This window comes from Gymnodraco acuticeps, unplaced genomic scaffold (assembly GCF_902827175.1).
Source record: "Gymnodraco acuticeps unplaced genomic scaffold, fGymAcu1.1, whole genome shotgun sequence".
NCBI classification, from domain to species: Eukaryota; Metazoa; Chordata; class Actinopteri; order Perciformes; family Bathydraconidae; genus Gymnodraco; species Gymnodraco acuticeps.
Genome location: NW_022990341.1, coordinates 275,926 through 420,104, shown reverse-complemented (window position 1 = coordinate 420,104; position 144,179 = coordinate 275,926). Strand labels below are relative to the sequence as shown.

General features: G+C 40.5%; 7 protein-coding genes and 1 non-coding gene across 27 annotated transcripts; 2 read left to right on the top strand and 6 right to left on the bottom strand.

Moving 5' to 3' along the window:
- Positions 1 to 18,906: 18,906 nt before the first annotated feature.
- On the bottom strand, positions 18,907 to 27,266 carry LOC117550890 (C2 calcium-dependent domain-containing protein 4C). The gene is made up of 2 exons (XM_034223462.1): positions 25,564 to 27,266; positions 18,907 to 24,613 (listed from the first exon to the last, which is right to left on the bottom strand). The coding sequence occupies exon 2, from the start codon at positions 24,559 to 24,561 to the stop codon at positions 23,320 to 23,322; it is 1,242 nt and encodes a 413-aa protein (XP_034079353.1). The 5' UTR covers positions 24,562 to 24,613; positions 25,564 to 27,266; the 3' UTR covers positions 18,907 to 23,319.
- A 10,742-nt stretch (positions 27,267 to 38,008) lies between these two features.
- On the bottom strand, positions 38,009 to 58,101 carry cdc34a (cell division cycle 34 homolog (S. cerevisiae) a). Its single transcript, XM_034223536.1, has 5 exons — positions 57,683 to 58,101; positions 47,542 to 47,628; positions 46,776 to 46,873; positions 42,707 to 42,841; positions 38,009 to 40,490 (listed from the first exon to the last, which is right to left on the bottom strand). The coding sequence occupies exons 1-5, from the start codon at positions 57,863 to 57,865 to the stop codon at positions 40,274 to 40,276; spliced, it is 720 nt and encodes a 239-aa protein (XP_034079427.1). The 5' UTR covers positions 57,866 to 58,101; the 3' UTR covers positions 38,009 to 40,273.
- Positions 58,102 to 59,128: 1,027 nt separating this feature from the next.
- Positions 59,129 to 102,383, bottom strand: ap3d1 (adaptor related protein complex 3 subunit delta 1). 9 transcript variants are annotated; one of them, XM_034223493.1, is made up of 35 exons: positions 102,074 to 102,383; positions 97,963 to 98,058; positions 97,071 to 97,151; positions 95,615 to 95,695; positions 95,390 to 95,497; positions 94,575 to 94,704; positions 93,240 to 93,379; positions 91,857 to 91,930; positions 91,711 to 91,760; positions 91,501 to 91,550; positions 91,084 to 91,132; positions 89,319 to 89,464; positions 88,912 to 89,060; positions 87,733 to 87,963; positions 85,746 to 85,968; positions 84,663 to 84,808; positions 82,996 to 83,137; positions 81,781 to 81,852; positions 81,159 to 81,234; positions 80,127 to 80,326; positions 79,736 to 79,809; positions 77,657 to 77,680; positions 73,159 to 73,324; positions 71,566 to 71,709; positions 69,189 to 69,242; positions 67,281 to 67,394; positions 66,218 to 66,376; positions 65,825 to 65,872; positions 65,144 to 65,194; positions 64,134 to 64,323; positions 63,471 to 63,559; positions 63,041 to 63,126; positions 62,551 to 62,672; positions 61,855 to 61,934; positions 59,129 to 61,738 (listed from the first exon to the last, which is right to left on the bottom strand). In XM_034223493.1, exons 1-35 carry the CDS (start codon positions 102,167 to 102,169, stop codon positions 61,643 to 61,645), a joined length of 3,837 nt encoding a protein of 1,278 aa, XP_034079384.1. In that variant the 5' UTR covers positions 102,170 to 102,383; the 3' UTR covers positions 59,129 to 61,642. The 9 variants fall into 9 exon arrangements, with proteins under 9 accessions (XP_034079384.1, XP_034079388.1, XP_034079385.1 ...); XM_034223497.1 differs by having other exon boundaries at positions 65,144 to 65,164; XM_034223494.1 differs by having other exon boundaries at positions 71,566 to 71,706.
- Positions 102,384 to 103,967: 1,584 nt separating this feature from the next.
- hdgfl2 (HDGF like 2) lies at positions 103,968 to 117,751 on the bottom strand. Of its 12 annotated transcripts, none has more exons than XM_034223612.1 (20): positions 117,507 to 117,751; positions 116,979 to 117,055; positions 115,447 to 115,588; positions 115,142 to 115,174; positions 114,805 to 114,987; positions 112,401 to 112,517; positions 112,245 to 112,319; positions 111,826 to 111,930; positions 110,902 to 111,006; positions 110,700 to 110,804; positions 110,422 to 110,602; positions 110,193 to 110,298; positions 108,094 to 108,391; positions 107,869 to 108,002; positions 107,100 to 107,167; positions 106,861 to 106,931; positions 106,662 to 106,763; positions 106,022 to 106,178; positions 105,814 to 105,931; positions 103,968 to 105,083 (listed from the first exon to the last, which is right to left on the bottom strand). In XM_034223612.1, exons 1-20 carry the CDS (start codon positions 117,576 to 117,578, stop codon positions 104,984 to 104,986), a joined length of 2,349 nt encoding a protein of 782 aa, XP_034079503.1. In that variant the 5' UTR covers positions 117,579 to 117,751; the 3' UTR covers positions 103,968 to 104,983. The 12 variants fall into 12 exon arrangements, with proteins under 12 accessions (XP_034079503.1, XP_034079506.1, XP_034079507.1 ...); XM_034223615.1 differs by having other exon boundaries at positions 110,422 to 110,599; XM_034223616.1 differs by having other exon boundaries at positions 110,700 to 110,801.
- Positions 117,752 to 118,794: 1,043 nt separating this feature from the next.
- Positions 118,795 to 120,864, top strand: fh (fumarate hydratase). The gene has a single exon (XM_034223566.1). The coding sequence runs from the start codon at positions 118,866 to 118,868 to the stop codon at positions 120,363 to 120,365; it is 1,500 nt and encodes a 499-aa protein (XP_034079457.1). The 5' UTR covers positions 118,795 to 118,865; the 3' UTR covers positions 120,366 to 120,864.
- Positions 120,865 to 120,977: 113 nt separating this feature from the next.
- fam32a (family with sequence similarity 32 member A) lies at positions 120,978 to 124,489 on the bottom strand. Its single transcript, XM_034223567.1, has 4 exons — positions 124,272 to 124,489; positions 123,019 to 123,154; positions 121,295 to 121,348; positions 120,978 to 121,207 (listed from the first exon to the last, which is right to left on the bottom strand). Exons 1-4 carry the CDS (start codon positions 124,343 to 124,345, stop codon positions 121,139 to 121,141), a joined length of 333 nt encoding a protein of 110 aa, XP_034079458.1. The 5' UTR covers positions 124,346 to 124,489; the 3' UTR covers positions 120,978 to 121,138.
- A 3,523-nt stretch (positions 124,490 to 128,012) lies between these two features.
- On the top strand, positions 128,013 to 134,798 carry LOC117550958 (calreticulin-like). Its single transcript, XM_034223577.1, is given in 10 exon segments — positions 128,013 to 128,281; positions 128,839 to 128,940; positions 130,792 to 130,913; positions 130,915 to 130,996; positions 131,316 to 131,410; positions 131,623 to 131,832; positions 132,054 to 132,167; positions 132,512 to 132,655; positions 132,770 to 132,862; positions 133,089 to 134,798. Coding segments are annotated over 10 exon segments (1,284 nt in total). The 5' UTR covers positions 128,013 to 128,187; the 3' UTR covers positions 133,317 to 134,798.
- Positions 134,799 to 142,526: 7,728 nt separating this feature from the next.
- Positions 142,527 to 142,600, bottom strand: trnat-agu. The gene has a single exon. It is a non-coding gene; the product is annotated as a tRNA-Thr (tRNA).
- Positions 142,601 to 144,179: the final 1,579 nt, after the last annotated feature.

Here is a 144,179-nt window from a genome sequence, read left to right as displayed (position 1 = left end):
TTGAGTTTCTGTAAATAAAAGTTCTTGAAATAAATAATAGTCATTGTTCATTACAGTTTCTGAATATTTGTTTTATATTTGTGAATATTTCTGGGTGTTGCCATGTGTACGTGGTGGCGGTGCATTCTTTACGCTACTTACGTTGCTATGGTTACGGCAGGCGATGCTGGCGCGGTATTTGATATTTTCATACTGATATATTTTTTTAACTCTGGCTTTGTAATAAAAAATATGGTGAAACGAAAACAGCCAAGCCTCGCAGCTTTTGGATTCACAAGCAAAGAAGTGAAGGAGTCTAAAAAGGACAACGTGAACGGAACAACTTTTAGTTAGACGGCTGTAAGCGGCGTTAGGGTCGAGTTTGACAGCTCCGCACCGAGGGAGAGGCCTGCCGAAGCGGAGCCTGGAGTGCTTCAACAACGGCCACAGCCGCCGGCGCCACCTGCACTAGTAGTGCTGTAGCGACGCGTCGACGCGTCGACTTCAAAATATCGTCGACGACATATTTCCGCGTCGACGCGTCGCTACACACACGTGGGTCACCCAAAGCAACAAGCAGTTCGCAATCGCACTTCAAACACAATGGAGACTGAAACGGCTACCACCTCCTCCTCACAGGATTGCGCACGAAGCCCCCAAACGAAAACATCTCGCCCTAGGTCTTCAAAAGCATGGGAATATTTTAAAGTTAGTCCAAAACGCAAAGATATTATATCTCACTGAGACTGCTGCATAGCCTAGCAGAAGCAGCAGCTAGCTGTGGTGGCTACCATTAGCAGCTAGCATTTGCTCTCCGATTTTTACATAAAATGGAATTATGGATTATAAATTCAATCAGTTTTTTATACATAGACGTTAAAAACCTATGGATTAACCGATTCAGCCGCGTTTTTTCTCATTTTATTGCCATTGAACACGTCTTTTGATCAGATTGACAGCTATGGTGAGACGATCTCCCGAGAAGCTCTGTGAAGGTACGTGTTGTGATGACTGTATTTGCTTCCCCTGTCGCGAGTCCGGATCACTCAGTGATGATACTATATACCTACATAATCTGTGGAGTCTCAGCTTTAATCGGATATATTGTATGTGCAGCTACAATAAGTAATAAGGGTACTTTTATCTTGAGTTCTGTGCCAATGTCCGTTAGCATTTTTCGCTCAGGGGTCATTTAGATGCTTCTTATGAGACTTGTGTTTTGTTTTGGTAAACATGGTTTGTATCGTCAGTTAGCTGAGATTATTTCCGTTAATCTGGTATAACACATTAATAGGTTCTTAAATATTAAGATCCCCTGAGACACAGTATCGTGAAAAAAAAAATTGTTACATTACGTTTTTTTTACATTACGTTTTTTATGAATTGAACAACAGAAAAATAATCGTTAGATTAGTCGACTAATCGATCAAATAATCGCCCGATTAATCGTTTTCAAAATAATCGTTTCCCCCCAGCACTATGCACTAGCGAACCTGACGATGCCCATGACCTGCCTTTTAACTGGACACAGAAAAGATGGAGTGAGTGGAATGAAAGGTATCCATGGCTTTTCAAAAAAAATTTAAAATGTGGATGTGAGATTTGCAAAGAGGCAAAAAGTATATTGATCTCCCTGCCGCTCGCAAAAAAAATCCACCTCAGTGCACCTTTCACAAGAATGGATTCAGGGAAAACTCAGCAGTGATTAACAGAATAACCTGCGGAAAAAGATTTATAAGCACCATAAGAGCCAGGCACACGAAAAAGCGATCGAGATTTCGGAGATGAGAAAAAATATGTCCTACCAAACAAGGTAGGCCTATTGGCAATCAATGTTGATCTAATGCAGGAAACATATACATCTTTCAGGTCTGCCTATATGATTGCCAAAAATAATAATAAATAGGGCTCCCCCGAAAGCAAATGGGTAATTCGAACACTGACAATAATGCATATTTAATATCAGTTCCAGCTATAGTAGAGGTGTAACTTAATAGCAGTGGAAAATCAATGTTTTTGCAGATCCCGAGTTATTTAATTCCTCACCTTGCTGCAGTGACGTAGAAGTGTACTTGAAGCTGTCCACATTTATGACAGTGGTGTATCATTCAATTGCACGCTGAAATTGAAAGGGCGCTAAATCGCAAAAATACCAAAAACCATGTAATTTAAAAAACGTTGTATTATATTTGTACCAAGCTTAACCTCATGATAATTATCTACATTCATATGCTCATATTCACATGCAGCAAGGCTTTTATTCATATATTCTATACCTGTTGTGTTAGTTTTATTATCTTTGCTTTTTAATGCCTGTTTTTAAATGTCATTTTATAATGTGTTTCTGCTGTATTTCTTCTTAAATGTCTCTTTTTTTTTTTTTTTTAAAGCACTTTGAATTGCCGAGTGCTGAAAGGTGATATATAAATAAACTTGCCTTGCCTTCATCAACAGTGGGGCTGTACAACTTGGAAATAATTACCAATTGTACTAGTTGCCATTTCAATCAAATCTAATGTATAGGTCAATCTAAAAAGTAATGTACCGGCTGTGGTAAGGTAAGGCAGTCTTGATCCACATGTGTCATCAGTCATAAGGTGTACCTCAAAGGGCTTCAGCATGGGTCTGATGTGTATAGATTTATTTTTCTAATCACAGGTTGAGAGGCAATAAAAGACAGAGATGGATGGAGCGCGGCATAAAGTGTGTGGCAAACAAGGATAAATGATAGGGTTAAAAAAAGGGCCAACTGGAGTCCAATCAATCTCTATTGTGACTGTATATACAACACATTGCAGGATGATTATATATTTGGGATTTTAAATGGATTGAATGACTGAGGTAGGTTTCCAGACAGTCAATACTCACATGAAGAGTCCGGCAGTGGCTCAGTCAGTAGGGGCTTGGACTGTGAGCCGTAGGGTCGCCGGTTCAAGTCCCCGAACAGACCTAAATATGGAGTGTGGACTGGTACTTGGAGAGGTCCCAGTTCACCTCCTGGGCCCTGCCGTGGTGCCCTTGAGCAAGGCACTGGACACCCCCACTCCCATTGCTCCCCGGGCGCTGCCCACTGCTCCTAGTACTAGACTCCTGGTACTAGGATGGGTTAAAAGCAGAGGCCAAATGTCGCGCTCTGCTCTGATTCTAGCTATCAAAGTGCATGTGGGATTTTCTTTATGTATTCTCTGCATATTTTATCTATAATTTAAAACAGTGGTTGCACTTTACTTCACTGTTTTCAGTCCAGTTAAAAAGGTGAAATGTAAAATTGAATACACTTTTATCAACTCACCCTGCAGCTCGAAGTTTCTGGTCAAGTTAAAAAAGCTCTCACATAATAATTTATGAATGAATTCAACAAAATCAAAAAATTAAGAAAAACATTAGGATTTTCCAGATCTTCTCAACAGCTCTTAAATGTGAAAGGCATTGAGAGAGCTTTTTGGGGTTGCACAAGTTGGAAAAGATAACGGATTATTGCTCATAATTATTTTTGATTGATGTTGCAATTGCGATGATGATATTTGACTGTTTGATCTTTTCGGCATCATTATTCTCATTATCGTTGAAAAATACACCAAACTACAGTGTTTTTTAAGAGGATCTGTACCAAACAAAGAATATGTGTAGGCCTGGATATCTCTGGAATTATTTCTTAAAAATGGTATTTAAACAGTTATGCCACCTGGGCGCCTCCCTAGGGAGGTGTTCCAGGCACGTCCAGTTGGGAAGAGACCAAGGGGTAGACCTAGGACCAGGTGGAGGGATTATATCTCTTCGCTGGCCTGGGAGCGCCTTGGGATCCCCCAGTCAGAGCTGGTTGATGTCGCCAGGGAAAATAAAGTTTGGGGCTCTCTGCTGGAACTGCTACCCCCGCGACCCGGCCACGGATAAGCGGGAGAAGATGGATGGATGGTATTTAAACACATATTATTTAGCCTTTAACAAATATTGTGCTTCCTGCGATTTGAGTATTGCACTAGTCCACTTTTAGATTTTGACAAAGTGCAGTTCTACTAGGGGTCAAACAAGAGAGCTCACACTGAGGCAAACACATCAAATATTAAATAACATTTTATGTATTTTTGATCCGTAACTAATGACTCTTTTCAGTGGCAGTCAGTGTAGCACTGGTGAGTCAACAACAACAAATAAAAATTCATCAGAAGTAGCTGCGAGATGCTAATGCTGCCGTTGGCATCAGCAGTGTTCACCTGAAACATGAATAGAGCAGATGTGGGCAGACATTTAAAAAAAGAAAGCCCTGCTTGGGTGAATAAACTCGTTCTCTGCATCTCTTATATGTGACACCTGTTCATTTGAAAGCTAATTCTCTTTGATTTCATGTATACGGCCGTCCTGCTCTCTGCCTGTGTCTCTAATTAAGATCCTGGTGCAGCAGCGCTAATGTTAATTCACAGGTGTCTGCTGCCTGCCAGTCACCATGGAAACCTCAAGGTATGCCGCCTATTCCGTAACACACATTCACAGGTTTTTTTTGTTGTTCTACGCCCCTTATCAAGACTGATTAGTCTGGACAACAAACAATGTTCGCTGCAGCTGATCTCTGCTGAACAGGAACATGAACATGACATTTTCACGCGCATTCTGGGTAGTAAAGACACCATAAAGACTTCTTCGTGAAAACACACTTAAGCACCTTAGCTGCCAAACATCCCTGTACTAAACTGTATTTCATTTTTACATCAGTTTATTCAATATATGTATATAGTATTACAGTACAGAGTATGAATTCTTATGTACAGTTTTTCAGTTTACATTCTGTTTTATTTTCGTATATATTTGTATCCCTAGTACTTACTTGCACATATTGCACTACTTAATTAATATATTTTTCTTTTTATGTTAAGTATATTGAGTGTTGTTTTGTTGGAGGGGAATTGAGACTTAAGATGTTTTTGTGCCAAAACTACACTGTTGCTTTTGTGCATATAAAAAATAAAGTCTATGAATAATTGAATATGAATCCGTTGATTTTTCCTCAGGATATAAAGTGCATAAATCGAAAAATGTGAGTGTATATTCTCAGACTCATGTTGCTTAAATCATTTTTTGAATCCATTACCTCTCTGTCATAGGAATTCAGGGTTGATTGATTACAAGAGTTCATATCAAAACACTGTTCCTTGATTTCGCCCCTCAGTATTTAAAACCAAGCATGTTTAGTTGAACAGGTGAACAATCTGAAATATGCCGGTGTGCACACGACCAGAAATGTGTTTAATTTTCTGACGGAAAAGGTTGACATAATGGAAAATGCCCTATTAATTTAGCATTTGTAGCCAGCAGCAGGTTAGCTTAGCTTAGCATGAACACAGGATGAACCACATAAACTATCAACTATAAAAACATTATACGAAGAGCTACGAAGAGGGTTTACAAAACAAACAACCAACAACATAATTATTACATTCAAATGAAGTACATTATTCAAGTTTACATTAACTTTGGAGAATAACACGGGAGAAATGAGGGGAGGGAAGTAAGAGCGGAGAGCTCCTAATATCTTCTCTCTCAAAAGATAATAAGAGAGAGAGACATGATTAGGAGAGAACTCGAAAGAGACTCTATCTCTCTATATCCCCTCTCTCTCTCCCCTATTCTCTCTCTCCTACCTCTCTCTCTCTCCCTCTCTCCCTCTCTCCCTCTCTCTCTCCTCTCCAGCCGGTCAGTATCGTCTCATGCAGCTCACTGATCCAGTAATGAGTGACCCGACAGTGAAGAATAAATATATTTATAATTAGTTTAGGTTGTTGTTGTTCTAATGAGATGTGTGGTATTAAATTGTCGTTGTTGCGTTCCAACACGAGGGATTTCTGCTTCACACACGTTGCATACCGCTATTTTATTGTCTTTTTCGGACACCTTCAAAATCTGCCAGACTGGTGAAGCCATTTTGGCGAGCTTGTTTTGCCGCGCTCAGAGGAAAGTAGGGCTGCTCGATTATGGCAAAAATCATAATCTCGATTATTGGGGTCAATAATTGATATCACGATTATTAAAAACGATATCCGTTTACTTTGAAAACATCAATTTATTGGAGAAAAACAGTATGTTTTTAACAGTTGATTACCCTGAACTTTAAGTATAATTCAACTGAAAAACCAATAAAAACAAAAAGTAATAATAAAAAAATAATCGTTTTATTTAGATTACGTTGTTTTCGTAATCGTTGCAAGCCATAATCGTAATTGTGATTAAAATACGATTAATTGAGCAGCCCTAGAAAAGTGTCATGTATTTTACGTCTCCTGATCGGCCTTTATAGAGAGCACTGATTGATCGGCCGAGAGTGAATATCGGCGAGAGTGAATATCGGCGGCCGATCTATCGGAGCGTCCCTATTTTATATAAATTCCACAATTTTTTCTTATATAAATACGATAATTACATAAAATACTTAATTGCATTTGAATTAAAGCAAAAAGCCTCCTGCACCTCAGCTCGTGGTGGACAAGTGTCGATCGTTGACATTTGAAAAAAAAGGAAGTGAAAAAGACACACACTATGGTCTCAATCAATGTAGCTTAAGTGGATTAAGAAGAACAGCTTTAGGTTTCTTGGAATCAGCTTCAAAACAACCGGACGTGGCCATCATGGAGAAACAAACACCTCAGAAACTGCTGTATTAAGAAAGGAGAGCAAAAGAAGGCAGAATTCCACAGACAAGTACTTTGAGAAGGAATAGAAAGCCCCCTGACTGGAAACATCACAAACAGGCATGAGATGTGCTCAGTGTACGACACATGGCTCTTAAAACCACCCAGAAGGAACCAATCGAGCATTAAGGATATCAGTGAGGTGCCTGTGAATAGCCCAAAGAATATTAAAAGACAATATCCAGCGCGGGAACAGCCTGTTTCTCCTGCTGCTGTGTGACAAGCCGAAGTATTCTCGGTTTTCCCACAAGACTACAGAGCAGTTGTTATCCTTAGGCTAAAAGACTCCTCAATTCATCCTCTGTGACATTCAAAAAATAGTTTTCCTTTGTGTTTTGCTTGTGTAGAACAGACAATTCATTGTGCAACCCCGTGTTGCCAAATGATGATACCTTGAAATATGTGATATAATATGTGATATGGAGGTTTAGAGAAAGATGTGAAGATGAAACAGTGTCATGTGGGTTTGTTGATAAGGACATTATGTCAGGATGTAGTCGCTCTGAATAATTTGCCGCTCTAATAGAGAACAAACAGTACATTTCCCTCGCTATCGTCCTAATATGACAAGAGATTGGGGAGGAAAACAGCCGAGCTTTGTCCACGGGGTGTTGATGGCTAGTTAATGCTTTTATTTTCCAATTTTTGTATTTTCCCATTGAATGAAAAAAGGTTGAGGCTATTCTACTTCCATAATAACAATGTATAGAAGTTGGCTTTTTTTATTTATCAGTGATTAATGATAGGAGATGCATAGCCTAAAATATTTTCTTTTCAATCCACCTCTATTTCAAGAGTGATCGGGAACCGAGAACAGTCGGACAATACAAATGAATGTGTTCATAATTAAAAACAGTTATAATGCATAAAAAAGGTAACATTTTGAAAAGATTGCAGGAACAGATGAAGAGCAATCACTCTGACTATGAGGGCTTTTTTCTCAATCTTTTAAATGGACTCAAACTTCATCTGAGTAATCAGCTTTGTTCGTTGTTCGGCGAAAAGGGAACTGATTTACAGTCAACGTTTTTTCTGTTCCAACATTGAAGATCAACATCTGTAGAATATTAAAGGTGGGGGAGGTAAGTTTGAGAAACCGGCTCGAGATACACTTTGTTGTATTCCATGGAATGCTCTTAACATCCCGATAGCAATGAATATCTGAAGTGCTTTGACAAAAAATCCATAAAGAAAGTCATCTGTGGAAGCCGTAGCGCTGTAAAAAGCATGACCAATCATTTGAGCCGGCCCGGCTAAAGTAACTGGATGGCCTACCTGCCTGTCAGCCTTCCATCTGTGCACAAACTTACCTCGTGCCCTCATTGGTCATGTGTGCGTTCGTGTGTGTTGGAGGAGGGGCTCTGTAAGGAAGTGGCAGATTTTTTCCGGTTGTGTATTTTCTAATTCTAGCGCACTCGAGCTGGTTTCTCCAAAATGACCAACCCCACCTTTAAGAGAGCAATATTGATTTAGTTGTTCCAGATGTCAACAGCCAATAACAAAACATAAAGCACGATGGTAAACTGAATCAAACATCTTTGGGCACTGGTCAGATGCATTTATGCAGAGACAAAATCTACTGAAAGGTAAGAACGTTGTATCATTGAAATGTATCCTTGAAAACGAAAAGGAAACCAATTTAAGTTTCAGCTTCACGTGTGATTTAAATAACAGGTTATCTCAAATCCATTGTTATGTCATAAGAGTACGGACACTAGAAGTTCTTTCAAATTTGAGAGGCTAGAAAATGCAAAAGTCAACTTTGCCATCATCTGAATCAAAGAGAAGTTCATTGGCTTCTTCATTGTTCATGTTGGGATAAATCTCATAAGGGCATCATTATAGAATACAGTATCAGTCCAATCATTAATCTGACTGATAAAGATTAAGTATTAGGCATTATTGAAGCTGAACAATAAATATGAATCGTGGGTGTCCCACATATTGATCTACATCACTGTGTTTCCGATAACGTTGATGGACATTTTTCACTATTTGCCAACGTTCAAATGAAGAACTGATCAGTACATCAACAAAATAATTAGCAAATGGATTTGTGTTACCGAGCCAAGGGATCATTATTATAGCTAAAAGCTCATATCCATCTCCATCTCGTCCTCCAATTGGAAGATTGTTAGATCCCAAAGTAAATACTGCACTGCCTGTGTAATGATGATGTGTTTTGCAAGACTAGAAAATAGTTATATAAATGCAGTCCATGTCCTATCAGATGCTTCATCATCGTGCAGAAACGTGTTCCTACACCAGCGGACCACTTCAGTAATTACACAGACTCCCTGCATCCTACAACCAACTCAAAATGGTTACAAAATGTTCTTTTCTGCAACAATGACCACCCAATGCTTCTCCATCCTCCCGTTTACCTGTAGTAAATGCCCCCTGGGTTGCTATGGTAACACGGACAGTGTGAGTTAGAGCGACGGCCCCGTTTTTAAGCCCTCTAACAGAGTTAAGAGTGCATCCTGCGATAAAAGCGGTGGAGAAACCTGCGGTGCCGAGGGGTCGGCCATCTCACCGGTTAGGAGCCACAGCGAGCTGACGTAGACAAGGTCATCAGAGGTCGAACAACAAAGGAGCAGCCACTGATTATTACGCTGCTGGCTGCCAGGCGATACCCTCCTCTGTAAACTAAGGTCCTTTGTCCATTTAGTGTTTTCTCTGTCTCCACATTTCAGAGCATGCCAAAGAATTTCCTTGATTATAAATGTTATTTCTATTATTATATGTATTTACATTTAAGAGTAGGCCGAATGTTGGTTTAAGGCGAAAGAGAGAGAAGTATCCAAATAATAACAATTCGTAAAGAGAAGTCCAAAAGATAACTAGATCTGTGTGTATTATTTATCTTCTATTCTATTCCATAAATCATCTCTCAGCTCATTATTTATTGTTCTGTAAACCACTGAAGAGGGTTGAAGAAGTTCAAACTAGTTTCAGTTTACCGAGAAAAATACTGCATTTGTATTGAGGGAGGCATCAGTATAATCAATCTGATTAATGTAAGATATGATAGTATTTCAATGTTTTAAGTATACTTGATTTAAATACAGGGCTTCCACTTGTAATGCACTGCTTTCACATTGTGTTACTGAGAACGTTTACAATCCCTGATTAAGGTCAATTTGTAATCACAATAACAACAGCCTATTAGTTTAGAGTTCTTCACAAGTGCAATAATGACGAAAGTAAGCTAAAAATACCAAAATAAAAAACACATTTAGCATGTGACTGGATATAATCGTAAACAATGCAGGGCTACCAATTAAAGACCAAAACAAATTTAATTTAATTTTGTTTGAGGCTTAACACAGAAAGGAAAGACACAATTTATACCCGATTGCAATTTAAACAGCAACACTCAACCGCACCCCACACACACACACACACACACACACCTCATTCCTTCACTCAGTGAACCACACTGCTCTGTGGTTTCCATAGTAATCCTAAAGCCAATAACATCCCTAAACCTTTCCTCCCTCAAGTCAACAAAGCCAGCGATGGAAATTGCCCTATAAGTTGCCATTTCTGCAGCAACGTTACACACCTAACCTGTACACCCCTCCCCCCTAAACTCCCAGCATGCACTGTGTTTCCTCCCATCCTCCACCCCACTCAGAAGGAGACAGCATTATAAATCAATTTACAAACTGCGAGAGACATCCGGAAGAGGATGGAAATGAACAACGGCAGATGAAGGATATTGAAATACGTTTTCATGCCACCACAGTGCGCCGGTGTAAACAGTGGCACCATCTCGTGAGCAGCTGGCACAGGAGGAAACCTAATAGTGTTTTTGTGAGTGTGATGAATTGGGAGGAATAAGGGGAGACAAAGAGGGTCTGAATGAGCCTGTTGCTTGAGCAGGATCCTGGATAATAAATAGTGGAAATGATCAGTCATAGCAGGCAAGGTTGTTTGAGGTAACTCAATTGTTGAATGAAATGGTGAAGGTGGTTGAGGAGACAAAAAGTCACCTCATATGACTGACCACAGGAAATCCAAAAGCTTCATAAATTCATCAGTGAGTGTAGGGTTTCCAGCAGGTGTCTGTCTCACAAGATGAGACCTTTGGCTATGCGGACATGCGGACAACTTTCCAACCTTTGGGGTTTTTAATAAAGGGGGCTTTTTGAAAGATGTCAGGTTTACATTTAGAGCAGTAATAAATCATGTTTAACGGTGCGGATGGCATGACAAAATTGTATTCCTGGTTACATTTAGTTCAGAATAAATGTTTGTTTTAAGTAGAAAGCAGGTAAATCATGGATAGAAATCCAGTATTTCTCTTATAATTATACATGTCTGTGTCTGTTTACATGCCATGAATATCCTGTCATCCAGAAAAACAGGATGAAATCACGAGACCTACATTAATAACCGAATATTAAAAAGGCCAAAAATCTGATCCAACATAGCAAAACAATGACAACAATGATGAAACCAGCTAAAACAAATTGTTATTTCAACTTAATTAAAATGGTAAAACAATTAGATTATTGACACAAATACGGTATGAAAGCTTCTCTCAATATTTTCTTTGTTTAATTAATTTGGAGGCGTGAAACAAACTAACTAATTATCATAATCATTAAGGCAAGAATTCATATAAGACACATAGTTAGTCGTACCAATATCATGCTACAGCTTTTATTGAAAAAACATGAACAAAAAGGCTAAAAGATTGTTTAGCATCAAGATTACATAAAATAGCTGCTGTTTTGAATGCCTTTAAGACTATCATAAGTTACCGTTGACTTTCTTGTTCAATGTAAGACACCAGAAATGTTAGTAACATGCTGCTAATGCCAATGGCTATTTTTTCTTCAAATATAACGTGATGTTTTTGCTTAGGAAATACTTTCGACTACAGACAATACAACTAATCTGACGTCACATCTGGGTAAACAACATGGCACTGCCGCCCATATTCAACACGCATGTAAACCGTTAGGCGTTTCCATAGCAATATGCATAGCAGTTAGCACAACAGCAGTACAGTATAATACATGAACTACCTTACTTGTTAGTAGATAGTCGAAGTTTCCCGAAGCAGTATCCATGTGAAAATGCCGGATTGAATAAAAAAAGTTATTCTTCATCTGAACTTGACTGTAACCACAGACAGGAACACTGTACCCTCTCATTAAGAGAAGTTGTAGATGAAAGCAGGAGGTTTTAAGAGGTTCTTACGTCGGTTATACTGCTTCTACAATCCTCCTTCTACAATTTCCTCTACGAATAATTGGGACTTAAATAAACTCAACTTTAATATTTCTTTGCTCTTTTTCTGAGCATAACTGACCGCTAGCTAGCTGATCAGGCTAATGCTAACGCTAATGAGACAGCTCGCTCAACAAGCTTCCCAGGGGCATTGCGTATCTATTTACAACATGTGACACAAATGGGTGCAGATCATTGGCTCAAACAGAAAAACACTCCCACCCTGTCCAAAATCAAATCTAAAATTAACATGTTTTCCTTTTCAGGGAAAGTTTTTATTTAATTTAAGTGATGCATCTTACAATTGTGAATTAAAAATGATGGTCGTATTTTGTGAATTTATTGTGATCTTTCTGTTTATAGTTTCTTTCTCTTTATTTGTAATAACTTGTTTCCGAAACCCTATCATATCACCCTTGAGAACTGTGAATAAAAAAAGATTGATTTCCATCCCAAAAGTAATTGCAGGAAATATAAATAGCCCTACTAATGTAACTAACGTGGCTGGTACTTCAGCCAAGTTTACGTTACATGCCTTTAAAGAAAGGAAAACATTTAGATTACATTACTTCCATGTCTCTCCCATTAGCCTCTACTGTACTCTGATTTAGCTAAAAAGCTATAGAAAATGTTAGTATCATTACACGAAAAGGTAAGACGGTGAATATGTTAAAGATTACACTTGTTTAATGATAGCTTTGTCTTTGTGATCATGTTAGTATGCTTATTTAGCTCAAAGCTCTACAGCCTCACAGAGTATATTGGATGGTATTTCTTTCTACATAACCAACATTCTTTTTTTCTTATAGCTCTGGGTTGGTCGCCACCAAGTCAAGAGAAAAATATGTATAACAGTGCTTCCTTTGTCTTCCTGCTGTTTCTCAGCTTTTGTTGATAAAAGCATGGGGAGTAATTCAAAACTTGTGGGAACTGAAAAAGTGGGAATTGAAACCAAATCAATAAGCTGAAAGACACTAAAACTTCCATTGAAACTGCAGACTTGATTGTTTTGTTTCACATTTATACATCTGTAATATAATAAGGCCGATTGCTGCAGCCCTGAAGTTATTAAAATAAGCTTGTAGAGGAATAGCAAATGTGACATAGGCAGGAGTTATTAGTGGTGTTTCTCTGGTGTGTAACAGCTCCTGTCTCCTCCTACGCCTTTCCTCTCCAAATAGGCATCTCAAAGACTGACTCCTTCCTGAAGCTAATGGTGATGGTGCACTACTTTTACCCTGCTAATTACAGACAGCATGGCAGAGATGACATGTAATATCGCCGTGTTTGCTGTTAATGTTAAGAAGATTGCCAGCAGTTAAGAAGGACAGGAGCCCTCACAACTGTGTTGGATATGGGATTTTAAGTGGGAAGACGCCATTAACAAGATTTGGGGTTATGGGGGAGCGAGTGTGTCACATTACTGTGGTGAATCGAGTAATTAGAAAGACAGAAAAGACAGAAGCAGATGATATCCTTCCGAGGGTTTCCCCTTAATTTAAAGGTCCCCTATTATACTGTTTATCGTCAATATATTATAGGTGTCAGATATATACAAAACATGTCTGAAGTGTTTGGCTCCAAACACCAAACAGATCATTGCAGCATTACCCATAATCCCCTCTGTTTCAGCCCTGTTTCCAAAGTGCTGATTGTCTGTTACTTTAGATGAAAATAAGGAGCCCCTCCCCACGCCCCTCTGAGAGATATTTGGTTAAAATGAACACATTGGTGCTCTAGGAGGAGATTCAGGTGATAAGGGGGGGGGGGGTTACCTTGGTTGGTGTTACACCTTACACAAGCCAAAAAAATCGTTTTGACATCATACAGTGGCCAAAATCTGATCAGCTCATTTTCAGACGGTTTTTATAGAAAATGGATCAGGACAAAAAGAGAGAGAGAGAATCTTTGTTCCTGAAACTTTCAGAATCTCTTACACAGATGGGACACATGTTGATGTAGAAGAGACATGAAGAAGAGGGGACACATGTTGATGTAGAGAGACATGAAGAAGAGGGGACACATGCTTGATGTAGAAGAGACATGAAGAAGAGGGGACACATGTTGATGAAGAATGATGAGGGGTACATTTGAGGGAAGAGAGGGGGACCACATGTTGATGTAGAAGAGACATGAAGAAGAGGGGACACATGTTGATGTAGAAGAGACATGAGAAGAGGGGACACATGTTGATGTAGAAGAGACATGAAGAAGAGGGGACGGACACAAGTGTTGATGTAGAAGAGACATGAGGAAGAGGGGACACATGTTGATGTAGAAGAGACATGAAGAAGAGGGGACACATGTTGATGTAGAAGAGACATGAAGAAGAGGGGACACATGTTGATGTAGAAGAGACATGAAGAAGAGGGGACACATGTTGATGTAGAAGAGACATGAAGAAGAGGGGACACATGTGATGAGAAGACGAGACCTGAAGAAGAGGGGACACATGTTGATGTAGAAGAGACATGAGAAGAGGGGACACATGTTGATGTAGAAGAGACATGAGAAGAGGGGACACATGTTGATGTAGAGGAGACATGGAGAAGAGGGGACACATGTTGATGTAGAGGAGACATGAAGAAGAGGGGACACATGTTGATGTAGAAGAGACATGAAGAAGAGGGGACACATGTTGATGTAGAAAATACATGGAGAAGAGGGGACACATGTTGATGTAGAGGAGACATGGACGAAGAGGGGACAACATGTTGATTGTAGAAGAGACATGAAGAAGAGGGGACACATGGGTGATGTAGAAAATACATGGAAAAGTGGATTTTACATAATAGGTGACCTTTAAAAAATTAATGTCAATACATAACCAAAATACTTCCCATTTACAGCATGTTTTCCAGAGTATGTACCAAACTTGTAAAAACGTATCACTGCAGAATTGTAATATTTATGAATCTTTTGATGCCACTTATTTTTGGCCCACCAAAGTCATCTACTTAGGTGTCACCATCTGTCATAATACAATGTCTGCCACCAGCTTTGCGAGGAAATACTTCAAGATTTCAAGGGCTATATTGTCATCTGCACGACAGATACACATTTAGTGGTAGTTTTTGGGAAAGAAAATCTAAACCTCCAATCTCCTAAGATTGTGCATGTGATATAATTGTGCAGGTAAAATGCAGGAATATGTGAAATGCATGTGAAATAGAATAAGACAAAACAGAAATGGTGCTCTGTAAACCAGTGATTGAATGTGCCGGACGTTCAACAATCACTGCAACATTTTGAGTCTCAGCATGACAACTTTAATTTGATTAATGAAAATTATTAAATGTCACTTAATGACGCTGTTGTCAGCAGACAGATCACAAGCTGTCACGACCTCGACAAACTAGAGAACCCAAATGCACGACCCAGAGACAGTCTTGAATGTAACAAAAAATGTATTTTTAATTTCAAAGAACAAAAAATCACTTTTAACAGAGTAGGTACTGGAATAACAAAAGTAGTGATGTTATGTATTGCACCGAGGCTTCGGAGCGTGTGTCGAGTAATCCCCGAAGCTTTTTGTGAAGCATGTATCGAGGCTTGTATCGTTTTGGGCCAGTGACGTCATCGATGACAAACGAAGCCTCGCTGCCTGTCGATACCACGTGACTGCTTCAGGAAGCGATTCAGATCCGTTGAACCACAATGCTCATAATAACCATGGATGTATAATAAGAACCATATTACCCCTCCTGTACCCGGGCCCGGTGACACGATGGAATTAAAAGAGCTCAGACCCTCACTTATATGTCGGAAGATGTCATAAGTATAAATGGATACAAGCATAAATAAATGTAGGCATAAAAACATGAATAAATAAATACAGGAATAAATGTGGTCCAGTGTTTTCAGTGAGATTCGGCGTGTGTGCTGTGGCTCAGCTGGAAAGCAGTCGACTCATGACCGCAGGGTCCCTGGTCCAACGACTGAACAATACGTCTTTTTTGTTGTTTATAAAAGCTACAGCTAAATGAGATAATGTAGTTAATAAATGTATTCTTTGATATGGTTTAGCCTTTCTCCGGCTACAACATGGTTACATTTACAAATATTATTAAGGAATACCAATCCCTCTTTGCAATGTTTACCACCCTCTTTAGGATTTTCAATCACAATCATTCAACTGGAATAAAAACAATATTGTTAACATGAGAATATGATTTAATGTTGGTTGTTTAGCGTTATTCTAAGGCTTTACTCATTGGGAACTCGGTATGAGATAGACTATCTCATACCGATAGAGCACACTGTTGAGATGTCCAATCTGCCTGTTTTACACACTTTGACCAACAGGGGGTTTGTGTTCAAATGAAGCCCATGATGAAGCCTTGTGAGAACCAATTGGCTGGAAAGCTTCAAAGCGTCATCACTAAACAAAAGGCGCTCACAAGGAGGAAAAAACTAAGCGTAACAAAAAGAGAACTTAAGTCTACAAAAATAACAAAACCTGACATAACTGGAAACGATCCTCTCTTTGCTGAGGCCTGGCACGACCATACGTGTGAAACAAAGACGAACTGACACAGGACAGGGGAAGACAGGACTATTCAAACATGAGGTGAGTGGGAACAGGTGGAAACAATCAGGGGTGGGGCTGACGATGGCGGGGAAACACACAAAGGGAGGAAGTAACAGGGCCTGAAATGAGACAAGAGGTAAGTACAAAATAAAACAGGAAATGGAAAACGAGACATGACAAAAATAGACAGAAATTACATGACGTGAAATAACATGAAAACCTGACTAGACTTGGAATGACAGACATAATACGTAACTAACAAAGTTGACGAGACACAACACATGCAGTGTACTTGGTATTTCATGAAGTGCACAAGGACACAACGACATGCAGACTGCAGTGGGACTCGAACTTGCTATCCCCTGATTGGAAGTGCAGAACACTATTCAATGAGCCACAGCCTCCAATCCTCGACCGAGTCTCTTAATACTGACCAAATTGTAATTTAAATAAATCTTATGCGTCATTCGATGTCAGTTTTAGTTTGTTGTCTTGGGATAAAACCTAATTGTCAACACAAGTCAACTCCTCCATGATTTCATTAGAAAAGTCTGCCAGTGATACTACCACTTAAAGAAGAGCACATTGTTAAGTCTTTGGGGGAAATTGATTCAGCTTCTTTCAGTGGATGCATTTCAATCGCTTAATTTGCACCAGAAAGTCATCTCGTTTTGTCGATTTATTTTCTTTTTACCCGTTTGAATTAGTTTGTATTCTTGGCGACCATTTGTCGTTTTAACTGCATGTTTTTGTAATGCTCCAAGTCATTTCCCAATTTCAACAAAAAGATCATATTGAAACAAACATAATGCAGATTTACCTGAACTTTGTTTGGCATTTTTGGCCTACAAATTATGTATTTTTGAACAGGAATATTATTTATAACATCTGTTTGAAAGAATGTAAAAAGGTGATATTACTTATATATGTATAATCCAAAAAAAGATAGTGTTTTTGTCAGGGTTGGGGAAAATAGTGCAGTTAAAAATACAAAAAGGTTTGGTAACAAAAAGCGAGCTTTATTAAAAAAAAGCAGAAGACAGGAAAAACAAGAAACTAATTAACAAAACCGGGGAGCACAACAGACAGGAACACACTTACAGGGAACAGGCAGGAGACATGGACAAGCATAGACGAGACGAGGCAGGGAACATGGACACGAAGAGACGGCAGGTAGCAGGGACATGAAAACGACGACGAACAAACATGGAGCACAGGGGAAAACAAGACTAAATACACAGAAGGGTAATCACAGGACAAGACACAGCTGGGCAGGGGAGGCAGAAACACAAGGGCAACAGGTGAACACAATCAGACAATCAGACACACCAGGGAAACTAAAGACAGGGAGGCAAACACAGGTACGATCAGACAAGACACAAGGAGGAAAACATTTCAAAATAATAAAGGCGGAAAATGAAACAACATAAATCCAAAAACCATGACAGTTTTTTTCTTGTCATGTCATACTCAAAATCATTTCGAACTGGACTGGAATATGTTCTATATTTACTACGGGGACTCTGTACTTGCCGCTGAATAAAAGCTTTTAAAGCAAAGAGTTATTTTTATAGAAATAGCTCCTTCAGACCCCCCAATAATTTCTGTGGAAGGGCTATTTCAAAGATCACTTATGTGCCATTTATACTGCCTGCAGTCTTTGGTAAAAGGACAGGAAACGCTGGAAAAGGAGCTGAAAGGAGTGATAGCCACAGTCTATTTGAGTTAAAGATTTTGAAGGGTGCAGCATGTAGCTAAATGATATGAAGGATATCTTTAGCACTAACATTTGGAACAGTTAGTAGAAACTGTTTGTGCAATGAAAAGACTGCATGACTACAGTACATTTGCTTTATTTCTGTTCAATATATATTGTTTTTGGATAGTTATGTGTGATCATTCATTACTATTGTTTACCATAACGTTAAATTGTATTTTCTGTTCGAAAAATATGTGTTCTGACTTTTTGAAAAATATTTTCATCACACATTTTACAATCCTTAACGATTGATTTACCATGTGTCTTACAAATGCCATCCTTTTCTTGTCATTGGGACAAAGCATTTTTGTAATTGACCAGTTCTTTTAAAATATAACGTAACATAAGAAAAGGGAGGATTTCACATCTGGTGATTTTAGGTTATTACGGACCAATACATCTGATTTCATTTCATCAGATCTATTCTTTCATTATTGGCGAATACAGTAATGCAACTCGAATTCATCACAACTTTTTTTATGTAACGTAAAAAGTGTGATCATTTCTGCTGCACATTTATCAACATTTAATCCTTTGGTTTATCCTTATAATAAAAAAAAGGGCCACATTTATAAACACATCTTGAATGAAAGATATATATATATATATATGATAGTATATTACTGACCAAAACAGCATATATCATACATATCATATTATTGATAGTACTGGAAATCGTGACACTTCGAATACAAAAATGACATAAGCAGAGATGCTGTAGAACTTTTCCTTTAATTAAAGTTTTTCACATCCACAAGTATACAAGCAGACAGTCAGAGGTTGTAGCATCACAGTAAAAAAAAGGGATCTAGCTGCACAATCCAGACTCACAACAGAAAACAGCAACAGCGTCTTCATCTACGTCTGGAAATAAATGAAAGATTTCGGTGTCAAGTAAAGGACAAGCACTTTTCATTTTTCAGAGAGATCCTGCCAAGACATTCAGACTCGAGCCTATGTACAATATATTTTAAACGTCAATGAAAAACAACATCCATCACTCTCACACACAGCGGCACTCACACTTTACTCAATTCTCATTTTAAATGTTATCAGTCAAGTCTCTCCCTATTCAATTAAACAGCTATTGAGTGCGGAGATACGAGCGGATTTCCCAGCAGCAGGATGACAGGAAAGGTGATTCCTGTAATTCCCCCGTTGCCAAACAAAGATCAACATTTTAAATAAACAACCTTGTTTTGACCACACAATGTTCGTGACTCTGGGAATAATGGTGTCTGTTTGTTGGTTCGTTACCATTACGTTTCTCAGAGGGAGAATCCTGATTGCTTTGTTGGTTGTAAGCTTGACAAACACGTCCACATTTTACAATATCAGAACACCTGCAAAGATTTCAACATGTAATCAGGAGCATTAATTGCATCAACAATTGCTTTTTGACTCGTTAGTATTCAAGCCCACTGACAGTATGATCCATAATGCAATTTTGACTAGTTTCTAATAAAAATATCAACAATTTATTTCTTATTTGTCAAAATGATAACAAAAAATATGTGACTTTTATTCAAATTTAACAACAGAAATATGTAATGTTGGAATTGTAACAAATTAAACTGCAATTCAAAATCTTGAATTGCATTTCAGATTAAATTCAATGGTAACTAGTCTTAACATTTAGGGGGCTTGAAAACACAATTGTGTCAAGGCTATAATTTAGTGTGTATTAATTAATTCACCCAATATAGTGCATTGTTAATTAGCTTTAAAGGTGCAGGTAGGCATATTATTTCAGTATTGTTGTAGAAAGTACAATAGAAATGAAATGTCTACTCAAACAGAGGATCATTTTTCTTGGTTGCAACAACATTGTTTCCAATGGCAAAACCTTTTTTCCCCAACAGTGATAAGAATCAAAATCATCATCATTTTTAAACCGTTTGTTTTTTATGTGTGTTTTCTCAGAAGCAGTCAAGTGTGCTTATCAGGAGTAATCTGCTCTTAACATTATTAAATATATGTATAGATATATGTGGTAAACCTCCGGCTCAGCTTAAAATCTATCCACAGAGCAATCAGAAGTGAACAAACCAATTCAATAAATCCAATGTTTTGACAAAAGTTGTCAAATGTAATGCTTTTGGGGGTTTCCGACACACTCCCCCCCCCTGCCTGAAACGCCTCAATTGGACTTCTTTGTTTACATCCGTAAAATAGTGACATCACTATGTAACACCCACGCTCCTATTGGCCAGCGCTCCAACACATTGTACGTGATAAGCTAAGTGGCGGGACATCCCTAAGCGGTTGACCAATCACAACAGAGCATGCCAGCTAACCAATCAGAGCAGACTGGGCTCTGGTTTCAGACAGAGGGTGAAAAGAGGTGCTGCATTAACATTAAAGCATGGAAACATGTCACAGTAGAGACACTAAATACAAATATGAACCTGAACCTGAAAATGAGCAGAATAGGGCCCCTTTCTTCCATCTGTCAGTCTTCATTGTGATTGAAACGCATTAGACTTAAAAAGGTGTAACGCTGATATAACCTCCTAATATGACTTCAGATATGTAAGCAGAGGTAATCAGATTACTGTTTATTGTTTTCCTCTCTGCATTTCCATTCTATTAAATGATAAGCCACATAAGCAATTGTTTCTAATAATACAAAACAGAACTCTATTTGAATCAACAATATTTCAGGTGTAAAAAACATTTGTGTCAGCAGTAAATCTTCATCTAGAATCAGAGCACATTGGACTCACCACTGCACGATATGAATCCACTGAAAGTCACCACTGAAGTATGTTAGTCATGCTATAACTGTACGAGCAGGAAACAGATCACTGACTTTCACACCAAAACAAAGCCGACCAGCAGTTTCACTGTGTATAACGAATATATAGAGAGAGCATATCAACAACAGTGCTACAAGGGAGCGACAATCACCAGGTGAGAGAAAGGCTCTTTGTGTGTGAGGCGCCTCAGTAATTTGCATCTCTGTGATGTCTCTGATTTATTTTCTGTCTGCTCTCATAATCCAAAGAGCTGCTTTTTACGTCAAAACACTCAATATTGTCTTCCTCGTTACCTTGTTTTCCTTATTTGACTCTTGACATTTCTACCTCTTCCCCTTGGGCGTAATTAAAGTTGAAACAGGCGTAATTAAAATGCCTCTCATGATCACTGCTCACTCGCTGGTGCATAATTGGCTGACAATCGTAGAAGCTAGTACATTATGTAGATATATATACAGTACAAATCCAACAAAAGCATTTTACAAAACATGTCGTACATAGAAAACATAGGACAAAATGTCATGCTAATCAAAACACACACACTTTCTCTCATTCTCACACACACATATACATCGTAAGGCTTTAGGGTTTCATCACACTTTGAACATTTCATGCAAACACCAGTATGTCAGTGACATGTGTGCCATGCAACTGTTACTACAGTGCTCTGTTATTCTCATATGAGACATTTAATACATTAACATGCACACAGGTACTGTATCTGCCAATACTGGGACTAAGGCAGCGGCACTGGTTGCATAAATGGCCGACTGTTAAATTCGCTTTACATGACAGACAAGTGTAGCTTTTTAATCAGCTAATTTCTTGTCCCATTGAGATCAAAATTATCCAACAACTGGAAATATGTGAAGTGCTTTAGAGAAGAAGGTTGGAGAGGCAGATTTCAATGAGGCTGCGTGACTGCCTGAAAAAAAGGGAAACTAAAGTAATCATCTTGGACTGTGAGTCTGTGCAGAATAAGACGGCGTTATGGAACCGGTCTGAATGCAGAGTGAAGACGAGGCGAGAGCTCGTTGCCTGGTTGCACGAGATTTAATCAAGGTGCCCACAGTGAATGAGGCCTTCGTGACAGGGTGCAGTGGATCGTGCTCACAGGTTCCTCAAAAGGCTCCAAATATCTCATCAGCCAAACTGAAATTGAAATGAGGGAACGTTTATCATATGTTCTTCCTTTCAGCTCCAGATTCCTCCAGCCTGTGTGAACTTATTCTGGACAATGAGTTTTGAAAACCTAGATTTTATAGAAAATACAAAGGGCGGTAAGAATATTTGGACCTGTTTCCAATAGAAATTAGCTAGTTTGTAAACGAGTCTCTCAATGTTGCACGAGTAGCAACCTTTTATTTGTATTTAGCTTGTAATACAACTTGGAAGATAAAACGGGTAAAACAATCCTGCGCAGGTTTCAAGAAAAATAAACGTAGTTATTTTCAATTAGCAATCCTCATTCTATCGTTGGTTTTTCAATGTTCTGCTAAATTCAAAACGTATCAATGCACCCACAGATGCTGTCAAGGAGACGATCGCTTCAAAGCAAACTAGGAAGTAAACAATGCAGGATTTGAACTTATAAGTAAGTTACACCTCAAGGATTCACACAATTCATTTAAGTTAGAACAACTGACTTAAATAAAACGTGTGTTTGCGGGAACCTTTACTTTAACGCTTTGTTAAAATAACAGGCACAACCTAGACATTTCCTGGAACTCTTCATCCCGTTAATAACTATACTGACAGATTGTGGCAATTAGGGCTTTGCATTATAATCATTTTTCAGATCTGCATGTAAATGTGCCTATTGTTTGTCTGACGCCCACCCATGCAGGAGGACTGGGATCAAAGGTTCATTTGCACATCAGGATGTAGTGCCACTTCAAAGCTCTGATTCACAAAAGCATCTTTGTGCCGAACACGCCGCGCAGATAGTGTAGCTTCACATCCTGCGCTGCTGTGGATTTATGTCCCATTAGAATGATAAACACCACGAGGAACACAGTAGTGCAGGGCAGCGATGGATGCACAGATGTTGTGCAACCTTTGAACCAGTCAAGGGAGTGGGCTAGAGGGTTGGCTTTCATCTGTGAAATTCATCTGCTGCTGTCGAGCCAGGCTGGGTTTAATGAGCAGAAGGAACCAGGGAAACGTCCAACACCATAAATCCTTACATCAAGTTTCCTTTGATGACTGGTGTAAAAAGAAAGTCTCTATTTCAATACTTCTTCTTCATCGTAAAGTCCACTCTGTTTACATATATTGGAATAAAAACAGTAGTATGAGTAGAAACCAGTGCATACATCTAATTTGTCGTTCAATCTGTGTCCCCCCCCCCTCTGACCTCCAGGTGCTTTACACCCCGGAGAGCAGCTTGGTCAGGAGCACCTCTCGCTCCCCCAGCAGGTTGTCCCTCTTCAGACTCGTGCCTTTGTTCACCACCTTGAACTTCACCGACAGCTTCTTCACCTGCACGGCGCTGATGGAGTCAAAGAAGAAGTCCTCGTTGAACACCGGGTTGCGGCTGTTCTTGATGATGTTGCTCCTCTGCTTCTGCATCTTTCCCGGGTTCAGGTACACGGACACGCAGCAGTTGATGCTCTTGATGTCAAAGTGCTTGTCATAGAGACTCTCCGCGGCCAGAACGCGGATCAGCAGGCGGGAGGTGCCGGCGTCGTAGTTGGCGCTGATCCTCATCGTCCCACCTTTGTGCAGGTTGACGGTGTGTTCCCGATGGTGGTCCGACAGCCCAGCCCCACCGAAGGAAGGACCGTGGAGCCGCCGCTGGATGTTGGGGCTTGGTTCTGCCGAGCTGCACTCATCAGTGGAGAGGGAGCTATGGCGAGCGAACGTCCGCTTGACCTTCACGACTTTGGCCTGGGTCTCCTGCGTGAAGATCTTGAGCAGCGAGGCCGAGCGGGAAAGCAACGGAGAGCTGAAGGGCGAGGACTCTGCGGAGGAGCAGGTGTCGCTCTCGCCTCCGCTGAAGTAGCGGTACGGGTTCATGTGGGAGCTGTTGCAGTCGGCGGGGTTGAGATGGTTCCCCGCATCGCTGCTCCTCCCGTGGGTCCTCCTCTGGGTGTTCGGGGAGGAGATGGGGCTGCTGAGCTCGCAGTGGAAAAGCGACTCTTTGCGGCGAGTGTGAGGGCTTTCCTTCAACGTCGCGAAACCGTACGGTGTTTGAGTCTTGGGAACGTAAGGCAGGGACATGGCGGTTTGCGACTGAGGGTCTGCGTTGGTGTCGCCAACATCGTCCGCGCTCTCGATCTGGATGATGTGGCGGTTCGCGGCTCGCAGAAGGTTCTTGGTGTCGCCGGCGATCTTGGCCACCAGGCGGGGACTCCTCGGGCTGCTGATCTTCCTGCCGCCGCCATTACTCTGCTCCAACGCTGCTGAAGGTTGAAGAGTCTCTTTGGGTTTCACTTGAAGAAGCTCTGGCTCCGGGGCGCCGCTGACCAGCTTCGGAGGAATGAAGAAGTCCGGGATCTGGTCCGGGGTGAGGACGTTGCTGTAGGGGACGCCTTTCCTATCTGCGTTATCGCCCTGACGCAGCACGCTGGTCTCCACCGAGCCGCGGATCTTATCCAGAACCCACATGGTCCCACCGGACTGTGGGAGGTGTGGGTGTGTGGAGAGCAGTCAGGTGAGTCTGCAATTATAACACACAAAGGAGCGAGGGAGGGAGTAGAGGATCAGAGGGTTAATCCACAGGAAGAAGATGGATCAAAATAAAGGTGTTGCAGCTCTGACGATATGCACAATATGATGAAAGTATTTGAGGGATTAAGACAGAATAAACAGGAAATGTTGCAGCTGCAGCAAACTGAACTTGAAACGCTATTGACTCCAGATGCTGTGAAACTTAATCTTCAAAAAGGCTCTTTGGTGATCTGATTTACTCAGCTTATTACATTTAAGGGATCTAACAGATACAGGCAGCGTTGGGAAGACTTTTAAGAGACAAATGATACAAAACCAACCAGAATGCAACTGTTTTACAATATTAACTAAATATAAAAACAGTCATAATTTATTTTAGACGGCAGAGTGGCTTTATTAATTGTTAGAGTAAATATAGAGCCAGTCTTGGAATAGATTAATACAAAACAAAAAAGGTTCTTTCCTATTTTTAAATCTTGATATTTGTAAATATAATTCTTCATTAGTTATCATGATTGTTAAACATTAAATAATGATGGTACCTTGTTTTTTTGCATGCATTTTATTCTTAAAACTAAGACAATTCAACGTCATGAGGCTTTCTGTTATACTTAAACAATATGAGATGGAGAAAAAATACATCAGAAGAAATTACTTTATGGTCGATTCGAAATAATTAAATCACATTTATATTTATTAACTAGCCACAGAGTATATCCCCCTTCTTTATATCATATTGATATATCAGTTTTAATCATAAAAGTTGGAGAAAACGTTCAATAAAAGTTACAGACGGATATTAAATTCAACAGGTGCCGGAGCGTCTTCCTCCAATTACGCAACCCTCCGTTTTCCAAAACCTCTAACACCCCGTGTCTCTGAGCAATCTGATCCAACTCGCTGCTCCTGTCTGCAGAAATGTGTTAATAAAATACTCACAGAAGACACTAACTCGTCTTAGTCCACTCGCTCCGTGGCAACAGGTATTTTCTCCACGGTAAGCTGTGCGCTGCGCGGCGCTGCTCTGCGCCTTCAGTCGGTCTCTGCTGCGGAGATCCGGGCTTTATATCCGGCTCAGGCTGCAGCTGACCAATGAGATCAAACTGCGCTCCATCCAGGAGAAGTGGACAAAAACATACTGGTTACATATCAGAGGAATCTAACAGGTTACATGTTTAACCTGCAGCCACAGATCCAGTCACAAAGTGAACCTGGGAAAAAGATTTACTGAAGTACATTTAGAGTTACTTATATTAGACTATTCTGTATCTCTTTTATGCATGGTTTTTATGAATCTGTTATTCCATTATGGTTATTTATTGTATTCCTTTCTGGTGTCTTATTAGTAAGTGTTGTAAAGAATTGGCTCTGTGTCTGAAAATGTGCTACATAAATAAACGTATACCTTACCTTGCCTTAATATTGTATGCGTTATGCTTCTTCTACACTTAAGACAATATTGTACTTTTTGCTCCACTAAAATGATTTGACTGCTTTATTAACTTTACAGATTCAGCTCAAATAGAATATATAATAAATACAAGTTTACATAATTATAGGTTAAGACATCCAGCAGCAGTATACATATGTATAAAAATTAGCTTCACCTTTACCAGCTGTGACGACATATAAGACATAATAACCATATCATTTAACTGTATGATTTGAAAATGAAGGCAAGACAATCTTTACTTTGGTACTTGACGTGTATTTTGATATCAATATATTTATATATTCATACTAAAGGAACAGTACTGTATACATTTACTTAGTAACAGAGTATATACAATCAACAGAGGATTTAGAATTAGCTTGATGTACTTGTACATTGAGTATTTCAAAATAACTTTATTCTTTGACAACTCAGGAAGACAAATTGTAATTTCTTCTCTACTTCATCCATATGACAAACACAGAGATGGGGAACTTAGAGTACAAATGTGCACATTGTACAATATAAGAGCCAATATGAAGAAGAATACAACCCTTTGTTCACTCTGCTGCTGAAGACACACAGTACAAACACACACATGTATTCAGATATGCACAACACATACATATTTTCTATGGAGAGGTGTCAGAGCAAAGTGGCTTCCAGGTTTTTCCGGTGCCATTTGGGAGGTTTGGTTTCTTGCTCAAAGACACCTCAGCAATGCCCAGAAGATGAACCGACACCTCAGATACCAGTCCACACTCCTTTTGTTTGGTCCAATCGGGACTTGAACCAGCAACCCTTTAAATCCCAAGCCAAGTCCCTACAGACTGAGCTGCTGCCACCAATCATACATCTTGAGTACTTTTACTTTGGGTGATTTGAGTATATTTCAAAGCCAATAACTGTGTACTTTTATTTAGGAGTAAACATGTGAACTGACGTGTCACAGAGTATTTCACTGCTGTTGCGTTTACTGAAGTAGGTTAGGTTAGGTTTTAACCACCTAATTTTTGTGAACATTATGTGCTGCAAGTGTCACGAAACGTGGGTATAAAAACAAGGATATCCCAACCACAAGTCATCTTGTTTTCTTTTTCCAGGGGTAAAAACATTGTTATTTGATTTCACTCAATCTCACACGGCACTCTCACTTTGTAGCTTTCTATGGAGGAAACCATTAAAGCAGGGCCGAATTCACCATATACATTGGGGGGGACACATCCCAATGTATCTCCCCACTCAAAAAGTCCCCCCCAATAAATAGCAAAAACATTTTATTTATTAAAATAAAATTGCTATTCTATGACTTTTTTATTTTGGATATTTGTATACTTGAAAATCTTTATTTTCTGTTATTGTGAACTTCACCAAAATGATCTATTCTTTTCATATGTAAATTGGTTCCGCCTTGTTTGTTTATGCATACCTTTATTTTGTACCCGGGGGTGTATTTAGCTGTCGCACGTCTGAGTCCAGCTTCAGTTAGCTTGATGCTCCAAGCAGGTCAGTCATGTTTTAATTTGCCCTCCATCAGTTCTGGTATCTTTTCTAGTTAGCCCTAAAGTAATCTAAGTAATTATTTTATTTCGTAATGGTAATGTTAATGAACCCTCCGGTTTAGCTTCTTTGTGTAAGTAACATGTAGTTCTGATGTTAAAACCAAACTTTTCAGGAATAGTAGCTAACTAGCTGTGGGCTAGCTGGTTTCAGTTGCTAGCCAGGGTTTGGTGGGCAATTTATTCATGTGGATTATTTCTATTTTATTTTTGTCATTTGTAGAGTGTGGAAAGATTTAAAACTGATGTGTGACATCTGTGGAATACCAAAGGCGCCAGAATTAATTAAATAAATACTCTACAATTATTATGAAATAGTATTTCAACAAAACAAAAGGGCAATAAAGTGTTCCTATTTCTACTGAAATTGCGTGGCACATACCTTTCTATGGATTTAAATGCTTTAATATGATTATGATGTACTTTATTCATCCCTAATCTTTGCCATTACAAACAACGAAACAAGAAAAGCTAAACTAGATAAAATAGGGTGATGTAATACAATGCACAATTAGACATTATGGTAAAACATTTTAACCAGTTAAGCCCCAAGCCTGTTTTTCAGGTCTCAGGCTCGAAAATGACATTCCCAGAACAATTGACTATATCTTCACTTCTAAAAGGGGTAAATGAATACTCTTTTTCTCAAAGCAATGATAAACCTGTGAGTTGGATGTAGAAAAAGTCAGTCAATATAGATGTTTTTAAAGTAAATTCAGATTGAACATAGTAAAAAAGTGTAAATTATAGTGTCCGTCCAAAAAATAAACCATTACTTACAGTGAAAACCACCTTTGAATGATGGGATAGTAGACTAAAAGCTGTAGGAATCCAAACTATAACATATAATAAGTACCCTGTATCAACATTGATGCAAAACAAATATTTCCAAGGCACACCTTTATATGATCATTATAATAATACAAAATAAGAGAATAACAGGTATGAAATAATTCCAACTCATACTACAGTTTAAAGGGGATTGTTTTGTAAAATATGCATAAAGAAAAAGTAAATCTGTTCAGTTCTGTTTCATATGGTGTTGAGAGATGTATCCATAGATTTAGTCCCTAATGTTGCTCTCAAAGTGCACCAGATTGATGCTTTTAACTTCAACATTTAAAAAAAATCTTCCCGGGGGAGCATGCCCCCGGACCCCCCTAGAGGAGGTTAGGTCCACCACCTGCCCACACCCCCCGTCAAATTGTCCCACACACATTGAGGATGCTTCCTACGCCCAAGCCTGAGACACAGTTTCGTTAATATTGTTGTTTTTTGCCCCCACAGGCAGGGGCATGGGGTTTAACAGGTTTTAAAGTATCCCATTTGTTAGTGCATTTTTATATATTTTCCTTTAGAATGGCAGGAAATTTGTATTCAAATTTTGATTGAATTTTTGGTCCCCCCCAATGTTGACTCCATGAATAAGGCCTTGCATTAAAGCCATGATGACACTGTGTTTTTCAGCTCATCAAAAGAGACACATTATGTGTATTCTCGCTCTGCAGCGACTGCACAGAGCTTGAGTCTGTAAGTCATTATAAAAGCTATAATAAGACGGGTTGACCTTAAAAAGCACATGCAGCCTGGCATTTGAGCACCTGAGTGGATTCATTCAAATGAAATTCTCTTTCTCCTATTTATTTTGGGTCCGTCTGTCACTGATTGGTTTCCCTGGAAACTTTGCTATGGCAACAAATACATTTGTCCATCTTAAAATAGGAAAGGGCCCCGCTGACTTCATGGATCTGCGGGACAAAAAGCCCAGGATTGGACCAGATTGCTTGATTTTGAGTCAAGTGCCATGTGGACTGAGAGGAGGCTGCTTTATCACAGATCTGTTGCAGGGAGACGATAATAGCTCTGCATCGACTCGGCAGGAAGGGTTTTAGAAATGTAAAGATTTCAGAGTCAATACGCGGAGGCGGGAAGGACAACAAAAGCTTTAAACAGCTGATAAAAAAACAGTTGATGTGAAAAGTCAGATTTGCCTCACTCTGATGGAAACTTAGATTCAGCATCTTTTAAAGCCGTGGGAAATACATTATTATTGACCACAAGAAGAGCAGTCTCAGATTGCAGGGACACTACTCCTCCGTGTAATTATGTTGATGCAAAATTGTTTTAAGAATTTGTAAAAATGCACGTGTTCTTGAAGTAGAGAGCATACAGCAGGATACATGAGACTTGGATTGTTGTTGTATGAGAGTTTTTAAACCGTAGATCTTTCTTCACAGTGTTGCTACCTTTGAGTTGATGCATGTAAATATATTGAATCTCTCACCTTTTGCATAATATGCCATCAGTTTCTTATAGTAGATGCACGTTTGATAGGCTTACTAGATACAGACATGCACAAATGGGGCGAAGCCTAGTGAGCTAGTTCAGGCAGTCAACTCGAGCGCCAATCATACATGAACACGTGACGCACCTCGTCCCTCTTACAACCAACCAAACACTTTCTCCTAAACATGCCGCTCTATTTAAGCTGCCAGGTCTTCCTGCCTCTGCCTCGCTATGCTGCTGTGTTTCATGTTGCTGCTGCTCCACCCCAGCTCCACCCCAGCTCCACCCCAGCTCCACCCCAGCTTCCACCCCAGCTTCCACCCCAGCTTCCACCCCAGCTTCACCCCAGCTCCACCCCAGCTCCACCCCAGCTTCCACCCCAGCTTCCCATCCCCAGCTTCCCCCCTCCACCCCAGCTTCACACCCAGCTTCCACCCCAGCTTCCACCCAGCTTCACACCCCAGCTCCACCCAGCTTCCACCCCAGCTTCTCACCCCCAGCTTCCTCCACCCCAGCTTCACCCAAGCTTCCACCCCAGCTCCACCCCCAGCTTCCACCCCAGCTTCCACCCCAGCTTCACCCCCAGCTCCCCCCCAGCCTCCACCCCAGCTTCCCCCCCAGCTCCACCCCAGCTTCTCACCCCAGCATTCCACCCCAGGCTTCAACCCAAGCTTCACCCCAGCTCCACCCCAGCTTCCACCCCAGCTTCACACCCAGCTTTCCACCCCAGCTTCCACCCCAGCTCCACCCCAGCTTCACCCCAGCTCCACCCCAGCATCCACCCCAGCTCCACCCCAGCCTTCACCCAGCTCCACCCCAGCTTTCACCCCCGCTTCATCACCCCAGCTTCCACCCCAGCTTCCACCCCAGCTTCCACCCCAGCTTCCACCCCAGCTCCACCCCAGCTTCACCCCCAGCTTCACCCCAGCCCACCCCAGCTTCCACCCCAGCTTCACCCCAGCTTCCACCCCAGCTTCCACCCCAGCTCCACCCCAGCTTCACCCCAGCTCCCACCCCAGCTCCACCCCAGCTCCACCCCAGCTCCACCCCAGCTTCACCCCAGCTTCACCCCAGCTTCCACCCCAGCTTCCCACCCCAGCTCCACCCCAGCTTCACCCCAGCTCCACCCCAGCCTCCACCCCAGCTCCACCCCAGCTCCACCCCAGCTTCACCCCAGCTTCACCCCAGCTCCACCCCAGCTCCACCCCAGCTTCACCCCAGCTTCACCCCAGCTTCACCCCAGCTCCACCCCAGCTCCACCCCAGCTCCACCCCCAGCTCCACCCCAGCTTTCACCCCAGCTCCACCCCCAGCTCCACCCCACCACCACCCCAGCTTCCACCCCCAGCTTCCACCCCAGCTTCCACCCCAGCTCCACCCCAGCTTCCACCCCAGCTCCACCCCAGCTTCCACCCCAGCTTCCACCCCAGCTTCCACCCCAGCTTCTACCCCAGCTTCCACCCCAGCTTCCACCCCAGCTCCACCCCAGCTTCCACCCCAGCTTCCACCCCAGCTTCCACCCCAGCTTCCACCCCAGCTTCCACCCCAGCATCCACCCCAGCATCCACCCCAGCTTCCACCCCAGCTCCACCCCAGCTTCCTTTTTATGTAAAAATACAATAGGGAAAAGTGCAATATTTGATGATGTATGAATGCAATAGGGAAAGTGCTGTACCTGTATGTTTCTTGTTTGTTTCTTTGCCATGTGATATGTGATCTCTGTCCTGTATCTATGACTGATTGACCTGAATGTTTTATGTGTATTATCTCGATGCCCAAGACAAATGTCTCCTAAGGGAGACAATAAAGCTTTATTTTACCATTAACAGGTGCAGAAACACACAATATTTACCAACCCACATGCAAACCATGTCTGTTCACTGGATGCAGAGGAGGGTAAACCTGCAGCTTCACATTCTTCGAGAACCTGAACCGGGATGTTTCTGTTCAACGACGATACGCTCCAGCTCAGCCTCAGCATGTAAACCACGTCAGATATTTCACAGATCATTACACATCTTACCTGCTGAGGTCCTTCAGATTTCATGTCTGATGGGAACAGGAGAAACTTACCATGAGGATTGCAGAGGACCGTTTTAACCCTCAACCCCTGCTGTCTGTGATCTGAAGCAGGGTGAGACCCCGCTGCACTTTAAAGACCCTCAACATGTGACACTGTCCAGGAAAAAGGGTTGAAATCAGTTTCAGTGCAAAAAAAACTTGTTTAATGAGGAGCAACTATGCCTTTCAGAGTGACCCAAATCCAGGTAGAAGAAATACTTTTACTTCATATAAAGTGTTGGAATACTCTGTTTCAAGTAATCAAATCAAAGTTTATTTATATACACAAAAGTGCTTCACAAACCAAACATTTAAAAAGATGTAACCCTCCCTTCCCATTTAAACAGAGTAACACATAGCTTTTTGATAACACACTTAATACTGACAGAAGGTAATAAAATGGTAAAATAAGAATTAAATACAAATCAATAAAAGCCATATTAAAAAGGTGGATCTTCAGTTGTTAAAAAATTATTAAAACTTCAGAGAAATTGACTTTTGCTATAAAAAAAAAAATGCCTGATACTTAAAATATGGTGGAAATTCTTATTTTTTTTAGAAAGGAACTACTGCAGCCCAACCACGGTAACTTGAAGTCAACAAAAACGTGTGTTAACTGTGCTAAAATGTGGGAATAAACTAAATAATGTCAGGTTACAAGCCTATAAAAAGTGTACTATTTCAATTAAATGTGTGCTGTTAATTGTTGGTGTTTTACTGCAACTGAATGAGGTAAAACTAGTGGTGAGGGTGCAGTGGAATTGCTTTAAAGGTCCCATGTCATGGCCATTTCCACTGATCATAATTCCATTGTTGAAGTCTATAGAATATATTTACATTGTTCAATGTTCCAAACTCACGTTGGTTTCTCACAGCATCTCTGTGTATTCACTCTCTGTCCTAAACGGCTTGTTGGAGCTCCTCCTAGAATTATTTTATCTTATCTTACAATATGTAATATCTGTTTGGTAGAAAAAATAGGCATGCCTATTTTCTGAAGCTCAAGATACCATCTTCAATGATTTACAGCATGAAACTCAAAAAATATAAATATTAAAGAGATACAAAGTGGAGAAAAAACATGTCTATATTCTTACATTAGGTCTGTTTATTATTTAGTTTATTTCTTTAATAACCTTTAGTCAGGCAGTCTCATTGAGATTAAGACCTGAGAACCAGAGCTAATTTATAGATGTTTAATAATTAAGTGTACTTTCACCAGAGCTTCAAAATCTTGTTGGTTTTATTTTTGTCTACAAAAAACGACGTAACAATGTTGAATATAAAAATGGTTAAGTTTGAGTTTTCTCGTTAAAAAATGTATTAATTCATCATCAAAGGTTTTCACACATCAATCATTGTTTTAATATTAAAGTTGTACAGGACAAACCTAAAAAAAGACTACCTTTCAACATAAATGCAACAAAAGACATGTACGTTTATGAAAATGGAGACGATATGTGCTGAGCTGAATGTCAGAGTCCTCCATGCTCTCACTGTTAACAGCTCCCTCTGAAGTAATGAGATCTGTAGCGGCACGTCTGTGGACCTTCAGCCGGAGAAAAGGTTAATGTGTCTGTTCTGCGCTCATTAAGAGGCCGGACCATACATCTCTGTCAGCGGGAAATGTGAGGCACAAAATACAAGAGTACAGAAGAGCAGGGTTGTTAAAGTCGAACTAGATGTTCTCTCAGTGGATTGACTCAGATCTTCTACTTTAGAGTATGACAATCATACAAATGTAAATGTAAAAGTACAGTATATGACGTATTCCCTATGCAGAAAGGCCCTTTTCACAGTGATGTATGTAACTGGATCATAGCTTCACTTTAATGCTTCGGAGGGAAAGGGTTGGGTTCATTACATATAGGCCTAGCTTGTGAATTTCAAAGAATGGGTTCCTGGAAGGACAGGTTCAAGGTTCAAGGTTCAAGGTTCAAGGTTCTTTATTTGTCATACGAACATAGCTACAGAGTAGTTATGTCGATCGATGAACATCTTAGGTCACAGGATTCTCCAACAGTGCAACACAATAATACAGATACACAGAAAAATATAGTGCAAGTAAATATTGAAAAGTAAATACAAAAGGAAAAATAGTGATATCACCTGCAGATATACGTACATGTATTTAATGATCTGCACTCACTATCTGTCTATAACTCAGCTTCTTAGTGTTTTACATGATGTTATTGAAGTTATTCATATTGTTTCTCCACTTTAAATTATAATACACTTTAGTTTGTCATATATTCATTGTCTTAAGTCTTTTTCGCTTTTTCGGCTATTTTGTTTATTGGTGGAAATACTACTATTTGTAATGCTAAATAGTTTCTTAAAATACTTTCTTTTTATCATCGTTACTCTTAGAACTTAATTCTCATATTGTTAATGTTTGCACCGCCATACACCAAAGCTAATTCCTTGTATGTGTGAACGTAGCTGGCAGTAAACTTGATTCTGATTTCTTACATGTACTCTTGTTTGTATTCTTACAGTACGTGTGTGAACTTCCACCTGTTCTGTCCTGTTTCCACTCTGTTGCCTACACGGAGCAACACAGGCCTTCTTTAACCTTAAAGCATCAGCTAATTAACATGTCATAGATTTAATTAAAATGAAGATATACACTCCGGGCCTGATCGTGGACCCTCCCCTGGACGCGTCACAGGGTCCATTTTTACCCCTCTCAGTCACATTGTTGCCATCCGTCTTTCTGCTTCTGCCAACCCGCTTTCACACACAACTTCTGTTGCCTTGGAGACGTCTCCCACCCTGACACATGGACCCCCCCCCCTCTCTCTCTCTCCTCTGACTCCTCTCACATCTCCTCACCTCTCCGGTCTGTTACAGTTCACACAGTTCAGCCTTTCCTCGAGACGTCCAGGTCACAGAGGTCGCTGATCAAACTGAAAATCTGCTGCAAGGGGGCGGGGACACTCATTTATAATGACGTTTTCTGAAATGTTATGTTCAAATATGTAAATACCTTATTAAAGAGGCCCTATTATGCAAATGTTCCAGGTCATATTAGTATTTAATGCTTCTACTGTGACATGTCTCCATGCTTTAATGTTCCACCTCTTTTCACCCTCTGTCTGAAACCATGCAGAGCCCAGTCTGCTCTGATTGGTTAGCTGGCGAGCTCTGTTGTGATTGGTTAGCTGCTTAGAGATGTCTTGCACCCTTGGCCTATCACTTACAATGTGTTGGAGCAATAGCCAATAGAAGCGCACGTGTTACATCGTGACGCCAGTATGTTTATTTAATTATCGTAACTCATATCTTAATATATGTAACATCAGCTACTCATTGTTTTACCTCATGCTATTGATGGCATTCTTATTCATACCGTCGCCTACTTGTTTACTCTTATTTATTATCCCTGTGTTTCACTCTCATTCACTCGCCTCCCCTGAATGTCCCTACAGAGATCAATAAAGGTCTATCTCATCTTATCTTAAAACTTGTCGCAGTGTAAGATCTGGCTGTGATAGTCTGCTTGTTGCCCTGCAGTTGAAACAGTTTTCACTGTATGTGAGACACCACATGTAGAGAAGCAATGCTGCAAAACACCAGGAGGATATGCGTGTGTCTTTTGTCTCATTCTGCTCCGCTGAACTGGCATTTGAATTGGAGTCATGCAGGGCAAAATGTCAGATCTGAATCACATGGAAATACATTTTATAGACTCGCTGTATCTCAGCAGGGGGGCACGGTGCATGACCTGAGAGCCGGAGTTGCAGGAAGTCATATCAGATTTTTAATTTAAGTGAAAGGCGCTTTACCGCACTGTAAATACTCTGTTAGAAGTAGATGTCATGCATTTAAATTCATGCTAACGTACCAAAATGTGGGTTCATCACTTAAAAGAGGCCCTATGCTTTCCTGTGTTATTTAGGTTTGTGTGCATGTAAATGGTCTGCAAAGGTTAAAATCCCAAAGTGCAAAGTACAACATTTAATGAACCTGACATTTTACATAATAGGGACCCTTTAATGTTGCAGCTGGTAAAGGTGAATCTGATGTAATCATTGTATATACTGCTCGCTTAACATGTAATCATGATAAGATGATATACATTTTGCACCAGTAACATCATTCATTACATGTTACATGTTAGACGCTTTTATCCAAAGCGACTCACATACTCAATACTGTGGGCAATCAGCACACGAGCAATTTGGGGTGAAGTGTCTCAACGACATGCTGACTGCAGTGGGGTTTGAACCTGTGACCCCCTGATCCGAACACCAACGCACAACCCACTGCACCTCACGTCTTAAACTCATTTTATAATGACGTGCAGTTAAAAGATGTGATTGTATGGAGTGGGAGTATAAAGTAACTGAAGTAAAGAAGTATATAAATAAATATACACAGAGCAGACCTGAAACTCCAGCATACATTGATCTTCATTTCTTTTGTCAGGTGAAACTTATTTTCACAGAATGATGGTTTTCATTTTCCAGATCATGGGTCAATTTCCACAGGAAGAATAAGAACGTGGAGAGTAATACAGCTGATCATAACCCGTGCAGTATAAAAGGGCACTGTGAGTTCAACTGGAAGTCTACAGCGAAGAGAAAAAGACCAGAGGATACTTTGGCACGCTGATATGAGAAAGTGGAATATATGGCCCATATTACTCCATAATATCTGTATATGTAAGACTGTAGCAGCGCCACCTGCTGGAAGAGAAAGCCATGGAAATATTGTGATCGTCATCTTATGCTGTTTGCAGAATAGCAGACATTTGAGCTGAATAAACAACAGAGAAACACACACTTTGAATACACTGCTATGGAAATAAGTACGTTTTTAATAACAGTCATGAGAGGGACTGTTTTGACTCTTAAATGTATTATTTCTGTGGTCATCAAGTCTTTCTACAGACCAGACACACCAGAAACAGGCTGCTGCTGCCCCCTAGAGGCACGAAGCAGTCACATTATAAATACATCAGATCGAGCTGGAATTCAACATTCCAAAAATGAAAACAGCTGATACAAAATATGCAAACAAGAGCACTTGGTATGAGCTTGTGTCTCCACTAAGAAAAGGTTATTGCTCTGTGTGGTCTGATGTCAGTTTACTTGCAGGATTTGATACTAAAAAGCATCTGTACAAAAAGAGACGGTGACAGGAACCTTTGTTACCTTCTTTATAAAGCTGCACTGCCTAATAATTTTGATCTAAAAACAAATTCCTGCAAATGATCAAAAAACTCCTTGAAATTCTTCATTATGCAACTTCTATAAAACCCCAGCAGAAATTGTGACTTGGAAGAAGTAGAAATATGTGTCGAAAAAATGTCGAAAATAGTGAAAATAGTTTCTCCAGATTGAAGGGGATGTTTTTAAATGTGTCAGCTCAAAACCCAATATATACTGTGTAAGATTGAAAACAGAGAAAAGCAGGACTTCTTCATCTTTGAGGCTGAAAACACAACTTAAAAGATGAATGGATATTCTAGTTTTGCTGCCGATAAGATAAAATAACACTTATCTTATCCTGAAGAAAATTGTTGTGCCAGAGTTACAAAAATACAATAAACACAGCAGCATGATGAAAGTGCAGTAACAAGAGCAATTCAATATCTACAGGAAACACAGACGGTCACATATTTAATGGAATATTACCAGTATTTAGTAGTGCAAAAAAATAACGTACAAAATGGACGACTACTATATCTACTACTAAAAGATAGACTCAACGTTCGCAGCTCTATTTTACAGGTTGAAGTGCGAAGAGAGCTGTAGAAGATAAGGGGGGAAAAGGAACCATGAGCATTTCCCAAATTCCCACTTGTAACATGAAAACATGGAAAGCATCAGAAAATACTCTTAAAGTCTCCACCACCCGCAGAAGGACGACCACGTGCACTCTCCTCTCTGTGGCACCACTAACAGGCTTGAGGGAGACCAGTCACTTCACGGAGCTTAAACCGTTCCAGTTTAAAAGTGAACACAAAAAATGAAAATGAGATATTTAAAAAACTCAAGTCACCCGTTTACTCTGCACTTCAAAAAGACAAAGAAACAGTCAATATCTAATAAAGATCTTTATTTCAGATTTTAAATAGATTTACAAACCATAAGAAAAAAAGAAAATATAAACAAGAAAAAAAAACACATCAAGTGATCGTCAAATATCCACATGTGCATATCAAGGTAGATTGTAAACAGTCCTTTGAAGCCGAACAGCGAGACTCCCCGGGGTTCACTCAGCGCCTGAAAGGATGTTTGTTTGTTTAGTTGTTGTTTTTGTTTCTCGTTTCCTGAGGCTCTTGTAGTTTTCTGTAATTATCTGCTGGGTTTGTTTTATCCCTCAGTGATGCCGACACAGAGCTCAGAGAACCGGGGGGCGAGTGGGGAGGAAAGACGATGAAATACCAGCAGTTTGACAACAAATAATGAAATCCCATTCACCCTGAAACCGAACACAAAAAGGGGGGGGGGGGGGGGGGGGGGGTCATTCATAGGTTGTGTAACGAACATCAGTCATTATCATTATTACAAGTGTTCATAACTAATGTATACGTCTGTGTGGTGGCCATTAATGCTGCTATATTTAAGTAGAACTCATTCTTTCATGAACAATCCTGTTTGTTTAACAATCAGGTCAATTTCCGTAGCACTTAATACATGTGAGAAAGAAAACAATTTGAAAAAAAAAAGATTACATCAAAACAGTAAAATAAGCAAACCCCCCCCCCCCTTCAAAAGAACAAAAAGCAAAAAAGACACCCCTCAGCCCATTCACAATGCAACAGCTTTAGATAAAATGGAGTTTCGAACCCCACCCTGATCTAAAACCTCAAAGGTGTCACAAACATCTACTGAAGAACCGTTCTCCAACTCATGCTCAACCCTTCCCCCATTTGTCCTCAGCACACCGTATAAGCAGTCGGCCAATAATCTAACGGAAACAGCGAGAATGTAAGTGTTAAAAATACTGCTGGGTGTTAACGTGTGTCTGAGTGTCCCGTTAGGAGAGGCCTCTGACAGTGTGGACTGGAAACACTCGCCCCCCCCGCCCCCCATCACTCACACTGCTACCTGATCTCCTCTGAGGTCACAGGGTTCATTCACTCAGGTGAGTCAAGATGGCTGCAGCCCAGTGGAGCGTTTCAGAGGAAGGGGGGGAGGGAAAAGAGCCTCAGAGCCACCACTAGGGGGCGAGCTCTGATGAAGGTCAGTGCTCTGGAGAGTTAGAATAACAGACGTGAAGATGGATAAATCAAACGTCCACTTCTGAACCGAGACAGTCGGAAGCTCCACAGGTTGGAACACTCCCCATCAGCTTTCCTGCCACGTTTAAAGCACTGCATATTAAGTAGCACTGACTGCATAGGTTGTTTTAAAAAATACAGTACATTGGATTTCAGCAGCTAGATGTTTCTGAATGCTTCCAGGCCACTAGTAGCTCGTGCTTGTGTGATGAAGGCTGCGTGACAGGACGTTTCTGATCTACATTCCCGTCTTTGTAGCTCGGCTGTTGGATTTTACACCTTTCTCTCACGCCTCGGACAAATCAGACGGATGCTGCTATTAATAAATCCCATTGAGAGTCACAGTATCCCCACCTGAGGCCTTGTGAGCTCGAATATCCCCCTCTGCTGTCTTTCCAACAAGTCTTTCAGATCTGTGGTATCAGGGAGCGAGGGGAAGGCACGAGGGAGTGTGAACAGCTTTTCTTATGGATCACTTTTGGAGCAGCACAAGCCCTGGGGCTCAAAAGAAAAAGAACAAGAAGAGGCAGGGCTTCAAACAGCCCGCTAACAGGAGGTCACACACATGGCTCAGAAGTGACTCAGCTTTTCAAAACACACACATATGTGCATTCTTTCTAAATTAGCCTCCCGCTCACTTGACTCGGATCTGATCGGACCTGTGACGTTACATTCCAGCTCGCTGATGTCGAGAAAAGGCGTGAGCTCTCCACATTCTCTGAGAGGAAACGTGGCCATCTTTGTTCAAAGCTGGACAAAGGAGCAGGTCTCGGAGTAAAGAGGCAGGACGTTTAAACAGGTATCAGTGCAGACAAAGAGAAGCTGTTACTGTACGTTGTGCTGCTGTGTATGTGTAACCTCTACTCAAAAAACTAAATGAAAACATGTGAGAAACAAACAAAAACAACTGCAGCTTGTTTTGATGCATCAGGTTTTAGTGTGCATACTGTGAGAGCACGAGACAGAAGTGAGGACGACGAGGGAGGGAATTAAAGTTCAGTCCATGACGAGAGAGGGGGGTGTGTGTGTGTGTGTGTGTGTGTGTGTGTAGTGGGGGAGGGGCATAAAGGGGAAGTTGTCAAGAGTCCTCGGTGCCTGAGTCGTCGTAGCAACAGTCCTCGTTGTCCTCCTCGTCGTCGTCGTCCAGCTCCTCGTCGTCGTAGTAGTCGTCGTACAGCAGGTTGGAGCCGTCGTCTGTGGGCGGGACCAGCGTGCGGACGCAGTACTCGTCAAGCGTGATCGGGACTTTGACTCCGTCCCGCTCTGCTTCCGCCTTGGTCCCCACCACCTGCTTCCTGTTTGGGGGGGGGGGGGGGGGGGGGAAACAGAAAGCGTCAGAACTGGAAGCTTTGAGTCGCCAAGCTAAATATCTGTTCTGACTTTGGTTCAAAAAGATATCTTCATGACCCTTTGATTCTTTCTAACACTCGATTATTTCAACAACCTTCAAACACTCCCGACCTGATGGGGGAATGATTTCTCTTTTAATGTTTTTATTTATTTTATATTTGTCCTTACTGATCTGTTTTTACTTGCCATTTTATTTACTTATAATTATTAATAAAAAAATGTTGTCACTGTTTTTATTTTTGATATCTGAACTAGGAATCAATGTTTTATTTTTGTATTAAACTATTCAAGGTGGGGGGGGGGGGGGGGGGGGGGGAGATGGTTTGTTCTAAAGAAAATTGAAAATGGATGAAGATCATTGTCTTGATTGTGACACTCTCAATGTCGAGTACGCTTGCTTGGTAGCACATGTCTCCTGAGTCACTTGCTTCAGAAGCGAGGCAAGAATACTTCCTGGCATTCGGAAAACGAAGAGTGGAACAGGCGAGCAGGTGTGCGTCATATGAGAAGCCCCGCCTTACATTTGCCGCCACATATTTGGGGAAATTGGTCCGTGCGCAAAGCATTGTGGGGATTTTAAGACCGCGGAGTCTACACATGTGCTGCCTCGAAACTTCTCCAAACGAAGTACGCCGGGCTCGGTAGAATTCCAAGTATGCTGGATATTGGAACAGTACTTCGGCGGGACTCGATGACGCAGTGTGCTTGAAATAGTGGCTCTGGAGCAGCTTTACTCGACATTGAGAAACACCCCCTGTATGAGTGTGCCTGTTCTTCAATAAAACCCTTTGGATTGAACTAACGTTATTCTGGCTGCTGCTTCACTCAGAAATAGCACAATAATCACTGTTTGTGCTATACTGAACATACATTACATGTAATACCTTTTCAACACATGTATATGTCCACTCAAAATGTACCATGGACGTGAGTTTATTTGTTTTTATTTTTAATTACGTGTGCTTGTCTCTATACTTAATTTGGTAATTGTATTTCCTCTGGCACCTTTGCTGTAAATGTCCCTGCTATAGGACTTATACAGGATTTCAGATTCTGTCCCGATCCGATTCCGATCATTTGATTTTGATAATCTGCCGATACCGATTTTTCCCGATCCGATCTTTATGCAATGCATTAAGAAAGAAAAACGGCTGGTCATCCAACGCGATGAATTCAGCTCTCTTGGCTGTTATTTTTTGGCCTTTTCACTGTTCTGGGGCAGTTTGTCTTTCCTTTTCAAAGTCTCTGAAAGTGTCGGTTGTTTCAGTGCCGTTACCCGAGTGGCCGCTGTGTACTCGTCGTGTTGTTGTTGGTGTTTGTTTCTCAGGTGGCGTGTTAGATTGGTCGTGTTGAACGTAGCTCTGTTCTTTCCACCTCCGCCTTGCAAACATTGCACCTTCGCTTACAATTTTATAATACTTCCAAACTCCTGACATTTTCTCTGTCCTGACTCCCGAGTCACCGGCTGAACGTAGCCTCTCGTTAGCTTACTGCTACTATTAGACACTGCGCCCACTCTGTTGCCAGATTTGAGAGAAATAACCAGGTCTGAAAGCAAGCCCAACAGAAGCAACACATCCATGATGTTGTGTCATTTTAAACCAAAACTAAGTCCTCAGGATGACTTTAAGACGTGAACATGGTCATTTTTGTTTTGTAACATTAAATAAAATACAAATATTTTATATAAAAGATTTTTTTTCTCCCGGCTCCGATCCCCGATCCCCCGATCGCGCAATCGGCTCCGATCCCCGATCACGTGATCGGATCGGGACATCTCTAAATGTAACTGCTGTGTGTAATATGAGCTATGTGTTGCCTGGTGGAAATAGTCATCTATACAAGTTTAACTAGGACAAGGACTTGTGTTTTATGTATGAATTACTATTCATTCGTAGTATAATTGTGTTATTAACCATGAGGAATGCTTTGATTGTTAATATTATGTTTGACTTATTGATGGTTGAAAGGATTATTGTTTTTGTTTTACTTCCATACTTGATTGTTAACGAGAAGTTATTTTGTTTGTTTATCTTTGTATTCCTTTATGTGAGAAAGAACAATGCACATTAATCAACATAGCTATTAAGTAATCCTCATTCTCCGGCAGTAAAAGAAAACTTACAAGAGCAAAATGTGTAAATGTCTTTTTTCCTCCTACCTGATGATCTCGATGTATTCTCTGTCCTTGCCCTTGCTGTCCCTCCACTTGCGGTACATGACGGAGGCGTCCACGTTGGCGGGGGAGAAGGTGTTGGGCTCGTTGAGGAGAGAGATGACGCTGAGCAGGATGGTTCTGGAAGAAGGATTCAAATACAGGAGAGCAATTAGGGAGGAGGACAGAGGAAGATGGAGGTAAGACGAGACAAGAGGCATTGAGAAAGCAGGACAGAGAAGTGAGCAGAGACAGAGAGGACATATGGGAGCGAAGGAGAGGGGGAGGGGGAGAGGGGGAGGGACAGACGAGCAGCCGGCTCAACCCCAGAACATCCACCCGTCTCTGCTGGAGATGAACAACCTCCTGGAACAACTCCAATTTCTAACAGGCTGAACTGATCATCCTTAAACACTGAAATTCAAAATGGTATGTTCATTATTTATCAAAGACTTGGCTGACATTTTGTTCTACAACGGCACAAAGTAATAGGCCTTGTTTTAAAGGTCTCCTATTGTACTGTTTTCATCAATATATTACAGGTCTCAGATATATACAAAACATGTCTCTGAAGTGTTTGGCTCCAAACACCAAACAGATCATTGCAGCATTACCCATAATCCCCTCTGTTTCAGCCCTGTTTCAAAAGAGCTGATTCTCTGTCTGTTACTTTAGAGCAGGGGTGGGGAACCTTTTTCCTCTCTGGGGCCATTTCAATTTTTTCAACATCCTCCGAGGGCCGTACAAATGTTTGACCTCCGCTTAAAAATACTAAAATCACAGCCCATTCATTTGTTCTTTCTTTCATGGTGTGCAAAGAAAAAGCAACCTCTTAATCCAGATATCTCACCATGACCCCCATTTCCAATTCATCATGTCATTTAAGACATTTAAGACATACAGATGGCTTATTTACAATTTACATTTTAGATTTCGTTCTAATACATCCTAACCGGACATTTAAGACATACCAAGTCTACAGATATACAGTTAGTAACAGAGTCTAAAATGCGAGTATATACATAGATGGGGGGGGGGGAAGCTGTCCATTGAACGACAGGTTGAGATTTGTACCATTACCGGGGCCAGTTTTGCAATGCTCTCCCCCGAAGGTGCTCTTTAAGAGAGGTTTTGAAGGTAAGTATAGTTTTACTTTCCTTTACAGTTGTGGGAAGAGCGTTCCACCTTGATGTGGCATAATTGCGAAACGTGTATTCCCCCTTTTTTGTGCCAAATCTGGGTTTCACATGATTTGTGGAGCTCCCTCTGGTGTTATGATCATGGTATTCCTTGACCTTTGGGAAGAATTTTGACATGTACATGGGTACCATAGAGGTGTAGTGGATCTTGTAGACCAGGCCCATTGCAAGTAGCTGTACTCTGTCGTCTACTCTAAGCCATTCTAGGTTGTCAAAGTGGGCAGAGGTGAGGTGGGTTCTAGATGAAAGGTCAAGCAGTAGTCTGACCAGTTTATTTTGCGATGTTTGAAGTTTTATTTTTAGCGCCTTGGAGGTGCTATGATACCATGACGTGCAAGCATAGTCATAGTACCCTTGAATGAGTGCTCCTGCCAGAGTTTTCAGGGTGTTCTTGTTTACCAGAGAGGAGATCCGGTATAGGAATCTAGTTCTTTGATTGACTTTTTTTATTACATTGGATGCCATTTTGTCACAGGAGAGGTTTGCCTCAAGAATAGATCCTAGGTATGTAATTTCCTTCTTACCTGTGACAATAATGTCGCCCACTGCAACTGAGAAGTCGTCGGATTTGCTGAGATTATGTTTCGAACCGAAGAGAATGGACTCTGTTTTACCCAGGTGTAATGATCATTTATGTGCACGGTTGTGGCATGACCACCCAAACAGAAAGATATTGGACACAAGATGTGTGCAAATGTATTTAGTTTCCTATCCATGTGAACATGATTTAAGGGGGGGGGGGGGGGGGGGCCTAACCCAAGTTAAAAGCATCAATCTGGTGCACTTTGAGAGCAACATTAGGAGCTCTATGGATACATCTCTCATCACCCAGATGAAACACAACTGGAAGCAGATTTTCTTTTTCTTTATGGATATTTTACAAATCACTCCCCTTTCAAACTGTATTCCTGTTTATCAATAACAACTTTTTTTTACTGTCATATAGTATTTTATACCTGTTTACTTTATTCTCTTATGTCATTTTCAGACAGGTTTTTATAGAAATGGATCAGGACAAAAAGAGAGACAATCTTTTCTCCTGAAACGTTCAGAATGTCTTTCCACAGAGGGGACACATGTTGATGTAGAAGAGACATGAAGAAGAGGGGACACATGTTGATGTAGAAGAGACATGAAGAAGAGGGGACACATGTTGATGTAGAAGAGACATGAAGAAGAGGGGACACATGTTGATGTAGAAGAGACATGAAGAAGAGGGGGCACATGTTGATGTAGAAGAGACATGAAGAAGAGGGGACACATGTTGACGTAGAAGAGACATGAAGAAGAGGGGACACATGTTGATGAAGAAGAGACATGAAGAAGAGGGGACACATGTTGATGAAGAAGAGACATGGAGAAGAGGGGACACATGTTGATGTAAAAGAGACATGAAGAAGAGGGGACACATGTTGATGTAGAAGAGACATGAAGAAGAGGGGACACATGTTGACGTAGAAGAGACATGAAGAAGAGGGGACACATGTTGATGAAGAAGAGACATGAAGAAGAGGGGACACATGTTGATGAAGAAGAGACATGGAGAAGAGGGGACACATGTTGATGAAGAAGAGACATGGAGAAGAGGGGACACATGTTGATGTAAAAGAGACATGAAGAAGAGGGGACACATGTTGATGTAAAAGAGACATGAAGAAGAGGGGGCACATGTTGATGTAAAAGAGACATGAAGAAGAGGGGACACATGTTGATGTAAAAGAGACATGAAGAAGAGGGGGCACATGTTGATGTAGAAGAGACATGAAGAAGAGGGGACACATGTTGATGTAGGAGAGACATGGAGAAGAGGGGACACATGTTGATGTAAAAGAGACATGAAGAAGAGGGGACACATGTTGATGAAGAAGAGACATGAAGAAGAGGGGACACATGTTGATGTAGAAGAGACATGAAGAAGAGGGGACACATGTTGATGTAAAAGAGACATGGAGAAGAGGGGACACATGTTGATGTAAAAGAGACATGAAGAAGAGGGGACACATGTTGATGTAAAAGAGACATGAAGAAGAGGGGACACATGTTGATGTAAAAGAGACATGAAGAAGAGGGGACACATGTTGATGTAAAAGAGACATGGAGAAGAGGGGACACATGTTGATGTAAAAGAGACATGAAGAAGAGGGGACACATGTTGATGTAAAAGAGACATGAAGAAGAGGGGACACATGTTGATGTAAAAGAGACATGAAGAAGAGGGGACACATGTTGATGTAAGAAGAGACATGAAGAAGAGGGGACACATGTTGATGTAGAAGAGACATGAAGAAGAGGGGACACATGTTGATGTAGAAGAGACATGAAGAAGAGGGGACACATGTTGATGTAGAAGAGACATGAAGAAGAGGGGACACATGTTGATGTAGAAAGAGACATGAAGAAGAGGGGACACATGTTGATGTAGAAGAGACATGAAGAAGAGGGGGCACATGTTGATGTAGAAGAGACATGAAGAAGAGGGGACACATGTTGATGTAGAAGAGACATGAAGAAGTGGATTTTGCATAATAGGTTATCTTTAAAGGTTTTTTCTTGATTAGGGACTTGATTTGCAGGCGTTATAAATTGCGTGCTTAATTACTTCTCACTTTGGTAACGCTCACTTCCAGCAATCAGTAAAAATGGGCAACTAGCTGCATCACTCGCTGCACGATGTGTTAAGCTTTTAGTCTGTATTGATCGGTGGACAACGAGCAGCAGGGAAAATAAGGACAGCAGAAGAGGAAGGGTATTTAAGCGACATCGATTTTGTCTGTGCAGATGGGTAAAGGGACAGAAGTAGAGTGACCCTGGTAACTATTTATTTAATCCTTGTTCTTTAAGATATAATCTAGGCTTGATGAATGGACGTTTAGTACCTGACGTTCTGCGTGGGGTTCCACCTCTCTGAAGGCAGCTCTCCGCTCTGAGGGTCGTCCACAGGGGGGTGCAGGATGGAGATACAAACATCTCCGTTCTACAGAGACGGGAGAAAACACAACCATGTTCAGAAAATAGTTATTACCACCTTACATGTATTAGGCACCATAAGGAATCGGATAAATGCCACAACACACTCTGGGCACGTTTCTTAACAGCATGTTTATATCACATGGAAAAAAGTCAGTGAGAAAAATGTGGAAATTGTTTTTATTAAATGTCTTCCATATTATTATCATTTTTGTATTTCATGCATGTGTGAACTAATATGATTTTTTCATCATGAGTCATTGATATCAAATACTTGAATTGTACTCCCTGTTATTATTAGACAGCACTTTTCTTGCAGTATTATATTTTTTTATAAACTGAAATATATAGCAAAACATTACTTACACAAAGTATGTATGATAAGAACACATTTATTTTTTCTGCAGACATTTATCCAGCAAATCTATTTTTTAAGTTATACCAAAATAAAGCATTTTAAAAATGCAGTTGTGGGCACAAATGGGTTTAAAGATAGTCATCCACAGCCAAACATTTAAAATCCTTAAAAAGGAAAATAGAGTTCAACCAGGATCCCGTGTTTTCATATACTAATATAAAACCCAAAACAAATGATAATAGATCCCTAGTGTATTCATAGGGCCTATAAGGAGTGTGTGTAGGTTTTGTCCAATGAGTAATACTGTTCACAATTACCTCATAAATGTTGGGGTGCCACATTTTGGTGAGGAAGCGAAAGGCAGGTGGAGAGTACGGGTAGTCGACGGGGAACTTGATTCGAGCCTGAGGGCGAGAGAAGACACATATTAGCAACATGAGGCAGGCAGTTTAAAACACAGCAGACAAGTCAGGACTGCTTCCCTCCAAACGCTCGCTGCGTGGGAGAAGCATTTCCCACCGGCTGACAGACGCGCCTCTGAATCAAGCTTGTAAACACTGTGAATAACGTCTTCTGAAACATGAATATTATCTGTTGTGTTAGTCATGCGATGTTGAACGTCATTTTTCTTGTTCATACTTTTTATTTATTTAACATAGAACAGGTCAGGAGTGGACTGGGACGATTTCAGGTGTAGAATCTCTGAGATTAAATGTCAAAAAGTATATTTATGTGGATTTAAAAACATGGTCCCCAGAAGCTGATCCACACTCCCTCTAGCAGGATTGTTGAGATATTGAACTTGTGCTTCATAAAGAAAGTGTCCAGGTTTCCAGCAGGAATCTAAAGCACAAGTTAGTGGCGGTGGACTGGGCTTCCTGTACATTTAGCCGTATTGCTTCTTCACTTAGTTAGTTTCCATTTCCCAGGGCTGCCTTTCGTAATGATTTGAGTTGTTATTCTCTGAGATGAATCCTGTGAAGTTTGATGTTATTGACACTGCTGCACGGAGCCTCACCCCATGCAGCATCAGAAGAACATTCCACAACCCCTCTGTTATGTGGGCATTAGTAAATGATTGACGAGGTCTAAAGATCCAACTTGACTTAAATGCAGAGGTGGAAGAAGTACTCAGATTATTTACTTAAGTTAAAGTAGCAATACTATACACACACACACACACACACACACACACACACACACACACACACACACACACACACACACACACACACACACACACACACCACACACACCACACACACACACAACACACACACACACACACACACACACACACACACACACACACACACACACACACCACACCACACACACACACACACACACACACACACACACACACACACACACACACACACACACACACACACACTATAAATAGCAGCTGAAGAGTCATGGCAAACCTGATGGAGGTGGCTGGGCAAGGAGGAGCTAATGACGGTGTAATGTAATATGGTGTGGAGGCAGGGTGGAGGCTTCAGTGCATTCAGCTGCCGAGTGTGGGGGGGGGGGGTTGGTTGGTATAGAGACATTGTGGGAGTTTGTCCTCTCCAGCTGTCACTGCAACCCAAGACAATCCACTGCTCAAACCCGTGTTCTGCTATATGTCCTAACGCTGACACCACCCCCCCCACACACACTGTATAAATGCTCCTGTGTGTGATGGACCCCTCCTCCCGTTACAGAAGAAGTGCAATGGGTGGGACGGGGGACACGCACACACCGACTACACTGATTACACACACACGCACGTCACTCACTGCATGAAACCTTCTGCTTATCCCCCCCCACCACCGCCACATACATACACACACACTTGCTCACACTTGCTGATTCGGCACGGTCAGCTGGTCCTCGCCACAGTGAGCCGACGAGCGGGAGGTGGAGAGTGAGAGGGATTTCACTTTGTATAAAAGGGGTTGTGCTCCATATAATAACTGTGCTTAACATTAAGGTCTTATCCCGCTTTGCATGCAATGTGGCATTAAAACCAGGCTGGATGTAACACTCAGAGCAAACTGTTCAGTGGCTTCTGCATTTCAAGGTCTGTAAAGGGAGTCAGTATGTCCTTTTTTTGGCCCTGAAATGCTAAATAAACGACTCCCATGATATAAAACCAGAGCAGGGAAGAAACACTGACCCAGGCCTGAGAGAATGACGCTTGTAGGGGAAAACAAACTAAATCCCTGGGTCTGCCTGACCCAGCCAGAAAGCTGGCAGCCCTTCAGAGTGCAAGCCGATGCTGTACACATTACAGGCTGGAAACAGTGCAACCCATAGCAGCCAGCAGGGGGGGTGGGGGGGGGGGGGGGGTGGAGAGACAAGGGCCAGGGAACAACGGTGAGAGCTTAGTTTGTCTTCCAGAACAATATTTCCACATCATGATGAAATCTGTCCACTGGCTTGGAAGATAATCTGCGTCATGTCCAACAAACCGTGGTGATTCAGATGAACTTAAATTGATGCAATTCAAAAGGGGATGGAGATGGTGTTACATACATAGAGGGCATAAGGGTAAATGTAAATCCCAGTAGAAATGGTGGTTTATGTGTTTGTCTTCCAAGTTTGTCTTCCAAGAAAATAGCGTGTGAATGAAATGCTCTTCAGCAGCTGGAAAGTCCCAGACATCAAAAAACTATTATTTTAGCAAAGCACCGTTTATCAATCCAGTGTCATTATTCAACTCTAAAGGATATCTTCGATACAAGACACGATTGAAAATCAAGGATATGACACCAAAAACATCTCTTTGGTGACCCACAGGAAAATGTTTCCAAATACTTAGTCGCTTTATGAATTAGGCCCCTAAATTGTCCCATGTCTAATGAGGCATCAACACTTGCCATAACACAGCTCCATTCATCACAATCCTGCCAGTCTGAATGCAAGCTACAGGAAGGTGGGGATATGCATTAAGGATAAGCATTGATCCCTTTGAGAGGGGAGGAGCACGGTTTCACAATGCAGCTTACCAGGAGCCGTTAAAAACCGTATTCCTTTTAACGCAATGTCACCAACTGTATACCACGCAATGGATACAGTAAACATTAGAGCTCCATGATAGTATGAAACACAATTCAGTCAGTAGGCAGGTGAAGAACTGACAAATGTGTGTTCCTTGTGGTTATAGTAGGAACAACTACAGATTTAAAACCATTGAAAGCAAAAGGTCTGTGAGGTCTATCCAGGCAAAGGATATGTTACAACAAGCCATATTGGAGACCCCAAAACGTCCTTTATTGTATATTTATATATATATATATTATATATATAAAAAACAAGATAGATTTGTTCAAAATGAAAATGCAAATAAACCTTTGGCGCACTGTCAAGGCCAGGGGTCGGGATGGGCCCCACGACAGATCTAACTCGGGACGTTGCACGTTATGACCATGATCAATATAGTTGATAAATGACTATACATTTATGTGTAAACAAATATCTGTTGGCCAGATGAGACACAGCACTATATTGTCAACACCTGTCATTACACCAAAAGTTGCCTCATTTGTGATCCATCACAAAAGAAGATGGTGGCTCAAACTGACGATACAAGCCAAAAACCCCTGTAGTTTCACAAAAGGTCTTTTGTAACCGCAAACGCTGTTAATGTGTGGACAGAAAGGTACAACAACAAAAAAGGCATAGAAAAAGCTACTTTGTGACAATATTTGACGTGAGGACTAGGCCTCCCGGGGTCAGGAATGAAACGGTCGACCTGCCCACCCAGGTGACACCAAACCCTGGATAGACGGAGGGATGGAGGTGGATGATTGATTGGCTTTGCTCTGCAGCAGTAAGTAGACAGAAGAAAAGAAACACAAAGAACGATACAGGAGGGTCTTAAAAGGCCAGTATCATCTTTCTCTTTCTAATTCCAAAAGATCATTTTCGTGCTTTGAATAGATCTATTCCTGTTACAGTACTTTTACCAAACAACTCCCACTCTCTTCATTCTCAGTGTCTCCACAACACAAGCTCAAAATGCTCTCTGCCCACAAAGTGCCATCTTCAATTCACTTGCTTCAAGATGCTACAGCTGACTTGCATGTCATGCCTCATAATTGCATTAAGACAAGAATTAACAGCATCCACAGTCAGGAGGTGAGCAACCCTGAAGAGCTCATTTGAAGTGAAGCCAGTTTCCTGCCAAGCGTGCACAAAACAAAAGTCTCCTAGATCTCTTTTGGATTGGGTGCTAAAACGCTGCCTTGAAGAGAGAACAGGAACAAGAGTGAACGTGCCCACCGTGTGGAAAGTGACAGCAAGGAGAAGTAAACCAGGTCAATGCAAAGACCCTGAACAGAACAAATCGTTCAGTTCTCCCTGAGCAGCTCTTTGCCTTCCCTACAGACCTTATCCTCACACACCGAAGTCCTTGTGTACAGCAAATTCCATACACTAACACACACATGGAGGTCCCAGAGATTATCCTGTTGGCACCCAGCGGTCCCCCACCTCATTAACTCAGAAGGTTACAGTGTATGAGAAGGAAAGGATCAAATACTGAAGCTTCATTTCCTGGTTTAGACTTAACCCTCATAGCAACAGTAGTCTGGTCTTTTGCATTGCAAATGAAAGGCATCATACTATCACGTTATGAACGATTTGAGTCGCGTCTATATTCATTCACAATTAGAAAGTATGAAATTGGGGGCTCTGTGGTGCGAAACAAGTTGTTACACCGCAACATTTGACAAAGCACACCAAGCCTTTTTAACCATAAAAGTCGTCATATTCGAAGGCGAGTATTACGCATTGGGCGTGTTGTTTATTGGTCACGTCCATGGTGTGCAAAGGCCCTAGGGGTCTAACGATAATTCCTGTATCTTTATTTAAATGTTCTCTACCAGCAAACTGGACAGGTTTGTTCAAGTCACTCATTTGAGGATATCCCCGATTATCGTGGATAATGGGAATTCACCATGATCAAGTGTTTTTATTGCCATCCTGGGTAAATCCTATATCGACCAATCCCTAAACGCAACAAATGGGACTTTCAAACAAACAACGTATACAGCTTTGTGTTAAAGGGTACTTCCCTGGTGGCCCCTTACAGGAAGAGGAAAAGCACACGTGGGCTTCAGGGGACGGTTATAACTGTCTAATGGGGGCTCACGCTCACCTCTATTCACAGCAGGCTCTGCATTCAAAAGAGGCACCACTCTGGAGGAATGGCCCGCCTGCACTTGTATGGCAGGTTCTGTATTCCCACTGCTTTGCCCTGCTCTCGTTTCTCTGTGACACAGCCAGAGGGGGAAACATGAGTCCGACAGCTCGGCCCTCGCCCCTCCACCGCTACTAACATGGCGCTGGGACACGTAACAAAGCATCCACCCAGCCTCAACAGAACCGAGTGTTGACTGATTGTCTGGAAAACACACACAGGCCCGGGCCAAGAGCAGAGGGCAACACCCCTCTGTTTCATGTTTGCTGTGAAGAAGTGGTTTGTCAGTGTTTTGAAGCCACAGGAGAAAACCACTTGAGTGCGATATGAAAGATGTTCCATTCCATACGATTTTTGGAGTTGCAGAGACCCCGTTTACGTCAGAATTAAAAGCAACAAAAAGCATAATTAGAGCTGCCAGGTGCTGACAGCAGTATTTCAAACAGGGTCACACATTTATTTTCAAACCCCAGGCTCTCCACAGTAGTACAGTTGTTTCTGTTGTACCTAACCTTAAATATCTGGATATAAAGCCAGTGTTTCCCCTATATACAAATAGCGGCGGCTATATATTAAAACATTATTTTTCATTAAAATAATAAGTGGCGACCCTTTTTGATTGTTTGGTATGTGTATTTGTGTTACTGTATGTTCAATAAAGGTGTATTTGGCTAAATCTTGAGACATTGCCACTGTATGTACTAGGCCTCAAGAGCCTTTTTGTGCTGGCAGACACATAGAAACATATTGGCGGGGCGCACTTCGCACGCACAAATACAATTCCACGCGGGCCGCTTCGTGCTCACATTTAGCTGGGCCCGCGTGCCTTAGCACCGCTGCTATGACTCCATCCTAGGGGAAACACTGAAAGCACTGTACATCTTTCTGTTCTCCTGCTGCCCGACAGTAAACTCAGCAGTAAAATAGAGAATAATCAACAGATAAATAAATAATAGAATTGTTAATTGCAGCCATAATAATGACCAGTTAAAGTAGATATTTAAACCCCAGATTAACTCTGTATTAAACTACAAAAGCAAATAAAACCTCATAGTTATGGTATCGTCTGGGCAATCAAACTAAACATGTACAACAACACACAGCGAGTCAGTGTGAGAACACTCCTGTAAATCCGAACTCCGGGTGAAAACAACAGTCAATCTGCTTCAAACGTGTCCCAGGACCTGCTGGCTGCGGGACAGACGGGCGTTCTGCCAGGAGTCCTCACACACTCTGAGCCTGAAGGGATGCTTCACATGACACACACACACACACACACACACACACAAAGGACCTTCAGCTTGGAAAGGTCTCAGAAACAATTAATGAATGCCAGTATTAATGGGGGTAACGGTGTGAGATTGTCACAGCAGAACAACCACCTAAGAAAAACCTAGAGCTTTCACTATTATTGGCATCAATTACAATGATCCCTAAAAAGGAATGAGAACCGAATTATAATATTGAACAAAAAAGCAGAACTATAGCATGTTATTTAATGTCATATATATATATATATATATAGTAGGGACTCCTGTCTCTACCTTTAACTCACACTTATGCCATTTTCTTTTTTAAATGCAGTAGGTAACCAAATGTACATGGTATGATAACCGCCACACTGTTACAACCCTAGTCAGTATCAGCTCCTGTGAGACCAACATGTCAATGATCAATGTATTATCTTGGCTCAGTTTGCCGGTAAAACTGCGGCCTGATTTCATAAAACCTGGTGAAAGGGTGTAACATGGGCCAAGGGAGAACCAATGTTTTGGAGCAGACCCAAATCACGTGGCAGATAGACAGCTGCTGTTCTCTTCTGTTAGCATTGAGAAATTGGTAAATGTACCGCATTCACGTGGTGTCGGAATGCTGTCGCAAAATAAATCCCAGCTTGAAAAATGTACGCCTCGGCTATCAATGTGGTGTTAAATCCCTCTTAATAAATACATTCAACACATCTTCAATGTTGTTTTCATACAACCACTTGCTCATGAACACACTGAAAATACTTTGAATCTGACGGTAACAAACAATTGCCAACTCTCGTGAGATTTGCTGATTCACAACCTGTCCTAACATTAAATCATTGCATAACCTTTTAAAATTTAGCAGGGTTACCATCTAGGCCAGGGGTGTCCAAACTACGGCTCGGGGGCCATTTTGAATTCAAAAAGTATAATGGAATATGGCCCACAAATGAAACTTGAGCTTGTCTTATATTGTACTTCTTAACTATAAATGTAAAATATATCACACAGTAGTATTCATGTGTTAATAACACCACTTCAAATAAATTCATTCAATTCAAGTTGGAAACATTTTCTAACATATCTTAGTTGATAAGAAAAAAGCCCAATGACTTATTTACAAGCTTGAAATACACCCTTCATATTCCCCCTGATTATAATCCATCTGAGGCTTCTGTTTTAAGGGATGAGCTGCCAACACTCACAAGCATCACTTACCTACACTTGATTGATTTTGCTAACTTATAACTGAACTTATGAGGCGATATACCTTTAGTGAGTGGCCCAGCCCTTCGTATATTTTTCTGTCTGTGGCCCTCGGAGAAAAAAGTTTGGACACCCCTGATCTAGGCAATAGCCTATCAGAACCCATCACATTTGAGGTCAATCCAATTTCATTTATATAGACCAATATGAGACATTACACATTAGTCAGAGAGTGCTTTACAGACTGTTAAACCGAGAAACTCCACAATAATTTATACGGAGGGGTCACTCTCCAACACAGACATGCGTACAATAGATGTCGTATCTACACGCACCATAACCAGTTCACAAGAATTTTACAATTTGATGGTGACCATATAAACACGACCTGCTTATTGTAGATCAAGGACAGTTATCTAATGTTCTTTGAATGATACTGAAATATTTCTGCAGTTCTGATATATTTGTAATGGTGTGACTCTTCGAGAGCACCACCCACGAAAAAAGAACACCTGACTCAGCCAGGTTTTCGTACATGACATCGTTCAGTCGCCGTGTTTCAGGTGAACCGGCGGCTGCAGCAGGTCAGGGCTGTTTGGGTAACCTGAATCAGAACAGGGTTGGATTCTCTTTCTCTTTTCGTGGGAATAAGGCAAGCTGGTTGGATGGAAACCCAGCAGAGAGAACAATGAGTCACAACCATGCGGTGGATTTCACAGCCAGGCTGTGCATTCCTGGCCGACAAAGGAATCCTGTACACAGCAGCACCCACACGGATACACTGAGCTCCATCTACGGTCGCCTGGCCCTCTGCTTTTATTCACAGGCCCCAAAAACACCAGAGGCAAAATGAATAAGCTTCTCAAGAACTGGAAAAACAAAAACACTGTACGGCTGTAGTGACGGTTTACACAGAGCAGTTATGTATATGCTGGATAATCTGAACACAGTGGGATCCTTCACTGATACATTACAGTTGAGCTGTAATATGGAAACAACTATGGCTAATGCGGGGCTTAGCATTATGAGACTACAACAAAAACCCTTGTAAAGAGACCATTTACCATATGAGTATGTTGTTATTGCAACTCAAAGAAGAATTAAGTGAATTCTCGGGGTCCTGACCTACATTATTATTGTCGTTAGATCACAAAGACACACCATCATGCTTCCTCAATAATAAAGCCTCATTATCCTACGTTTGATATCCAATAAAACAACAATGTAGGACAACTTTGAAGCAGCAGTGAGAGGAATTTATTTGAATTCGCCAGACGAAGTAATAAATCAAACTACTTTAAAAGGATGAATAACATTAGCATAGGCCTAGGGTGAGCTACAATCCACTCAGTGTTTTGCAATGTGTGACGTTGATGTTCATTAGGTTTATGACTAATCAACAGCTCTGCTATGGCAACAAATGATTTTCTATATTTACAATGTAGGTGTGTGTTTTCCACTGAGACTTAAAGGGAGTCGGTAACCAGGTACTGTAACTCCAAAGGACCAAAACCGTGAAAACAACCAGTTTTTATAAGGTCATGGGCCACGGACATGGTGCCTTGAAAATACATTTAAAAACACACAAATCAGCAGCTGCTTTGTAAAGTGCCAACCCTCTACGTCAATAACACTCACATCTGTATCTCCACTCTCAAGGGAGGAAGAGTGCAAGAAAAACTATTTAAATGTGTTTCAGTTACCATAACTTAGATAAGCTAGGTGTAGGTTCTTCATTTCAAAAGTGGCACACATCTTGGATTGATTAGATATATATTAAAAGTACAACATGTTTTGTAAAAACACCAAGGAACTGATGAAATGAGTGAGATGATAAAGCTTATCATAGTCTCGTTAAGGCTTGAGGTGGCTATGATAACCATCTTGTGTTTCATATTCAAACAAGATAAAACATGATCATGTACTAACTGTCACCATAAATAAATGACCTCAATTAAGTAGTTTAAATAAATAAAAAAGGTGTTAATCCTGATTGAGTGGAGTTTATTTAAAGTCAGCTGTGTAATGTAACTAATTTGTAATTTACTCAAGTACTGTATAAGTACAATGTATGGGTACTTTACTTGAGTAATTCCATTGCTATGCTACTTTGTACTTCTAGACTACAAAAATACATAGGTAAATAATGTACTTTTACTGCACTGCCTTTAGTTACTTTGCATATATAATCACTTAAATATGACTTTAGTTACACCTGGATTACATTCACAGGCTACTGAGCAGTAAATAAAGTGATTAAAACTAGTTCCACTTTTACCATCTATGATAAACACATCATCAATAACTATAATCAAGGCATGGTGTATTTGATTCGGAAATGGGGCAATCTGCATATGGACTTTTACTTGAGTAACACAATGAATACAGGACTTTTACTTGTACCAGAGTATTCATACACTTTGCTATTTCTACTTTAACAAAATATCTTCTTACCACATTGGCTAACTTTCAGATAAAATAAAGGACCTTAATCAATCTCAGTTTTCAGTATATATAAGACACATGGGAAACCTTTTAATGTTTTCAAGCTTGAAAACGTAATAATCCTGATCGAGTGGAGTGTATTTAAAGTTAAACAAAGCAGTAGAGCTTGTTTTATCCGAGTAATAAAGAACAACTGCCAATTATCTAATGTAACGTTTTAAACTGTTACCTGCTGTGTATGAAGACGTAACTTGGAGGCCAATGTTAACCGTCGGGTTCTTCTCCATGAGTAAACTACTTAAACACAGGCTAAATCTCCCAGCTACAGAACAATAGACCGACTGCTAGCTAACATTAGCTACTCACCTTAAAATAACCACCCTCGTAGTGTGTGTTCGGGGGTCCGAATATCGCCACTTCCCAGTTGTACATGTCCGACTCGTCCACCAAAGTTATTTTGAACCCTTCGACCGGTTCATCTTGGAGACTTTTCATCTCCAGCATCAGGGCTTTTTGGGAACTGGCTACATGGTGTCCATGCTGAGCCATATTCCTACAACGATCTGTGTAAATATATCAGCAACCCACCACAGCTGTGACGGGGAAGAAGGACAAAGCTAGCTACGAACAAACAATGGCTATCAGTGGAGAAAGAACGTGAGTTTCCGTTGGTTTCCGTTAGTCTGGTTCCAAAACAGGATCTGAAAACGGGTCTTTATTTGGTCAGAGCTCGTGCGGCTTCCTCCGTTGTTGTGAATAGTCCCGGGGAGCCCCAGTTATTAACGTCCATCTGAACCTGCTGTTAAAGTCAGATATCATACATGTTGCACTTCCGGTACAGATTTCAAAATAAGGCCCTTTTTTAAATCTGGTTGAACAAATATTGTTGTTAGATAGATAAGTAGCCTACTTTATTGATCCCAATTTGGGAAATGTTTGCGTTGAAGCAGGATGAAAAACAAGGCAATGTACATAAGAGAAATTAAGACAAGCAATAAACAATCTAAAATATTTCTGAAGTAGAAATAAAATAGCAATAACAAGTTGGAACACGTGGAACACATTATACAGCTCCGAAATGCACTTTGGATGTTAAATTGTAACTCGTGTGTAATGCTTGACAATACCCACAAACCACATTTGGGATGAATGAAGTATCTATCATCAGTCTATCTAAATATCTAAACCCCAGTTGTATGTATTCTCTTTTTAGTTTCAAATGAATTGCTGTTCTGTTGGAACTAAGCTCTAGTCTAGATAAAAGGCATCCCCTAGTGAAAGATGCCAAATTACTTGCACCTGAAAATGAACCTATTCTCAAAAATATATTACATTCACAAGCTTTTATTTTGAAAGCAAACACAGGAAACCCAGTTTGGTTAGCTTGTTAGTGATGCTAACGAAAGCTAGCACGGTTCTTCGATTGAGTGTTGTTTCTATCACACATACAAAAGGTGGTCCAAGCAACATTTAAAGTTAGATAAACTAATTCTACATACATCTATAAAAAAGGAAAACTCTCGGCTTTGTTAGCTGAACTTTACTAAACTCAGCTGCTCGCTGTCAGTCATTATGGGGGTCGATTACTTCTGCTTACACGCAAGGCATTCTGGGAATTGACGTTTAAAGCAATGCAGCTAGATCTCTAAGTAATCACACATTTGAGTGATAATGTGCCAAGTTACATTCTCTCTGTGATATACATATTAAAATATACAAAAACACCACACCTGAACACACGCATTATTATGTGAGCAATCTGTTCAAACAGTAGATTATTAATATATATGTGGATCACAAAAACACAAAAAGTACAAGAGAAGCTTCTTAAAGCCTTTATTTTTTTAATTTGGGTGGACTTTCTTTAAAGGGAATGTAGATAATTTATGTTGTACCCTTTAAAACATTTTACATTGTACAGCTTGATAATGGAATATGGAGAAATAAAAAGACAGGACCTTCCAAAGTCAGAGTCATACCAGAGTATATTTCAATGTCACAAACCAAACTTGGTATTATAACTCACTACAACTGAACCAACAGAAAATTAAGACAGAGTGGGTTGCCTCTCAGTACACTGCTTCACATGACCTGTTCTATTCCACTTATTATAGGGTGCCCCATGCCCTTAGTGTAATGACACCAACTATAACCCCCTTCCTTCCCCTGTGTTTAATAATTTAAAACATTCAACGATATAACTTTTTTTCTTTTTAATTGTCTGAACTTGTAGATAAAAACACAATACCATCAAAAATAGAGAATGGTTAAGTAAACTTCTTTAAAAAAAAAACTATAAAGAAAAAGGACAAACTGGAATGACAAGTTTCTCTTTGTAAGCATGTCAGAAATAAAAAGTGTACATTCCTAATCATGCAATATACACATTTTAATCAAATATGCACAGGATAATGATCAGAATCAGGACAATGGATGATTAGGGGAATTGTTTGTTTTTTTCAGGTTCTCTTATATCAGTCATTTTCAGGAACAGGGAATACATACATACTTATTTTCTATAGACAGTCTTGAAATACAGCGGATCAATTCAGCATTCAGACTCAACTACAGGACAGAAGATCTCATGGAATGGCTGACCTGAAGGTCACATACATCATTATCATAGTCGTTATCTACAATAGCAGACAGATATGAAGAGGGCCTGACAGTTTTTATCTTGCTACTACAAGGTTAAGTCGTGCTGGACCGGGTAGTGACCTCAGACATGAAGTAAAACATCACAAGTACCTCTGAGAGATTAACAAGAGGTAGCCATTTAAAAATAAAAAAATGGCCCATTCATGTTTATCATAATGTCAATGCACAAAAAAACAGCAAGGCAGTTTCTGAAGGGAAAGGAAACATTGCTACTGCGATGCTAGTCAAAGTGGCACAGGTGTAAATGTCTCACATAATTCCACATGAAGACAGACGGAGCTGCTGTTTACAGGGTGGAGGCTCCCTTTCCTTGGCAGCCATGTTGCCTAATACTGATTGAAAAGTAACCTGAAACCATTTAGCAGTTTCTGCTTACAGAGAACAACTTGCAACCTGAATGGTTTAACATTTAAGACAGGTTTTTAGTGTAACTTTCTCATCTCTTAGCCAGTCAAATCCCATAGAAAGGAGGAAGTACAGCGATGTAACATGGGCAGCTCGCTTCATGCCAGATTATTCTGTCCCTAACTTTACCACGTGGTGCAAATGAAGGCCCTCAGCACCATATCAGTTTCATAGAAATAACAGTATCCTTCTGGGTATTACAGTAAAATAACATATTCTATTTAACTGACAAATCCATCTGTGAGTTGAAGAGGCGGCTGATGAAGGTGGGACTGTCCAGAAAACTCATGTTAGACTACTCACTTCTACTCTGGGGTTAAATGTAATTATTGTTGATACCTTCACCTTTGATTTTAGAGAGGAATGACATGTTGGAAGTTCTTAGGGGGTCAAACTGCAGCTTAGCATAGTTGGTTAGGGAGCAGATCAACTGGGTAGAGAGGGGGGGCTCTTGTAGGTCAGACTGCACATCTAAGGCAGAGAGCAAAACCACTCATCTACTGTACTAATCACAAGGATTGTGTTGAACTAACACCAGCAGATCTGCTATGAGCCTTGCCAAAAGGCAAGTAGGGCAACGGCTCTGAAAGAAGTTTAAAATCCATGCCTTATATGTAGCTTTGGTTACATCTCCACACTACTGTGAGGAGGTTAGAGTCCCCATTTTCCAGTTTGAGAAACGTCCGTCACAAGGTCTACAAAGCTGAGCAGCACGAACACTGATGTGGAGAGGGCAGAGAGAAAAGGGGCGAGACAAAGGCGCAGACAGGTTTCAGACAAATAAAAAGAGACAAACCAAAAGACAAAAAAAATAACCGCAAAACAGTAAAATCACATTTCAACCATCAACAGCAAAAGTCCAGTTCTCAACGTTACATTACATGACTGTCACAGAGTGAATTGCCGACAGAGTGTAGGAACACAGGAAGGAGCAGAGGACACAGGGCATCCAGAAAAAGGAGCTCATTACAGTCAGAGGGAACCAGTAGGTAAAGATGAAAGTGCGTTGAAGACGGGCGCATGTACACAGTGAGTCTGTAAAACAACATCGAGTGTTGGGAGTGACCAAAGAGCTCAGCGCAACAACAGAGTGAAAAGAAGGAGGTAAGGGGATAGAAATCTTGCGAATCTGAGGACTAATAAATAGGGCGATACTGGAAGTGCCAGCCGCAGTGTTTCGTAACATGATTATGTTGTGTTGCAGCGGGGGGGGGGGTGGCATGGAGAGGTCGGGGGGGGGCACCCTGGGGCTGTCGGACACAATCAGCACTGAGAGAAGGTCTGCTTGATCTCATCCAGCACATTCCCGAGCAGCGTCGGCTCGTCACATTTAGCGTCAATGGACACCGTCTGCTCGGACTGGGAGGAGAGAGAGAATCAAGCTCACAATCTAAGTTTACTTTAAAAGGAAACCACAATTATAGGTTATGAAAATCAGAATTTGCAGAGGACAAAAGGTTCTTTGGTTCACTCACAGTTTTGACCAGCAGACAGACGTGGTGACCCTGGATAGATCTGCTGTACATGGAGGCACAGGAGTCGATCCTCTCCACAACTGAACCATGCAAACAGAAACGGGTCAGAAACACTCTGCATGTGATCTGAATATTCTTAGTGTTTCTTGTTATATACACGGTTTACCACAAACCATAAATAAACCAAACTAGTGGTTTACAGACAGGATTCATTCTCCATGCTTGATGCTGAATTTTGGAAAGCATGGCAGCCGATGGTAGAAATATAGTGGCTACATTGTTGTTTTTTTTACATCTGAAAAATACCCAAACTGACTAATTATAATAGAGTCACCCAATAAATGAACAGGAAATTACTATTTATTTAAGACTAATATTGTTGGTATTGTCTATGTTTGCTTATTTGGTCGATAGTGATTAGTTAAAAATAGCAATAATGAGATTAATAGTCTTCCACTAAACCACCACAAAACACTTTTTTTATTCTGTATGTGTACAATTAAAGTCTGGTACCTCTGTGTATAAAGACAACTGTTTATATCTCTGGATAAATATGAAATGTCCTGGTGTGTGTGTAGAGAGAGAGAGAGAGAGAGAGAGAGAGAGAGAGAGAGAGAGAGAGAGAGAGAGAGAGAGAGAGAGAGAGAGAGAGGAGAGAGAGAGAGAGTGTGTGTGTGTGTGTGTGTGTGTGTGTACCAGAGAAATGGTGGTGGAAGCAGATCCTGGCCAGGAGGTGGTGGAAGGGCATGCTGATTCCTTCCAGTTTGACGGAGCTGCACTTCAGGTCGCCCGACTCAAGCAACTTAGCGAATGCATCACTGGACAAACAAAACAAAATCAATTCAGTATTCAATTCATACTTGAGGAAGAGCTAAGACAACTCAGGAACCAATACCCAGATCTCTATTATAGTTGTGGCATTGTTTAATTATCTTCAGATGATAATTGTGGTTGACCACCGACTGACTTTTCCTCTAGTGTCACAGTCAATCATACATTTCAAATGTTTTGCATTGACATTTTAGGCTCTCAACAAGCACTGTCCTGAAGCAAAACGGCCAACCCTTCAAGTTTATTTTAAAGACGGCTTTAAGGAGTCTATGAAGAATGCAAAAAATGGTCAGAATTAAGTTTTTCCTCCTTTGTAATGTTGGTTGTAATTCTGTGTGACACTTAACAAACTAACCTGTAGCAGGGAGTAGTGATTAAGTAGGAGGTGCAGGTAAAGTGCAGTTTGAACTCCAGTTTCTCGTGAGTGGAGGAGTCCTCATTCTGCGGGAACAACAAGAACAGATCATCAATGAGAAAGCAACGTGGCACTTTAACGATGCTCTTCTGGCCGGAGGGGCCTGCAGAGAGCTCTGGGGGAAAGCGTTAGTTACCAAAATGAAACGTATAGCTGGTTAGGATCCCTTGAAGTACACAGCTTCTGTAAACTACTGCGTTGAAAATGCTTCTTAAAAATCGAACATATCAGAGCGTTAAAGAAAAAAAGCACGGACAGTTTAACAACACTTTATAGAAGCCATGCTATGTATGCTACCAAAACAGATCATGTTTGTTTTCAGGAATAGATATTTTTTATATTTTCCAGTGTATTTGTTCTTTCTTCACACCTTGACGATGAAGGTGAGGGTTCCCTTCAGTTTCTGTGGCATCACGATGCTCTGCATGGTGAAGACAAACCGCGCCTCGTTGGAAACCCCTGAAGCACAGAGAAGAGTTCACGGATAAGTGATCAGACTTTACGAAACAACCCAAAGTGAGGTTTTTATTAAATTGAGAACCGACACAACTTTAGAGAACTACAGTGAATACAGTGACATGTTTATATTTTAGGGTACTGATTCCCAACCCTTTCAATTAAGTGGCCCCTTTATAAGTCAATGCAACCTTGACGGCACTAAACATTTGGTGAAACTGTACAATAAACCCAAATAGTGAACTCAATAACTGCAGGATATTTGCATTAACCAATGAGTTTTGAGCAAATTATGTAAATGTGAATATTGCATTAAAGATTAGCATTACTTTTATTTTAATGAAACCATTTAAAACATGTTTTGGTATTATTATTATTATTATGTATCATTCAAATTTGAAAACTTTAAAAAGGTATCTTTACAGAAACAAATGAAGTCCTAAGATATATGCCAACTGTTTATTAAAAGTGTCGATACCTTTTAAAATCAACAACACCTCCCTAGGCAGTCAGTGATTTAGTGAAACGAATGCTTCTTGTCCTTAGACCTATTTCTACATTTCAGATGCTCACTGACCAGGTGGGAGTTGGAAGGGCACGGAGAGGGCGTCGTGTGCGCCCGAGCCCTCCGGTCTCTGCAGCTTGGAGTTCAGAGAGTCCAGGACGTTGAACTCCATGGATTTCAGGAAGCTCTCACACTTGTTTTCAAAGATTACCGACACCACCACCTGACTGCCGTCCTGCAGATTTCCCTGGATGTCGTTCACCTTTGTGGGAGGAAACCTTTCTATTATTATTATTATCACATAATACATTTATTTGCATGAGGAAAGACTGATCAGCTGTCTCTAAGCCCCTCTCCATGTATAGATGAGAGTAACACCTACGTCACTTCCGGGCGAAAATTATGGCCCCGCCCATTTTTTGGGGAAAATAAAGCTGTCATTTGAATGGCGGTATTTTTTGGAAATCGACAATCGGGCTCGATATATGGTTAAATTAAAATCAGTAGGCGACGCTGTAATTTTCACCGGCGTTGGTTTCCCCCAAAAGTGGGCGTGGCCGTAAAGTGACATAGATGTTACTCTCATCTGTGGACATCGATCGCCTACTGCTATATTTAACCATATGTCGAGCCCGATCTTGGATTTCCAATGATTTAATGTAATTGTTTGCCTGTCTGGCCATTGTAATCGGGCTCTTTGAAGATCCACAAATCCACGGTTTTCTTACATTTCTGATCGGATTGGCAAAAACTTCAGAATTTGTATTGACCGCCATTCAAATGACAGCTTTATTTCCCCCAAAAAGTGGGCAGAGCATCACCGGAAGTGATGCATTTGTTACTCTCATGTATTTCACTGAGCCATGATTATTTACAAAGAAACACACAGTAAACACAGCAAATCTGATTCACAAAGCCATCACCACACATTGATGTTTCCAAGAAAACCAGTCACACGGAGAAAGAACCATTTTCAGAGACAGTAACTTAGTGTGTCTGTGAAGAGCAACACGAACAGAGAGAAACACATCTAGAAAGGAGTTTTATTTAGATTCTGCCACTGACAGAACTTCAACCAGTACCTGATCAGCATCCTCCAACATCTTTAAAGAGAGGGAGAGAAAATCAAAGACCTGCATACTTAGTTTTTTATTTGATAGAAGCCACTTAAGTATATTTCACTCGTTACGTCATCAGTAGAGGACTCAATTATAAATGATTACGAGTTTGTGGACGTTTTTTTAATCTGGCTACTTTTGGAGAAGCGGGGAAGTTTTAATGTGTGCAGTGCACATTTAAATATGTGGTGATGATTATTATTATTATATATATTATTATTATGCACAGGAGCAAACATTTTTCTATTAATCTAGGGAATCCCCTCCTCATTTTGTTGGAATCCCTGAGGGAAATAACCTTTTACTTGTTTTTTCTATTGCAGAGATAAGCAGTTGACAATGTCTTCTATTAAGGGCAAACATCAAATGAGGGCAATCAGACGTAAAAAACAACACACAAATAAAAAGTGTGTGTTATCTGGCAAACAAAGCAATCCTTTTCTTATTGCTCTATATTGTAAACATCATTACATCAGGTAGAAAAGCACTGCCCAATCTGAACATGCTCAGAAAAGCTTTGGATATCCCAATTTAAACTAGCTGATTAAATGTTTATGTGACCCACATTGTGTCATACGTAAAAAACTGAATTTCCCGAGCCCAGTGGTAAAGTCCCTCTTTCAGCAGCATCTCGACATCACTCACCATCTTGATGTAGGAGTTCTCCGCCAGCAGGCAGTAATTGGACATGGGCTGAAAGGAGAGAGGAGCTCAGGTCAGATCAGGCATTCTCTGTCGCTCTGTATGCTAACTAGGCAACAGGAGCTGCTTCACACGGTGTGTCTGTGTGTCTGTGTGTGTGTGTGTGTGTCTGTGTGTGTGTGTGTTGTAGCGGTCAGGGGGTTTAGTAAAGACGTTGCAGTAAAGAAGCACAGATCAGAGTCATGATAAACAATGTTGCGTTTATTAGCTAAGTGTGTGACTTGTGATGTCAGTGACTTGTTATCCCCGATCATTAAATAAAAACATGCTATGCTGAGTGAGCTAAAGGTTATCATTCCCAGTGCTGGTTGAGGTAAAGCTGTTGATGACACTGACCGGCAGCGGCTCTTCCTCCTCCTCCACGGTGCCGTTCTGCACCGACTCCTCCCCTCCTGCGTCACTGTGGCGATGATGGTGATGATGCTTCTTCTTCTTTTTCTTTTCCTTCTCTTCCTTCTCCTTTTTCTGCTTCTTCTTCTTGTGTTTGGAGGATTTCTTATCATCGAAAACACACAATGAAAAAGGACAGAATTTATTAGAAATGCTACGAGGTTGAATTGGTTATTTAATGTGTAGAAACATTCCTCAGAAATGTAAAGCAGGTGTTTTCTCAAAAATGTTTTGAGCTTCTTTCTGATCTCAGACACTCGAACAAAACACTTTTCTTTTTTTAAATGTATGTATTTTTTGCTTATTACTTAATTATCTGTTTTCTTCTTTCGATGCATTTTCTCGCATTTTTATTTACGTTTGCCTTCATGTGTGCCTAGTTTTGTTCCGTCTTGCTTGCTATCTTAACATTTTGTTGTAGCCTTTCACTTTTTTTAATATATTTTTTACACTCTTAAAGGTAGGGTAGGTAAGAATGGAGAAACCAGCTCGAGTGCGCTACAATGTGAAAGTACGCAGCCGAAAAAAATCTGCCCCTTCCTTCAGACTTCCTTACAGAGCCCCTCCTCCAACACACACGAACGCGCACATGACCAATGAGGGCACGAGATAAGTTTGTGCACAGATGGAAGGCTGACAGGCAGGTAGGCCATCCAGTTACTTTAGCCGGCTAAAATGATTGGTCGTGCTTTTTACAGCGCCACGGCTTCCACAGATTACATTTATTTATGTATTTATTATCAAAGCATTTCATATATTCATTGCTATCGGGACGTTAAGAGCATTCCATGGAATATAACAAAAAGTGTTTCTGAAGTGACTTACCTACCCCACCTTTAATGAGAAGACCACATAGGAACTGGCAGGTCTGTGGTACTTCATTCACACAAAAGTGAGAATGAAAAGAAGCCAGTGTGCTGCATCCTGTCAGGCCACTGAGATCTGGGATCTGCAGCATAGCAGCCAAACTCTCCACTTCCTAATTATCGCCTCGTCATTAGTGACTCACCGTCTCCTCCGCCTCGGTGTCTTTGGGCTCTTCAGGCTCGGAGTCTGGCGCCGCTCCAGAGGCCGCCTCAGGCACAGGGTCTGCTGCTGCTGCTGCTGCTACTGGTGCTGCTTCCTGTTTTCACACACACCACCATAAACACACACCACAGGGTTAGCAGGGAGAAACCAAAGCATTTAAACACAGACACTTTGGTGCCACTTTGGAGTTGATTGAGGTTAAGTGAAGTTAGGGAGTGCACTCATTCATTAAGAAAGTTATTTTTGATCAGCTACCCTACGAGTTGTGACATCACAAACGTAAACCTGATTTGTTAAAAGAAGTGCGTCACATGCAATACTACTAACCAGGAAAGAGCTAAATCACAAAAGTGCCTGTCTGAGAAACAACTATGTTATGTCTGTAGGTCTCTACACATGTGCAGTGGCTTTGTTTGGTTCTGTTGGATATCACTAGCAGTTGCTAACAGAATAAAGGTCCTGATTTACAGGATCCTCGTGACAACCTACATACAGTCAATGCTATTGTGAGCTGCCTGCGGGTCAATATCTGATCTCTTATGCAACTGTGACAACCAATATGAAAACAAGTCTAACACACAGACATGTCAAGGCATGTCTTTAAAGGGTCATGTTTCAGGGTCAAAAGTGCTTTTAGTGCTCTCACAATTCAACGAAAGACCTGGTCCTCACATGCCTGAATTCTCTGATTTGTCCAGAGAAATCTGAACTAATCTGTGTCAAAAGTCACACTAGGGGGAATGATAAAAGGAATAGTGTGACCTTTTTTCGGTGAATTTGCTTAATATTTTATTGTTGAGTGTTAAATTAGAAAATCAATAGGTGGAGATAGCAGTCTGTTAGCATAGCTTAGCATCAATACTGGAAATAAGGGGATATAGCTAGCCTGGCCCTCTCCATAGGTTTTAAAAAAGTGATTTTCCAAAATATTAAAATGGCAGACATTTTCTCTTAATAAAAGTCAAGTAATAAAATTGTTCTAATTTTGTGAGTGTTAAGGTAAGACTAAAATCTAAACCAAAGGTATTTTGTGAAATATTGAGGTCTTACAAACGTCCTCAATTAATTTCTTTCTTTTCAACTACTGCAAATCCGATTTTCAAAAATATCTTTAATCGTGAATTGTTTACATGGATGTTCACTTTTTAACATTATTTCTCTTCTTCATTTGTCTTTTGCTGGATTACTGCAGTCAACTGTTGATCAGCAGAATAGCTGGAATTCTCCGCCAGGACAAACAAAATGTGGACTCACTCAACAAGTTGCTCAGTAGCACTAATAGTGGTCAAAAATATTTACAGGGCAGCTTTAACTAGCCCAAATGTTGAGATTTCGCAGTCGTGACACTCAAAAGGTCGAACAGAAACAAAGATGACCCCACATGGGATCGTGGTAGAAGCAGTCAGAGGACACATGTGGGGACGACAGGAACAAAAGTAAACAGACTTCAGGCCACATTCCTCGCTTAACTTGTCGACACCACCAAACACAACAATAACCAATTCTAGTTTGACTTCACGACCGACACGACACCCAGCGAACAAAAAAAAACAAAAAGCTGCGGGAGAGAACCACTGGCATCGTGAGACAAATACAGACAGACCGTGAACACTGACATAAATACAGACATGCTGAAAAACAGAGGAAAGGCTGGAGAATGAAAAAGAGGTGTTATGTGACCTGTGAAAGAGAGCAAGTCGTGTCAAAAGGGGAGTGCTGAAGAAATAAAACTGATCTAAATAAAGAGGTGATAATGGGAGAACATAAGGCTAAAACCAACATGAGGTAGATCAATAAAAAAATTGAGTAATGAGAGAAAGAGAAACTTTGGAGATGAGGGGAGGAGGGAGGAAACAAGGGAACAAGGGAACAAGGGGGGAGACTCAACCTGGGCGTTAGAGGGCACTGGAGCGTTTGAGAGCCAGAAATCCAGATCCGAAACCTAGAAGAGGGAGGGAGGGAGAAGGAGTGCCAGGAGGTGAGAGGGGTGAGGGCCAACCGGGCTCAGTATCTTTCTACTATTCATGAAAATGGATACAGACATTAACCCGTTCTAATTCATGAATAAATCAAGTATTTGGCGAGTCAGCCACGGGGAAACTGATACTTGATCACTAAAGCTGATTGGGAGGAAGCAATGGAAGCGTTGAGTCAATGAAAATTATCAAAGATTTCTGTATGCATGTTACCTTTTAGCAGAAGCTGTTGACTATTTTTTTATGATGTTCTAAAGCCATTTTTTTATCATGAATTTTTACGGTGGCCCTGAAGTGCAAGTCAAAACAACATTTCAGAAAACCCTACAACATTTCAGGAAACCCTACAGCATTTCAGAAAACACTTCAACATTTCAGGAAACACTTCAACATTTCAGAAAACCCTACAGCATTTCAGGAAACACTTCAACATTTCAGAAAACACTTCAACATTTCAGGAAACACTTCAACATTTCAGAAAACCCTACAGCATTTCAGGAAACACTTCAACATTTCAGAAAACCCTACAGAATTTCAGAAAACACTTCAACATTTCAGGAAACACTTCAACATTTCAGAAAACCCTACAGCATTTCAGGAAACACTTCAACATTTCAGGAAACACTTCAACATTTCAGAAAACACTTCAACATTTCAGGAAACACTTCAACATTTCAGGAAACACTTCAACATTTCAGAAAACCCTTCAACATTTCAGAAAACACTTCAACATTTCAGAAAACACTTCAACATTTCAGAAAACACTTCAACATTTCAGGAAACACTACAGCATTTCAGAAAACCCTACAACATTTCAGGAAACACTTCAACATTTCAGGAAACACCACAGCATTTCAACTTTTACAGAAAGGGTATTCCTTTAGGGAGAATACTTCTTGTTTGTGATTGAACAGAGCCAGCCAGAGAAGCACTGCTGTGATTGGTTGTTTTTGCTGCCAGTCAAGAAATGACGCTTCGTGATTTGTCAGCACCCGCTCAACATGTCCCAAAACATCAGCCGTTAGCTGTTAGCACACAGCGTTTTCTGAGTTGTTGTAGTGTTTTCTGAAATGCTGTAGGGTTTTCTGAAATGCTGAAGTGTTTTCTGAAATGCTGTAGAGTTTTCTGAAATGTTGAAGTGTTTTCTGAAATGCTGTAGGGTTTTCTGAAATGCTGAAGTGTTTTATGAAATGTTGAAGTGTTTTCTGAAATGCTGTAGGGTTTTCTGAAATGCTGTAGGGTTTTCTGAAATGCTGTAGAGTTTTCTGAAATGTTGAAGTGTTTTCTGAAATGTTGAAGTGTTTTCTGAAATGTTGAAGTGTTTTCTGAAATGCTGTAGAGTTTTCTGAAATGTTGAAGTGTTTTCTGAAATGCTGTAGAGTTTTCTGAAATGTTGAAGTGTTTTCTGAAATGTTGAAGTGTTTTCTGAAATGTTGAAGTGTTTTCTGAAATGTTGAAGTGTTTTCTGAAATGTTGAAGTGTTTTCTGAAATGTTGAAGTGTTTTCTGAAATGCTGTAGCATTTTCTGAAATGCTGTAGTGTTTTCTGAAATGCTGTAGTGTTTTCTGAAATGCTGTAGTGTTTTCTGAAATGTTGAAGTGTTTTCTGAAATGTTGAAGTGTTTTCTGAAATGTTGAAGTGTTTTCTGAAATGCTGTAGAGTTTTCTGAAATGTTGAAGTGTTTTCTGAAATGCTGTAGAGTTTTCTGAAATGTTGAAGTGTTTTCTGAAATGTTGAAGTGTTTTCTGAAATGTTGAAGTGTTTTCTGAAATGTTGAAGTGTTTTCTGAAATGTTGAAGTGTTTTCTGAAATGTTGAAGTGTTTTCTGAAATGCTGTAGCATTTTCTGAAATGCTGTAGTGTTTTCTGAAATGCTGTAGTGTTTTCTGAAATGCTGTAGTGTTTTCTGAAATGTTGAAGTGTTTTCTGAAATGTTGAAGTGTTTTCTGAAATGCTGTAGTGTTTTCTGAAATGCTGTAGAGTTTTCTGAAATGTTGAAGTGTTTTCTGAAATGCTGTAGAGTTTTCTGAAATGTTGAAGTGTTTTCTGAAATGTTGAAGTGTTTTCTGAAATGCTGTAGCGTTTTCTGAAAAACTGAAGCGTTGTCTGAAATGCTGTAGCGTTTTCTGAAATGTTGTGGTGTTTTCTGAAATGTTGTTTTGACTTGCACTTCAGGGCCACCGTACATTTTAGATCAGATATCAGAATTCTGGGTCAAATCAGATCTTAGAATTAAGCTCCGTTGCTAAGTGGTAACAGGTGTTGCCTCTAAGTTTTTGTAAGGACGTACCTCAGAGGTGGTGGATGTGGGCGGAGCCGCCACCACACTGGTTTCTTCTGATTGGACCACAGGCTCGTCCTCCTGACCCCCGAGGAGATCCTCCCCCTTGTCTTCATGTTTGTGCTTCTTCTTCTTCTTCTCTTCTTTGCTCTTCTGCAAGAAAACAGGAGAATAAATTCAGCTCTGTGTCACGAAACGGTTTACCGAGAACCACCCCCTCTGACTCATCACTTTACAATGGTTGACAGCTTCTTGTTTTCCCCCCCGCACCATAAATGTGATTTACTGGTCTAAAGAAGCTGTTTCATCAGCGAGACTACATTTAGAATTTAATTACTTCATATTTTTTTTAAATACAGTAATAGTCTCCCTACTGAGATACGGGATGGTCCCACTCTCAATAGTTTTAAAGGACAACTTAAAGAATGGTTGAGCAACAAACAGACGTGTAATCACCGCTAAATGCACTTTAACACAGGGGTATCTCCTCTTGCACTTCATGTAGCACTTTTATCTTATCTTGCACTTTATATAGCTGCTACATTGTACTGCCATGTGATAAATGCTTGTATGCTGCTCATGCTCTTTCTGCATGTCATGTATTTATTTTTGCTATGTATATAAATGTCATGTTCTTGTATGTTGTATGTGAGGGGACTGCGGATGGAAATTAGCTTAAAGCTAAAATCCGGCTCATTTACGCCTGTAAGCATTGTTTTGTTTTAAAGTGTTCATCGATGTGCACTGTCCCGGTTCAAATAAACGATTAAATGAAATGAAAAAAAATTCTAAATACCAATAAATGTATTTGTTTTAATTTAATTACTTCATATATATATATTTTTTTAAATACAGAAATACCATAACATGTATTTGTTTTAATTTAATTAATATATATTTTTAAATACAGAAATACCATAACATGTATTTGTTTTAATTTAATTAATATATATATATTTTTTTTTAAATACAGAAATACCATAACATGTATTTGTTTTAATTTAATTAATATATATATATATATTTTTTTTAAATACAGAAATACCATAACATGTATTTGTTGATACAAAAATATATATATTTTTTTCTTCTGAAAAACAAAACCATAAAATGTATTGGTGAAAATAGAAAAATACACTAAAATGTACTTGTATAAAATATGTATAAATTCAAATCAATTTGTAAATAAAATCTAAATAAAATGTCTTTGTAAAAAAACTAAATCAACTTAACATGTATTTGTTAAAAAATAAAGTAGCATTTGGGGGAAAATTCTAAATGTTCTTGTCCAAATTATCCATTTAGACACAAAAACACGAGTCAAAAAATAGTCCCGCCTTAAATGGAGCGCGATTTCCGCCAAAGATTTGGGAAATTGGCCCGTGCGCAAAGCATTGTGGGGATTTTAAGACCACGGAGAAACATGTGCAGCCTCGAAATCTCTCGGCGGGACTCGACAACGTAGCATCCTTGAAATAGTGGCTCTGGAGCAGCCTTCCTCGACATTGAGAAACACCCGCAGTCTCATCAGCGAGACAGAATGAGGTTACAGTGGTTTCCAGGAAGAAAAGGAGCACAGCCCTGTTGACATTTCCGCCTCACCTTCCGGTCTTTATCCTTCTTCTTCTCTTTCTTTTCTTTGCTGCTCTTCTTCTTGGGCTCCTGTGAGACGACGGTCCTCTCTGCTTCTACATCTTCAGTCGGGCTTTTCAGAACCTCCGCAGCACGGTGTGACCTGACGGGCAGCTTCTCACTGTCCGCAAGTGGCCTGGGCAAACAAAAAAAGGCACAGACACACTTTGTTTAAATTACGACATACGGTTTGCCTGGGGTTAGTGCGATCATGTAAAACACATTTTTACATCTTCATGTATTATTTTGTAGTAGTAATCTGTTAGAATAAAGGTGGACAGGGGTTGTGGGGTGCAGCAAAACTCTGTTTTCAGTCACATATTCTGTACTGTGCAGCAGCCAAGGCCCATTCAAAGCGTTAAGCCATTCCTCTGGCAGGGGTAAAGCACTGGGACTCCATCTAGAAACGACACCAATACATTCCTCCACATTAAACTGATAACACCTGTCAACGCTCCATCAGGACCAAAACCTCTCGCCACCTGACAGTTTCTTCCCCTCCGCTACCGGCGTCTTAAACAAGGCCCGGCCCCCCCACTGACACTTACCTCTGCCACAACGTAGTCTCTACATGCATTACATTAATGCACACAATGTTCATACTGCACATATTTCTTATTTCATATTCTATAATTCATTGATAGCATTCTATTTCCATGTAAATTACTGCTTTAATTTATTGCTATTTAACTATATTTTATTGCAGTGTCTTTAAAGATTTCTTGTTTTATATTTGATGTATGCACCATGACATCAAGTCAAATTCCTCGTATGTGTGAACCTACCTGGCAATAAACCTGTTTCTGATTCTGAACATTTGTTTTCAAAGGCTGGCCCTTAAAGCAATAACGTGCAGTATAGCCCCCTGCTGGTTATTATCTAGAGGCACACAGCTCCATGTCAATTGCCCAGACTTGGATAGTTATTCTTTTATGTCTTGATTAAAGATGTATTTATTCTTTTAGCTTCAAATAAATAGTTACCCGAGTTAGTTGGGTTAGCGTTTTTTGTTTTTGTTTGTTTAAATCGAAGGAACTTTAGCAAAAGAAAGCCATGACAGAAACGTATGTTCGACATTTCACAGTGACAGTTTATAATAACTAATGCATAATCTCCACTCTTCTCGATTTCTTAGTCTTACCCATGAGTTTAACCCATACCAATTAAAGGTAGTGTAGGTAAGAGTGGAGAAACCAGCTCGAGTGCGCTACAATTTGAAAGTACGGAGCCGAAAAAAAACTGCCTCTTCCTTCAGACTTCCTTACAGAGCCCCTCCTCCAACACACACGAACGCGCACATGACCAATGAGGGCACGGGATCAGTTTGTGCACAGATGGAAGGCTGACAGGCAGGTAGGCCATCCAGTTACTTTAGCCGGGCCGGCTCAGATGATTGGTCGTGGCTCGGTCGTGGCTTGGTCGTGCTTTTTACAGCGCCACGGCTTCCAGAGATGACTTTTTTTTTTAATGTATTTATTGTCAAAGCATTTCATGTATTCATTGCTATCGGGATGTTAAGAGCATTCCATGGAACATAACAAAAAGTGTTTCTGAAGTGAATTATCTACCGCACCTTTAAACACAATTGTGAAATAATGTACTAAAAGCTAGCTGCATAGCTTTTGTCTAAAGGGACATGTGCTTTTTATTTCAGCCAAGGGAAGGCAAGTATCCACTTAAAAAACATCTGGTGAGAATTTGGAGGCAAGTCTGCCGAACTGAGGAGGATCTGGGAATTGTAAGCAAAATTATTATAGTACCCAACCCCTGGGTTCTGTTTCCTAAAAGCAACTCAAGGCTGATGGAAGAAATGCAAGAGCCAAAATGCTTTGAAGAGCCTTTTCCAGGAGGACAGGTTGGGAAAGAGTTAAGCCGTGAGAACATCAGCAGCAGCCAGTTAAAATGTTTTATCTCGTTTACTATGAAACCCTAAAAGTCTTATCAAAGATATATATTATTTTAAGATAAATATTTTTATATATATACAGTGGGGCAAAAAAGTATTTAGTCAGCCACCAATTGTGCAGTTTCTGTAAGTCTTCACAAGGTTTTCACACACTGTTGCTGGTATTTTGGCCCATTCCTCCATGCAGATCTCCTCTAGAGCAGTGATGTTTTGGGGCTGTCGCTGGGCAACACGGACTTTCAACTCCCTCCAAAGATTTTCTATGGGGTTGAGATCTGGAGACTGGCTAGGCCACTCCAGGACCTTGAAATGTGCCTGTAATTTTCATCCTAGGTACACTTCAACTATGAGAGACAGAATGGGGGGAAAGAATCCAGGAAATCACATTGTAGGATTTGTAATGAATTAATTCCTCTGTAAAATAAGTATTTGGTCACCTACAAACAAACAAGATGTCTGGCTCTCACAGACCTGTAACTTCTTCTTTAAGAGCCTCCTCTGTCCTCCACTTGTTAACTGTATTAATGGCACCTGTTTGAACTCGTTATCAGTATAAAAGACACCTGTCCACAACCTCAAACAGTCACACTCCAAACTCCACTATGGCCACGACCAAAGAGCTGTCAAAGGACACTAGAAACAAATTTGTAGACCTGCACCAGGCTGGGAAGACTGAATCTGCAATAGGTAAGCAGCTTGGTGTGAAGAAATCAACTGTGGAAGCAATTATTAGAAAATGGAAGACATACAAGACCACTGATAATCTCCCTCGATCTGGGGCTCCACGCAAGATCTCACCCCGTGGGGTCAAAATGATCACAAGAACGGTGAGCAAAAATCCCAGAACCACACGGGGGGACCGAGTCAATGACCTGCAGAGAGCTGGGACCAAAGTAACAAAGGCTACCATCAGTAACACACTACGCCGCCAGGGACTCAAATCCTGCAGTGCCAGACGTGTCCCCCTGCTTAAGCCAGTACATGTCCAGGCCCGCCTGAAGTTTGCTAGAGAGCATTTAGATGATCCAGAAGAGGATTGGGAGAATGTCATATGGTCAGATGAAACCAAAATAGAACTTTTTGGTAAAAACTCAACTAGACGTGTTTGGAGGAGAAAGAATGCCGAGTTGCATCCAAAGAACACCTACTGGGAAACATGGGGGTGGGAACATCATGCTTTGGGGCTGTTTTTCTGCAAAGGGACCAGGACGACTGATCCGTGTAAAGGAAAGAATGAATGGGGCCATGTATCGTGAAATTTTGAGTGACAACCTCCTTCCATCAGCAAGGGCATTGAAGATGAAACGTGGCTGGGTCTTTCAGCATGACAATGATCCCAAACACACCGCCCGGGCAACGAAGGAGTGGCTTCGTAAGAAGCATTTCAAGGTCCTGGAGTGGCCTAGCCAGTCTCCAGATCTCAACCCCATAGAAAATCTTTGGAGGGAGTTGAAAGTCCGTGTTGCCCAGCGACAGCCCCAAAACATCACTGCTCTAGAGGAGATCTGCATGGAGGAATGGGCCAAAATACCAGCAACAGTGTGTGAAAATCTTCTGAAGACTTACAGAAAACGTTTGACCTCTGTCATTGCCAACAAAGGGTATATAACAAAGTATTGAGATTAACTTTTGTTATTGACCAAATACTTATTTTCCATCATAATTTGCAAATAAATTCTTTAAAAATCCTACAATGTGATTTTCTGGATTCTTTCCCCCCATTCTGTCTCTCATGGTTGAAGTGTACCTAGGATGAAAATTACAGGCCTCATCTTTTTAAGTGGGAGAACTTGCACAATTGGTGGCTGACTAAATACTTTTTTGCCTCACTGTGTGTATATATATATGTGTATATATATATTCTTTGAAGGACAGAACATTGACAGAACAGTTTGTTTGGAAATGTGATATGCTGCTGATATTGTCAAGCTTATAGATGTTAACATAAGAAGCAGGATAAGAGGAAAGGGATACTATGGGTGTTTCTCAATGTCGAGGACGCTTCCTTGGTAGGACATGTCTTCCGAGTCACTTCCTTCAGAAGTTAGGCAAGAATCTTTCCTGGCATTCGAAAACGAAGAGTGGAACAGGCGAGCAAGTGTGCGTCATATGAGAGGCCCCGCCTTAAATATTCCGCCACAGATTTTGGGAAATTGGTCCGTGCGCAAAGCATTGTGGGGATTTTAAGACCGCGGAGGATACACATGTGCAACCTCGAAATGTCTCACTATGAAGGACGACGGGCTAGGTAGAATTCCAAGGAGCCTGGCCTTTGGAATAGTCCTTCGGCGGGACTCGATGACGTCCTTGAAATAGTGGCTCTGGAGCATCCTTCCTTGACATTGAGAAACACCCTGAATCATACTAGGTCAAACGCTACAATGATAAGGATTGAAAAATGCGATGAGAGAGAAGAGCAGAAAGAGGGAGGAACGGCAAACTGCAAATGAGAAATAACTGAGATCTATGTTAGTGAGAGCAGCAAGACATCTATTAAGAGAGAAAGACAATCCATGTGCAGTCGCGGTCCTGCAGCCGGGGGGGGGGGGGGGGGGCACTCACCTGATCACAGCCTTCTGCACCAAACTGCCAACACAAAGAGGAGTGATGGGTGTGTGGATGCAGAGAAAAGATGAAGCAGAAAGCAAATCACCATGAGGAGGAGTGAGAGGAGGGAAAGGGCCGAGTCACACGGACTGTGACGCTACAGGAAGTAATTACACTGACAGATATTCAGGTTAGTAAAACAAATCATATGAGATTCAACTTCTGTGTTCCTCAGCTCTATATTTACACTGGACAGCCAGCTCAGCCAGATATGCAAACGATGAGTATCAGCAACCTTAACATCAAATCTAGAGCTGTTCAAAATGATTTTTATGTATTCAATGCTTCTATCAAGGTTTTCAAATGAATATTTTATGACTTCATCACCCGAAAAGACCTCAGACAAAGTATTCACTTTAAATAAACTGATTGATCAGAGATAGTGAGTTAGCCTTTTTTGAAAATGAAATCGACTTGTTTAACACTAGAACCACCAATGGGTCAATTTTACCCGCAGCTGTTTTTTGATTGTGTGTCACTTTTTTTCAAGTCTAATAAAAACTTTTTTCAAGTCTCCCAGTCCGTGACTTTTCCTGAAAGTGTGTTATGTAGCACCCTCTGTTGTTAAAAATTGTCAATATGAAGTCAGATTGAAAAAAATTGCCAAATAAATTGCCATTTATACCTATATCCGCCAGCGGGTAATATGTACCTCATAGAAAATGCAGCGTAAACATGACGTGTTGCTATCGCAACGCCTTTTGTCTACTGCGGTTCCTTATAGATAGATAGATAGAGAGAGAGTTATAGATAGATAGAGAGATAGATTGAGAGAGAGAGAGAGAGATAGATAGATAGATAGATATATAGACAGTTACAGATAGATAGAGAGATTTGTACCTAAACAAAACACAAGTCTAACACCAAGCGTTTAAATCAGCACTGGTAGCGATATGTTATACTTCATGCTATCTGCACAAACTATATAAAGCTGAGAGTCCACAGATTCTATTGGTATAAGTGTCATCCCTGTGCGATCAAAACTCACTGTTCTAAATGATAAATAAAAGAACATTGTACCTTGAAAATCAATAGCGGGTACATTTGACCCGTTGGCGGTTTTAGGTATACAGCGACCTCTGGCGGTTTTAGTGTTAATGAAAACAACAAAAACAGTTTTTTCAAATGTTGATTCAGAACATGACAACATTATCAATGAAGCTTCAAACTACTTGGTACAACTCTAATTATGTCATTAGTTAATGTTCCTCAGCAGACTTTGAGTACATATGACCCGCTCTATAGAAATCAGTCGGAAGTCTCAACGGCTCATTTCAAAATAAACGTGGATTTGCGTAAAAAAATAGTTTTTTGGGGTTTGGGTGTTTTGCTTGATTTTAGCTAAACAAAGTCTTTGCTTTCAGAATATGAAACTTTTATTTCCAAAATCACACGATAAATACATGTTTGAAGCTTGTGAAGGGACTCTCTCACTCTGCTGTTCCGCAGCGCCGCTCCGCCCGGCTGAAATTATGAATGTAAGGCGTATAGTAATCACAGATAACACGGCAGGGTCCGTTACAGTTTGTTTTCATCTGATTTCAATTAAAGTCTTGGCTTTCAGAATATTAAACTTGTTTCTTCAAATTCAGATGATAAATACAGCTTTGAAGCTTCGGCATAATTACAAGCGGAGAACGGAGTAACTTGACGTCACAGCGGGCATAACAACAGCCGGTGTTTCTCGTGAGGGTTTTCCCCGACACACACAGTAATCCAAACGAAAATATTTTCCCTCCGTACTACTTTGATAATTTGCTCCTAATAATCAATCAGATCGATGGATTCCAGAGAAGTGATGACTCGGTGACAGTCATTATATAATGTGACATATTTTGCTTGATATTTAGAGTACAACAACAATCCTGATATCATAAGAAAGCTAGGAATCTCCTCTTTCCAACGGTGTATACAACTCAAAATGTGTCTTCGGGTCAATGCGACTGATTTCGATAGAGCAGGTCACATATACATATCAATCATTTCCGAATTTAGTAGAACTGAAGTACATCTATCTACGTAGTGAGGACTCACTTGTCCAGGTCGATGTCCAGGGCTTTATGAGGGTCATTGGGATCTTTGTCATCATCATCACTGGGTAAGGCATTCTGAAATAATGAAGGTGAAATCAATTAAACAGAGTGAATAACTTTCTATACAAGTCTTTAATCCACAAGACAAATGTAATTCATTATTGAATTGTGCTTTGGTCAATAATAAGTCACGGTCAGAGTAATGTGTCAACAGCACTATAATTCAGAGAGGAAAACTGATATATCTTACACTAAATTAAAGTCTTGCAAGGCACAAATGACCAATATTGTGTTTCGTACAGATTAGCATAGAGCTGAATTGTATTTTTACATTGAGTCATTAAGCCTGTCTATTCAAAACTCTTTGTGATGTTGTCACAGCTCCAGCGTACCTCTGGCATCTCCTCTGTAACAATGTCCACCATGTGCGCGGGCGTGATGTCCTCCTCGCTCTCTGGACACGAGTCATGTTTCTTCCCTCGTCCGCCGCCGCGCTTTTCTTTCCTCTTTTTCTTCTCCTTCTTCTTATCGGCTCTGTCCTTCTGCCGACGCTCCTCCTCCAGTTTCACATATTGGTCGGACATAGGCAGACCTGTGGGACAGAACACAGCAACGTGAAGTTATTAGTAATACAGCAGATAGGGATTCTCCGATCGCCAATTTTGGGGCCGATCGCCGGAGTCAGTATTGGCCGATACCGATCCGATCGAGTGGGCGGGGCCTATGGGGATCTTCCATTTAAAGTGATGTTTAAAACTCAGTTAATGGGGCTCATTCACTGGCGCTTCCACAAACAACAACCAACATAATTATTACATTCAAATGAAGTACATCATTCAAGTTTACATTCACTTTGGAGAATAACACGGGAGAAATAAGCGGAAGCGCTCTCTTATCCTCTCTCCCCCTCTCCTGACAGCCGGTCAGTATCGTCTCATGCAGCTCACTGATCCAGTAATGAGTGACCCGACAGTGAAGAATAAACATATGTATAACTAGTTTAGCTTGTTCCAGAGGTAGATAAAATAGCTAAGTGTGTAAGGTCTAACTCTTAGTGTGTGTTTCGCTCCGCTCACCGGTCCGTCACAGCAGGCGGAGCTGCAGGATTTCTGCTTCACACACGCTGCATACCGCTATTTTATTGTCTTTTTCGGACACCTTAAAATACTGCCAGACCGGTGAAGCCATTTTGGCGAGCTTGTTCTGCCGCGCACAGAGAAAAGTGTCACGTATTTTACGTCATGCGATCGTCATTTTCCCCAACAGCAGACATGGCAAAACATGAGAAGAAAAAAACGTACTACGACAGCCACTTTGTTTATGGCAAGACTTTTATTACATAAGCGTAAAGAAAGCCATTTAGTTTTGGATTGTTTTGTGTTTGAAATTATGTTTTGTGGTAATGTTTAAACATTGTGCGTTACCTGGGACTTTGAGAGGCACGGTGAGGTCAATCTGCACGACGGGGATGTGCTCCACTCCGGAGCCCTCCTGGTACACCTGCACACAGGAGACGTTCATTTAAAAACAGAGTATAATAAAAGTTTCATCAGGAAAACATTGCATTATTTTGAAGACTTTTCTTGTTGCCGCTGCTTTTAATTGAACTATTGACATCTTACACTGTACCTTAACTTTTATTCATGAACCTGTATTATTCATGTTTTATTATCTTTGCTTTTTAATGTTTCTAATGTGTTTTATGCTCTTTGAATTGCCTTGTATTGAAAAGTGCAATATGAATAAACTTGCCTTGCCTTTTGATTCTTTGGTAAAAAATCTGAATATGTATATATATTACAAAGCCACATTTTCAGACATTTAAATGATTAAGACTCAATTCTTTAGAAGCAAAATATTTAAAATAGAATTCTTCAATGATTTGTATTGTTGTATTTCATTTTGCATCAATACACAACCAAAAATGAATAGATCATTAAACCCGTACTTCACAAACGCTCTTATGTTCCCCTATACAACAGACTGGTTTCAACAGAGACATGAACATATAAAAACAGACAGCGCTGTGATGACGGGTGAACAAACCTTCTGAGAGGACGGGGAGGACTTGATGTAGAACGGGTTGCTGGCTTGCTCCTGCTTTCTGACTTCTCTCCTCTGGATGAAAAAACAGTTAGATTAATTAATCAATGAGACACAGCCTAACATGAGAGGGGAGCCACGTGGGAAGAAGATTCAGGGTAACGCTCAGAATAAGTCAATATTGTTTTAAAAAAAAGGACTGCATGATTATATCTAGACTGAGAACCACCTCTGGGTCAAATGTTTGACTGGTGAAAAGTGACACACACACCAGGGTTTCCGTTAGCCGGTAATTACCGGTTTTTAGCTGGTAAAATGTATTAAAAACCGGTCAATTCAAAACCTGCCGTTCAAAATGTCAGGTAATAATTAGGGATGCTCCGATCGATTGCCTCCGGTCATTATCGGCCGATATTCACTCCTAATAGTTTGATCGGTGCCCTCTATGAAGGCCGACCAGGAGAGCTGGATCTGATCGATATGGACATAAACGCGAGTGAAGTATAACCGGACGCGAGAGAGATCAGATCAGCTGCTGAGTCTGACGGAGAAACGCAGCTCTGCATGATCACCTGAAGCCCCGCCCACTGTTTAGCGAGCTGCATGAGAAACTGACGGGCTGTCAGGAGAGAGAGAGAGAGAGAGAGAGAGAGAGAGAGAGAGAGAGAGAGAGAGAGAGAGAGAGAGAGAGAGAGAGGAAAAGAGAGGATCCGTTTCTCCCGTGTTATTATTCAAAGTTAATGTAAACTTTTGAATAATGTACTTAATCTACTACAAATAGTTTGTTTGAATGTAATAATGATGTTTGTTGTTTGTGGAAGCGCATCATTTATTGAACAATGAATCTGAATTTTTCGATCTGTTACGATTATAAACTGAAGCAATATAAAATTACTCCCATTAACTGAGTTTTAAACATCAGCATATCCGGTCATAGTCCGGTAATTACCTGCTAACGGAAACTCTGCTACACAATTCTTATTATTATTATTATTGAAACATGACCGGTAAGTTTCAAATTTGTCCGGAAAATGTATTCTTTCTGGACATTTGACCGGCAAGAAAAAAAATCGTAGCGGAATCCCTGATACACACTGAGACGTAAATGTAAATGTCCCCTCTGTGGGACTAATAAAGGTATTCTGATTCTGAGATTCATGAAAACTCATAAATCTCAGTTATTGTTTTCAGAAATGCTCCCATCATCGACCGGCCCACCTTTGCCAGCTCCTTCTCGTCCACCTCTGTGTGGCGGGGGCGGGAGTATTTGGGCTCCTCCTTGGAGAAGATCGCCCTGGGCTGCTCGTCCTCAGACTCGCTCTCAGACGGAGGCTCGTTGATCCAGGCGTCCAGGTCCAGACTGCACAACAAACCCAGTTACAGCTCAGCGCTCAAGACTCAATAACATACACTTGATGGTGGACCACAACGGCACGAGACGAGAGACTAAATACACAGCAGCGACGTGCAGTCAGGGGAGGCAGAGCCTCACCTGTCATACTCCAATGTAACGGAAAAACAACTAAAGAAAAACTAAATAGTAATAATAATAAAATGTCTCCACTGATCTGTGTTGTAAATGTGATTTCTGTTTGATTCCAATCGCTTTTTATAGTCAAAATCTGCAAATTGGCCGAGCTCCGCTACAACTACATGGGAGCGATGAGAAGTGAGGCAGGGACGAGCTCTGCCTCTCGTAAGTAACTGGCTGGAGCGCGGACACTAATGTAGCGCGGGCACTTATTTTGTGAGCGCGCTCAAGCCAGTTACTGTGGGGTGAGGTGAGGCACAGATGAGCTCTGCCTCACCTCAGAATGAGTCACCCCACAGAAACTGGCTGGAAAGCGGCCCTCAGCGCATGCCTGCACCATCTCACTGTATGTCACCAATGTAATGTTTGTAGATCCCTTTATTACATTTATCCTCGCCATCCATAGTCTCTCAATAACTTATTTCACGTATATGATATTTAGGCCCGCTGGTCTCACCATACAACGGCAATGAAAAAAGCACCAGGGGAGGCAGCCATAACCTCTGCCGCACTGAAGGGGGCGCACGTGAGCCCACAGGTTCTTGTTGCTACTGTTATTCTACGCAGAGGCAAACAACAAGCTAGACTTTTGAAACTAGAGGAAGATAAGGAGGACTTTTACAAAAAAGTAATAGAGATTGTTGTCCAGAAGGATAGCATGGACTTCATCTTCAAGTCAAGGTAAGACCACAATTGTAATGAACATGGGATCTTACTAAGAAAGAACAATCCAATATTTAGATTGTGGGTATCCTTTTGTTGAACAGTCTGTTTAAAATGAATCGAAGCATCAGACTAAAAAAGCTTTTGAAAATAACCGAACATTTCGATTAAGGTCAAAATATAATATTTGTAAATCTGACTCTGAAAGAGTCAGTGCCTCACCAGCCATGAACCTCACGTCACTGATACACAGTCATGTCAAACTAGGGATAAATCAACGCTTCATTCATAACATTGACATTTGAAACCAGATTCAAGTAGTTGCTGCGTAGGATATGTTTTCTTGTGTGATCAAAACATTTCCATAACTCTAGAACACTATAAAAGGCACAAATATATTGAAAACAATATCTATGTAATAATTTACTTATTCAGAACATGCATTTTTATAATAAAATATACTGCTTTAATCCATATTTGTTTGCACTAGGCCTATCAAAAAAATTGTTTTTACTGCAGTCAAAGGAAATAAATGAAACAAATTGTTTCCCTCTTTTTTAGGGCGGTGTTATAAAAATGTATCGCAATAGAGGATTTAAATGTGAAATATGAAAATTGGATACGGCCTTTGTCAAATGATGTACCAATGTCATTTGAATGTGTTTATTCCTCATGTACGGAGCCCACTCACCCTTCAGGAACAGGCACTTTCTTCTGTGCCTTGGGGGCCACAGGGTTGAGTTCTCCAGCGAACAGAGCGATGACTTCCTCTGCTATTTCTACGTCCTTCTGCTGAAGTTTCTGGATGTACTTGACCAGCTGCAGGATGCAGGAGGCCTGAGGACGAGACAGAAGGTGAGGGGGGGGGGGGGGGATCAGCATTTATCAGATTTGTACGTAGTGTGTAACCGTGTGAGGCAGGGCAGAGATATCAATCAAGTTTGTATTTCAATTACGATTTGGCTTCCAACTATTATGAGAACAAGATTATAGAGATAACAAGATTATTGTGACGCATGATGAATTATTTTTTTTTTGCCTCGACAGCTCTACTAGGCAGGGACACAAGATTGATGACTTTAAAAACGGAGTGTTCTTTCAAGAAACATGATTTTTGCCATAATCAAGCAGCCCTATGTTTAGGTATACGAGGACGAAAGTTTAAAAAAAATCTTTGTTTTCTCTTTGGCAAAAAGAAAGGCAGTTGTAGGCCTGAACGATTCATCGATTTTATTCATTTATTTATTTTTCTTCTTGTGTGTCAGTCATCCACACCAATCAGAAGTGCTGTGCTCCACATGTACCAGTCATTGTTAACCAATCAGAAGTGGCCCATGATAGAAGGTGATAGACAGATTGATCCAATCACCTGCCAAGTATTTTTGAAAGTGCCTGCCCTTTCCAAATGGCTTCCAAAGGAGCTTTAGATGGTTTGGTGAAACAAAGCATCTGGGTCAGGTTAGTAACGCTCCATCACATGTTTCTATGACAGGGTGACTCTTAAACTGAAGCTTGACTATAAAGCAACCCAACAGAAGTTTCATGTAACTTTAGTTCTTTCACTCGTAGCTCGGGCTGCGGGGGTGCTAGAGACGGGAGCACGTTGATACGACCTTCCTAGCCGGAGATATGGCCGCATTTTACAATAAACTTCCGTTGGGTCGCTTAAAAAGAAATATCGCAAATCGAATCGCAATATCTGTCAGAAAAATCTCAATTAGATTTTTTCCCCAATCGTGAAGCCCTAGGCAGTTGTGTGTCATATAACTCTTACCCTCTCCTGCACCTCCAGGTTGGCGCTCTGGACGAACAGCGGCAGCCTCTCGATCATCATCTCCTGCGCTGCCGTGCTGTCTGCGCTCCCCTCCCCGCTCTTCAGCACCGTGGCAAACAGCTTGGCTGCGTTCTGCACGTACACTGCCTGGATGTGGCCCGGTAAGGTGGCCACCTTCGGCCGCAGCATGGCCTCTAACGTCTGCATCGGGTTCTCCAGGTGTCTGTGGAGGAGAGCAGAGGGAGTTAGACAAAGACCTGAATGAAACTACATTGATCCATATTACATACTTAGATGCATTTTTAGAAATAATGAGTTCTAAAAATAAAGCAATAAGTGTGTCAAAGAGGTTTGAAAATGCCTCCATCAACTGAAGTGACATACACATCTGACCCCAATAGATTTCACACATGGAAACTAGGGCTGTGCATCTTCACTGGTCTCACGATTCGATTACGATTATCCTGTCAACGATTCGATTCAATTCGATATCCCGATGCATCACGATTCATACCAATGCGTTGCATCCTCAATTTTCTATATTACTGCACATGGCTTATTTTTCATCAATGCATACATGCAGTAAATACATATGAACTCTCTTTTTATTATTTAGAAAGTGCTTCAGAAATCAACATAAATGTCTTGACATTAATTTATAAACCAAAATAAATGAATTGTATAGGTCTAGCCTCCCTATATCTGTGTGTGAAGTTGTTCCATCCTCAAAAACAAAAACATAATGCTTCTGCAGTCTAGCTGCAGCTTCAAGCAACGGTCTTCTGTTAAAAAAAGGACACTGAATGTCCTGAATGTGGCATCACTCACAGGACTTGAGTCTGAACACAGCAGACAACAGGAGTATTTACAACAGCATATAACAACTAAAATACTGCATGTGGGTGCACACTCACATTCTCTGTCTTACTGTTACATAAATCCCATGAATGTATGAGATTAAATTAGCTTCATTGTATCTCAGTGATTAAGTGAATAATAAAGTTTCTATCGGGTCACTATCAGCCTGTCACTCATTATTTTCAGGGAGGGGGCGGGGTTTGGAGGAACGGAGAGGAGACGGTGATCGCGGAAGCTTTTTTCCTCCTGCCTTCACAAACTTTACACACGTAGATATCATCTGAAAATTAGAGGACATTCATACTTTGCAATCCAAGACTTAATTAAATCCACCAAAAACCTGACATGATTGTAACGCGATTATTTTTGAAAAACATAAATCCCTGTGCCGCAGCGACACGGAGTGATTTAGAGCGGGTCCTTCTGCTGTTGGTTCTGGACTGGTGTTCTTGTGTTGGTGGATAAAGCAGACTGCTCCGTGTTTGGTGCCGCTGTCACGTCTGTTCCCTGATCTCTACGTCACCGACCGATTTGATATTAAAGTGACAGAAAAAAAAACGTTAAAGTAAAGCCGCGGCCGGAAAATCAGGAAGCAACGTTACTACGCTATAACCGATTATCTTCCGTCACTGCATCGATACCGAATCGTCCACGTCCGCATCGCAATGCATCGTAGAAACGATTATTTTCAACACCCCTAATGGAAACCCAATTAATACAACAACAAAAAATGCTGTTAATTTTGACAGGTAAACAGATAATGAAAGTGTCACTGAGTCCAAGTAAGAGAGGCATATTTGCAAATAGATTAATGTGATGAAAAATGAAGATTACATGTCATTTAGGTAAGTTTACTCCGATGATATAAGAGGAAGGAAACACAGAGGTGGAAAGCACAGTATCTTTACCAAACTGTCATTCATCTCCCTATGGGTTCATTGTTAGAGGCACCGGGTCACGTGACACCTTATGGTCATGCAATTATTATGAAGTGTTGTTGAATTTCTTCATGTTACTGTGACATAAAACTGAATGGTTTCACTCCCTTCGTATACTCATGTTTTCTTTTTCTAATGACAGTTTATACCAGTTTGGTTAGTGTGCATTTCAAAGAGATGAATCAACGTACTCTGAGAATTCCCCGCAGATCCAGGCTGCAGCGTACAACACTTCGCAGATGCCCTTCCGCTGCACGTTGCCCGTCAACAGGTGAGCGTTGTCCAGCAGAGTGGCCATCTGGGCGACAGCAAAGCCTCGGATGGCTTTGACCCGGATGGCCACGTCCAGCATCTGAGAGGCGATGAGATGGCCGTGCCGTGTGCCCTCTAACCGGGTCAGCTCCACCAGGATACTGATGTACCTGTCAAGAGGAAGAGGGGCCACATAATGTCAAACAGAGGGAAGTGAAAAAAGTGAATTATAGGACACTGTTCGCGTAAGTAAGTAACTGGCAGTATTCATTTTTCAAAAAGATGATAATTAAATAAAAACAACTGTACGATAACATATGAGCTAGTTTCTTAATTTTACCTCAAAGGGCACAAGTTTGATTCATTTATGTGTTGGTCTTTTATGGTTATATGTGTATTTTACTTCAAGCTAAATAAAATAAAGGTGACTACAGATACAACTGTATTGCATGTTCAAACATTAATACCATAAGATAATAACAAGTTGATAGACATATCCTCCAGGAAAAATGAGTTTGGAAATTCTACAGAAACCCTTAAATAGTTCATTAAAATCGTATAAAACCCTTAAAAGGTAGGCTAGGTAAGAATGCAGAAACCGGCTCGAGTGCGCTAGAATTTGAAAGTATGCAGTCGAAAAAAATCTGCCCCTTCCTTCAGACTTCCTCACAGAGCCCCTCCTCCAACACACACGAACGCGCACATGACCAATGAGGGCACGAGATGAGTTTGTGCACAGATGGAAGGCTGACAGGCAGGTAGGCCATCCAGTTACTTTAGCCGGGCCGGCTCAGATGATTGGTCGTGCTTTTTACAGCGCCACGGCTTCCACAGATGACTTTTTTTTTAATGTATTTATTGTCAAAGCATTTAATGTATTCATTGCTATCGGGATGTTAAGATTATTCCATGGAATATAACAAAAAGGGTTTCTGAAGTGAATTACCTAACCCACCTTTAAGGTTTAAGTTGACTAAATTCCTATGATATTTAGTAAACAAAAAAACAACTGGATAAGAAAGAAAAATCTTTAGATGACTTAAACTAAATGGCATTATAGTCATAAGACTTTATCTAATACTAAATCCTAATTTGCAGTAAGAAGTAGTGGGACGGACCATTCGAAGTTGGTGATGTACTGGTAGTTGCTCTGGCTGCAGATATCGATGATCTTGGTGAGCAGCTCGTCTCTGTAGGTGGTTCCCTCCGCTTTGTCCACATGCAGCATCAGCTTCTTCACAATCTCCATCAAGTTCTTTTTGGACACCTGGAAGAGCAGACACCAGTTTATCGACGATCGGATTTAAAAGCATGAACATAAATCTTTTAAATATCATTAGGTCTACTAAGGCAGAACTTCAAAACTACCTTAAAATAACGATTGGCTATATAATATCTTGTACAGTGAAACAAATAATTGTACAAAGGCTTGATATATTTCGCTATCCCAGAAAACCAAATGCTAATGAACAGAGGGCTAAATGATCACAGATATGATCATCACTGTAGATCTAGTAACACTGACCATGCCGTAGAGCAGGTCCAGAGCTCTGAGGCGGATGGACTCGTCCTTGTCGTCCAGACACTGGAGGATCAGGTCTTTATGAGACTGCACTGACTTGGGGTGGGTCTTCAGGATCTTTGACATGGCCAGCAGGCCCAGGTACTTCACTGAAAACCAAACATGACATCAGCGTATTTCATCACAGACATAAGAGCACCCTTAGCTTTTCGTACCCCAGCGAGTCAAATATTTGTTTTGCTCTATCAGCTGACATTATTCTCTCATGTTACAAGTATGTCATTATAATATTTTTTATTCAGGATTTCCTATTCAACTTCCTATCATTTGGAAACCAGACTTTCCTTACTTGATTGTGTCTGCAGCTAGACCACAAATACCTGGTTGTAGAAATGTACTTTGGTTTCCAGAAGATGGGGAACTCTTTGAAACTGTTTCTAGAAAAATGCATTACATTACAAACTACTACACTACTACTACTAGTCAAAAACATTGCTAGCTGAATCTATTAAAAATGCTGTTTATCTATTGCTGTGTTATCTTCCAGGCAATAATCAATACAAAATCAAATGTAAATGACACAAAATAAATATCAAAAAGGAAAGGAACACAAAACATGCAGCACAATGGAAAGGACACACAAACACACACGGTACAACACACACACTGGAAACAGTCGTTTTGTTTTGCTTTATCCTCCCTTGCAGCTTTTCTTTCTAACCAAAAAAAGATTTGTAACCATTCAGAAATCTGCTGAATTATGGCCTCGTGTCGATTATCTAATTCGACAGAGACAAATGCCTCTCAGGTTCTCGGATCAATGCGTGTGGCAGTCCCTCTGGGGGTGAGGCGGGCTGAAAGTGAAAACACTGCAGGAGTGACCGGGGAGTCAGTGCAGGAGGAGAGGAGCACACTGGATGTTCCTTCGGCTGATTCTTTATCTCAGCGAGGAAGGCCTGACTGAGTAATGAAAAGGGAAACTGATATCAAACATTTCAAAGAATGTTTACTGAATTGCTGCCTTCAGTCAATTTGTGTACAGGGTTATTTTTGTCATTAAAAACTGAGATAACATATAGCATAAATGTATGCTGCATTAAAGATAATATAATAAATGTATTGCATCTGGTGTTTGCTAATCGATGCATTAAGCATATTCCTGCCGGTGTTTTTCATTCAGATATCTCAGTTAAACTTGATGGTGACAATTATTGACTGCTTGATGGTATCTTTACAATCCAGAGATGTCCTGATCTTTTAGATAATTACCGTATCAAAGTATTGAAAGCGGTTGACCTAAAGCATGACTATGAGGTGCGCTGAAAGGATAACCAAAAGCTAAAACCACAGGTTCACAGTCTGCTCTAGGAACATCAAATGTCTATTTTTCTACTTCACACACAGAACTATCTATATATGGGTGTCCAGATAACTCGAATGGCTAAATGCAGTATTCTCAGCTCCAACTAGAAGTGTGTGTGGGAGTGTATTTATAGAAGCAAGCCTTATGTTGGAGAATAAACTGCAAACTCTTATCCCTTTGAAATTGAATGTTCTGTATCATGCACAGGATTTGTTGTGAAAGGGGTATTCACATAAGTGAAGTGGTGTTCTAAGCAGGCCTCCTAAATTAGGGAGGGAGTATGGTAAGGTTTCGAGTTATCCAGAGTCAGGGGGGACTTTCGTCTAAGAGGGTGGACTGTTCCATATTCAGAAACACGCAGACAATGAGAAAATGACACACTGCAGGCATTGACAGAGGGCTCACAGTTCTGGTCCGAGTCTTCTATCAGGATTCGCAGTTTCTGCACACAGAGCTGAAACAGAGAACGAGAGAAAGAGAGAGGAAGCAATAGAAAGGGGGGGAGAAAGGGAGAGCCATTAACATCACTTTCCACAACAGGTTCAGTCTAGTCCTACAAAACATAAATGAGACAAACAAAAAGGAGGACATTGGGCTAATAATTGATGGTGCATGCATTTGTTGAAATCAAAACTAAAAGCAGGAGAGAAAAGGATGTGTGAATCGTGCAAACGTATTATCACTGATGTGTGTCTACTTTACATGTGTCTGACCAGAAAACAACATGGTGAAAGCACAGTGGTTCAATTGGGGTGGAAATGGTTATGATCAATATGTAACCAGATGAAGGTGCAGAAGGAGAAGTGGAACCCAGAAACTTACCTGGATACTAGCACTGTGGTTAGGCATCCCCGAGGACAACGAAATCAACACTGCAATGTGAGACAAACAAGAGTAATTAGAGAAAAACTCAACATTTTGTGAGAAAATGAAGGATTCAAGATGTGTTATTAATACAGAGGGACTGAAATAGAGCACAAAACACTTTAAAGTGAATAAGAGTTACTGCTCACATTTAAAACCAGAACTGACCTGCTATCACTGTGTTGACACATTCATACAGCAGAGACATGGCAGAGGTACTGTGAGAGAGGGGCGAGAAACAGAGATACATATATATATTATATATCTGTCAAATCAAACAGACTTGACTGTCTGTGGAATGCTTATCATCGAACCTGTGGATTAAGTTGGTCAGAGGTTCGATCAGCTTCTTCCCCAACCGTGGCTCCAGTGGTGTGAGCGCACCAAACTGTAAACAAACACAAAGAGGAGGCAGTAGATTATGCGTCACATCAGAATTGGTGCTTATGTTGAATTGAAACTCATAAACATTGATGGATTCAAGGAGTTACATTGTGTATATCAAGTACACGTTTAAAGCTTTTATTGAGATTTTCAAATTAAGCATCAATTGTTTGTCGTAAGAAATTTAGTGTTTTATGTGCGCGCGCTGCAGCCTGCGAGTAGTAGAGCAGTTTAAAAAGTGACATTTTGCTAAAAGGACTAAATGCCAACAAAGAGGAATGGAAGCAGAATATTTCTTTAGGTAAAAACATATATACATATTAAGAATAATTGCTTCTATTGCTACAACTTACCAAAATACCACCTTTAAAACACAATCATTAGCTCAATCTCAGTGCCAACGTTAAGAATAAAGCTTCTAACTATTCGATACATCCTTAGAAAAAAGTGTTATACTTTCACTTGTATTTAACTTATAGCACATGTAGGAGAAGTGATGTGAACTTGTTATTTAAAAGAAATGGCGTATTTGTTGAAATGTGGTCAGCCATGCAGCATGTCACATGACCATATTACATTTTGGCCAATTGAGGTTAATGCTGGTGAATCAACTAGTATCGTTTTCTCTTTTATGATGGACTCATCCTTGTGTTATTGGTGCAATACTATGAGCTATAAAAAACGTGGCTTGGTGGATCACAATATATAATGAACACCTTTGATCCATTTTGATAAGAGCATAGTACAGGGTCTATGCAGGAATCCTGAAGTCAAATGTAATTCCTTTTAAGACCTTTTTAAAGACCCTTTCCTACATTTTAAGACCTCATCGCCACTTGAAGTTCAAACCGGTTACCTTGGCGACACACTTTACCTCACATTGACTATATACAGTATTGATTGTCCTTCCTCCTTATCTTCCAACCATTTGGACGCAGACTTGCATTTCCCCATAACGATGTTGTTTAACAACCGGCGTAAACGGACCTTCGCGTGCTATCAAGCAGTGAGCGTGCGATGTCCTGTTCAGATTACGTCACATCCAACGGGATGCCATCAATAAACTACACAGAATCACACTACACACCTACGCAATGAGTACATTCAGGCAGACTGTAGAATACAACCTCTTTGGACAATTTATATACTTATTGAAAACAAGCTACAAAATGTAATACCTTGGAAAATGCCGTTTAATACTTTTTAATAGGCTTAATTTTCGCGGACACCCTGTAGTAGCAATACAAGAGCACATGTTTACACCGATCCAGAAACTCTTAAAAGTGAAACTTCCCTGTATCCCGTTGACTCACCAGTTTGATGATCTTAATGAGAACCCAGTTATTGGTGGAGGAGGTCATGAGTTTGAAGAAGAGCGGGGCCAGAGACAGGTAGTTCTTAGGATTCCTCCGAGCCAGCTCACAGATAACATTTACTGCTGCAGACTGGACCCCTGCAGAGGAGCAACATGATCAGAAAATAGCAAGCAATCCAAATAAATGAATTAAGTCAAGACTCTAAAACAATGATGTCCCAATATGTATATATGCTCATTTTCATTCATTTCTTACTTCATAGTATTTCATCATTTTTACTTTTATCTTTAATGTTATTAACCTGTGAATCTGTGCTGTCCTGTTTTTCATCCTTACCCTGTTGCTGTTTGAACGACTGAATTTACCCACGGGGATTAATAAAGGGTCTTATGTGTATGATATAGCAGAACACAGGCAAAGACATGCTTTTTGTTAAAAATCTCTCAGGATGGCTAATAAAAGTGAGATAGTTGTTACATTTCAAAGTTCATGGGCAAAGTCAATCGTCAGCCACATCTATGTTCAATTCATTTTTAAGGTGAATCTACCTTAGTATTTTTGAGGTTTAATAAAACCCAGAAGTTCTCCTCCTGTTTTCCTTTTTCTCAACCAAAATATACCACAAAAATGAACCCCAAAATATAAACCAAACCCTGCATTTGTAAAATGTAAGGACTCTTATTACAAGTGACAAAATATCTTCATTAGATGCATTTTTTGTCCGGCAGTGGCTCAGTCAGTAGGGGCTTGGACTGGGAGCTGTAGGGTCGCCAGTTCAAGTCCCTGAACAGACCTAAAATATGGAGTGTGGACTGCTACTTGGAGAGGTCCCAGTTCACCTCCTGCCCTGCCGTGGTGCCTTTGAGCAAGGCACCGGACACCCACCTTCCCCCCATTGCTCCCCGGGCGCTGTACAATAGCTGCCAGTCACTGCTCCTAGTACCAGACTCCTGGTACTAGGATGGGTTAAAAGCAGAGAACACATTTCACTGTGTGCTCTGCATGTGTGACCATTAAAGAGGGTTTCATCCCTCCCAATTCTATCTATCTATTTTGTTTCATTAATGTGCGAAGCAATTTCGTGTGCCCGATGTTCAATAAATAAGTGTGACACCACACTGGCATGCCATAAAGCCGGATAAATGTCCTGCTAGAGGTTTTAGTCGGTGCAACAGAAATAGTCCCGCGCTGTTGAATATTCCCAGACAGCCCTGGCACTCTCACAGATGAGCCTCCCTTAATCTCATATTCTTAGGTGCTGAATAATTCATAGGGTTCAGGTGACAGAGCACAAGCTTCCTGCGTAACAGACTGAATGCAGATTCTCGGTACCGGGGTCTGGATCCTCTAGTTTCTCCTTCAGCCTGGGGAAAGCAGGTCGCAAGGACTCCGGGTACTTCAGGAACACTTTGTACATGATCAACACCGCTTTCTTTCTGATGTACGGTTTAGTGTGGGACATCTGGGGGGAAAAGTAAAAGACAGTTTGTAAAGCAGGGTATATGCAGGAATCCTGAAGTCAAATGTAATACCTTTTTTAAGACCTTTTTTAAGACCCTTTTCCTACATTTTAAGACCTCATCTCCACTTAGAGTTTTAACCGGTTACCTTGGCGACACACTTTACCTCACATTGACTATATACAGTATTGATTGTCCTTCCTCCTTATCTTCCAACCATTTGGACGCAAACTTGCATTTCCCATAACGATGTGTTTTAACAACCGGCGTAAACGGAGCTTTGCGCTATCAAGCAGTGAGCGTGCGATGTCCTGTTCAGATGACGTCAAACCCAACGGGATGCCATCAATAAACTACACAGAATCACACTACACACCTACGCCATGAGTACATTCAGGCACACTGTAGAATACAACCTCTTTGGACCATTTATATACTTATTGAAAACAAGCTACAAAATGTAATACCTTGGAAAATGCCGTTTAATACTTTTTAATAGCCTTCATTTTCGCTAAATTGATTTATCAACTTTTAATACTTTTTAAGACCCCGCGGACACCCTGACATCTTGAAGGCGAAATACTGAGACACAGGAGGAGTGAACGGAGAAAAAAAGAACTGTAATATGAAAAGAAAACCTAAAGAGTCATTGTTGGGAAACCTTCTGAAATATTCCCTATGACTCACCAGTGTCATAATGTCATTGGCCAGGTCCCGAGCCAGGTCAGGGGTCACAAAACAAGAGAGGCCGGTGAGGGCAACACCTGTGTCATACTGGTTGGGACTGCTGAGATCCTGGGGGGAAAGGAGAAGAAAGATATTAGAAAGGAAGAGACCAAAGGACAGAAAAGGTTGGCTGAGGGATAAATACCATCAGATTCCCAGAAGAAGAAGAAGAAGAACGTCACTGACCTTTCGGATCTGATTGGTTGTCAGCATGATGACGTCAGTGCTCTCATGAAAGCACTGCGATGCCGCCAGGTAGCCAATCCTCTGCAGGAATGAAAGCAAGAAATGAAATGATTACATACTGTGCTGTATTGTGTTTGAACTGTATATGTCAGCACAATGCTATTATTAAAAACACCCATCAACCTGCAGCAGAGGAGCTATGGAGATGTACCTATGCAGTACACAGTGGGACTATTCCTCGTGCTATTTGTGGGTACATAGTGGTGAAATGACAGCTTAGCATTAAACTCAGACCCTAGTCAGAGCATCTTCAGGGTTTGTACAGTTTAAGGCAATCTGGGTTCAAGGCTTTTTTATGATTTGTTTTGATGCAACTTGGAATGAAATTAAAGACCAACATTACAATAACTCTGCATGGGAGATTCCACTGCCTCACTTCCCATTAGTTTGGCTTAACACTTCCTGCTCAAGATTAACTGTGCCTTTTAGAAAGTTAATTCCCTGTCACAGGTATCAGCAGTGCTTCAAAATCTTAAAAGCCTTCTTTTTTTTAATTGAATTTGCACTTCAATATTCTATAGCATGTGGTCTGAGCATCTGGATGGTTCAACAATCTAGATCTGCATGACATTGATGCAAGAGACATTCGGTAAATCATTTCAAAAATAGATGTAACCAGGTATTTAGAGAATTGAAATGACTGAAAAAGTGACTTCTAAAAACTCGACCAGACAAGTCTTAGCAGTTGTTCTAACTTTGGATTTTAGGACATTTTAATACCATGAAGACCTGGTGAATTCAGTGCCTTTTAAGACTTTAGAGCAGGGCTATTCAATTGGTGGCCCGCGGGCCAAATCCGGCCCCGGGGTGATATTTACTGGCCCTTTGAGTATAATGTTAAAAAGTAATCTACTTTTTATTTTTTTTATTTTTTAAAGATTTATTTTCTGACCAGAGTGCCTTTATTCCAGAGAGGGTGTTACATTGAGAGAGAGAGGGGAAGACATTGCCTGAAAACTTCAGCGGGCTCGGGTTTCGAACCCACCTACTAGCTACTGTAGTGACAACTCCTGTCATTGATTGCATCTCTGCGTGAATGATTAGATCATTTCACCTAAATGAAATGAAATGATGTTGATGGTTAAATCAGCTTCACATGTAGGCCTACTGAGTTCTGAACTTTTAGATCTATGAAGGCCTTGGGGCTATGTTGTTTGAATGATTTAAACACAATATATGCACTCCACTATGCTGTTGGAGTATTTACTGTATCTGAAGCCATCTTTTTCCCGGACCCTTGCTTTGGATCATTTTCATCAACCGGCCCCATTCCAAACTCATTGAATAGCCCTGCTCTAGAGGATCCACAGGAAAAGGGATCATGACCATTCATCCAGAAAGTGACGAGGATGAGAGTTCTGCATTTGCAAGACGTGTAAATGTATTCTAATCGTACCTTGTATGTGAACTTGGAGGAGCTCATGACTTCAACGATGTTGAAAGCGGCCCAGCTGACATCATAGCCGAGCATCTGAAGCTGTAACACGAAAAAGAGAAGAGACAGTGGGTGAATAAAAGTAAGATGTCCCTGTGGCTCACAGAGAGGCTGGATGCAACAAGCCATCTAAAACTAAACGTGGGCCTCGTTGGTTATAAATAGATAAGTGCGGCTGTGAGCCATTATGCCGTGGAGTGACCAATCTTCATCCTCAAAACAACATGTGTACATGCAGGTTTGCTTCCATTTAATACAAATGTATAACGTGGTTTGTAGCAGGTCACTTCTATTTACCCCTGACGAGCCATGAGCCAAAACAGTGGGCTTTGATTCAACATGGTGCTATTTGAACAGAAAAGATCATATTCAAAGAACAAAGAGTGTGTGTGTGCGACTCGTTCCTTCTTCAGTTATTACCACGGAAGAGATTTTTCTATTGCGTGCATGCGTCAACACTGTCTGAAAATGTTTAATCATATTTGAAAGCATAAAATGTAATGCCTGCCTTAAACGAAATATTCCTTTTGACAGGATATATAAGATTATATTTCTGACCTGCTTTGGGGGTCATGTTAGAAACCACAATTATTTCTTGTGAATCAGATCATATCGGATTTGTTTGTTTAATTTTTCTCTTTGTTTGTCTTGGGTGTTGAACTGGTTTCCCTGATAGCATTGTAAGAATAAAGAGACTTTGGCTTAGACTTAGTGAGTTGTTCCCAATAGCAGAGACTTGTCGTGTGCGTCTATCCAGAGAAACACAGGTGGGTTTTCACTGAGAGACAGAAAATGATAGTGTGTATCAAAATAGAAAGAGAGTGATTGTGTGGAGGGTGCTGGGAGAACTTACGTAGGTGAGCTTGCACACGGCATTGGCTTTGACAGCGATGTTGTCCTGCTTGAGCTCCTGTTTGATTTCATCGATGCATGTGGAGATGTACTTGGCCTAAGGGCAGACAAAGGAGAGGACAAACAACAGACATCAGATCAGATTAGGAGGATTGATATCCGCAGTGGAAGGCTGCTTTCAGGCCCCAGAAACAAGCTGGAAGATTTCTGTTCAGTCTGCGGCTGTTGCCCAACCCAGCAGAGGAGGAACTGAATGTAAAGCTGCAATAATAGGTCGATTTAAATATAATCAACTATAGTATTGTTTCAGTAAATAAATGCAAAAGTAGTAGAGTCCCGGTTTTTATTATTTATCATATTACACAGAATATCTTTGGGGTTTGGACTGACAAACAAGATATTCAAAGACATTGCCTTGGACTTTGGAAAACTGGCATTGACATCGTTTACAACTTTCTGACGATTAATAGACCAAACTAATAGTCTACAAAAACAAACGGTATATTATTCGATAACGACACTTATTGTTAGTTAAAACCCAAGCAAAATGATTGTTCTGCAAGTCAAATAAAGTAAAAAAAGGTCCTGAACTTTATCATACACTTTATATAAAATAATGCAGGCTTTAACCCTGAATGTGCCGCTTGCATCGGCCAAAATTCTTCGTGTAGGTCAAACTCAAATCACAAGTCATTGGTTTTGGATCAAAATGATGCCAAGTATAATGTCATTAATTTCCTGGCGTGTGTCAGAGTATGCTCCCCAGCTGTGCCAGCCAGTTTCTTAATGTAAAATACAAAATGTTGAGGTCATATTGCATGTGATGTGGTTTTGGCTTTTACACCAAAAAATGTCCCGTCCGAGATTACATTACATTACATTACATTAGATCTTGCCACACATGAAATGGTACCACTTGTCTATGAGCTTGAACCATAGACTGTATATATAAAGGCTTGAACGCACTTCAACACTGTCTATGCATATGATTTATAAAAAATATGAAAACAAAGGTTTCATAGAATTCAAGTCAAACTATATTAAAAGACTTTTTGTTAATTGCCAATGATATTTAAGACCAATTCTACACACTGCTATCCACGTCTGCAAATGTTTATGCTAGAAACAGCTAAAATAAATTGCCATTTCTAATTTTATATAAATGATACAATGAATGTCAGAAAGAACCATTCATAAAACCCTACTTCCAGTATTTTTGGCGTTTTTAGGAATGTTGAAAAAAACTGATTCAAAGTTATATTTTTAGATTCATTTATTCAATGCCTTTTAACACTTTTTAAGGATCAGCAGGAGCCTTGTAAACATGAGTAAAATATTAAATTGTACCACTTTAAATTACACAGCTGCTGAACATTTCTTTATGCTAGTCTGAAGCTAAAAGGTGACTCTCTTCCATCCTCTGAAGCATTTTAACAAAAGAGCGTTTCCAGGAACTTCACGCCTGAATGAATGAGTGAAAAAATAGCTCTTACAATAAACTCCTGAAATAGAGAGAGCAGAATGTACATTTCATTCAACAGTGGAGGGCGAGCTAAGTGAGACCACAAGATAGAGAAATCAGTCAACCATTGTTGAGAGGAGCAGACCAGCAAAAACAAACACACATATAGCTCTGTAGAGTGAGAGTGTGTGCTGGTCATGTGTGTGCAGTCATGAGACAGCACAGTGACAGGAGGAGGGGGAGAGGGGGGGAGGACTGAGCTCTGAGGCTTTCCTGGAGAAACTGAGGCTACCAAGGAGTGATTCAACAGCAGATCACCAGACACACACGGTGCTGCATCACACTCGTTCTTAATGATTGTTTCAGGACCCATTCAATAACTGAAATTGTTGTCATAATGCCAACAAAGCCACTCTTCAGCCAACAATGCAGACTCAGCTAGAAATAAACAGGAAGGTCTGTACTTTAAAGAAAAACAAGAAGGCGCAGTGTCTGCTGAAGCCAAAACTTGATTCTACAATATTAGAAATATGCTTAAAGTTCTTACTGGTAATCTATAACATAGGACATCCTGAAAACTTATTTCAATATGGCTGCTTTCAATTGGCGTGTGAGGGAGAATGAATGAATGAATGAAACGTACAAAAAAATGCAGCACACACATGAGAAACAAACTGTGGGCTGGCCAGGAAAAAGTTACACACTGAGGCGTACACACACACACACACACACTCACAGTGTATTAATATTTCAGCAAACTGTCCACTGTTGACTTGGCAACCACCACCTTATCCAGGCAGCCCAGGTTGGGTTACAACCATGGTTACAACTGGAGAACTTCTAGGCCCATACATTAAATCAAGAATTGATAGCCTCGAACAACATAGCCGATCTAAGTGCGAGATTTCCAAAAATACATATAGAAATAAGTACTTGTGTGTTTGTGAATAGATGTTTTGATATATTTTTGCTATAGTTTACTTCAATTCATTAAAAATGTTCTTAATATTTTTATTCTGGCATGCAAGTTTTCATAGGGTTATTAACTCATAACAAACGGTCCTTTAGAAGGTTAGGTATAACTTTAATTAAAACACAAATATAGATCTTTAATCTCCAAGCAAAATGTTTACATAGCTGATATGATGTGGTTGGCGAGCAGTACAACTCTGCCACGTTGAGAAAATCCCAAAGATCCCCTCAGGTTAGACACGCTACCTCTACTTTTCACATCTGACCTAAAGCTGGTAACAGGTGTGCACAGCAGCTTCGTCTGCAGCTTCGTGCAACAACAATCCAGGGATTCTGCATTTCACATCCAACCCCTCCAACAACCTGACATGTTTAACAGCAGTAACACAGGGACAATACAACTAAAAGAACAAGCTGATGAGAGATGGAAACGTGGCTGTCCCCAAACAGTAAAAGCCCTCTAATGGTCCATCCATCCCCCTCCTCCCTCTCAGGTCTGTGCTGTGATGAGCCTGTCATATTCACAGAGCTGTGACAGGATGACATCAGCTTCAATCACTGTGGGGGATGTATAAAACAAGCTGCTGGCTGCCTGACTCATTTCTCATGATTTACCCGTTTACAGAAGATGTTTTTTTTATTATTATTATCAACAAACGCACAGTCACACCTGCATTTGTAAACTCATTTTAAACCAGACAGAGAAGTTAAGGCCTGTTGGACACTCGTTTGCCCATGTAATCGGAGCATTCAACAGTGTCCTCAACTCACAAGAGACAAATATCACTGGATACTTCCTACAAAAATGAATCTCTACTCAGATCCTTCAATGCCTTTCTGCTGGAGTACGTAAAGTATTTCGCAATTTGTGTCTGTCTTAGAACAGAAAACTATATAACCTATATTTTCTATTTGGCTTTTCATTTGGGATACTTTTAGTGGTAACACTGTTCATGTTTTGTGGTTTTGTGAGGTAACCCTTTCAATGTTTCTTACTCTTCATCTTTACTCATTGTTTTCAAGTGTCTTATCTTGCTCTTTAAAGCGCTTTGGGATGCATCTTGCATGCACCAGGTGCTACAGTATATAAATACAGTTATTATTATGAAATAAAAAAGGCGAATAATTGATAATGTCATGGTAAGAGGCCTATTGGTAAAACTGAAATTACATATCTCATTAGCAGTAATCTCTGGTATGATCTGCATGAAATAGAAGAGTAATATCCCGGTGAATTCTGATAATCTATCCTCCAACGTCTGTCAGTTAGCTACGTTTGCTAGCTGTCAGTTAGCTAGGTTTGCTAGCTGTCAGTTACAACGTCTCATTGCTTAAAACCTAACATGTAACGTTACCATAAAGTTAACATCAACATTAATTAACGAAACAGTTATTTATCAAACGTTTAAATATCATTCACCGCCTAAAAGCAATTGTTTTGAGTAACTGTTGGTGAAATGACTGAGCAGACGCTACCGTTAGCCGACCTAACGTTAATTCATCTAGCGTTAGCTATTAACGTTAGCCGGCTAGCCTACCTAACGTTAATTCACCTAGCTTTAGCCATTAACGTTAGCTAGCTGCTCAGCGATAACGGTAATGTCACTGTGTGCTGAGTTAAACACATGAATGAATGTCAGGTTAAATATTGTTCCGGTGACACTGGGGGTTGTTTTACCTCTTCTTCCTTGTGATTCCTGATGCCACGTACTAAATCCTGAAGATTTTTATCGAACATCCGATCGATGCTCCCTTTGACAATCTTCAAAGCCATGTTTGCCTGTGACTTGTACCGCTTGTGTCCTGCGGTGCGTCTGCAGAGAGGAGTAAGTGGGTGCCGACCGACCCTCTGGACTGTCTCTCATCCACCCGGGTACCGAGTATGTGCAGGGTCTGCTGTTGTTTACCAAGCCCGGGCAGATGAAGCTGAGGCCGGACGGGGCGTCCTGTGTTGTGCAGAGACGCTGGGAATGGATCAGTGTAGGAAATGGCAGACAAAATGGCGTCTTAAGTCAGCTGACTTTAGTATTATGCGAGACTCTCATAGCAATCAGTGGAATTAAAGGTCCAGCGCTCCCTTCAGAGTAGAAATCTGTTTGATGACAGATTTAGACATTCTAAATGTATGTCCTTGAATTCTTCATAATCTTGTCAACTTCTTTCTTCTTATTCCAATGAAATGTCAAAGTAAACATTCTAGGTCAAAGTCAGACATTTCAGATTTTCCCCAAAATAAATCGCACGAGAGGAATTCTCAGAAAATATAAATGATCTGTTAGGGAAAAAATCACTAGGCCTATATTCTTTTAAATCGGAATTGTGCTTTTTTCCCCCTCAAAATGTTGTCTTTAATCTCAGAATTCTGAAATTAAAGTCGGATTTAAAAAAACAACTTTTGTTCATATCCCTAAATGGTTTTTTCTCATGTGCTCCTTATCCTGTTGCGTACATTAACAAGCCTACAGCATGTGCAGTACTTACTACCAGTTAACTTTATTACATACAAGGTTGACTATGTACTAAGTACCAATAACCTAGAATAAACAACTGGGTCATTCTACAGAAAAGGTGGAAGTGCTGTCACTTACTTTTGCAGACACCAAAATACATGACGTTGACCTAATACTCACATTCATTATATATGTTGAATAAATAGAGATTGTCTTTGCAATGGTACTAAATGAAAAATGGTTTTATACGTAAATTGCAATTTATTTAAAATGCCAAGTTCAAGGAACTGCCTTGTCACTTTGATCATACATGGAAGTGGAGCCTATAGTTTTAATAAAAAAAAATAAAAAATCAATAAATAAATCTAATTTATATTTACATAACATTACAAGCATTAAATATAACACTGAAATGGTAAAAAAAAAACGCAAATTATTATTAATAATATTAAATAAATGTCAGTCACCCAAAATTACGTCATTGGTGTTACTGCTACACAAAACGCTTTTATTTTTGAAATAATGTACTGTCTCTGAAGTGCCTCCTGTAACAAGATATCATTTGAGGCAGTGCAGTGGACAAAGACATAAGGAAAGTCAGATACTTCTTACTTTGTTTGTTAAAGGTGTCATTTTATCTTCAAATGTTACGTGCGTCTTTCAAGTCTGTCAGTGTTACTCATTGCATAGCCCTAGGGGTGAACATTTGAATGGGAAAATGTATTGTATTGAAGAGTTAAACGATTTTGATATTGACTGAAGCCATATTTGGTCTGACACTGCAGCCATTTTGTTAAAATGGTAGTGTTTTCTCCAAATTGTCACTGGTGTTACTCTTCTTCCTGGTAACACGTAACACCAGTGACATTCCTATACAAATAAGCTTTGAATAAAGTATACAAATAATAAAAATACTTTAAGCTCTACTTGTTGTGGATTCATCAAGTTAAGAGTTAGTTATTGCTATTTAACAGGTTTTAGATGTTTTTAGAAGGAATATATTTCAGCAGATTTGTATCACCCAGATTCCACCTTTTCTGTAGAATGACCCAACTATATTGTGATGTTTTGTACAAACACAGCAAATTAAGGGTGTTTTACATCCAGAAATGAGAAACAAAACCATGCTGAGATTTTTATTCAAGTCTCAACTAAGTCATAGAAATGCTTTACCAATTTACATAGCACTAAAAACACCTGTTGTATGCATAAGACGGGGACATGTCAAAATAGGCTGCAGCTACAAGAGATCTCAATAGCTTTTAAGGGCAGTTTTCAATCTGTACAGTTATTCCATTTATTATGCAAGTTACTGAAAGCAGACACTATAGGGAGACGAGAGTGCAAGGTGTTTAACTCCACAGCAGTTGATATTTTAGACAAAACTGTGAATGCAAATATTTGCAAACAAGGCTATAAAAAAGTAGGTGGACCTCAGTTGAATAACATTTTTAAGTGACTCAATTATTGACTTTACATTTCAGACTGGATCAAGACCAGATAATAATATTAATAAAAAAGCTTAACATAAAAGACTCACAGATAGTACTTGACCACTCTTACAATGTCATACACACAGAAAGGAGGCCTTTGTGATGTTGTGTAGGCTTTATCAAAATGAAGCCAACAGATGTAAAGGATGCACAAAATCTTCCAATAGAAAAAAAATTAACGGCATGGCTCCATTTTCCCAAGATAATTCGTCGACGTTTCATCTCATACAACCCCCGCCTAAATTCAGGTTAGAAGTGCTAAAAATGTAATCATTCAATATAAATACCATGTGACAGACCAAAGTAATGGTTCATGTGGTAGAAAGAACAGAATAGCAGGAGTACAGGGGGAAGACCGAGGACGGGCCGAGTGTTGTATAAAACCAAAAGTACATTTTCTGAAATAAAAAGGAGTCTGTGCAGGGCCACAAACTACCATACTAACAAGCTTTCCTTTTGTTGTCTTAAATAATGGACCAAATGGATTGAGCAACAGGGGCCTTCTCGTTTGATATCGTACAAAATGTCTATAAATCAACATTGACGAAACAGATAGGGTAGGAAACGCAGGGGGCACTGTATGACGTCAAACAAAGAGGCCACCATCTTCAGCACTTGGTCCACTGCAGTGGGGTTTCAGGTCTTTCAGCTTTCTACAGCTGGCGGTTCCGTCTCTGCAGAGATGGACTTGTCTGCCTCTTCATACTTGTGAAGCTGTGGTTCAACAGGGCTCTCTGGGCTCCGTCTGAACAGAAAGTACATCATCAGTCACAAATACTGCTGTGGTTCAAATATTACTAAGGAGTGGATGCTACCATTAGCTTTGCAATGGCTAGCAAATGCGTCCTGTTTCTCCGAAGTATTTATTTTCTTTTTCCTTAACCTACGTATTATTATGAAGTAAATGTTGATTGCATAATGACACCATCTGCATTTAGATGTGTTCTCTAAAAGTCTCACTATTACGATGATATTCTGTCTGACACCGGGTACAACCTAACAGAAAATAATGGCCTGATTTACAGCACAAAGCTGTGTAAAACAAAATGTAATGTGTCCTATGGTTGTTGCCAACTATTTTTCAATTAAAGTAGCTAGCATCAACTTAAGATGCGAGTCACCAGGTAAAGTCTTATACGCACATTTGCATATTGGTGTACCGTGGTGAGGTGCTGCTAGCAAGAACTAAAGACAGATTACTTTAAGCAGCATTCAAAATAAATAATAATGTATATTATTTTTATATTTCTTGATCTTTCTTTCTTTTGTCTTGATAAGTAGCTACATTTGTTAATTATTGTAGGCTCTCAGGAGAAGAACAAAATCTATGCAGATGAGATGAGTTTGAAACAGAGATTCCTGTCTATTTTTATTTGTTTTGTAGATGAGCCAAGCTCTGCCTTCATAGCATGATATTTGCCCTTTCCAATTACAAGAGCATTAGTTAATTAGTTGAGTTTACATGGGATGCATACCTGATTGGACTTGAAGCAGTATCGTCATTATTTTCCTCATTGGCTGGTGATTTTGGATTTTCCTTTACCTCCATATCATCCTTTTTCTCTTGTGAATCCCCATTCACTGGAGCAGAGTCTAAAAAATGCAAATTAACATATAAATACAAAATAAATCTAAACCACATTAAACCCAGATGGAGGTAATATCCACGGTGTGATTTCTTACCTGTGTTTTGTGTCTCCTTCTCATTATTTTCTGGTTCCTTGTCCTCTGTTTGAGGTTTAGCTGCCTCCTCCGACTTTCCCATAAAGCGTAGTTTTAACTTGTTGTAGACCTCAGTGGCTTTTATCATGACTGCATTACTGGCCTTATACCGTCGGATCTATATTGTCCCAAACACACAGAAAAAAACATGAAAGGAATTGGAAATACAAATGAGAATTGAAATAGGAAAAATACAGGACTGCCGTGACAGCTCTGATTTTAGGATATAATATAAAATATAAAACGTATTCAGCATAGTGTAAATCAACATTTGAGTGAATTAAAGAATTAAGGCTAATAAATAAGACCTACTTAGTAAAGTAAAGTGACCACATTTTGATATTGTGTCATTAGAAATCACCTCAGAGGCACAATCAAGTGTTGGATTAGTGCATTGATTATCAATATTCTGAAAAACCAATGGTAACCCCAAGAAAACGTAATGTAATTTCTTGACTAATGCGGTGTATGTTACCACAAAAAGTACACACATTTAAAAGAGGACACTATGCCATGTATTTCATTTGCCGTTATTGTAACTGCAGGTTATCCTGTCGCAAGATAAGTTTACGAACCTAAAGAATTATCATAGAAAACACACCTTTTTTAGTGTGGCAATAACTTCAGCGTTCTTATGGAGGATCTGGCTGGTGACGGGCACAGCAGCCAGTTCATCCAGCGCCTGTAGACACCGGTCTATGTCCTGAAAACACAGTTATACACAATTTCATTTGTCATGCTGGCTTTAAAACAAAGACATGAGCAAATGTTGCTTAATTTAAATCATATATGTCACTTACCGGGTTGTCCACTTTGAGTGCAAACTTTATGTCAGTGTGAAGTTTCTGTAGCTTTTCATCTGGTGATGGCTCTGCGTGGGAAGTTAGAGTCAATATTTTGTGCTGAATAACTACTTAAAATAATGAAACGGACATGATTGCCCTCGATATGAGAATCTTTCAACCGTCTATGCAAACACCTTTCCACCTTCAATGACGAGTACTCTTCAATAAACAGACTGACTGTATGAGGCATTTACCCTTTTTCTTTTCCACCTTCTTCTCTGGCGGCCTCTCTGGTTTGCGTCTTGGTTTTTCAGGCTTAGACCTGAGAGACGGAGAAGGGGGAACTCTGTGATCTGTGTACATTAAATGTTAATGAGGTTCTTCTAATGAGTTTTTGCATACTGTAGTCCACATGTGTCAAACTCAAGGCCCGGGGGCCAAATCAGGCCCTTGGTGGATTTAATTTCGGCCCGCAGGATCATTTTAAATTACTATTAGATCTGGCCCGCCGGTATATTGCACGCACACCTTCACTCCATCCTGAGGGTCTCCTCCGCTCAGAGCCTGAGCCCAAACATTGATGACCTTGCACCCAAGATGAGATGCCAAGTATCTGGCTTGAACTAGCATCACAGAGCAGCAACCTGAGTTTAATGGATGTTTCCTTCTGCACTTTCTCTCTCACGACAACAGGGTATGTTTGGTTTTTCTTTGAGGGAAATAGTTTTGTTGAAGCTGTTGTTGGCCTGTGGGAAAATGTAATCATAAGAAATGACTCTGGAAAAGCTGCAGATAGAGCCATAAGAAATGAATGCAACTGATTATTTCATGTTTAATGTTGTTTTTATGGGCAATAATTTAAGCTTTATTAGTTCCAGGTTTAATATGTGCAATAAGTTCATTTCAATAAGTTCTGCAATAAACATTCAACGAGTCCGGCCCTCGACTAGTACCCATTTGTGTACCCTCTGTGTATTTGAGTTTGACACCCCTGCTGTAGTCTGTTCCCCTTTGTGCACTCACCTCGCTCTGGTCTTCTCTTCTGACCGTCTGGCTTTTTTCTGTTTAAGCTCTTTCTCCTTCTTATCTTTTCTCTCCTTCTCTTTCTTTATTCTGGCCTTCTTCTGGTTGTCTTGCTTCTTGGACGACTTCTTTGACTTTTGATGTGAAAAAAACAAGAACACTTAAAAGTCGATTACAGCCCTATTCATCTAAATGAAGGCAACAAATTCATTTCAGCGTCTGTACCTCAGTAGGTGCCGGAGAATCAGAGTCTGAGGGAGCGGGGATGGGGGCTGGGGGGGGTTTCTTGGACTTCTTCAATGGATGCTCCTCTACGCCTGGATCTGAGCTGTTGTCGCTGTCACTGTCGCTCGCCTTTTTACCCTTATCTTTGTCTTTTTTCTTTTGCTCATCTTCCTCCTTCTCCCGCTCACGTAGCCTGCGGAGCTCCTCTGCCTCCTCTTTTTTCCGGCGCTCCTCCAGCTCTCGCTTACGCTCCTCGTCTCGTTTCTTCCATTCACTGATGCGGTCGGGGCCACTGTCACTGTGGGGGAAAACAGAGCAACGTTTATGCAATTTGGTACATTTGGCAGTAACTTAGTATGTAGGGACTTTGCCTGGGAAACAGACTCACACACTGCTTAAAGGCACGGACACACCAGGCCGACGATGAGCGTCGACACGCCCTACTCAGATTGGTGTGTCCCGCACCATCAGATATTTTCAGCCGGGCCAACGCCTTTTCGTCCGAAAACGCAGTTAGCCATAGGCAGTCGGCAAAATAAATCACTCTGATTGGCTGTTCAGCTAGCGAATCAGTGCATGAGAAGCGAAACGGAAGTGAGGGACCCAAACAAACTATTAAGAAGGCAAATCTGAGATTTCATTTAACTCCAGCTCTCGACACAGCTTCGGGAAAGCCCCATGAGCTCCTCGCTGTTGAGTGAAAATGGAACACACACGCTATTTGTCGTTTGTTTATATCACGCAGTCTGTTCTTCTTCTCTCGGTTATCATGCACTGTCTTCCGGTTGTTGCCTCTTTTGAATGACGAATACACACTACCGCCGCCTGCTGGTAAGGAGAGTTATTGCCACTCACGCATGCGCAGTTCGTACGTGCTTCTTGGCGGTCGGCTGAAGTCTTTGCGGTGTGTTCCAGAGCGACACATGGCCAAGACAAAGAGACGCGAGGCGACACAACAGTCGGGGTCCGTCTGTGTCAGTTCTTTGTTGTCAGATTGGTGTGTCCGGGCCTTTAAAGATGCTGTGTAGTGTATTATAGCTGCCCACTGCCCCTTTCACTAGGATGGGTTAAATGCGAAGTCTACATTTGACTTGATGGTGCTTTGTTCATGATTTAAAGTTAACTTTATTTGATTCATTGTAATGCCCTCTTTATAACGAGCTTGTTTGTAAACATTACTGTTTGTAAAGGCCCTGACACACCAAGCAGTCACCAGAGAACTCGCCGATGCCAACTGTTGCGTCGGCGTGTTCTCCTGCGTCTTGGCCATGTGTCGCACTGGAACACACCGCAAAGACTTCAGCCGAGCACGTAGGAACTGCGCATGCGTGAGTGGCAATAACTCTCCTTACCAGCGGTAGTGTGTATTCGTCATTAAAAACAGGCAACAACCGGAAGACAGAAGAAGAACAGACTTGCTTTTAGTTGTGCAGCTCCACTAAATTGGAACAGTCTGCAAACATGTTTAAAAGTGAGCACTTTGGTTCCCCTGCATCATTTCAAAACTCGGCTGGGTGACATGCTGTTTGATACTCATGGTACCTGTCTCTGTAAATAGAGTTTGTAAACTGTACCTGTACATTATGTTGTTTGTCATCCTTATTGTTGTTCTGTTGTTTTTATGTTACATGTGTAACTAATGTCCTGCAGGTCACCCTTGAAAAAGAGATCTTTTGATCTCAAGGGGCTTCACCTGGTTAAATAAAGGCTACAAACAAACAAGACTACGTGATATAAACAAACAACAAATAGCGTGTGCGTTCCATTTTCACTCTCGTCCATCGAAAACATGTTTCGTGCGGTACTGGAGCTATCAGCCGTTGGAGTGTTGCTTGAGGAAGACATTCTCAAGCAACCGTTTCGCTTCTCATGCACTGATTCGCTAGCTGAACAGCCAATCGGAGTGATTTCTTTGTCCGACTGTCTGTGGCCGACAGTGCGGGACACACCAAATTGAGTTTGGGCGACAGGGCATGCTTCGTCGTCCGACTAACGAAAACGGCGGATTTCGGCCTGGTGTGTCAGGGCCTTAATATGTATAATGTGTATAATATGTATGTACTGTATATAAATAATATGAAGGCATAAAGCAGTCTTACCTGTCGCTGTCGGATGAAGATGAAGGTGTTCGTTTTGCCGGGGTGGGTTTGGGTTTGGGTTTAGGTTTCCGTGCACGAGGCTTTGGTGCGGGCTTCTCTGTGGGTGCTAAAGATAAAGCAAATTAAATAAATGTACGTAGGGCAAAAGGAAAGGGCCTGAAATCTAACTCCAGAAACATTTATTTCCAGAATTGGAAGCTGAAATGTATGAACAGCAATGAACCCACACCTTTCTTGCGTGCCTGTGGGGCTTTTTTAGGAGGAGGGTCTGAGTCTGAGTCAGACTTTGAGCCAGACTGAGACTCGGAGCCGGACACAGCCGGTCGAGGCTTCTCGTCCTCCGACTCGCTGTCAGCTGCTTTCTTCTCTGGTTCTGATCCTGAGTCCGAGTCTGAACCAGACATACCCTTCTTCAACATGACAGAAACAATTGGAGTTAGAGATAAATGAATAATACAAAAACTGCCATGCCATAAACATTTTTTGAATGTGATGCTGATGGTTCACCTTATTCTTCGCTCTGCCTCCTGCTTTTGGTCTACCTCGTCCTCCACCACCTGCTTTCTTCTCTGGATTTGATCCTGAGTCCGAGTCTGAGCCAGACATACCCTTCTTCAACATGACAGAAACAATTGGAGTTAGAGATAAATGAATAATACAAAAACTGCCATGCCATAAAAAAATGTTTAATGTGATGCCGATGGTTCACCTTATTCTTCGCTCTGCCTCCTGCTTTCGGTGCACCTCGTCCTCCACCACCTGCTTTCTTCTCTGGTTCTGATCCTGAGTCCGAGTCTGAGCCAGACATACCCTTCTTCAACATGACAGAACATTTTTGAGTTAGAGATAAATGAATAATTATGGAAGCCCATTTCCGCCACTTAAAAAAATTAAAATCCCCATGAAAAGTCATAATTATGAGATAAAAAAGTCGAATTTACGAGATAAGAAGTGCGCATGCGCTGCAGTGGCGATGTCTGAAAGGTCCCTTCTTCACCTTGCTGCTCTCCACCATGCAAACGGCATCTAGTCCTAAATAAGGTAACTATTACAGGTGACTTTTGTAAATATTGGATGTTACATATAGCCTATATTCCAGCTAAACCACAACAATGCAGTTCATAGCTTTGACATTACCTGTTATGAACTATAATATATATGCCTATAGTTTTGTGGTAACGTTCACGCCACTAATGACAATAGTGTGAGCATACTGCTGCTGTGAGTTGCTAGCCTAACTCTAACCCGTGAACGTTACCAAAAAACTATAGGCATATATATTATAGTTCATAACAGGTAATGTCAAAGCTATGAACTGCATTGTTGTGGTTTAGCTGCAATATAGGCTATATGTAACATCTAACATTTACAAAAGTCACCTGTAATAGTTACCTTATTTAGGACTAGATGCTGTTTGCATGGTGGAAAGCAGCAAGGTGATGAAGGGACCTTTGAAGACAGCGCCACTGCAGCGCATGCGCACTTCTTATCTCATAATTTCGACTTTTTTATCTCATAATTATGACTTTTCATGGGGATTTTTTTTTTTCAAGTGGCGGAAATGGGCTTCCATAAATAATACAAAAACTGCCATGCCATAAAAAAAATGTTTAATGTGATGCCGATGGTTCACCTTGTTCTTCGCTCTGCCTCCTGCTTTCGGTCCACCTCGTCCTCCACCACCTGCTTTCTTCTCTGGTTCTGATCCTGAGTCCGAGTCTGAACCAGACATACCCTTCTTCAACATGACCGAAACAATTGGAGTTAGAGATAAATGAATAATACAAAAACTGCCAAGCCATAAAAAAAATGTTTAATGTGATGCCGATGGTTCACCTTGTTCTTCGCTCTGCCTCCTGCTTTCGGTCCCACCTCGTCCTCCACCACCTGCTGCTGCTTTCTTCTCTGGTTCTGATCCTGAGTCTGAGTCCGAGTTTGAGCCAGACATACCCTTCTTCAACATGACAGAAACAATTGGAGTTAGAGATAAATGAATAATACAAAAACTGCCATGCCATACAAAATGTTTTTAATGTGATGCTGATGGTTCACCTTGTTCTTCGCTCTGCCTCCTGCTTTCGGTCCACCTCGTCCTCCACCACCTGCTTTCTTCTCTGGAGTAAAATCCTGTTGGAAAAAATACAAATGAGTAACATTCATTGGCTTTTTTTGATAACGTGGTGTGTGCATCTGTGTGTGTGTAAATACCTGGTCACTATTCTTGCCGGACTCAGACTCTGAAGGTGTGGGTTCTGAGTCAGATCCACTCTCCTGTTTGTCTCGCTCACTGGACGAGCCACGAGCCTTTTTTGGAGGTGGAGGCCGCTAAAATAGAAACACACATATTTAAATAAAACAAGTTGAACTTTTCAGAATCAGAATACCTTTATTAGTCCCACAGGAGGGGACATTTACATTGTTACAGCAGAAAAGAGCCAAAGACAGTTTAATGTTACCTAAGCATGCATCAAAAGTACTAAAGATAAAAAAAGAAATAATAATAAAAAAGTTACACATTTTACAAAAATACACACCCTGTAACAGTTCTGAGGATTTAGCAGCCAGGTATATATTGCACCGTTTTTAACGGCATATATATATATAATAGGGGTGCACCGAATGGGAAATTCTTGGCCGAAACCGATACCGAAAATAGGAAACAGTTGGCCGAAAACCGAATGCCGAAAGGCCGAAAATGATTAATAGAAATATATATATATAATGTATACATTTTTTACCAATGTTGTTCAGCTACCTGATTATGGAAATAGACATGATTATGGCAAAACTTAACTTAAATAATAATCACTATTATGGGTCCATAAAACATTTATTCAGCACTTTTGAATGCATACAGTACATTTATATATGTCATGTATTATTGCTAAAAAACATTATATCGCAGTCTTAGTGTCGCCAACTCGTTTCTAATATGCAAAGACAACAAATGCGTCGATGATGTATTTTCGATCAGACGAGATCTCTCTCCCCCGTCTGTGTGCGAGGGGGCGGGGCAGTTTACACACACGCAGCTGCTACATGCAGCGGAGCACACTGCGGAGATGGCGGAGAGAACGCGCTCCGAGGTGTGGTTAAACGTTACCCGTCTCGATGTGGAGAATACTTGTTACCATAAGTGCAATAAGAGTTTAGCATGTAAGCACGAGCAATTTGTCTAAACATTTAGCAAAAGTGCACCGCATGCAGACGGAGGAATGTACTGGGTTCGACCGTCTTTCTAGCAGCTCTGTAGCCCCATCCACGAGTAACGTTTCCACGTCAGGTGTTATGTATGCTAGCAGCAACACACGGAGTTAACTACATTATACAAACATGGGTTAATGATTAGAGGAAACTGAGTTATTTAGTTTGTTAAAATGTCAGCTATTCTGTTTACAGTCTGTCATCAGATTATTTAATACGATTTGTTAAAGGCTCAGGGCAATCTCGATGACAAAGGTCAATGTTCCCCCCCCTGTGAGCCAGCCGCGAGCATGGTCGCCGCGTCTTTATTACGTCATCACAACAACACGTTAGGTTACCAACGTAAGCCTGTTCTGACATTCGGTGATATTTTTTTCGGTGCTAAAACCCTTCCGGCCGAAAGCCGAAAGGGCCTTTTTAACCATTTTCGGCCGATAATTTTCGGTGGCCGAATATTCGGTGCATCCCTAATATATAACAACAAGAGGTGTTATAGTCAGTGTTGTTGTGTGTGTGTGTCTTTATCAAGTATTTCACTGCAGCTTGTTTTTATACACAGTCAGTTTTGTTTTCAGCCAAACACGGTGATGGTGAAAGGCAACTCTAATCTCTATAAAGGGCTGTCGACACTGGAACACATTTACAATTGAGCAAATTAGTTTCCATTTATTCGTGGTTTGGGTTGAAGAAAACAAGAACGGAACCGAAGTGATTGTCATTTACCAAGATGCATTAATGCATATGTGTTTCTGTAGTGTAGTATCAAATCAAACTTTTTTGTATAGCCCAATATCACAAAATACGTTTGTCTCAGTGGGCTTTACAGATTAAAAATCAACAACATTGTATGGAGTTACAGCAAAATGAGTATATAGGCGCTTTCACACCGCAGTACTTTGTACTAAAGTGGGAAAAGTACTGCGGTGTGAAAGCGCCTTATGAGTAGTCTATCTGTGTATCTGTGTATTGTACTGTATCATGGACAAGGGTTTAAAATGAGTTTCATGCTCTGTATTGGAAATATGTTGAATTGCACCGTCCCTAACATTTAAAAATAACTTTGAATGTACAGCTCGACCTGTCAAACTTGTACATGTATCATTATTGCTTTTGACAACAAAAAAAGGAAGTTAACAGTCATTAGCGGTATTTTGTTGATACCTCCTGTTTTTCTTAATTCATACCTTACACACAAATTCTCAAAACAGACCTAAGCATTGTAATTGTGATGGTAACTTTGATGCTGCTGATTAAACTTGGTGGCATTGTACCCATAATTGTAAACAAGAATATCATTTTCCATTCAGCTCAACAACAGATAGTCTGATCCAATCAGTAAATGGTTAATTAGCCAAATCCCTGAACAGGCCTTTACCGACAGTTCAATGTTATGTTTAACGGCCATTACCTTAGCAGGAGGTGGCTTTCTCTTCACAGCTACTCCCTTTCCTTCATCTTCACTCCCAGAATCTGAGTCCACCACACTAGCTGAATCTGCTTTCTTAGGCGCTGGGGCTGCTTCTTCCTCGTCGTCATCTTCATCACTTCCTCGTCCGGCATCGTTGCCCTCACTGTCAGATGAGCTGGCCGGCTGCAAATGAAGATGATTGATTAAAAAATGTCAAGACAATTTTCTTTTTCTTTGACGGTTTCTGTCTTAGACAGAGACATAAAAAATGGGGACAGAAATGCAGCAAAGTCCCCTGGTAAGAATTGAACAACAAATGTTGCAGCACGCATCACACCTTAGACTGCTGGCCATCAGGACTCCCTAACTGCTGCGTTTTATTCCAGAGAAAAGACAAGGAATGTTTATTTGTAAAGCACTTTTAAACAACCAGACAATTGAAAGTGCTTTAAAAGTTAATATCTGCATGTTAGTTAGAAAATAATGGACAGAAAAATGTATTAATGTGCAAGAGCTGAGCAGGAATGAATATAAACACCTTCAGGTTTGACACTAATAAAGACTTCAAATTCTTCATTTACAAGTATGAGTTAAACGTAAATTGCTTCAGGATTTAGGATTTCTGAAATAATGGTATCTTACTGCTGGTGGTGCGCTGTAGGATGCATGTGGATTGTTCTGGATCTCCCATAAACCTTCATTGAACCCCTTCCTTTTGTTGGGCTTTCCATAGCGTTCGCTGTACTTTTCATAGGCAAAAAGGTCCTTTGCTGCAAGGAATGCTCTGTGAAGCAGTAAGATTGAAGTATTATTTAAGCTGTACAATTTTCGAAAAAGGACAGTTATTATTGAACAGGTTGGAATTATATAGACTTTACACTGACTGACTTGAAATGTAAGAACACTTGACTGTGCCACCTAGTGATGGATTATTAAACTGCAGGTGCCATATTGTCAAACAGATGGTGTCTGATGCCATATCAGACATATAAACACATCTCTCGAAAACATACTGCTAACTCAGACTGACAAAAGTCTACAGTGAGTAAACCTTCAGAAAAGAATAAAGCTTAAAGGTGGGGTAGGTAAGTTTGAGAAACCGACTCGAGATACACTTTTGTTATATTCCATGGAATACTCTTAACATCCCGATAGCAATAAATATCTTAAGTGCTTTGACTAAAAATCCATAGAAAAAATTTCATCTATGGAAGCCGTAGTACTGTAAAAAGCACGACCAATCATTTTAGCCGGCCCGGCTAAAGTAACTGGATGGCCTACCTGCCTGTCAGCCTTCCATCTGTGCACAAACTTATCTCGTGCCCTCATTGGTCATGTGTGCGTTCGTGTGTGTTGGAGGAGGGGCTCTGTAAGGAAGTGGCAGATTTTTTCCGGCTGTGTATTTTCAAATTCTAGCGCACTCGAGCTGGTTTCTCCAAAATTACCTACCCCACCTTTAAGAGCGGAGACTGACAAACAACTGTGTGAGATAAACGTAGAGAATTGTGTTGTGGTCTCACAGCATAGCTGTCAAAGAGGATATCATGCTAACAAACAGATATGCAGCATGACAAAAATGAAACAATACTTGAATAACTTAATATCAGACAGAATTGTAATACAATTCCCTGCTTACAGTAGATTACAGAAAAGCATTTGCTGTCATTTAAAGAGGCACTATTATGCTTATTTGGGTTTTCCCTTCACTGTAGTGTTTTATAAAGGTTTGTGTGCATGTTACTGGTCTGCAAAGGCTACAATCACCAAGTTTAGCTAGAGGGACTTAGGATTGTAGTCCTTTGTTTACTTCTGCAACATTGTGACATCACTACGTAACACACCTCTTGTATTGGCTAGTGCTCTACTACATTGTACATAATAGACTAAGGGGCAGGACATCTCTAAGCGGTTGACAAAGCACAACAGAGCCGGACAGCTAACCAATCAGAGCAGACTGGGCTCTGGTTTCAGACAGAGGGTGAAAAGAGGTGCTGCAGCACAGGCAGTATGAGAAATAAGAGCTTTTTGAACATTAAAACATGGAGACATGTCACAGTAGAGACATCAAATACAAATATGGAACCTGAAAATGAGCATTATAGGGCCCCTTCAGGTTAAAACAGGTAGGCCGGTTTCTTGTTTCTCTAACTAAAGATAATTACAAAACTACTCACGTCTCATGTGTTCCAAAGAAGAAAATTGGGATTTTATTAGGAGGTGGTTTCACTGCCCCATCAGCCACGTCTTCAATCTGCAAACAAGCAAGTAAATACCAAGTGGCAAATAAAAACATTATAGAACTCATTCAAACATGGTGGCAGCATGTATTCATTTAGGTTGTGTCAGAAAAACATAACATTGCAGAGTGAAGCTGATTTAACTTTGAATGGATGCATATGTGGTGGTTTTATATTGAGTAAAGTGTTTTCTTATCTAGAATTATGAATCGTCATTTCCAAAATAACGTTAGCTTCGCAGCAGTGCATTCCCATGCAGATTAACGTTAGGCCACCAGTATCTCATGCAAATGATGCTGCTAATGCACTGCATAGAGGCCTGAAACACAGCCTATCAGCCTGCCACATATTAATTTGTGCATTTGTGGGATGGTTATACATGTTAGATAGTGGATACACAGAGAGCCTTTGCATGCAGAGCAGCTCATCTCCTCCGCCCCTCCGGCTGCTGCTAGCGTTGCTTACCCTGGCTGGCCAGTGGGGGTACCCCTTCATTTTAGCGAAAACCAGGTCTCCGGGCTGGAAGCTGTGCGGCATTGTCCCACTCCTCGGTGCAGCCGGGATTTAGAAAGTATTCGGCGGCGTAGCCTTCCTGTGTCTCTCTCGGTTTGCTGTTTTTTTCAGGTCGACACGAAACCTAGAAACGATGGGGTTAGCTAGCTAAGCTAACAGTATACTAACGTTACCGCGAGAACAAGCGGCTCAGGGAAGATGGCAGTAATGTACCAAGCACTTCCGGTGAGAGAATGTTCTATGCCTTCAAAATAAAGGACCTCTACTCAATGTAAAAACATTGTAATTAAATTGATCCAACAAATAAAAATAAATAAATTAACCTCAATCTTCATTTATCATACATTTCCAGCGTTAGCATCATTATTAATATTATTACACTAATCCAATCCCCCAGTTTAACTTTACATTTCTGATTTATAATAAACTGCTTTTACTCTTTTGCACGTTATGAGTTAACAATTATTAACATTACCTGTATTTATAGTTAAATATTTCTTACAGTGTTTCTATAACTAATATGTATTGCACTTGTTATACCATGTCTTGTATCTTGTTCTGTAGATTACCTGTCTTTGTGTCTTCTTTATTGTTCATTATTTTGTTTTTCTGAACATGCAAACACAACTCGGTGCGCACTGTATATAGATTGATGACAATATAGCCCCTTATCTTATCTCTGTATATCACCAGAAACCATGTCACATGATGCAGGATCTTAATCTTCAAAAACAATTAAACAAGTATGTGCAACTATATTTGTTACCTACCTATACGTATCTACAAATAATAAACAGGCTTGCATACGTATACTTCTTTATTGTCATATTCACAATCATTAGAGAGCAGTCGATGTCAATAATAGTCTTGGATCTCAGGCTCTCTCTCACAATACTCATACAATTAAGAAAGCAAAATCAAAATACAACTTAAATAAAGCAATATGAATTAGTGCTAGATAGTTGTGCCCATATTATCAAAATGTATTTTAAAGTGTTTCGGATTGATACATTAAATGTGTACATTTTTTAATAACAAAAAGGTTACATAAAGTTTCTGACTTTTATTCTACAAAGTAAATTCTCCTTCGATGTCAAACCGGAAGTTCAGCTTCCAACGTTCTCAGAAGCTTCACTAATCCGGATGAAGCAGGCTGATCGGCTCCACGCGATACGACAACCACGGCGGAAGTCCCGCCTTCCTCTCCTCGCTATTGGCTGACACTCGATCCGTTTCCTCTCCACCCAATGACAGATCCTAAAGTAGAGGGCTGCATTGACCTCCCCCCGGATTCACCTCTAATGCGAAGCCATGTTTCGGTCTTTGAGACGCGTACAGCAGTTTAACTGCAACCTCCTGGCTTTAAAAAGAGTCAGAGTCAACTCGAAACTGCTAATCTGCACGTCCAGAATGGCCGCCTCAGAGTACAGGATCGAGCGGGACTCTTTCGGTGAGTTAAAGGTCCCAGCTGACAAGTACTACGGAGCCCAGACTGTCAGATCCACTATGAACTTCAAAATTGGGGGACCCAGTGAGAGAATGCCGATCCAAGTGATCAAGGCCTTCGGTATCCTGAAGAGAGCAGCGGCTGAGGTGAACAAGGAGTTTGGCCTGGACCCTAAAATAGCAGATGCAATCATCCAGGCTGCAGATGAGGTGTCAGCTGGTAAACTGGATGATCATTTCCCTCTGGTGGTGTGGCAGACTGGATCAGGCACTCAGAGCAACATGAACGTAAATGAGGTGATCAGCAACAGGGCTATTGAGATCCTGGGAGGAAAACTAGGCTCCAAGGATCCCGTCCATCCTAATGACCACGTCAACAAGAGTCAGAGCTCCAATGACACTTTCCCCACCGCCATGCACATTGCTGCAGCCACAGAGGTCCACCACGTCCTGCTGCCTGGCCTGCAGGCGCTGCACGATGCTCTGGCTGCAAAGGCTGTAGAGTTCAAAGACATCATCAAGATCGGACGCACACACACTCAGGATGCTGTGCCGCTGTCCCTCGGGCAGGAGTTCAGTGGGTATGTCCAGCAGATGAAGTACAGCATCGAGAGAGTCAAGTCTGCCATGCCCCGAGTGTACGAGCTGGCAGCAGGAGGCACAGCAGTGGGGACTGGACTCAACACCCGCATCGGCTTCGCTGAGAAAATCGCCTCTACCGTTTCCTCTCTCACAGGCCTGCCTTTTATCACCGCCCCCAACAAGTTTGAAGCTCTGGCGGCCCACGATGCCATGGTGGAGCTGAGTGGAGCTCTGAACACCGTGGCTGTCAGCCTGATGAAGATCGCCAACGACATCCGATTCCTGGGGTCAGGACCTCGCTCCGGCCTGGGAGAGCTCATCTTACCAGAGAACGAACCAGGAAGCAGCATCATGCCGGGCAAAGTGAACCCCACCCAGTGTGAGGCCATCACCATGGTGGCAGCCCAGGTCATGGGGAACAACGTGGCGGTCACCATCGGAGGCAGCAACGGACACTTCGAGCTCAACGTCTTCAAGCCCATGATCATCAAGAACGTGCTGAACTCAACCAGGCTTCTCGGAGATGCATCCGTGTCCTTCACCAACAACTGCGTGCTGGGCATCGAGCCCAACATCGAGAGGATCAACAAGCTCATGAACGAGTCCCTCATGTTGGTCACCGCTCTCAACGAACACATCGGGTACGACAAAGCGGCCACCATCGCCAAGACGGCGCACAAGAAGGGCTCCACGCTGAAGGCCGTGGCCGTGGAGCTGGGCTATCTGACCGAGGAGCAGTTTGACCAGTGGGTGAAGCCGAGTGAGATGCTGGGGCCAAAGTGAACTGTGACAGCACAAGAAACACAAGACAAATGAAATACCTTTTCTAGTGTCGGAAAAGACTATCTACAAATAAATCAGAGACTGAAATGTATGAAGCAACATCTCTGAATCCTGAACATCTCGTCTTTAAAAAAAAATATGAGAATGCTTTGCAGCTTCTTTCTTAATGGTGATGGTTGATTTCACGGTCATACACTTGTAACAGTAAAGCCACCGATTTGATTGACGCATATTTAAAGAGCTCCTTCACAAAAAAAACACCCGTGTGTGAGAGAACCTACCGTTTTGATTTAAATGAGTTGTGTGTACCAACATTCTTGGTTCTGGTATTTGAAGTCTTAAATGAATTTGACTTATTAGTTGGTATCTTCATGGTTGTTCAGAAGTTCACACTTTGCCATCCAAAAGGATTCAACAGGGACTCTGGTTTACAGCACGTGTGCCATTTTTGTTTTGTTCCAATTTAATGATGTATTCATTAAAAAGCAACTATTCTGCTTTCTGGCTTTCCTCCTCATGGTTTACACACGCATGCTACATGTATATAATAAGCTGATCTATGGGTTAAATCAACAGAATATATGCACTCAAAGACAGGGAAACACAATGATATCAGTTTACTCAAATCCTTTATTGTATACACACGGAAGTAAAACATGAGAATTACTTGAGGCCAATTGAAGGACTTTTAATTGTAAATATATAAAATAAGCAAATAAATGTGATGACTTAAGTTCAATCAGTAAAAGATAAACAAAGAGACAGCTCCTCTTCTATTTGGTCCAGCTGACCTTGGGAATATCATAATGCTCCGTCAGGCAGTCCAGGTGCCGATTGAAGTCCTGCAAAAGAACAAAAACAATAGAATATATTTATTTGTGTTAACATTATTAAACTAGTCCACTGAATGGTGCTATGACATGACTTACCTCCACTCTCAGTTTGTGAGTCTTTGATGCCTTGTTCAAAATCCTCTCCATTTGCTTTAGGGAAGATAGGAAAAAGTGAACGTTAGTCACTCTGTCTGTATACACCTCTACAACACATCTACCCAAACACACGAAAAGTTAAGAACTGGTTAACGGCTATGTTTCTCTTTGACAACATCACCTGTTTGCAATAAATGACATGCTAAAACTCCCCTAATACTGTAATAGAGCCATGTATTCCTGCTGTGGCTGAAAATACATTCACCACTTCAATCAATGAACTTTGACCTCTGGGTAGAGAGGGGCTGATAAACACTGTCAGTTAAGATTTAAAGACGAATCAACAGACCATAAAAGATCATTAACCTTACCTGAGCAAACAAAATATATATATTTTTTTTTAGAAGATTTCAGCTTGGATCAATCTGCTATGTTAAAATGTTAAATTTAAATACAGTTGGCAATCTATCTCAATGGTATTTCCAATAATAGCACATAAGTTAATAATTGACAACTCTCCTATGGATATTTTGGCATCACAGTTCCACTATACCAGGGGTTCTCAACGTGCGGCCCGCGGGCCAATGGCGGCCCTCGGAAATGTTTCTGGCGGCCCGCGATAGTTAATGTGACACGCTGAAATGCATACGTTATATTTTAATCCTCCATGGTTCGTATCTAGTAAGAATTAGAATGGAATTTAAGAATGGTAAAACTGCGCCCCCTGGGTTGTCATTCCTAAATTATGAATGACAGCTTGTGGTAAGTTTGCTAGACTACTGGTTGCATGGCAACTAGGCATCTCGCGAGTTGCGGTAATTGGTTAGTAAAATAAAGAAAGGATTTGTTTTGGAATTATTTTGTGTTCCGTTTTTTCTTGGGCGGCCCTCAATCCAATATTGGGTACCTAAATTGGCCCTCACTCATCAAAACTTTGAGAACCCCTGCACTATACTATAGCACTACTGGTTGTGATGCTAAGTGTGCAAAATTGTCATCCTGTAGTAGAGAATGACAAATTAAAAGTGTATTATTGTAAAAATACTATTTAAAAAGGGTTGTTCTGTGCGCATCCATCACAGTCTCAGGGCATTTCGTGTTATAGTCACAAAATGTATCTATTAATTTGTGTTCACCAACACGATTTCGCCATTTTTTTCGTGTCACACAGAACCATTTTAAAAGCAATGTAAATAATAACAAATTAGAAGGAAAAAAAGATTTAAAAAAAATACAGATTTCAGTATTCTGAGGCTCTGAGCCCGATTTCTTTTCCTCGCGGACGGCAAAAAAACTCAGACATTATACAATTTAAAATAAAAGGGTTAGTTAGGGTAAGATATTGAGGAAGAAAATGTTTTTATGAACCACACAGCTTCCGGTCTTCCAAGACCCGACAAAAAGACGAGTTGCAGGCACGAAACATACTACCAATAGAAATACATTGCTTTTAAAATTGTTGTGACACGGAAAAAAAAGCAAAAATCGTGTTGGTGAACACGAATCAATAGATTAAATTAATTTCGTGACTATAACACGAAATGCCGTGAGACTGGGTTGGTGCATCTGATGATTGGTAACAAACGACATAAGGTACAGTCTTCCAGTAGAGCTTTTTGTCTACTTTAGTTTACTTCTGCTAAATTATAATGATTAGCCAGGTCTCTGCCTCAAATCCTGACCCATTCGCTGCAGGTCTTTAATGCTGGAGAACGATAACTTACCCTCTTCTCCGCCATTTTGTCAAAGGACATTTGAGCCGGTGTTCTTTTGTCGACATAGGTCTTCTTCTCCTCCTCCTCGTTTTGTTGGGCGGCCTGCTCTAAGAGACGCTTGGTCTCTTTGGCCTTCTTCTTCTTCCTGTAAAAAGATAGTAAAGCATGTTGATCAGAGGATTTCCAGACCAACCACTTTATTCAATAAGCAATGAAAAACATATTGTACAGACACATGATAAAAATGTAGGCAACTTACATTAGGGTGGTCCTTAAAATTGAAAGTGGGAAAGTCTAAGCTCCAACCCTTTAGACTTTCCGACTTTCAATTTTAAAGGCCACCCTACGTGAGGCTAAACTTCAAGGTTGATGAGGGAGGGGTACAGTTGTTGGAATTTGAATACAATTCACCAGGAGAGTTTTCTTGACTATCATAACGAATTCTGGAGGTTGGAGCTTAAAATAAATGAATTCGAAAATGTGTATGGCACTAAGGACCACCCTAACTTACATAGATACTTTATTCATCCCAAATAGGGAAATTATTTGTGTTACAGCAGCAGTTAGTTCAGGCATTAAAATATGTAAAGATGTACAAACATAATAAAGTAAAAACAGCCATTTTAAACATTATCTACAGTAGAAAATGACATATCCCAAATAATACAAAATATAAAATATTCTGGATAAATGAAAATCGAATCTTTCTATAAAAGACCAAATACTGCAGTAACAGAAATATAGACTTATAATACATGAGCAGAAAAGGATAGTATAACAATTACAGATGTACATGGCTTTCAATATGACCTTATATGTCAGTGTGGGAGTATTTCAAAAAGTCTTGTGAATGTGTCAGAGAGGGATTGAAATATATATAAATAAATATACATACAAATGAAATGACTCTGGGAACTGTTGAAGCTGTTTTAACGTTGCGTTACCTACATTTAAATCACTGATGTAATGTTTGTAGCCAGAGATGTACCACTCCATAATGTCACCGTAAACTGTAATGAGGTCCCAGTTGAGTGTGGTTTTCCACACTCAAGTCCTTTCCCCATGTATTACTGTATCGTTTACACATCCTAAACGTACATGTTTATGTGACAACTGTGTTGTTCTGTTAGCATACATGCTAACCTTAGCCTCGCCTGAATATCAGACGGTTTTCGCAGTTCCAACGGTTTATGTAAGGGGTTTTATCAAATTAAAAAGGCTCGTCTCTTACAGAAACATGTCACAAATGGAACAACACGTACCTTTTTCCAGCTGAAATGGACCCAAGGCCTTTTAAATTCAGGGCACTCTTCTGAGATGCAGCGTACTCAGACATTTTCGAGAAGCTCCCACGTCTTCTTCTACGATGTTATTGTAGTAATCGAGGCACTGCCTCATTACTACCACCCGGCGGAGTGAGGCGGTATTACACACACGCTGGTCTCATGTCATCCCCCAAAGCAGGACACCTGTGATGATACACTTGTTGAAACTTGTCAGAGGAATTGAAAGTACATTAGTTATATGTGTTGTCACCAAACAGCATTGGCTAAAATATGCACACCGCCTTTGTGCCCCCTTGTGGGTCAAGTTTAAGAAGGCGAGCCTCCAGAAGCTCCAGGTTGCTTACAATGATTGTTTGCATATACTGCTTAGAAAACCAAGGTGGTGCAGTGCAACTGCAAGTGAAATGTTTTGTAATGCACGAGTCAACACGTTCCTTGCTCTCTTGGGAAATCTGATGTACAAATGTATCTGTCGATTGAATGTTTCTCATCATTTTGTCATTATGCTGCTGTCAAATCCTTGTCACAGTAACAGTTTCCATAGTAGTTATATTAGGTTAATTATAAATCAATTATAGAAATATACAATATATGCTAATGTAAATGATTCTTTTAGGTTATTTTAGTCATCTATTTTAATCGTATTGCTCAATTGTATTGCCTAGTTTATCGAATAATTTGTAAGTGATTTTATAATGGATATTTTAGATGTTTTTATATTAATCAATGTAATACTAGAGTTGTTGTATGTGATTAATATTGTTAATACTTTAGACCTGTACATATACTTGTTACAAATGTTGGATTATGAGTCATTGGATAGCTCAGTAGTTACATCTGGTGTCCCAAATATGGTATCTGCGCTTCATATGTGGATTTATTCTGCAAACAAAATTCAGTCATGTACAAAATAAATGTAAAAAGCAAACAAAAACACATTGCAGTTGCTTTTCTGTTCACAGGTTTAATAAAGAATAAGGCTTGAAGCTACACTGACTGCAAATATTAATTTAATTTATTTGGAGTATGTTTTGCATGTTTGCATGTGACTGTCTCCACTAGTTGGCGGTGTTGGTGATTCTCTCTCTAAACATATTGCTGCAAATATAAATGTGTTTTGTTTATTTAAAAATATTACAAAATATCTTCTGCACATTTATTCTCTTACTTCTCTTTTTGCATTTACTTTTGTATAATTTTTAAGTGTTTGTTGTTGTGAATTCATTTTGGTACTCACACACATAGATACATGTGGAAATATATACATGAATACATAAATGCAAATATATGGGAATAGAATAAATACAAAAATGAAAGAAGATTATAAACAAAACACACATTATATATATATATATTTTAATGTATTTCTACATTTACGTTCACATCACATACATGTGTTTATGTATGTATGTGTTTCTGTGGCTGATGTTAAAAAAAACACAGAATGCTCACATCAAGGTTTCAGAAAAATGATGTGAAAAATAATAACAGACAGATGCTAAATCCTATTGGAAATGACAATAAAACATAAATCAAACTATAATACAGACAGTGGCGACTGGTCATTAGGGGCAGGTGGGGCACAGCCCCACCTAGTGTCAGTAGAAAGTATTAAAAAAAATTAAAATATATATAACATATATTTTAAGATCATGTTTAATCATCTGATTCGTCTCATTGCTGTTTTAGTCAGTGTTCTTCTAATTAGTGTCTACAGTGTGTGCCTATTGAGCTGTTTAGAGCCGTGTGGGACAAAACCCGATCCTGCCCCTCCCTCTCCCTGTTTAAGTCAATGGTGACTGTAAAAACTACACTGCGCATGCTCAGAATATTTTCCTATTTAATGTGTGTGGCAAAAAAATAATGACCATAGGGGCAGAGAGCTGCCATCCCCACCATACGTCATCTCACATCATTCAGAGCTGATTGGCTGTAAGTACGTGTGCCGCGAAAAGTGTGGTGTGTGAAGAGGAGACGAGAGAGCTGCAGTGACGCGTCCTAAAACCAGGTAGTAAGCTGCGCATGGCTTCCCTCGACAAAAAAGCAATGATATTTCTCCATAGGATTTTAGAAAATAGCTCCAAATAAGATCTGTGGGAAACAAACCTGTTAGATAAATGCACGTTTTGTTCAGCCGGATAATATCCACATGTCTACCATACTTTTATAATTTTTGAATCATAAATATATCGATTAGATCAGATTTATGATAGACTTTTGAAACTACAAGAACATAAGGAGGACTTTTACAAAAAAGTAATAGAGATGTTTGTCCAGAAGGATAGGCCAATGGACTTCATCTTCAAGTCAAGGTAAGACCGCAATTTTATTGAAAATGGGATCTTACTAAGAGAGAACAATTCAATATTTAAATGATAAAATTACATCTTTTGGGTATCCTTTTGTTGAACTGTCTGTTTAAAATTAATTGAAGCATCAGACAAAAAAAGATTTTGAAAATAATATTATATTTTGATTTAGGTCAAAATATAATATTTGTAAACCTGAAGAGTCAGAGCCTCACCAGCCATGAACCTCACTGCAGAAGCTTATATATAGACATCTACGTTTTTTGTGCCCCACCACTTTTGTACATATAAAAACGCCACTGAATACAGAGATACTAAGAACAGAGACCGCTGATACATTGAACAATTGAAACGATCGATCAAATAAATTGTTTTGTGTGGAATTAAATCAGTGTTAAAACATAAAAATTCCATCCATCCATCCATCTTCTCCCGCTTATCCGTGGTCGGGTCGCGGGGGTAGCAGTTCCAGCAGAGAGCCCCACACTTTCTTTTCCCTGGCGACATCAACCAGCTCTGACTGGGGGATCCCAATGCGCTCCCAGGCCAGCGAAGAGATATAATCCCTCCACCTGGTCCTAGGTCTACCCCTTGGTCTCTTCCCAGCTGGACGTGCCTGGAACACCTCCCTAGGGAGGCGCCCAGGTGGCATCCTAACTAGGTGCCCGAACCACCTCAACTGGCTCCTTTCGACGCGAAGGAGGAGCGGTTCAACTCCGAGTCCCTCCCTGATGACCGAACTTCTCACCTTATCCCTAAGGGAGACACCAGCCACCCTGCGGAGAAACCCATCTCGGCCGCTTGTACAACCTAATATGTATATTTGAGATAAATAAACCCATGTGTTCTTCAGGGCAGTACACGTTAAAATATGACACTTAATTTGGCGTCAGATGCATTCAAAAATTGTTATATCTCAGATTTCCCATTAAATAATCATGTTTATTTAGATTTCCCTCCATTTACATTATTCACATATGTTCATAGACTGTATATAGGGTAAAAATTAATAACAATTCACTCACATTTCCATTTATTTCTTTAAGATTGAAAAACAGTTGAAATTAAGGATGAAATAAAAAACATGTTTTGTGAAATTAAAACAGTGAATATAAACGCTTTAAAAAATAAACCCATTTGTTCCTTTCGGCAGTATACTTGCACATATTACATCTAGTTTGGCCTCAGATGCATTTAAAAACGGTGATATTCCTGATTTTCCATTAAATAAACCATGTTGATTGTGATTTTTCCTCCATTCACATCATTCACCTACGCCGCATCGTCGCTCTTCCCTGGGCGTGTGTTAAGCAAACGCGTGGTCTTCTCCTATTGGCCACGGCATTAATCCGTCAAGATTCCCCTTCCTCTGATTGGCCGAAAGCAGCAGCGCTTCCTCATTGAGGTTCGGAGCCGGCGGCCAATCAGATTCAGACATCTGTTCTGAGCCGAGAGGAGAGCCTCAGCCTTTTTCACATTACTGAGAGACTGCGCCGAATAACAACGCCTGCTGCTCGGTTATTTAGACTTATTTGTGATTAAATTAGTGTTTCTTATTCCTCAGGGTGCTTTAACTCTGCACAATGACCGCCCTGTCGCTGCTTTTGATGGCGGTGTCGGCCGTATCTGCACTGGCCGACTCCAATATATATATGCGAGAGCAATTTGAAGATGGGGGTAAGATCCTTTTTATTCATTATATTAGTCCAAACTACATCATTTATTCTTATGTGTTTCATTCAATATAACAATACTGTATCAGTGCATGAGTGGTGGTGGCTATATTCATATTTGGTGGTTAGATTTTTTTTTTGCATGACAGGTCATAAATCAGCATTTCTGTTTAATGTTCTGCTTCAGTTTGATATGCATTAGGTGTCCATGGGCTTCATTCATCTTTTGACCCCCTATCTCCTCCCTTCCTGTCCGTCCTCTCTCTCTCTCTCTCTCTCTCTCTCTCTCTCTCTCCATTTTACCCCCCAGCTATTATCAGTCTGACTCCCCATCCCCCCCCTCCCCCCTACACGTCCATCCCCTGGTCCTCCTCAGTCACCCTTCTTTACCCAAAGCTGTCTTTTATCACCTTTTTCCTTATAGAAAACACAGGCAGAGATTTGTCCCTGCACCACATCCACCTCTGCACCTGCTCCCATGCATCGCCAGAGGTGGATGTGGAGCCTGTGAGTGTTTCCTTGCAGCTGAACCTCATTTTATTTTATATTTTCCTCCTGCAGATGCCTGGAATAGTCGCTGGGTCGAATCCAAACACAAGTCCGACTACGGCCAGTTTGTCCTGACTGCAGGGAAGTTCTACGGAGATGCCGAGCAAGACAAAGGTAAAGGGGGGGAGAGGTTTAATCCACCCTCTGTGGATTTGTGCAAGGTGGTTAACTCCCACATTGTTTTGAAAGAAGGGTGTCGGGAGCTTTGTCTGAGCGTGAACTATTTACATATAAGTAAATAAAGGTTTTGATGAGGGCCATTACTTTAAATGTTTTACTTGCTTATTTTATGAGCCAAAGTACTGAGGCATTATATATTCTTTAATAGAAGTCATATGGTTTTATCCAAACAAGTTTTTAAATTAAGTCCAAGTGTATGCGATTTTATCTCCCAGGACAGAGATTGGAGATATATAATTACTACAGGCATTTGGGGTCAAACTTGTTAATTTGCATTATTTGTTTATTTTACGAGGTGTAGAAGTACTCAGATCTTGTACTTGAGTAAAAGTAGAAGTATCGGAGTGTAGGAATACTCTGCCACAGTAAAAAAAGTCCTGCAATCAAAATGTTACTCAAGTTAAAGTAGAAAAGTGTTATCATCAGAATATAATTAAAGTACCAAAAGTAAAAGTAGTCATTGTGCAGATTGGTCCATTTCAGAATAATATATATACAGTGATTCCCACAGCATGTTAATACTTTGGGGAGCCATTATACTGGTAAACAGCCTCTATGGGCGCGAGTCCAGACCCACTTTTGGAATCAAATGATGACGTCAGTGGGATTATCTCCTTTATCAACTCCTAAGCATCCCCGGGACAACATCACTAGCCCCGCCCCTAAAAAGGTGTGCATTTGAGCCAATCAAGGACTACTACTACTAGGTCGTCCTTAGACGAGTTTGCCAACGGGTTCGCCAATCCTCACGGTCCTCCATACACCCGGCCAGCTCTGTGGAGCTTTCCACCCCCACATCCTTCCTCAGCACCTCCACGTATGTTGGCGTGGGGCGCCCTCTTGGTCGTTGCCCGTGTGTTGGCTCCCATAGTACTAACTTGCCAGCTGGAAGTTCCTGGTGTCGATGGCAGTGACCTGCAAATTTCAGTTTCCTGGATGCCACCTTGTCACTCAGCCTGGGTAGCCCACCAGGACTAGCCCCGCTCCTACATTTTTGAGAGATTTCTGAGGAGATTTTTTTTCACGCACGCCCCCCCCACCCCACCCCGAGTCGTTCCCCCAAAGTATATTTCATTTCTGCGGGAATCACTGATATATGATGTGTTTTATAATGATTGATCATGAAAGTGTTCTCAAAGCTGGTAAAGGTGCAGCTAGTTTGAACGACTTTGTATACTGCAGGGTAGCTTGTGGATTTACTCCAGGTGGAACTAAAGTCTGATTTAACACTTGATTATATTTCACATCTTTAATCCACATCTGTAAAGTAATTTAAGGTATTAAATAAATGTAGTGGAGTATAAGTACAAAGTAGCCTAACATGGAAATACTCAAGTAAAGTACAAGTACCTCAAAATTGTACTAAAGAACAGTACTTGAGTAAATATACTTAGTTACTTCCCACCTCTGGGTATTTTTCAAGGTTCCCAGAAATTAGTCATGAGTGTAAACGTTGACATCCCTAATTATTAGTATTGTTATTACTAATATTCTTATGCTTACTATTCTTATAATTTCATTATATGTATTATTATTAAATGTATTGGTTTTCGATTATTATTAATTTAATAACGTATATCATTATAATGATTTTTATTATTATAACAAAAAAAGACATCCACAATTTTCTTATCTTCTTTCATATTTTGTATAAACTATATGGATTCAGCTGGGGGGAAAAGTGCAGACATGTTTGTGAAATTAGCTCAAGTACACACATTTTAAAACAATCTGAGCTAACGGTGTTTTATTTAAATTAAAATAACCCTTGTGTTTTCTCCGCAGGTCTGCAGACGAGTCAGGACGCTCGCTTCTACGCCTCCTCGTCCCGTTTTGATGACTTCAGCAATAAAGACGAGCCCCTGGTGATCCAGTTCAGCGTGAAGCACGAGCAGAGCATCGACTGTGGGGGGGGGCTACATCAAGCTGTTCCCCTCCAGCCTCAACCAGGAGGAGATGCACGGAGACTCCGTCTACAACCTCATGTTCGGTCAGTGAGGACAAACGCATCTCCTTAATTACTACACTGATAACAGTACAAGTAATCTGTGGATTCTCCCTTTTTTTTTCTTTTTTTTTTTGTATTTTCCATATTTGTAAAGCAGTTTCTTTCAATATGTCTGATTCTTTATTATAATTTAAGTCCAAACCACATTATAATTATATAAACATACAAATAATACATTTGTAAATAGTTAAACAATTTCTTCAGTACCAGAGGCATGATGAAGTGCATTACAAGAAGGATTTGTAAAAACTCAAATGTATTTATTTACTTACTATTACTATTTGTTTGTTTTCTTGTTCAGGTCCGGACATTTGCGGCCCCGGCACAAAGAAGGTTCACGTCATCTTCAACTACCAAGGCAAAAACCATCTGATCAACAAGGACATCAGGTGCAAGGTGAGGAATCCATATCAGGTTTACAGATATAGGGCATTTGCTTTGATGTAAACAATGCATATATTAGACAGTAAGGCACGGGGGGGGAACACAGGGATCTTAGCCTTTGCAGACCATTTACGTGTACAGAAACCGATAATACACACTACAGGAAAGGGAACACCACAGAAATCAGAATAGAGCCTCTTTAAGATTTCCTTTATTCCCTGCAGGATGATGAGTACTCCCACCTGTACACGCTGATCTTGAACCCCGACAACACGTACGAGGTGAAGATCGACAACAAGAAGGTGGAGTCTGGCAGTCTGGAGGAGGACTGGGACGTCCTGCCGCCCAAAAAAGTGAAAGACCCCGAAGCCAAGAAGCCGGAGGACTGGGATGACCAGGAGAAGGTCCCCGACCCGGAAGATCAGAAACCAGAGGTCGGTACACTTCAAACTCTGTTTTTTTTCTCTCTATCATTCAGGGGGGCATTTTTTTTAACAGTACACGTTTATATTTGGCTTGATAGACTATATTCACCTAATTTTAATGTAGGGAACGACAATATATATATATATATATATATCGGGGTCCTGAAGTAATGGGCCATTGTATAGGAAATGTTGTTTAAATTCTTGTCTTCTTTCATTGACTTTGTCAGGATTGGGACAAGGCAGAGAACATTCCCGACCCCGACGCTAAGAAGCCCGAAGACTGGGATGAAGAGATGGACGGAGAGTGGGAGCCGCCCATGGTCGCTAACCCTGAATACAAGGTAACAGAAAAATACTTGAAAGCCACTAACCGCTAAACTAAAGGCGGCTAATGTTGGGCTATAAAGGAACTACAGCACGGTCACATGACTTCACGTCACCACCGCTAAGCTAATGTTGGGCTATAAAGGAACTACAGCACGGTCACATGACTTCACATCACCACCGCTAAGCTAAAGGCGGCTAATGTTGCGCTATAAAGGAACTACAGCACGGTCACGTGACTTCACGTCACCACCGCTAAGCTAAAGGTGGCTAATGTTGGGCGTGATGACGTTTAGTCGTCAACATATTTTCTGTTGTAGAACAAAACGTTTACATTCCCCTCTCCATCTGGTGTTCACAGGGAGAGTGGAACCCCAAAGAGATCACTAACCCGGCTTACAAGGGCAAGTGGGTCCACCCTGAGGTCGACAACCCGGAGTACACCGCTGATTCTGAGATCTATAAGTACGACAGCATCGGCGTGATCGGACTCGACTTGTGGCAGGTGAGAAGAAACTGCAGCTGATCGTCTTATTATTGAGAAATTTCATTTATTATTATTATAATTATTTGTATTATTATGAAGTTCCTAACAGTAAATGTTTTCTTGTTGACGCAGGTGAAGTCCGGCACTATCTTTGATAACTTCCTGATCACCAACGACCCAAAGCTGGCAGAGGAAGTGGGAAACGACATGTGGGGTAAAACTAAGGTCAGTGCAGAGTTTTATTTGACTGCATGTATCTCGCTCATGCATTTGTCTATTGAGTAGTTTGTCATTTTTCTATTGAAACAAAAGAAAAAGAAGGGATTAAACTAAATAAATATACTTTTATTATAGAGTGGTTATATTTTAATGACCATTCAAAAACACAGAATCATCAATTATACGTTATTTTATTTATTCATATCCTTGTCATCATGTGAATCCTCTGCAGGACGCGGAGAAGAAGATGAAGGAAACCCAAGAGGAGGAGGAGAGGAAGAAGCGCGAGGAAGACGACAATCAGAGGAAGGACGAGGCGAAGGAGGAGGAGGAAGAGGAGAAGGATGAGGAGGAGGAAGGAGACGAAGAAGAAGATGATGAGGAGGGAGATGAAGAAGAGCGGGAGGAGGAAGAAGAGGACGATGAAGACACAGACTCTAAACTCAAGGATGAGTTATAAACTCCAACGCAGGAAGTGACTCTGTCAATGAGCCGTAGAGTGGTGCAGGAATGAGTCAGCAAAACCTGGAAATGAGTCAGCATTTTAACACTTCCTGTCCCCTCGTCTGGAAGTCGATGGTTTTTTGATTTTTGGTTGTTAGCCTGAAATAAGGTCTGTGGTCAACACAAGCTGACGAGATGTTTATGTTTTGTTCTACGACATAAAATACGTCAGTTAATACCCCACTGGTGGATTTAAAAACGGCGGTTACTAACAAGTGTCTAAATGAGACGACTAAACGTCATCACGCCCAGCATTAGCCACCTTTAGCTTAGCGGTGGTGGCGTGACGTCATGTGACCGTGCTGTAGTTCCTTTATAGCCCAACATTAGCTTTTTACTTCAGAAATCATAAGTGGTGTTAAAATGTGGAGATTATTCTTCTGAACAAAACTTGTAAGTATCGTTAACGTTTGTTTGACACAGAGTTTATTTTTGCAATAATCCAAAATCACATGGAGTAATTCCATTGGCTTTTTAGTTGAGGGAATCAGGGAGATGCTGCCTTCATGGTCCCGGACAGAAATACGACATCCCTGCACCACTCTATAGGAAGGAGATGATCGACCCTCATGACTGACACCCTGGGGTGGGAGGGGTTTTTTCATTTGTTTGTTTACAAAATAAGGAAGAAGATGAAAAAAAGGGCAATTATTGTTCTGGTTCCATGTGCTACTACTACTATAATTATTATAAAATGAGGAATAGTGATTCATAATAAGAAAAAATTCATAAAGAACAGGAATTCAATCGGTTTACACCCAAACAAAAATATATAAATTGTCATTCATGGAAAAACACTAAGGTTTTTATGAAGTATAATGAAAGACTGCATTTGGGATGTGGATAATGCTATGGTTTTGTTTACCTCATTTGTCTGTCTTAATAATATGCGTTTTTATTTTGTTGCTGCCTGTCATGTAACTACCCCTTTAAAACCTGTCAATTTCAAAGGACATTAATAGATGTCAATATGCGGGTTATTTTACCTGCTTTTATTTACAATTCTGGAATAAAACAAGGAATATGATGCAAGATATTTGACAACCATGTTGAAAGTCAATCGGATGGTTAATCGGGGTAAAATGAAATCCCTTGCATAGTTTTGTACTGTATAGCTTTTGGACTTCAATGCACATACTGTAGTCTTGTGTTTAAACGGTGCTGAATCTCAGACGTACATTGAGAGCACTCCAGTAGCAGGTTAGCTTTCATTCACTTTGTTTTTTCTCATAATACGTGTACACAGAGTTTATTATTGATATCTCTGCACTGCTGTTCCCCGACACATGACCCCCGTCTGAGAGGATCCTTTTGTAAACACACATTTTGTACTAATGCTAGTAAAAGTGGAAGTGGGAAGATTTTGATGTTGCTGTGTAAAAAAGCAAAAACAAAGACAGGTGTTCTGCTCAATAAAACCAACCAGTGGAAAATATCAGAAGGCTTCGTGTATTTTCTTTTATAATTTAAAATAGCTTTTTATTTTTCCTAGTGGAAATTAACAAAGTATATTCCCTACATTTCTTTGTGTGTATACATAAAACCTGTTCTCCATGAACTTTTAGGTAGTTATTACTATTAATAATTGTAATACATATGTAATAGTGTAAGAATTATTGTTATGATTATAATTACCATTCTTAATATTGTTTAATTATTTTCCATCCATATTTTAACCCATAAGGACCCACCGGGTGTCACATTAACTTTAAATGTCCTGGAAAGTTCCTTATACAGCTTTAGACTTTATTTTATCTCATGAATGCCCTAGGTCAGTGGTTCCCAAACTTTTTGTGCCCAAGGCACACCAAAGGACAAGTAAAAATCTCAAGGCACACCTATTGTGCAAAATAGCCCTTATAACACGTGTTATCACTCATATCATGTAAAATATCTGTAAATGTGCATAATTATTTACTAATGCCAAATAAAATGTGACAAAGACAACTATATTACTCATAAAATATTTATTAACGAAATATTTCAGAAATTAATTTGAAACTTTATCAAATTAGGCTTCATCAAAGCAGCAACACACTCATTTAAACCAGACAGGTCACACAATTAAAAATGAGGCAAAGGAAACTCAGCAGAAATTCAGCACAGAGAACTGTCAATGCAAGGAAGCTGCATTGTCCATGGTCCTGAACTACAAATTATAAATGTAACATTTCAGCAATCAGCATTAAAACATGTGCTATTATAAATATTTTGCCGACTTACAAATTAGTGAGATACATGTGCCTGTCAGGGCATGCACCATTTTGTAATCCTTGGTGGCACTGAGGAGAGGGCCACTCGCAAGTCCTGTTCAACAGAGAGCCGTGACCTCCTGTTGTTCTTCATGTAAACCAGAGTAGAGAACGCCAACTCCAGAGATGGGGTCGTTACTAAAAAAATGTACTATATTACACTACTTCGTTACTATCTACATAAAGTAACTCGTTACTTTACTCGCCGAGCACGTACGAACTGCGCATGCGTGAGTGGCAATAACTTTCCTTACCAGCAGGCGGCGGTAGTGTGTATTTGTCATTCAAAACAGGCAACAACCGGAAGACAGAGAAGAAGAACAGACTACTGATATAAACAAACAACAAATAGCGTGTGCGGTAGCTTCACCTTAGCATGTGTTCTTTGCAGGTGTTTGTTGAGGTGTGACCACGTGGTGTTTACAGCAGTGGATAACAGCTTCTGGCCTGGACACAGTTTGCACCTCACCGTCACATTCCTGTCTATTCTTCGGACGAACTCAAAATAATGGGCATACCTCCACCCCTCGAAAGTTATCGCTGACTCAGCCATGTTTATGCAGCACTGCACGTGGAGATGTGGACGCGCAAGTCGTGCAGATTACGTACATATAAACCAGGGCTGCCAAGTTTCAGTAAAAAGTAGGAGTGAGACTTTCGGGGGAAGATGCGTTTAGATTTTTTTTGTTGCCTTTTTTAACGTCGATTTAGAGGAATATCTCAATTTAAATGAACATTAAGACTGTTGTGATGTCTTCACCCCCATGCCAGCTGCTCTCTAGTGTTAATAATTGACCAGCACAAGTAGAAATGAAAACAATTGTAACAAATAAAAGTTTGACAAATAAAATACATTTATTTATAAAATGTCAATATAAAGAAAACATAGCAGCCTTTCAAGAAACAATAGCAGCCTTTTAAGAACCAATAGCAGCCTTTTTCTTTAGTGCATTTTTTTTTTTAAGAGTAACAATTAGAACCAGAATAATATATATATATATATATATTATAAATAAATAAAGTGCATGTCTTTGTTTGTGTGTTTTGGTTTACATGACATGTCTCATGTAGGTGTTTGTGGCAGATGTTGATGCCTTGATGACAGAGGGAGGGGGCTCCCATTTGAAACACTGTGGCTCAAGGTTTGCCATCTTCACAGTCATGATGGATGATAGAGTTCCATCAAGAGCCAAACAGTTTTTCGGGTTTTGTTCAGTCCCACCACAGAGAACACTCATTCAGCATCAGCATTTGAATGTGGAAGTACCAACACCAACTTGGCAATACGGGAGAGCCTCCCAAATCTGCTCATACCGGTCACCTTTGAAAAATGTAGGAAGCCTAATTACTCTCAAGTATTTTTGTATAGAATTAAGTTGATTACGTCAATGGGTATTTCAAAGGGTGCAGAATAATTCTTACCTTATTCTTCATTGATGCCAAGTTCCCCCAAAAGCTCTCAATGTTGAACGTGGCTGGGTCTTCGGGCATGGCAATGTCCATGGACTGGTAGTCCAAAAACTCCTCACTCAGTTTGTCACGCTCGTCAGGTCCGTTGTATGGGAGAAGTTCAGGAAACCTAAAAAGAACACAATGTGCACTGATCTGGTCAAGTAATGTAGCTGAAACGGGTTGTTTTTCAGATGTGGTCATTAAACTTTACAATCTATTAAGAAAATGTTAAGAAAATGTGACAAGAGCCAAGAGTCTTTAACCTGCTCTACTTATTAAGTATATTGAGATAACTTGTGTTGTGATTTGGCACTATAGATAAATGTACTTGACTTGATACCCCAACTAACCTGTCGACAAAGTACAAGGCGTCTTCCACTCCACACTCTACCCTCTGCTGGACATCCAGAAACATGGCATGTTTTATCAGGGGCTCTCTCATGGGGAGTTTCTTCATGGCATACTCCACAGCCCTCACCAGAAACGCCACTGCTGCCTGCTGGAACCTCTGCACTTGCTGCGGTGTAATGTCTCCTGCATCAAGGAGCCTGTCGAGTGTAGCTCGAGTAGTGAAGCCGATCACCAGCTTTTCTCCTACGAGAGACACAATAAATCAACAACATCACAGAGGTCATTAAGGTGCTGTATGCGATTCTGGAGAAAGATTGATGCAATATGTTCTCATTCCCAACACCAACATGTCAGTATGAGAGACTGGGAATAAGACCGGTGTTGAGTCCCTTTAGCAATCATCAACAACCACAATAGCTAACTTGAAAGCACCCCTTTAAAGAGCCTGTGACACGAGTTTCCCCCATCAACCAAACCCATCAATTTGAGTAAATATTGTCCCCTTGAAAACCGTTACTGAACTGATTTTGGATATTTGTACTTTGATAACTATTAATCTGCCCTTCAATGTTGACCATTTTCTGGATCTTCTCGGGGATTCTTCAAGTCCCGCCAAATTATGTGTGACGTCATTGCGGGCACAGCGCTCCAGCTGCACCGTTCAGGATCCCAGCATCTGCATGTAAACGCACGATGGCGCACACTGCAGCAAGCTCAGACAGCGATGACAGTTTAATGTTGAACGTGTCTGAGAGCTCATGAGGCTGAAGGATCGGTTTATTGTATCTGTTAGAAGTTTAGGAATTAGGTGCGTCAATATGGGCGATCATACGGTCATGTAGCCAGTGGTGGAATGGGACTAAAAATCATCCCGGGACTCTCGACCGGCCCACTTCGGTACCGCGAGTAAGTTGTCAACGGGGGGAGTGGGGGATGTCAGGGGCGGCGGGTGCTGTAGATAGTAAATGTAAATATGTAAATATCTGTGTCACTGCATCCTGGTAAAATACAAATATAATGCAATGTCTGTGTCTTTGACATTAGCGCTGCTAGCCACCTGTGCCCTGCACTACGAAGCCAGTTCAACAGACCCTGGATATGTTTGAGTAACAAACAAACTAACAACAACAAACTAACAAACGAGATCTCGCTAAGCGGTCCTACGACGCTGGTTATCAACTCGGTAAATCAAGCCAGGGTTTCTCTCTCCAGTTCACGTCTAAGACACGAGTGGATCTGACTTTAATTACATTTGACTCGAGTGTTTCGTCAACATAATGTGTTGCTTAAAATAATACTTCTGCTGCATACAGTATGTGACACTGTAGTGTTGCACGGCCAGATACGGCAGATAAGGAAATATATGATATATTATGATATTATATGATCGATGATCTGATTGATGATGTAATATGAATGATAAGTGCGACACGTCGGCGTCTTCTCTGCATACGGCAGTTTAAACTGTATTTCCTTTATCCTGTAATATGACTTGAGGGATTTAAACTCCGCATACTGAGTTGATCTCTTTTCTATAGACTTTTTGCAGGTCTCCCTTGAAAAAGAGATCATTGATCTCAATGGGATTTTACCTGGATAAATAAAGGTTTTGAATTGAATTGAATTGAGACGCCGGAGGCGTAAACAAAGTTATTTAGCCTTCCCAAACCTGAGCCTCACGCGCCGCCTATGGGGGATGTGCTAGTGATTTATCCGACCGGCCCACTTCGGTACCGGCCCATCGGGATTCGTCCCGATCGCCAGTCCGCCACTGCACCCAGCCCACGTAAGCTGTCAACGGGGGGAGCCTCGCTGCGGGGAAACGGTGGACCTATTGTCCCGATCGGAGTGGGAATAATAATAATAATAATCCGTGCATTTTATCCATTAATTTCCCCAACATTGCGGTGAAAAAAACACACGTTTAATCCATGTTGGTGTACAACTACAAAAAGCATCGGTTTGTTTTCTCATCAGGAAATGCAGAAACAAACGATTTTTAATCATCATTCTCACGATCATTTAATCTATCATATGTTCGCCGAATTGACATGAAAGCACTAATAAATGTAGTTTCATCCACTTGAGTTTACAACTACAAAAATAATCGATTTGTTTTTATATCACATCCTACGGGAGGAAATTCAGCAGCTCTCACTACCGATTTTGAATCCTAATGTAATCATCATCTTCACCACGATCATTTATGTTTATGTTCGCCGAATTGACATGAAAGCACTGACAAATATGAATATACTGTAGTCAACTTCATTAAAACGTTATTAACGTGCCTAAACTCAGTAATTCACCATTTCTACGCATGACAACACACTTTGTCCGTGTTTGGCTCTCTCGCCGCACAGTGAAGCGTTCCCGCATTGACGTCACTTCCGGCTTCCCCCAAAACTTCAAAATGAGTCGAAGGAATTTCCCCGCGATGTTCGAAATTATTGATATTTAACGGAATCGCTTTTTATTTTTTAAACTGACGGTTCGAGATTACTAGTAGCCCAATATTTCATTGCACAACAGTTGTTGGGATGCTGTCACAGGCTCTTTAAGTATCTTCATCACATCAGTGATTGATTGATTGAATACTTTATTAGACAGAAATGCAAACAGCACAAGGTACAGTCACACATTTGGGCTAAAAGGATAACATAAAAAAGTCCTGTGGACTTGTTTCCATTGTGGTCCTATGTGTGTGATGAGATGAGATTATCAAACTCATAACTTGTCTGCACAAGCAGCCCTCTAACAAACACAAACAGTATGATGTGAGTGAGATCAGTGAGTGGATAGTGTATGTGCATCTGCTGATGTGAAACTTGGAGGATTACCTGGCAGTTGGTTTGATGGGTCCTTATAGAGGATGTCATGCAATTCCCGGTGCTGCAGTGCTGCTGGCTTCAGAAACTTCGAGAGCAACTTGCGGATGAAACTCCGTATCTACAAATTTGTATTTCAGAAAATATTTTCAAAATTACATTTAACCTAGAAGTAGAGTGCTAATGAAAAAGGGAACACACATAGTACATTATTACTAGCATACTGTATTGGTGCTTCCTTTAAACCAGTATCCCACATCCACAGTCAGATCCTCTGGATCAAAATATAGCTACATCGCTGTTTGATTGATTGAATATTTTATTAGACAGAAATGCAAACAGCACAGGTACAGTACTGTAAATTCCCTTAGCTCATAGTAAGTATCCATTAGCTCACACACGCAAATACGTGATGATTTAACTAACACTGCTATTAGTCACGGTTGTTGTTAAACCCACCGCAGCAACCTGCCACACTGCTCACCAGCAGCCTGTGTAACGTTAAGTCTCACATAGTCAGACCCACCGTTGACTTCATCAAAATAAAAATATTTGTAAAAAGAATGTGGTTACCTACCGTTTGACCTCCCGCTTCAGATGAAAATGTCAGTCACGGCATTATTGAGGCGCTGACACAGACGTTTCACGTTTACTTTTCGATATCTCCGCCATAGAGTTAGGTTGTTCTTCATAGGATAGAGACGCAATGACCCGCCCTAAGCTGCCTCTGATTGGTTTGTATACGTAGTGTCTTTCGTTGGGTTGGTTAGATTTAGCCTCGAGGGCTGATGATTGGTTATCACATATCTCGGTCAGCCAATCGGGGGCAGAATATGGCGGACTCACCCTGTCCCTGATTCGAACTACGGCAAGCCTCGAGCAACAAGTTATGGAAATATATCATTAAATACAAAAATAATTATAAAGTAGTGAGAGGGGGGAAAAAGCGTGTGAAATGGCAAGTGTGGCGTGAGGCGTGTGAAGAGGTTAAATTGCGTGACTCTCACTCTCAAAGGGTGAGACTTGGCAGCTCTGATTATAAACCTACAAAGTACTGATATAGTAAATGAAAAAATTATAATTTTTGTGTAGTTGTATATTGCAATAATAACGTATGGTTGTCACAAAATCCCACGGCACACCCGGACTTGCCTCACGGCACACCGTTTGGGAACCACTGCCCTAGGTGACACCAGCGGCAGACTGGGACTAAAAATCAGCCCGGGAAACTTGACCGGCCCAACTCGGTACCGCTAGTCAATTGTCAACGAGGGGGGTGCTAGTGAATTGTCCGACCGGCCCACTTCGGTACTGGTATTCCCAATGGCCAGTCCGCCCCTGGGTGACACACACTGAACAGTCTGGTGGGTCATGGTCCAGGTCATGTGATTTTGTGTTCCCATGACAACATGTCCAAGATGTCCATGTGCCAGGCTAACATGTGACATAACAAGCTACATTTGAAAAGCTTTTTTTGTTGTTGCTAAAGGTAAAATTCAAGCCATTTAAGAATTAAAATGCTTACATAACATGTCCTTTATTACATTTAACCTGTTGTGGAAACATTTCTTGATCAAATTGATATGAAACAAATGAGACAAACATCGCTGTGACACTGGTGTCACATCGGGACGTTAACCCTAAACTTTCACAGTAAATCCAAAGTGACATATATACACAATTAGAAATATGATTATGATCTGCTCAGTTAATTTTGCTGATTCAATTATATTGAGTTGATATGTTCTTATTCTTAAATTCAAAGAAAGAGAAAACTAAAAATCGTCCGGGGGGGGGGGGTTCTTGTCAGAAATGTGTTCTAGGTGGTCTATTTAGTCTAAATTATGTTCCCCTTAATTTCCCCAAAAGTAGAAATGGGTCCGGGTTCTTATTTTATTAATATTCATACTATATATCATTGTTAGGCTGTGGCTCAGTGGTATAGTGCGCTGAACTTCGAATCAGGGGGTACCAAGTTCCAGTCCCACTGCAGTCAGCATGTCGTTGTGTCCCTGGGCAAGACACTTCACCCTAAATTGTTCCTGTGGGGATTGTCCACAGTACTGAATGTATGTAAGTCGCTTTGGATAAAAGCGCCTAACAAGTGACATGACATGTAATTTAATGTTAATAATATTCAATATAATGAACAGCTGTTTCTCATCTCTATTTGTTTTATAAACTTGGGATAAAGAGAGTTCTTGGTTCATCTTGAGCAGAATGATCTCAAATCTAAAGAGGCATCTTCAGGTTTTTCAGTTAAACTCTGCTCTCTTTAACATGAGGTGCTGCCGGGATTTCAACCCAGGACCTCCTGTTTACTAGACAGGCACTTTGACCCACTAAGCCACAGCACCTGTTTAATATAATGTTTTGAAATGTATTTATTTCAGGATTCAACCTGTATATTAAATGTTTTGTGTATTGGTTTTGGTTGGATTCTTTTGTATTCTTACGTCATTTGCTGTCCTCGATACAGGTTGGACCCTGATTAACATTTGAAGAGGAACAGACATTATCTCCCTTTTTAAGCTAAAACTGAGTTTTAAAACAGCAGGTCTCCCTTGTAAAAGAGATTGTTGATCTCAATGGGATTTTTTACCTGGATAAATAAAACCTGCGGAGGCTGTGGCGAAGTGCCATAGTTTTAAGTAGAACGTTCATTATTTTTTATTTTAATGTTATATTATTGCTGTCAACTAATGTTATACAGTTATGTGCCATTTGTTGACCGTAAATATTTAATTAAAGTCAACCTTTTCGTTTTTTTAGGATAGGGTTAGGGTGTTTCCAGTTTTCACACTTTACATGCAGCCATAGTATTAAGTTGAACCTATTATTTTTTATTTAAATGTTATATTATTGTCTGTCAACTAAACTAATACAGTTATGTGAAATGTGTTAACTAATACTCATCAAAGTAATACCAATAAATATTGTAATTGAATGTTCTGCTTATGTCTCTGAGAGCTGTGAATATGCAACACAGTCTGTTTCAACCAAGTCAAAGTGTTTGTAGGAAATACGAATAAAAAGTGTGTCTGTGGGTTTTGGTTGGATTATTTTGTATTCTTACGTCATTTGCTGTCCTCAATACAGGTTGGACCCTGATTACAATTTGAAGAGGAACAGACATTATCTCCCTCTTTAAGCTAAAACTGAGTTTTAAAACAATATCTTACAAATAGACACTGGGTTTTGAAACAATAATCACCTATTAACTACTAGACACTAGCTCTTTGACAGTCTGTGGAAACATAAATGATGGTTTAAAGACATTTGTGTCCATAAGGGTCTGAGTGTTTATATATTGGATACACAGTTTGTTATGGACTTCATGTAGGATCTGAGGAGGACATTTCAAAAATAAAATAAGGACTAACAACATCATCAAGATGTCTGCAACATGCATGAACACAGCCAACGTTATCCAAACCTATACATAATACAAACACCAAAGTGTCTCTGTTGAGCCAAAGTCTTAAATGATGCTTTTATATTGTGTCTTAACGATGCAAGAGATAATATTTCATCTTATTTTAATATTTCTAAGAGCTCTGCTGCCATCTTGTGGTCTGCAGGTAACAGATCACTTTAAAGAACATGGTCTCTTTAAAGCATATTATAAATACATTTTGAGTCTTTTAGACAATAATGCCACAAGTAAACACTATTCTTTAACTTTAATTGTTACACTTTTTTGGCTGAAAATTCTGCATGTTTGAGGACATTTTGACAACAGAGAACATTTAATGCAAAGTTTAACTTTAAATATAATATTATGAGGTATGTTGGTCATTAGCCTTACTTTTTGTGTGTTTCAAAACTTGATCAGGTAACTTCAAGACCTACAAAGCAGCTAAAAATACCTCTTTATTACTCTTATTACATTATTTATTGAAGTATTTAAAATGCTTTTGTTTTTGTTTTATCTCA

What these genes read in the sequence shown, in the direction of transcription:
- LOC117550890 (XM_034223462.1), bottom strand. Translation starts at nt 24,561, where the DNA reads ATGTGGGTTCTGGATAAGATCCGCGGCTCGGTGGAGACCAGCGTGCTG.
- cdc34a (XM_034223536.1), bottom strand. Translation starts at nt 57,865, where the DNA reads ATGGCTCAGCATGGACACCATGTAGCCAGTTCCCAAAAAGCCCTGATG. An exon ending in ACGAGGGTGGTTATTTTAAG is followed by an intron (nt 47,629 to 57,682) that starts GTGAGTAGCTAA and finishes TCTCGCCCTCAG; the next exon opens with GCTCGAATCAAGTTCCCCGT. An exon ending in AACCCCACGCAGAACGTCAG is followed by an intron (nt 42,842 to 46,775) that starts GTACTAAACGTC and finishes TCCTTCTTCCAG; the next exon opens with AACCATCCTGCTCAGCGTCA.
- ap3d1 (XM_034223493.1), bottom strand. Translation starts at nt 102,169, where the DNA reads ATGGCTTTGAAGATTGTCAAAGGGAGCATCGATCGGATGTTCGATAAA. An exon ending in TACATCACCAACTTCGAATG is followed by an intron (nt 87,964 to 88,911) that starts GTCCGTCCCACT and finishes TCCTCTTGACAG; the next exon opens with GTACATCAGTATCCTGGTGG. An exon ending in CTGGACATCGACCTGGACAA is followed by an intron (nt 77,681 to 79,735) that starts GTGAGTCCTCAC and finishes TTGTGTTGGCAG; the next exon opens with TTTGGTGCAGAAGGCTGTGA.
- hdgfl2 (XM_034223612.1), bottom strand. Translation starts at nt 117,578, where the DNA reads ATGCCGCACAGCTTCCAGCCCGGAGACCTGGTTTTCGCTAAAATGAAG. An exon ending in GAGGCAGAGCGAAGAATAAG is followed by an intron (nt 110,805 to 110,901) that starts GTGAACCATCGG and finishes GTCATGTTGAAG; the next exon opens with AAGGGTATGTCTGGCTCAGA. An exon ending in TTATTGCCACACTAAAAAAG is followed by an intron (nt 106,179 to 106,661) that starts GTGTGTTTTCTA and finishes GGGACAATATAG; the next exon opens with ATCCGACGGTATAAGGCCAG.
- fh (XM_034223566.1), top strand. Translation starts at nt 118,866, where the DNA reads ATGTTTCGGTCTTTGAGACGCGTACAGCAGTTTAACTGCAACCTCCTG.
- fam32a (XM_034223567.1), bottom strand. Translation starts at nt 124,345, where the DNA reads ATGTCTGAGTACGCTGCATCTCAGAAGAGTGCCCTGAATTTAAAAGGC. An exon ending in ACAAAATGGCGGAGAAGAGG is followed by an intron (nt 121,349 to 123,018) that starts GTAAGTTATCGT and finishes TCTTCCCTAAAG; the next exon opens with CAAATGGAGAGGATTTTGAA. An exon ending in CTCACAAACTGAGAGTGGAG is followed by an intron (nt 121,208 to 121,294) that starts GTAAGTCATGTC and finishes GTTCTTTTGCAG; the next exon opens with GACTTCAATCGGCACCTGGA.